The sequence below is a fragment of the Prionailurus viverrinus genome, chromosome D4 (assembly GCF_022837055.1).
Source record: "Prionailurus viverrinus isolate Anna chromosome D4, UM_Priviv_1.0, whole genome shotgun sequence".
NCBI lineage: Eukaryota > Metazoa > Chordata > Mammalia > Carnivora > Felidae > Prionailurus > Prionailurus viverrinus.
In genome coordinates this window covers 42,105,185-42,249,026 of record NC_062573.1, presented here as the reverse complement: position 1 = coordinate 42,249,026, position 143,842 = coordinate 42,105,185, and the positions used below count along the sequence as shown (strand labels likewise).

General features: G+C 43.2%; 9 protein-coding genes across 10 annotated transcripts; 6 read left to right on the top strand and 3 right to left on the bottom strand.

Moving 5' to 3' along the window:
- The first annotated feature begins 15,725 nt into the window (after positions 1-15,725).
- Positions 15,726-16,316, top strand: LOC125150655 (interferon omega-1-like). The gene has a single exon (XM_047830803.1). The coding sequence runs from the start codon at positions 15,726-15,728 to the stop codon at positions 16,314-16,316; it is 591 nt and encodes a 196-aa protein (XP_047686759.1).
- An 899-nt stretch (positions 16,317-17,215) lies between these two features.
- On the bottom strand, positions 17,216-17,842 carry LOC125149866 (interferon omega-1-like). Its single transcript, XM_047829019.1, has one exon. The coding sequence runs from the start codon at positions 17,840-17,842 to the stop codon at positions 17,216-17,218; it is 627 nt and encodes a 208-aa protein (XP_047684975.1).
- Positions 17,843-37,233: 19,391 nt separating this feature from the next.
- Positions 37,234-37,857, top strand: LOC125150648 (interferon omega-1-like). Its single transcript, XM_047830793.1, has one exon. The coding sequence runs from the start codon at positions 37,234-37,236 to the stop codon at positions 37,822-37,824; it is 591 nt and encodes a 196-aa protein (XP_047686749.1). The 3' UTR covers positions 37,825-37,857.
- A 14,503-nt stretch (positions 37,858-52,360) lies between these two features.
- On the top strand, positions 52,361-52,942 carry LOC125150391 (interferon alpha-like). Its single transcript, XM_047830272.1, has one exon. It carries the CDS (start codon positions 52,376-52,378, stop codon positions 52,940-52,942), a length of 567 nt encoding a protein of 188 aa, XP_047686228.1. The 5' UTR covers positions 52,361-52,375.
- Positions 52,943-58,209: 5,267 nt separating this feature from the next.
- On the top strand, positions 58,210-58,852 carry LOC125150649 (interferon omega-1-like). The gene has a single exon (XM_047830794.1). The coding sequence runs from the start codon at positions 58,210-58,212 to the stop codon at positions 58,798-58,800; it is 591 nt and encodes a 196-aa protein (XP_047686750.1). The 3' UTR covers positions 58,801-58,852.
- Positions 58,853-74,610: 15,758 nt separating this feature from the next.
- LOC125150421 (interferon alpha) lies at positions 74,611-75,585 on the top strand. Its single transcript, XM_047830358.1, has one exon. The coding sequence runs from the start codon at positions 74,856-74,858 to the stop codon at positions 75,435-75,437; it is 582 nt and encodes a 193-aa protein (XP_047686314.1). The 5' UTR covers positions 74,611-74,855; the 3' UTR covers positions 75,438-75,585.
- Positions 75,586-82,730: 7,145 nt separating this feature from the next.
- LOC125150653 (interferon omega-1-like) lies at positions 82,731-83,326 on the top strand. The gene has a single exon (XM_047830800.1). The coding sequence runs from the start codon at positions 82,736-82,738 to the stop codon at positions 83,324-83,326; it is 591 nt and encodes a 196-aa protein (XP_047686756.1). The 5' UTR covers positions 82,731-82,735.
- Positions 83,327-88,301: 4,975 nt separating this feature from the next.
- LOC125150870 (ubiquitin-conjugating enzyme E2 variant 1-like) lies at positions 88,302-98,127 on the bottom strand. 2 transcript variants are annotated; one of them, XM_047831311.1, is made up of 2 exons: positions 98,022-98,127; positions 88,302-88,759 (listed from the first exon to the last, which is right to left on the bottom strand). In XM_047831311.1, exon 2 carries the CDS (start codon positions 88,729-88,731, stop codon positions 88,306-88,308), a length of 426 nt encoding a protein of 141 aa, XP_047687267.1. In that variant the 5' UTR covers positions 88,732-88,759; positions 98,022-98,127; the 3' UTR covers positions 88,302-88,305. The 2 variants fall into 2 exon arrangements, with proteins under 2 accessions (XP_047687267.1, XP_047687266.1); XM_047831310.1 differs by lacking the exon at positions 98,022-98,127 and adding an exon at positions 88,910-88,951 and having other exon boundaries at positions 88,302-88,761.
- A 7,135-nt stretch (positions 98,128-105,262) lies between these two features.
- Positions 105,263-106,641, bottom strand: IFNE (interferon epsilon). Its single transcript, XM_047830792.1, has one exon. It carries the CDS (start codon positions 106,235-106,237, stop codon positions 105,611-105,613), a length of 627 nt encoding a protein of 208 aa, XP_047686748.1. The 5' UTR covers positions 106,238-106,641; the 3' UTR covers positions 105,263-105,610.
- Between the last annotated feature and the right edge of the window lie 37,201 nt (positions 106,642-143,842).

Sequence of the window (143,842 nt, the reverse complement as noted above, 5' to 3'; positions counted from 1 at the left end):
GGTCAGCATGGGCCTTATAAAAATCATGAAATTTTGTAATGTTACCATAACCATCCTGCAGTGAATATAAAATTCTGAGAAACTTCCTTCACCAGATGGGCAAATGAAGCTGTATTAGAGAATTTCTCTTTCACAAAAATCTAAGGTAGGGAACAAAGAATAAAGCATCAGAAAGTACAAATGTAACCACTAAAAAGAGAAGCCCAAGGAAAAAGAGAAAGAATAATTTTTCAAGTAAAAAAAAATCGATTAAAAAACCAGAAATCCAACGTAAAGAATCACCCATAACTCACTAGGGGAGATTCAACTTGCAGATTCTATGCAGGGTTCTGCATGGAACACCCCTTCTGCTCAGAAACGACTCAGCTTCCCAAGTTGTGGTTTTCTCAAATGGAAAATGGAGTAAAAAGTATTTGTAGAGCTGACATAAGTACATTTAAAGGCTCTTAGCCACCCCTTCCTTGGGGTTAGCACTTCATAAGTGGTAGCTATTTTCTTCATTTTCTCCATTACGTGTCTTTTCCTATAAACTGGTTTGAAACTATGCCATCTCGCTCCTGATAGCTGACAAGTCAGCTGAGTTCTAGCAATAAACCTGAAGAAAATAAGCGGGCATCGCATCAAAGACGTGTTTGATTTCTGTGCAGTCAGCACAGTCAGCGTCTTACACCAGTATCTGGAATTGGGAGGAGGCTCCTAGCCCAGGATGGGGAAGATGTACCTGATTCTTTTGCTGATTCCAGCGCCTGATACCTCTCCCTCTTTTTCTGGATCTATTATTCCCTTACCTCCATTTTCACACAAGTTTCCTTCTTCATTCAGCTCGTCAATTACCAGGGAGCCCTCCTCCTTCGCTCCCTTTCCTCACACTGCCCTTTCAGTACAGCAGCTCCCTATTCTGTTGTGGTTTCTGGCTGAAACGTTTCCCAGATGAACACAAAGAAATAGTTGAATGATATTTCCAGATTTTGTAAAATAACATATGTAAGAGAAGTCTTCCTTTTTTATGTCGAATACGTTTGAAGAATGAGGGCAGCCAGCCCATGTAGTTCAAAGGACACAGAAAGCAGGATGCAGTCACTGTGTGGGCTAATAAAGCTCTGGCAGGAAGAGCCCTCGATGGCCAAGTACGACAGGGCCAGACACCAAGTCTGTGGAGGGCAGGCTTTTCTGGTCTGTGTAGATGTGCCTCTTTGGGGGAATTTTCCTCTGGAACTGGTAAGAGGCTCTTTCCTAGCAGAAATTGATCCTCATATTAGGAATAAGCCTCATGCCATAGCTTTCATTACAGAAGAGGAGTCTTCACCTTTGAGCAGGGCCTGGCACTTTTGGGCCTGAGGCAGCTATAGTGAGAGCAAGAGGGTGCAAAATGTTTCCTTTCTCCAACCTGGTGTGCAAACTCAGGGCCCCTGATTAATGACCCGCTCCTCGTACTGTCTGACGCTAGGAGGTGGGTATGGCCTGAAAATCTGAGGGTAAAAACTGCAAAGGTATTTTGAGGACAATCTCATATTTGATGATGCATTAAATTTCTCAGTTAATAGTAAATTCCCAGTTTCACAAATTCATTTTTTATACCAGATCTCTTGACTTTATAATTAGGAAAATCTATTCATCAAAACTTTGCATCAGGATTGCAACATCCCTTTCTAACTCTGACACAGTAGTAAAAGAGAGCAGTCCTGCTCCATGTTTGTCTGGAAACTTCCTAGTCACCCCTGGTGAAAAGCCCAGCTAATTATCACATCTTCACTGAACCCTGAAGACTAATCCCTTGGCAAAGTTCTTAACTCACAATGCTGAATGCCTACGGTTGCTGCATGGCTGTTTTTACGGCACTAATTACCCTATATTCCTCTTTTGTTGTGTCCTGTTCCTGGAAGATGAGAGCCCCTTGAAGGAGAGGACTTTACTTGTTTCATCTCAGAGTGGGTATTGATGAATGATTCTCATGACTGTTACCTGCTGTTCACTATGACAGCACCTAATTAAAACGCAATGAAACCTTCTGTTTGTCCTTGCGTTAAATCTGTTTCTTGGTAGATTCCCCAAGCGAAAAGTATGTTGCTATGAGTGAAACACAGAACCTTGTGATTAAGATAAAACACCTAGTAGGGTGCCTGGGTGGCTCAGTTGGTTGAGTGTCCAACTCTTGGTTTCGGCTCAGGTCGTGAACTCCTGCTTCATGAGTTCAAGCCCCGCCTCGGGCTCTGGGCTGGCAGTGCAGAGCCTGCTTGGGATTCTTTCTCTCCCTCTCTCTGCCCCTCCTCTGCTCACACTCTCCCTCTCAAAAAACAAAAAACAAAGATAAAACACCTAGAATGCATGCATTCAGTGACTGAAGAATATACCAAGACCAAATAACAGTTAAGGAAAATAGGTTTCAAATCACACTGGCTGCATCAGATGACTGGGTTATCTTTGTTGATGTGAATAAATAATATCTAAACCCTCCCTGGAGGGAGTATGGATGACTGGTCAGAGAGCTCATTTATCACACGATTCTCACATCGAACATGTTAATCTGCGAAATAGAGAAATCGAGGAGAGTCTAGACAAGGATGGCCTTCTCAGTAAAGGGCTGTGTAGCACCTTGACCTGTCCCCATTCTGCTCCCGGATGCACTCTGAACCTCCCATCTCCTGCAGGGACCTGTACAAGTTCCTTTTTGAGGCTACTTTTCTGGAGCAGTTACAGCCACCAAGGAAGCAGGCATTCTTTCTCATGTGGGACCTGGGGAAGACTGTTCTGTTATCTTTGGGATCCACTGGGGCGTTACTCTGATCTCTTTATCTCTGACCCCTCCCTACCCAGTGGACCATTTTACCTCTCACTTCCCATTTTATCACCACCACCAAGGGGTGCCTTTCTTCCACCAAATCCATTTATCACTGGATCCCATAATATTCAAGGATCATTCTGACCCCACCACTTGCCTTTTACTTTCGACGCAGAGCATGCAAAGCTACCAGAACCTACTCCCCACCATGTCTTTCAACACTACCCCCTCACTTGACCTACACTTCCCACGTCCATTTTCCCCTCTTCAGTTACCTGTGTTTCAAGGACAAACTCCACGCCAAGGTTGCAGAGTCCCTGGGAAGAACCCCCCAAGCAGGTCAGAGAGAAGAGATTATCACAAGAAATTCAGTCCCTAAACTGGACAGCTCTTTCCCTACACCTTCACCTATGGCAAAGGAAGGCCAGATGGCCATGTGAGGGGGCCATAGGTTTGTAGAATCTAAGACTTCTCATAGGTTTGTAGAATCAGGCCCCCAGCCTCCATCAGCCTTACCGGGACCTATGGAAAACATGGTAAACAGTATTCAGAAATGGTTGTCTGCATAGACCAGAACAGTCCACGAGAAGAGAAACTCCACATAGTCTTCTGCCCTGTATATTACGTTACTGTACACACACACACACACACACACGCACACACATATGAAATCTCGCCATTTGCAACAACATAGATGGAACTAGAGTATATTATGCTAAGAAAAATAAGTCAGAGAAAGACAAATATATGATTTCACTCATATGTGGAATTTAAAAAACTTAACAGATGATCATAGGGGAAAGGAAGGAAAAATAAGATAAAAACAGAGAGGGAGGCAAACCGTAAGAGACTCTTAAATACAGGGAACAAACAGAATTGATGCGGGTGGGGTAAATGGGTGATGGGCATTAAGGAGGGCACTTGTTGGGATGTGCACAAGGGGGGAGCCTCCTGGGTTCTCTTCCTGAGGCCAAGACTACATCGTATGTTAACTTGAGGGGGGAAAAAAGCTGAATCTTGACATGTATGTATGTGTATGTGTATGTGTATAGAATATGGATCTACAAAGATATATGTCAAATTATTTATAGTGTTTTATACAGGGAGTTTGGTGGCAGTCTTCCACTATTTACATACTGTTAAACTTTTTTTTTTAATTTTTTTTAACATTTATTTATTTTTGAGACAGGGAGAGACAACATGAATGGGGGAGGGTCAGAGAGAGAGGGAGACACAGAATCTGAAACAGGCTCCAGGCTCTGAGCTGTCAGCACAGAGCCCTATGCGGGGCTTGAACTCATGGACCGCGAGATCATGACCTGAGCCGAAGTCGGATGCTTAACCGACTGAGCCACCCAGGCGCCCCACATTTTTTTGTAATGAAAACATGTTTCATAATTAAAGAAAAGCTGAGCTGTTTAAATGCACTGGATGTGAGAGTGGGTCACCTAACACCATTAAAAGGAATCTTGTGATGAAAAAAAATATATATACGACCACACAAACAAGGCTGACCGAGGAGCTGAATAAGTAAAAAGAATGTGACGGGAAGAAAAGAATATTCTACCATCCAATCACTGCCTCCTTACCACTTGCAGCAATTAGCTCTTCAGTCTCTAGAAGATATTTGTTCTTCTTGATTGTACAAAAATTGAAAAACTACCCTTTTACTTTATTATTCCTTCTTATAAAAGTTTTTTTCTCTTCCTTTTGCTTCTTTTGGATGGTCATACTCAAATTTTCATCCTGGTCCACAAGTTGCAAAAAGGCACAACAGGACTGTGCTGGGCAAAGTATACTTGGGGAACAGTGGCCCTATGTATGATGTTTATTAGTAGCAATTTATGGATGTGATAGTTGTCTCTGATTGAGGGCATTACAGTTACAGATGGGATCACTGAATTGGGCATCATTGAAACAGTGGGAATGGGAAAGATGTGGATATTGGGAAGCCAAGGGTGGGATGGAGTAGCCACATTATCTGTTTTCACAGCCCTTCTAGAACTGCCCTTCAGCTATGACGTCAGGATCTGGAAGCTATATTGCTGTTGCCAGTCAGATAGCTATTCTTAAAAAATTTGACTCAATGGGTGTCTGGGTGGCTCATTTGGTTGAGTGTCCAACTCTTGATTTTGGCTTAGGTCATGATCCCAGCATCATGGGATTAGGCTCCATGCTGAGTGTGGACCCTACTTAAGACTCTCTCTCTCTCTCTCTCTCTCTCTCTCTCTCTCCCCCCGACCTCTCTCCCCTGCTCACCTAATTAAAAAAAAAAAACACTAATTAAAAAAAAATTGACTCAAGAAAGCCAGAACCTTAAACTTAGGAGCTAAGTCACATTAACGACAATGTTCTGAGGTTGTTAGGGTTTATGTAGTTCTTACCTCTTCTCAAGTTTTACTGTTTAACCTTTACTTGGATTCTACGAAATATCATTATATTCCTGTAATTACCCTGCATATTGATGCAGATTGTCACATTGTCCTAGGGGCATATTATGTGTATTTTTTGAGGACAAATCATGATGTCCCTTTAATAATAAAAATATAATTTAAAAATGTCTTATCATAGGGACTCCTCGGTGGCTAAGTTGTTTAAGTATCCGACTTTGACTCAGGTCATGATCTCACAGTTTATGGGTTCAAGTCCCGCATCGGGCTCTGTGTGGACGGTTCAGAGCCTGGAGACTGCTTCCGATTCTGTGTCTCCCTCTCTCTCTGCCCCTCCCCCGCTTGTGCTGTCAAAAATAAACATTAAAAAAATATTTTATCATAGATTCTTATCCATCTCCAATGTTTAAAATCTCTATTACAAACATACACTTTATAATATGCACAGTATTTTATAACTATAATATATATATTATAAATAAAAATAAACATTGGAGGTGTGTGCTCAACATTTTTTCTGAGGGGTAGAAGGTGAAACATCGAATACCTGTATCTCCATAACCCTGTGTACCCCACCTTAAAGACATGGTGGACATTCTCTGGGATTCCACATATGTGTTCAAAGTTGACAGCTTTGTTTTGGTCACAGGAATCGCACAAGATTTATATACACATTTTTCAGGACATGTTAAGCGTACCCAGAAGAGCTAGATTGTGTGAGATTGTATGCCCACAGCACCGAGTAAATGTCACAATCCCTTCTCCCAAGGTGGTTGTGGGCTCTCAGGACAGATCAAGGGCCCATAAGTCACCCCTTCTAGAGCCTGGGTTCATAGAGAGTCCTAGCCCTGCACCCCTGGGCCTTGCTCTCCACCATCTACCAATTCTCATCTTCCTCCATTATCTGCCTGGGTACCTGGCAAATCTCCTATCACTAACTAACACAAGGGCAGTCAAGATCTAGCGCTCCCTCCAGGAAGCTGGGGTCAAGTATCATCCAAATATTCAGGACAGAGATGAGGCCAGTTTAGGACTGCACACAAGTTTAGCACGAACCCCTTGCAAAAGTGTTGAGCTGGCCCAGCGGAGAGCAGGGACTGTAACTCCTACACCCCACCTGTGGAACTCAAAATTGCTGTAGTGAAGCCTTGAGTTCAGAGGGTGAGGGGGACACATCTAGGACCATGAATCTATGGTGGGGCACAGTTTCCACCTGCGCCCAAGATCCCATTCCCTTCCGGATGACAGCTGCAGAAGTGGGCACTGCGACTCATTTCTCAGCCTCGGTGAAAGCATACCGCTGGCCCCCCACCCCCACGGGACGTGCCCTGGGGCCAGGAGGGGACGCAGAACTTGGGGCTCTGTTCTGGTAAAGTGCTGTTGGTGGTGGTGGTCTGTCGGGAAGCGTGGACCACGGGCGTGCTGGGGTTGCTAAAGCAGGACGTGTTCTCCACTTTTCCCTCCTGATGGGGAGGTAGCTGCAGGCAGGGCAGCTGATAAAATTGGCTCAGCAAAGCCGGGAGGGAAAGGAGAAAACACTGTTTACAGGTTCGGGAGATAAATGGACACATGTCTTCCAGTAACATGCATGTCACTCTCTAAGCCACTGGAAAGGAACTGGATGCAAAAGTAGGGACATGAACAGTGAGCCATGACACGGGTCACCCCCTCTCCTGCCCACCAGGCAGCCCAGCAACGAAGGGGGTCAGTACTGCAAACTAGGTGCTGAGATGGATGTGCTCAGGCCTGAGACGACAACAGGTGCTACTCAGAGGTGGGCATTGTCTGCAAGACCCATCTGTTTTGAAACAAACTTTGAACTCAAAAGTCAATTCTCCCTGCCATTTGGTCCCCCTGAGGCGTTGCCCGGCTCAACAACACCAAAGCAGGGCAAATGGGTCGCCCGGTCATCAGTGACAGGAACGTTCACACTGCAGACGCACAGCACCTGTAGCGAAGTGAGGAGAGCGTGAGGAAGGGTCAAGGGTTGAGTGGGTGAAAAGGAGGGACACAGACGGGTGGGAAGGAAGGAGAAGGTCTCTATCACCACGAATCAGGCCACTCCCATTCCTTGCTCTTCTCCCCCAGTACCTGACTCAGGCTCCACCTGCTGGTGGCTGCCTAGAACACCGACGAGGTGACCTGAACTTGGTGCCATCTCGGCAAGTGTGTGCACATGTTTTCTTGTGCGTGGAGCAGGTGGCGTAGAGGGGGAGGGTGTCTTTGAGCACAAAAGCAATGCCTGCCAGACCCCTTTATGGGTAAGTCCTTTCTTACAGCCATTCTTGATGACACTGTGCAGGATCGTGTGCTCAATGCGAATAGTTGGTGATCGTTGCGTGCTTGGTAGAGTCATGGGGTATCTTCTTCAGGATATACACCGCGCCTGAACCACAGGCAGGTTCTGCAATTTGTGACAAGGATGCGGGTGTTCTGGGCTCACCTGGGACCACAATTCAGCCCGCTGAAGCCAACGTGGCCAAACATCCCAAAGGTCTCTCCACAGCCATCCACATGGTCGGGGTCAATGCCGCTACAGGGCCGAGTGGAGTCACTGCTGAAAAAAGAAGAGCCACCAAAAAGTGGAGTCACCAAGGAGGAGGAGTCCCCATGAAATAATAGAAGAGCGACTGGAGCCACCCTTTGTGCCATTTCCACCTGGAGGAGAGAAGAGGGTGGGGTCAATGTAGCTCATCCCGGCTCTCCTCCAGTCTCTTCACCTGCGTTGGCTCCCTCATCCAGGCCTAGAGAAGCAGCCCTTATCTCCTCCAGGCAGGTGCACACTTACACGGCAACTGAAGCCTGGGAAGATTCACGTCTTTTCGTTACATAATTAAAATGGTGAACATTAATTTTTAAAATTGCTTCTCCTAACGTGAATTTCAGACAGGATGAGTAACCACATCGGTAGAAAACCCAGGGCTAGAGAACTCAGGGAGGGGGTGACCCTCAGGAGTGACCCTCCTTATGCTCCCAAGGGCAAACACTACTCCCCCAAGGAGAGGTAGTGGCTTCACGTGCTGAAGGACTGGCCGTGGGTCCCATAACAAGCCGCTTCTGACTCACAGCTCTTTGCTTTTCACTGGGGGCTGCTCTACGTTGTGAAGTACTAGAATCATCCAGTCTAGAATCCCACTCTCTGACCTCTGCCTTTGCTTTTTCCAAATTGCCCTTCATAGGCCAATTAGTCAGGAAACGACAGTCTGCTGGCTCTTACAGGTGTCCATCAGCAACCTCTGGTCTTTGTTCTCTCTTCATCCATGGTAGATGTTATAGGCTGAATTGTGTCCACCAGCTGCCCCGCAAAAGTCACATATTTAGGTACCAACCCCCCAGTATCTCAGAATGGAACTGCGCTTGGAGAGAAGGTCTTTAAAGAGGTGATTAAGCTAAAATGAAGCCCTCAGGGTGGGCATTAACCCAATATGACCGGTGTCCTTATAAGAAGGTATAGAGACACAGAAAAGGTCAAGTGAGGACACGGCAAGAAGGGAGCTGTCTACAAGCCAAGGAGAGAGGCCTCAGAGGAAACCTAATCTGCCCACACCTTGATCTTGGACTTCTAGTCTCCAGAACCACAAGATAACAAATTTCTGTTGTTTAAGCCCCCCAGTCCATGGTAGTACTTGCTATGGAGGCCCTGGCCAACGAATAGACTTCACGGACCATGACTGAAGCAACATTCTAAACACCCTCACCTCCTTCTTGATTCATCATTCCTATCGGGCAAAAGGCCAAACCCTCTGCGTCTCCCCGCACCTGATCTGGCTGAGACTCGCTAGATAAGATCACCCAGGCAAGTATATTGTGCCACCACAGTCCTACAGTCTCCAGCTAAGGGACATCTCCACTACTACCTGGAGTTCGGACTTCCATTCATCCACCTGTTTGGCTAAGTTCCTTCTCAGTGCATTTAAGAGACACGAGTGAACAAGACTGACATTGCTCCCTGCTCCTGGGACCTGGAATCACTGTTCCATGGTCAAGTCTCCTGTCTTTAACTATTTCCAACGTTCTCCACTTTGACAAACTTCTATTCCCCCAACCTCAACACATGCATCACATGCCACTTCACACAGGAAGCAGAAGCCACCAGAAGAGAATTTCTCTTTGCCAAACTAAAAAAAAAAAAAAAAAAAAAAAATGTGTACCCCACCCCTCCTCTCCTCCTTTCCTGTTATAGTGAAAAAGGTTTCTCAAGGTGAATCTGTTGAACTTTCCAGCTAGGAAAGTTGCCTTTCTTTCCCCAGGCATACTCCTTTAGTCTATGTTATGACTTTTGGCTCAGTTGTTTATTATCGCCTTGCACAACCAGGACCCACTGCTCGATCACCAGCATTAAGTGCTTAGCATTTAGCTGGTACTCAAGAACCAATGTATTTTTTGAATCCGCTTGTATAAGCGTATACCAAAGGCATCACTGTATAGCTTCTATATAACATGGAGTTCTGCAGAACAATCCCGGCAATCTTTCTATGGCAGTTCACACAGATGGACCTAATTTTGTATTTTGGGTGCGACATAGTTCGACTGTTGGACAATTCCACGGTTGTTGTTAAGCTTAATGAACAGGGGAGTCCCGCTTCCCAAATGGGAACCTCTCGTGCCCAGGGCTGCCTGCAGGAGCCCTGGGCACGAGAGGTTCCCTAGTGAAGCAGCAAAGCCCAGCCTACGTTGTTACAGCAGAGCACATTTGAAGCTCTTTCTGGAGAACCCGAACCTCAGCAAGATGTCTGGCAAATTACAGCTACTCTGTGAAATGCGTAAGTAGCTGACATAAATAATCTCTTCCGGCATCTTCACTTAGTTTCAGGCCACCTGTGGTGACAATCTTTAAGGTACAGGTAAAACAATGGTAAAAAGACAAAGACAACTTGTAAGAAAAAAAATATATATATATATATATTTATATGTAAATATAAAATGAGGGAGATGGGAAAGGGGATGTTCTCTGATTTTCAGACATAATTTTCAGCCAAGGAAAATCACAACGCTTCACATCAAAAACTCTTTCCAGTGTGGCCATTCGGTTTGGGTGAGTTAGGAACTTGCCTCACACACAACCTGAAAGGGGGTGTCAAATGACTTAGTAATGAAGAAATATTTCAAGGCAACATTCTTTTTTTTTTTTAAATTTTTTTTTCAACGTTTATTTATTTTTGGGACAGAGAGAGAGACAGAACATGAACGGGGGAGGGGCAGAGAGAGGGGGAGACACAGAATCGGAAAAAAGCTCCAGGCTCTGAGCCATCAGCCCAGAGCCTGACGCGGGGCTTGAACTCACGGACCGCGAGATCGTGACCTGGCTGAAGTCGGACGCTTAACCGACTGCGCCACCCAGGCGCCCCTCAAGGCAACATTCTTAACAACAAAAGTTAATGACAAAAAATCCCTGATGAACAAAATATCAAAACTTTAAATAAAGACAAGATCTGGCCTTGAATTATAAAAGCCTGAGAGTTGTACAAGTTGGGTGAAGGGGGCAGCAACGTTCGATTTTGACAAATTCCATTTGGTCTACCCATTTCTTTTGTCAAAGAAACTGAAGTTCATTTACTTGCTAAATTTCCCGAACACTATTCACACGACACTGCCAGAAAGGAGTATGACTTGCTTACTTACCTCTGATAGTGAAGTGTATGTCTCAATACATAGAGAAGCACTTGATGAAAATTTTGATTTAGTCAAAATGGAGACCGAGCCTAAAAATGTGCCAACAAGACAGTTATCACTGTTTTCAGCCGAAGAAAAGATTATCAAAATAATGGCCTGCCATAAAATCATATTTTCAAACTGTGGGAAAAGAATATCACCTGGAACGTGGAAATGAATTAGGGAAAGATGGAGAAAAGAATTAATGTAAATGAAACATGTGTATGCTATTTCTCCAATACCGTTTCAGTACTAACGTTAAATTCTCTCAGACGGCAACTCTCTCAAATGAAGATAAATTGAGCAAAATAGTTAGTTCTGAAAATGATTTATGAGTTTGCTTTTATCGAAGCCTAGGAAATGATAAATTCTGGGCTTGGTATACATAAAATATTTAACGTTAAAATAATCCGAGTTTTAATACACGTACTTTTCAATATTTTTCCAACAGTTTAACGTTGCAGGAAAAAGTAACCTTTACATTTCAATAAAATCATACATATTGATTCGTGTCCAGACTGTAGATGCGTACCGCCTTTCCCTGACCTCCCGTCCTTCTCCCCCAGAAACAATCCTGGATCTGCAAACATACCCCACGAAGTGCACTTTCAGTCCTGCCCCGCATCCCGAGGAAATGAGCCCTTTGTAAACCGCTCTGGCTGAAACACTGCTCGACAAAGGAGAGGATCCACGCAGGGGCCGACCATGAACATGACAGGCTCGGTGCGAAGTGCGGCTCAGCTCCCCCTCGGCGGTCAGGCCCGACAAGGGAGGGGTCTGCTCCCTGTCCTCGCGGCCCCACCCAGTCCCGGATTCCCGCGGCGCCTCTCCCGGGAGGGGCTCCCGCTGCCTGCGAAGCTGCGGTTTCCGCGGGACCTGGCGTTTGACGCCCTGGCAGGTTCCGCTGGTGGGAGATGCCGGTTGGGTCGTTACGTTGAGTTCGAGCGCCCCCTTCTGGCCGTTGGGGCGTAGCGAGGGGGCCTGGCGCGCGCTGTTTAAGAGCTGGCAACCTGGGGCGCCTGGGTGGCGCAGTCGGTTAAGCTTCCAACTTCAGCCAGGTCAGGATCTCGCGGTCCGTGAGTTCGAGCCCCGCGTCAGGCTCTGGGCTGATGGCTCGGAAACTGGAGCCTGTTTCCGATTCTGTGTCTCCCTCTCTCTCTGCCCCTCCCCCGTTCATGCTCTGTCTCTCTCTGTCCCAAAAATAAATAAATGTTGAAAAAAAAAACTCTTCAAAAATCTTTTATAACCTCCCTTGAACCATAATTCACATTGTGTCTTTTGGTCATTTTTATATTATTCTCTCAAATCAATGATATATATTATGTGTTGGTATTATTCTTTCTGTTTTTACGATCAGCACGATTATTCTCTTCACGTATATTGTTTTGAGATCCTCCAATGGTAGCCACTGGGCTAGATGCCAAGGGCTCATGACTTGATGAGGTATTTTCTTGCCCCACAGCTACCTTGCACACTCCCGAGGAGCTATTCTAGAGGAAAGGGGTAGATCTTCAAAGGTGCTTCTATGAGTGGCGGCTAGGAGCTGGGAGGTAGCCATGCTTGCTTAGCCTGTAGACAGGGCACATTAGCAGACAAAAAGAGTGGACCAGGTGCAATGCTGAAGTTATTAAACGCCATAATTATGAAACACCATAATTTTGGAAGTCCGTAATGGAATAGAGCTCACTATCCTGGGCTTGGAGGTGAATGAATGGAGATGAGAGGTACAAGGTCCATAGCGAAAGTTAGTTAATTACATGCGTCCCCCAGTGGTGCTGACTTTCCGTCCACAGGGGCTTCTGGTCAACCTAAGAGGGGACTGGGGATGGCAGGGCTCAGCGCCCAGGTGCTCACGGATGGGCTGTGAGTGATCACCATGCAGCAGCAGCTGGAAGCGGCCAAGGTTTTCCAGCATCAGGAGCCAGAATGTGAATTTGGCCACGCCTCCACCCTCCCTGCCAGCCGATTCCTGCCCTGCATTGCTCAAGGACCTCAGGCATCCTTACGCACAGAGCAACACACTAAATACAGGGAACCCTGCCCTCACATCTACACCCAAAGAATCCAAGAGTGGAGTTATCAACTAAGTAGAATGCTCAAGCGAGGCCAATACCAACTGTTCCTGCAGAGGGGGCTCCTTAGCACAACGCGGGTTCTGGATGCTAGTTTTCTTAGGAGCACGTTGGCGACTCCTCCCTTCTCTCCTTAGAGCTCCTCACATGCCCATTAAGTGAAAGCAAAATCAGGCGGCTGGTCTTACAAAGCTGAGTGCGGCCCTTTCACCCGGAAGAACAGTATACGAGTGGTTCTTGTTTGAGCCTTTGGCAGAAGCAGCCACCTTCAGGCCCTTGTATCCTTGAGTGCTGGTCTGCAGTCTTCCCTCTGCCATGGCCCCCAGCCCCCAGTTCTCTTGCATCGAATTTTCCCGACTTACACTTTGCTTTTCTGTCAGCGCAAAGGTCACTTCCCCTTTTCATTTTCATGACATTCAGACCTATGTTTGTTGTCTTTATGCCCGCACAACTGTCGAGTTTTGCTTTCTAGGAAGGTTGAAATGAGAAACAAAAACCTCTCGAGTCTTGAACATTAGAGAGAAAAACCGTGCAGCCCATTTCCTTGCTTTCACTTCCCTTTGTGTTAACCTCAGGATGACGTAGAACATACATACTGGAGAAGCAGGAAGACAAACCTCGCCCATAGGCCAGTGCCTGAAAAGAAAGGTATAACATTTTTACATGAAAAATCACAAATGGGTAAGGAGAAGAAGGCTATTTCTCCCTGACTTACTAGTCTATCTCTCACCCGCCCCCCTGCTTCTCAGCATGAGAGAGTTGAACAAAAAGGAAACGCCATAGAATCCTGCAGACTGAATGAACAACGGAAGTTCACTATTTCCTGTAATATTAGCTTCTACCAGGAGATGTCACCATTGAGCGCAACACGTTTTTGGTGATTTCAGTAAGAGACTGAACCATAAAAGCTGCAGTGGCAACGTCCAAAGCATGTGCTTACTAAAAGGTGAAATTGTTAGCAGAAAGAGTAAGGGAGCCCCAGATAAAGAAAGACAAGACACAGCTTTCAGGACACAAGAGAAATCGTTTCAGGCCCCAGCGATTTTTCCGATTTTCCGTGAACTCGGCCCCACTGGTTCTACTTCCCCAAGCACCCTTCCAGGGAGGTGTCAGAATGGCAAAGGAATGGGAAACCCTCAGTAGTTAACGCACTTTAAGGGAACAAAGGGAGTGCCAAATAGTCTCTACCCGGCGTGGAAATAAGGAAATAACCATATCAGAAGACCTAAATCCAGGATACAACTCCTAGCGCTGTCTCAAAAGTAAGCAAGACCCTGCTTTCCTCGCCCGACATAAGGAGTCCAAGACCCCATCCAGTTTATACTGGTTCTCTGAGCTTGCCTGTAGTCCCTTCCCCTAGTCTGACCTTCACCTCTGCTTCATTATAATGTTAAAGTCCCGTCCCAGGAGGAGCACGAGCTTCATTAATGTAACACGGGATGCCTGCATAGGTAGGTTTTCTAAGTCACCCCCCCCTTTACACGTGATGACAAAGCTCCCCTAAACATTCATCATAAACCTTAAATAAAAAGCACCCGCTCAGCCCTGCTGGGGAGTCACGGCTTTGGAAGTGTTTCTCCTTACTTGATGCAAATACAGTTTCCTGTGTGTGACATCCCCACCTGGTGTAGTCTAGCTGGAACTCACCAAGGAGCAGACTCACCTTAGTTGGGTTACAAAATGATTACAACTGGGTCACTCCCCTACTTACTTAGACAAAACAAACTTTTGCCTTCAGCCTCTGAGAGGGCTGTTGACCCTTTTGATACGTGGTCAGGAAAGGAAGGGGTCGCCCCTGAGAATTGGGTCCCTCACACAAACACTCCAGGAGCAAGGGCAAGGATCTAGGGGCATTAACTGTTTTGCTAACAGAGAAACCAGCGCCCCCACAGCAGGGGAATTCTAATGTCCTTGGGACAAGGTGAGCCTGCCCTCAGGGAGTGAATCCAGGACAGGTTGGGTTGACGTCACTCAATCCCTCCAGAGGAAAACTGTTGCTAGAAGTGATAACTACCTTGTCCGTAAAGTGTTGCTGGGAAAATAAGATCATCTTGGAATTAGAATCATCATAGCACAAGCACCTTAAAAGAACCAGGCTTTCTGCTGGGGGTACTGGGACAGCCCTAGGAGAATTAGCGGCCCCTGGGAAAACAAACAAACAAACTGTGGAGGAAAATATATATGTTAGTCCTGACTTTGTGGTCCCAGTGAAGCATAGCCTCAAACCTGACTGAGGTTCCAGAAGGAAGAGAAACATCAGAGAAGCTCATTCATTAATAACCATCAACCTCTGCTGTGATCCAAACGGGAAATAAAACATAGCCCTTGGTTCTAAGGAGCTTAATTGCCAAAGATGGTCTGGTGAATCCCTAAACAAATATAGAAACCCTAAGGACTGAAGGAGCTAGCCTTCCTGTGTAGAGAGTAAGGAAGATAAAAAGGAGCTAAAATTTTGTTTCTAGACAGCTAAAACAATAAAAGTGAGTGAGTGTGTCTCTGTGTGTTTACATACCTACTCACTTCAGTCTTTAGGACAAAGATAATTCTCATTTGATAAGAATCCATTGGGATGGACACATCGGAAGTCTCCTGGGAAAATAAACTTCCGTCGTACAATTATTCACTTAGAATGATGACATCTTCTTAGACAACATGGTGAATGCATAAATGAAAACAAAAAAGGAAAGTAAAAGTGGAAAGGATGTTCAGAAAATGAAATTGTCTGCATTCCCTATTTAAGAGCCATGCTTCGAGTTGGTCCTCAGAGAACCTGGGCCCCGAGGTCCCCCAGCCGCCCAGCTCAGCCCGGCCAGCAGCCCCCTCGGCTTCCCCATGGCTCTCCTGCGCCCTCTGCTGACCGCCCTGGCGCTGCTCACCTGCCGCCCTGGAGGCTCTCTGGGCTGTGCCCTGCCTGGGAGCCACGCGCAGGTTAGCAGGGACAACTTGGTGCTCCTGGGCCAGATGCGGAGACTGTCCCCTTTCTTGTGCCTGCGGGCCAGAAAAGACTTCCGCTTCCCCCGGGAGATGCTGGAGGGCGGCCAGCTCCGGGAGGCCCAGGCCGCCGCCGCCGTCCTGCGGGAGCTGCTCCAGCAGACCTTCAACCTGTTGCACACGGAGCGCTCCTCGGCGGCCTGGAGCCCCGCGCCGCTGCACGGACTCCGCTCTGGCCTCCACCGGCAGCTGGAAGCCCTGGACGCCTGCTTGCTGCAGGCCACGGGCGAGGGAGAGCGCGGCCCGGGGATGCACGGCCCTGCCCTGGCCATCAAGAGGTACTTCCAGGACATCCGCGTCTACCTGGAGGACGAGGGATACAGTGACTGCGCCTGGGAAATTGTCAGGCTGGAAATCATGAGAGCCTTGTCCTCCTCGGCGACCTTGCAAGACAGCTTGGCCATCAAGGATGGAGACCTGGGGTCACCTTGAAGTGATTCTCACTGCCTGACGTGCCACATCACTATGTCTGCTCACTTCAAGAGACTCTCATTCCTGCTTTAGTAGAGCATATTTAATTCAGTGACTACTTTGTCAGTAGTATTAAGCAAGAACAGGTTAAAAATAATCACCTCCCAAGGCCTCAGTCCCTAAGCAATGACGGCACAGGTGTTATTTATTTGTTGTTTATTTGTTTATTTGTTTATTTGTTTATTTATTTATTTATTTATTTATTTATTTATTCTTGCATTTGTCCTATCTCTATTTATATTTTTATATAACCAATATTTGCCTTCACATTGTATTAGCATTTAGAAAACATGTTCTCCTTTCCATTTTATTAAATTTGCTTGATATATTAAATTCTTATCAAAGGAAACTCCTTGAGGTTTTTATTCTGAAAAACGTTGTAATCCTTACTCTTTAACGTAAATCTAATCAGAATATACTCGTCTATTGAGTCCTTTGGCACAGTCATACAACCCACCAGAAAATGCCTGTTAAAAGCTGGCATTTCCATTAAGTTGAGAGGTGTCCTAGAAAATATCAAAATTTTTGGTACCCACGTCAGGGGTGTTACAGATTTATAGTCAGTCGGCACACAGTGGCAGGTGAATGCCTGAGCGGAATCATCTCCCAGAGTGAAGTGGGGAAAACATGGAATTTATTGGCTGATCCTGACACCTGGCACTCTTCCCCCTTACCCCTCACCCTTTCCCCCACCCTACTTTACTGAATCCATTCACCCCTACACAATATTTTCACTCCCTCCACCTCCTGCCCATCCACAAGGGTGCTCTGGTTCTGTTGTGGTTTCTAGCTTCAAGATTTCTGTTAAGAGTAGAAAGCCACGGGCAGAGAGCAAAAGTTAAACGGGAATTCTATGTTTTTCAAAACCATGTAGGCTGGCTTGTTTCTGTGTCCTGATGAATAGCTGGGGGACCCGAGTGAATGCCCCCATGGCGATGATGAGCTAAGTGCTGAACATGAAGGGAAACAGGGGAACCCAGTACACTGAGTGGGAGAACAAAACCCTCACAGGGAAGTTCGCGCCCTGCTGGCCATGATCCAGGGCCAAGATCAAACTTGGGATCAAACTTGGCTTTTCTTCCTTCCCCCACTCCTACCCTTTCCTGAGGATTCACCAAGCAGGCGTCCAGGGCTTCCAGCTGCCGGTGGAGGCCAGAGCGGAGTCCGTGCAGCGGCGCGGGGCTCCAGGCCGCCGAGGAGCGCTCCGTGTGCAACAGGTTGAAGGTCTGCTGGAGCAGCTCCCGCAGGACGGCGGCGGCGGCCTGGGCCTCCCGGAGCTGGCCGCCCTCCAGCATCTCCCGGGGGAAGCGGAAGTCTTTTCTGGCCCGCAGGCACAAGAAAGGGGACAGTCTCCGCATCTGGCCCAGGAGCACCAAGTTGTCCCTGCTAACCTGCGCGTGGCTCCCAGGCAGGGCACAGCCCAGAGAGCCTCCAGGGCGGCAGGTGAGCAGCGCCAGGGCGGTCAGCAGAGGGCGCAGGAGAGCCATGGGGAAGCCGAGGGGGCTGCTGGCCGGGCTGAGCTGGGCGGCTGGGGGACCTCGGGGCCCAGGTTCTCTGAGGACCAACTCGAAGCATGGCTCTTAAATAGGGAATGCAGACAATTTCATTTTCTGAACATCCTTTCCACTTTTACTTTCCTTTTTTGTTTTCATTTATGCATTCACCATGTTGTCTAAGAAGATGTCATCATTCTAAGTGAATAATTGTACGACGGAAGTTTATTTTCCCAGGAGACTTCCGATGTGTCCATCCCAATGGATTCTTATCAAATGAGAATTATCTTTGTCCTAAAGACTGAAGTGAGTAGGTATGTAAACACACAGAGACACACTCACTCACTTTTATTGTTTTAGCTGTCTAGAAACAAAATTTTAGCTCCTTTTTATCTTCCTTACTCTCTACACAGGAAGGCTAGCTCCTTCAGTCCTTAGGGTTTCTATATTTGTTTAGGGATTCACCAGACCATCTTTGGCAATTAAGCTCCTTAGAACCAAGGGCTATGTTTTATTTCCCGTTTGGATCACAGCAGAGGTTGATGGTTATTAATGAATGAGCTTCTCTGATGTTTCTCTTCCTTCTGGAACCTCAGTCAGGTTTGAGGCTATGCTTCACTGGGACCACAAAGTCAGGACTAACATATATATTTTCCTCCACAGTTTGTTTGTTTGTTTTCCCAGGGGCCGCTAATTCTCCTAGGGCTGTCCCAGTACCCCCAGCAGAAAGCCTGGTTCTTTTAAGGTGCTTGTGCTATGATGATTCTAATTCCAAGATGATCTTATTTTCCCAGCAACACTTTACGGACAAGGTAGTTATCACTTCTAGCAACAGTTTTCCTCTGGAGGGATTGAGTGACGTCAACCCAACCTGTCCTGGATTCACTCCCTGAGGGCAGGCTCACCTTGTCCCAAGGACATTAGAATTCCCCTGCTGTGGGGGCGCTGGTTTCTCTGTTAGCAAAACAGTTAATGCCCCTAGATCCTTGCCCTTGCTCCTGGAGTGTTTGTGTGAGGGACCCAATTCTCAGGGGCGACCCCTTCCTTTCCTGACCACGTATCAAAAGGGTCAACAGCCCTCTCAGAGGCTGAAGGCAAAAGTTTGTTTTGTCTAAGTAAGTAGGGGAGTGACCCAGTTGTAATCATTTTGTAACCCAACTAAGGTGAGTCTGCTCCTTGGTGAGTTCCAGCTAGACTACACCAGGTGGGGATGTCACACACAGGAAACTGTATTTGCATCAAGTAAGGAGAAACACTTCCAAAGCCGTGACTCCCCAGCAGGGCTGAGCGGGTGCTTTTTATTTAAGGTTTATGATGAATGTTTAGGGGAGCTTTGTCATCACGTGTAAAGGGGGGGGTGACTTAGAAAACCTACCTATGCAGGCATCCCGTGTTACATTAATGAAGCTCGTGCTCCTCCTGGGACGGGACTTTAACATTATAATGAAGCAGAGGTGAAGGTCAGACTAGGGGAAGGGACTACAGGCAAGCTCAGAGAACCAGTATAAACTGGATGGGGTCTTGGACTCCTTATGTCGGGCGAGGAAAGCAGGGTCTTGCTTACTTTTGAGACAGCGCTAGGAGTTGTATCCTGGATTTAGGTCTTCTGATATGGTTATTTCCTTATTTCCACGCCGGGTAGAGACTATTTGGCACTCCCTTTGTTCCCTTAAAGTGCGTTAACTACTGAGGGTTTCCCATTCCTTTGCCATTCTGACACCTCCCTGGAAGGGTGCTTGGGGAAGTAGAACCAGTGGGGCCGAGTTCACGGAAAATCGGAAAAATCGCTGGGGCCTGAAACGATTTCTCTTGTGTCCTGAAAGCTGTGTCTTGTCTTTCTTTATCTGGGGCTCCCTTACTCTTTCTGCTAACAATTTCACCTTTTAGTAAGCACATGCTTTGGACGTTGCCACTGCAGCTTTTATGGTTCAGTCTCTTACTGAAATCACCAAAAACGTGTTGCGCTCAATGGTGACATCTCCTGGTAGAAGCTAATATTACAGGAAATAGTGAACTTCCGTTGTTCATTCAGTCTGCAGGATTCTATGGCGTTTCCTTTTTGTTCAACTCTCTCATGCTGAGAAGCAGGGGGGCGGGTGAGAGATAGACTAGTAAGTCAGGGAGAAATAGCCTTCTTCTCCTTACCCATTTGTGATTTTTCATGTAAAAATGTTATACCTTTCTTTTCAGGCACTGGCCTATGGGCGAGGTTTGTCTTCCTGCTTCTCCAGTATGTATGTTCTACGTCATCCTGAGGTTAACACAAAGGGAAGTGAAAGCAAGGAAATGGGCTGCACGGTTTTTCTCTCTAATGTTCAAGACTCGAGAGGTTTTTGTTTCTCATTTCAACCTTCCTAGAAAGCAAAACTCGACAGTTGTGCGGGCATAAAGACAACAAACATAGGTCTGAATGTCATGAAAATGAAAAGGGGAAGTGACCTTTGCGCTGACAGAAAAGCAAAGTGTAAGTCGGGAAAATTCGATGCAAGAGAACTGGGGGCTGGGGGCCATGGCAGAGGGAAGACTGCAGACCAGCACTCAAGGATACAAGGGCCTGAAGGTGGCTGCTTCTGCCAAAGGCTCAAACAAGAACCACTCGTATGCTGTTCTTCCGGGTGAAAGGGCCGCACTCAGCTTTGTAAGACCAGCCGCCTGATTTTGCTTTCACTTAATGGGCATGTGAGGAGCTCTAAGGAGAGGAGGAGAGACTCCTCCTCTAAGGAAGAGTCGCGACCCTGCTCCTAAGAAAACTACCATCCAGAACCCACGTTGTGCTAAAGAGCCCCCTCTGCAGGAACAGTGGTTATTGGCCTTGCTTGAGCATTCTACTTAGTTGATAACTCCACTCTTGGATTCTTTGGGTGTAGATGTGAGGGCAGGGTTCCCTGTATTTAGTGTGTTGCTCTGTGGGTACGGATGCCTGAGGGCCTTGAGCAATGCAGGGCAGGAATCGGCTGGCAGGGAGGGTGGAGGTGTGACCATGTTGACATTCTGGCTCCTGACGCTGGAAAATCTTGGCTGCTTCCAGCTGCTGCTGCATGGTGATCTCTCACAGCCCATCCGTGAGCACCTGGGCGCTGAGCCCTGCCATCCCCAGTCCCCTCTCAGGTTGACCAGAAGCCCCTGTGGACGGAAAGTCAGCACCACTGGGGGACACATGTAATTAACTAACTTTCGCTATGGACCTTGTACCTCTCATCTCCATTCATTCACCTCCAAGCCCAGGATAGTGAGCTCTATTCCATTACGGACTTCCAAAATTATGGTTTCATAATTATGGCGTTTAATAACTTCAGCATTGCACCCGGTCCACTCTTTTTGTCTGCTAATGTGCCCTGTCTACAGGCTAAGCAAACATGGCTACCTCCCGGCTTCTAGCCGCCACTCATAGAAGCACCTTTGAAGATCTACCCCTTTCCTCTAGAATAGCTCCTCAGGAGTGTGCAAGGTAGCTGTGGGGCAAGAAAATACCTCATCAAGTCATGAGCCCTTGGCCTCTAGGCCAGTGGCTACCATTGGAGGATCTCAAAACAATATACGTTAAGAGAATAATCATGCTGATTGTAAAAACAGAAAGAATAATACCAACACATAATATATATCATTGATTTGAGAGAATAATATAAAAATGATCAAAAGACACAATGTGAATTATGGTTCAAGGGAGGTTATAAAAGAGTTTTGAAAGTGTTTTTTTTAAAAAAAACAACAACAACCACCGTTTGATTACAAAAATATTTTCTCTTATTTTCAAGATGTAGAATATCAGATTGAGAAACAAACTCCTGGTTATTATTGGAATACTCACTCTCTTACAGTCTTCAACACATCTAATTTTATGAGTTGGTCTATGTTTTCAGCTTGCCATGATTATTTTTCACAGCATTGTGAGAGTGAGCACTCTCGGATCCAGGGTTGCTGGTAGTAACTGAAAGAAACTGGAAGGCAATACCAAGGAGGCGCTAGGTCCCGGACCAAATCTTTTATAACCTTGGGTGCCAGTTTGAGAGTGTATTCAGTTAGGGAAATACTTTGTGTTGAAGATGATTATAATTTCTGTGTATTATGCTAATAAAAGTGTTTCTGGGAATTCGTAAAAACTGTTGGGAGATTTCCAGACCTGCAAAAGCTAAGGAAGTGGTGAGGTCCAAGCCTATCTCTCTAAAGAGGAAAAGGAAACTCATCTAAGATCGGGGTAAAACCGGAGTAAAGAGAGACTGAACGAGGTGATATGTCCCTCCCGCTTTGATGGTCTTTCCTACTTTCCACCTACAACCATTTGTGACCATTCCATAACTAAATATATGCCTGGAATTTGATGTTAGAGTATGCTTTCTCTGGCTCAGTTGCCTTGGGCAGCAGAGTGCTTTAGATGGATAACTTTTGCCTAGTTTACTCTGCATTTTATTAAATCCTGGGGCTTTGGTCCCACTTCCTCCCCTTTTTATTTGTATACAGTAGGGATCCTCTTTGTTGTGTTATTACATTCAGTGCTGTCCAGGTAGACTGATGTTTAAACACACACACACGCGCGCGCGCATACACACACACACACACACACACACACAAATTATGTAAGGAAACCTGACGTCCAGCCCACAAAAGAGATTGATGCTTGTTTTTCTGTATTCCCACCATTCTAAACCAATTATTAGAAGGAAGAGACTTCAGGGGGCACCTGAGTGGCTTAGTTGGTTAAGTGTCCGACTTCGGCTCAGGTCATGATCTCTCAGTTCAAGGTTTTGAGCTCCACATTGGGCTCTGTGCTGAGAGCTTGGAGGCTGCTTCAGATTCTGTGTTTCCCTCTCTCTCTCTGGCCTTCCCCTGCTTGCATTCTGTCTCTCAAAAATAAATGTTTTAAAAAAATTAGAATGGAGAGACATCAGGAATGGGAACTCTCAGGAAATATTAGCTCAACAATCTATGAGAACTGGCAGGTCAGAGAGTGAAGTAGAGTGGAGATTTGGGATTTTATCCAAAAGTCACAGACCATACACTTAGGTGTTGTAGAAGATCCAGGGTAAAATCCCAAAGACTTTGATTCAGGGCCATGGAAGAGCTCACTAAGAGAGTTCAGGCCACCCAAAGGGCATAGTCTCTCAACACTGTTCCTCAGCCACCTTCCATCCCAAGGGTCTCTGGGCAAGCTCTCCCTGGGGTTAGATGCATAGAGAACAATGCTGAGCCTCGGACACACTAATCAGATACTGGATTTGTCCTCAGGAAGCGACACACTATAAGACAGAGCAGATGTATTCTGAACATCTGAGAATCTGTGCCCCTTTCCAGGGGAGGTCACTGTCTGAAATATCAGTAAAGGACCACATGCACGAACACTTCTTTATTTGAATATGACAAATATCAGTAGAAAGTATTTTTATCTACCTTAAAAATGAATAATATGGAAGCAGCAGAGATCTCAATCAAACCAATGTAGAAAGCCACACATTTCATTAATAATGTTTGTTGCCTCTTTAGAATGAGAAGGGCAATGGGCGCCTGGGTGGCTCAGTTGGTTAAGCGTCGGACTCTTGATTTCGGCTCAAGTCATGATTTCATGACTGTGAGACCGAGCCCTGCGTCAGGCCCCATGTCAGCCCTGTGTGGAGCCTACTTGGGATTCTCTCTCTTTCCGTCTCTCTCTGCCCCTCCCCTGCTTGTGCTCTCTCTCTCTCTCTCTCTCTCTCTCTCTTAAAATAAAAACATTTAAAAAAATGAGAAGGGCAAACAATAGGTTCTGACCTCTTGTTTTTGGTCCTCTAGCAGCAAAGCAAAGGCAGGAAGCAAAGAGCAGGGGCTTTAAAGCACACAGCTCTGCCCCTGGAACGTAGGCTCTCCCCAGTTTAATCTTACTTCTCTTTTCCATAAAGTCCCTGGTCCACAAGTGCTAACAATGTCGCCACCGACAGCTGGTCCTTTTTGAAAAGCAGGAATGCTTAGAGGAGAGACTTACAGCAAGACATCAGAACTTGGGGCACTTGGAATCCAGAGGTGCCTCCGCGGGCAAGCTGGGCCCTGCGTCTTACCCACTGGTAGAGTGTGTGAGATGGAGAAGGAGAGCTATTGTTTTGATAGCAAAATTTTGGGGTGACAACTTTGGACAAATGAACTTCCTAAGTTTCAGACTCCGTTATTTAAGAGAGTCCCCGGTCCATAAACCTCACGGGGGTTTTTATGACCTCCTGGGACAATGTGTGTGAAAGCACTTTAAAATGACAAAGCCCTATACGCGTGTGGACCTTATTATTATTGTCATTGAATCGTTGACCCTGAATCCTCATTCCTGGGTATTAATCTCGAGTCTGTTCTCAATGGAACATCCTGCTTAGCCACCTACATACTCTTTGCTCCTACTTTCACTTGAGGCACCCAGGTTCCTACCTTCTCAGTTCAGAGAACTCACCCAAAAGGCACGAATGTGGTGCTAGACCTACTTTTTCTTCAGAAAAGATGATTCATCTCTTCCATTGTTATGGGCATCCCTCTTGCTAGCTTCTCTGTAGAATTCCAGAGTCCCAGGGCAGCATGGAGTTGGCATGAGATAGAACCATAGGGAACAGAATCTGAGAGGCAGCCTTGGGGTAAGGGATAAAAAGAGTATCATAAAGTCAGGGATGTGAAGGAATGTGACCTCCCAAGGCCTGCCTGGCGGGCTGTCCCCATTCTCTTCCCGGTGTACCTTTCTACCTCTTAGGTTTTATGACACCACCATAAGCTCCCTTACGAGGACTGCCTTCTGTGCCATGGCTCTGAGAAACAGAAAAGGTGCGACTTGGCGAATCACTCACAGAATGAAATATCAAGAGGCCCAGGGGAGAAGCTAGACTAGAAAGATCCCGGATGTCTTCCCAGGACACAATGTGGGCCAAAAGATGAGGCAAATCAACAAGCCTGTGAGGACCCACAGTATTGTGAGAGCCCCATCCTGGGAAGCCCCATATCCATACACAAGGAGACAAGTGGCTCCCTTACTGTCACTAGCGTTACCAGAATGCCTCACGGAAGCTTTCTTTCCTTCATCCAGGCCATTGACAGAGCCAAGAAGCCCCTGTTGGGCAGTTATGTGGGCATCGGAGGTGGGGCCCACTCCTCAAAGTTCTTGAGTAAAAACCAACCACTTTAATGTGGCGAAGACCCAACCCTGACTTTTTCTTCCCCATCTACCCATGTTTCAAGAGCTTACTCTACAGCCATGCCTGCAATGCCCTCTGGAGAATACCCTCAAACAGGTCAGGGAGAAGAGGCAGCCACAAAAGATTCAGCCCCTGGCCTGCAGAGCTCTGTTGCCCCTCCCTCACCTGTGGACAAGGGAAGGCCAGATGGCCATGAGGGGCCCCTTCCATTATGCTCCCAGGCTTGCAGGGCTCCCTCAGACCAAGGAGGATGGCAAACAGGACAAAAACATCATCAACAGCCAAAGAGAGAGAGGACTCTAGGAGACCCTCACCGGGAAAAGATGAAACAGAGGATGCAGGAATGGAGACCATCCACCTCCAGAAGAGGAGACGGGAGATTAGTGGAGGCTCTAAGGCACAAGAAGCCCCAGTTCATGTACAGGCTCCACTAAAGAATAACAGCAAAAAGAGAAGGAGGGATTTCTTTGCACTTTCAGATACTTCCAAGAGGGAGGGAACAAAAACATCTCACTTTCATGCTCCCTAGGGAGCCTATGTCCCCATTCTGATGATAGCAACAGCATTCTGGGCCAAGGATGGCAGGTCAATCCTGCAGGCGACCTTGACACCTGCCCTAGGCTCTATCTCCATGTGGGCATGTGGGTGTGTGCAGGGGGGTATTTCCTCTCATCAGCTAGGAAGTCCTCCCCCTTCTACTCCCAAGAAAATGTCTCTCAAAGAAATGTTTCCAGGGGCACCTGGGAGGCTCAGCCGGTTAAGCATCTGACTTCGGCTCAGGTCATGATCTCTCGATTTGGGAGTTCGAGCCCTGGGTTGGGCTCTGTGCTGACAGTTCAGAGCCTGGAGCCTGCTTCGGATTCTGTGTCGTCCCTCCTCCCACCCACCTCTGCCCCTCCCATGCTCATGCTCTGTCTCTCTCTGTCTCTCAATAATAAATGAAACTAACAAATTTTTAGAGAGGTTTCCATAAAATTAGAAAAATTTCATTGTTTCTCATACTACCCAGGTGCCTCTGAAACAAAATTTTAATTCAACAATGAGTTCTCCCCACTGAGTGGGGACTGTAAGAAAGAGAAGTCATCCCTGTGGAGAATCTACATGGTGCCTGGGTTGATGACATTGGCATAGGGCCAAGGGATCATACAGCCTTCAATGATGAGATAGTTCATGGTGTAGTCACATAGCATCGGCAAAAACATGAGGCAGATGGTGAGGAAAAATTTGGAGGCTGAGTGTGTGTGAAAGATGAAAAGTGAGTGAAGATGGGAAAAAAATGTAGCTAGTGGGAAGGAATGAGAATATTTCCATCATTACTTATTGAGACAACTCTCACTCCTCAGCCAAACGCACCCACACACAACTTGACCCAGGTTCCTCCCACGGACACTGCAGAACACAGTGCCCTCTCATCACTGGTTTACAGGTGGGGCATGTCTCTGAGCACAAAGACCACATCTGACAAATCCCTTTTTGGGTAAGTGTCATCCTTACCGTCATTGTGTATGACATTGTGCGGGATCTTGTCCTTGGTGCAGAGTTGGCCTCTCAGTGTTGGGCCATCATCCTCTGTGATCTTTGTGTGCTTGGTGGAGCCATGGGATATCTCCCTCGGATATCTCTCAGGCAACATAAGTGAGTCCTGCGGTTCGTGGCAAGAGTAGTTTTTCTGGCCTCACCTTGGATCACTGCTCAGCCCATTGATGTCAACATGGTCAAGTGATCGAAATCATTCTCTGTATTCCTCTACATCCATGTGGTTAGGGTCAACACCGTTAAAGGTCTGAGTGGAGTCACTGCTGAAAAAGAAGAACCATAAAATAGTCACCAAGGAGGAGAGTCATCATAAAATTAAGTAGAAAAAAGAGCCACTGGAGCCACCTGTTGTGCCGCTTCCACCTGGAGGAGACAAGAGGATGGGGTCAATGTAGCTCATCCTGACTCTACTCCAGTCTCTTGGCTCCCATATCCAGGCCTAGAGAAGCAGCCCTTATCTCCTCCAGGCAGGTGTGCACTTACACGGCAATGAAACCCTGGGAAGATTAATGTCTGGTTTTTTTTGTTACATAATTAATAATACTGAATTTAATTTTAAAAATTTGATTCTCCTAACGTGGATTTCAGACAGGATGAGTAACCACATAGGGAGAAAACCCAGGGCTAGAGAACTCCGGGAGGAGGTGACCCTCAGGAGTGACCCTTCTTATGCTCCCAAGGGCAAACACTAATCCAAGGAGAGGTAGTGGCTTCACGTGCTGAAGGACTGGCTGTGGGTCCCATAACAAGTCATATCTGGCTCCCAGATCTGTACTTTTCTCCAGAAACACACATGGGGTTGGGTAATCAGACAAGCTGTGCCCTCAAAAAGGGCTACTAATAGATCTTCCAAAATTGGGGGTGGGGGTGGGGGAGGGGACGGATCCCTTGAACTAGTTCTGCTTCTAGCTGTGTTCCCCCTTCTCTTTCCCAAACTCTTGCCCACATTGTCTATGTGGCAATTTCTCAGTTGCTTTTAAGTTTAAACAGTGTGTCGATGTAAGTGTCATGTAAATGTCTTATACCTGAGAGTCTTTCTCTAACAAAGAGGCCATGAAGTAAAACTTATTGGTTGCAATACATGCACTTTGCAAATAAGTACTGCTAACTGTCCACCAAAAAAGGACTATATTAGTTTATATTCAAGACCGCATCGGGCTGCCTAGGTGGCTCAGTCAGTTGAGTGTCTGACTCAGGTCACGGTCCCCGGGTTGTGGAATCAAGCCCCACTTCAGAGTCTGCTTCAGATTCTTTCTCTCTCTCCCTCTGCCCCTCTCCCTCACTTGTACTCTCTCTCACTCAAAAATAATAAATAAATAAGTAAATAAATAAAATAAGAAGTTTTTTTAAGAGTGTATAAATTATTAGGTTCCCACACATTGACAAACAGGATCTTATATTTTTCTTTCTTTTTTGTTTTTCAGTTTTTGCCAATCTGACAGGTGACAAATAGTGTCTGCTAGCAACCATGAGTTGTCCTTTTCCGCACGGTTAGCAGTTACGAGCAGTCACAGTGCAGTCAGGAAAACAAAGTTTACTCCAACTTTCCAGTCCATGTTCTGTAATTGGTGTGGAGTAACTTCAAAAGAAAAATCTGCTGGCAAAGCAGAAATATAGCCGAAGGAACTGGAGCCCCAGCATCACAAAGCAGAGCTGAGAAGAACAGATTTGGAGCTGACTTTGGCTTTAAGAGCCCCATATTTCCATATTCATTGGCAACCCAGGCCGGGTTTCCTACTCACAGACAAAGCATCCATTGCTTTTGTGTTGTCTTTTTCTTCATTATTTAAAGAAATTCATTATTCATTTTTCATAAAAACTCTTTAGACACACACACTGTGTAGCAGACACACACACACACACACACACACACACACACACACACACAGTCTGTAAGATCTTCAGTTAGATCCTGGATGTGTGGCTCTACCTTTCTGGCTGCGCATTCCGAGGTTCATTGGTGACATCTAAAGGTGTGGGGGGCGCCTGGGTGGCTCAGTCGGTTAAGCGTCCAACTTCAGCCAGGTCACGATCTCGCTGTCCGGGAGTTCGAGCCCCGCGTCAGGCTCTGGGCTGATGGCTCAGAGCCTGGAGCCTGTTTCCGATTCTGTGTCTCCCTCTCTCTCTGCCCCTCCCCCGTTCATGCTCTGTCTCTCTCTGTCCCAAAAATAAATAAACGTTGAAAAAAAAATTAAAGGTGTGGTTTTCCTGTGTTCAGTCCCTTGAATTCTTTTCAGTTTAAACTTATGAACTAGGTCCTGACCCAATCTAGCTTTCAGGACTTTACACCTTTTTGAGGATGTATTCTAAAGTTCTGGAATCACATATCCAATAGACTATTTGATAGGTGGTATCTAATGAGCGCTTCAAATTTATGTTATTCCAAATTGAAATCTCCTTTTAAAAATCTGGAAAACAGGGCACCTGGGTGGCTCAGTCGGTTAAGCGTCAGACTTTGCTCAGGTCATGATCTCACAGTTTGTGAGTTTGAACTCTGCATCGGGCTCTGTGATGACAGCTCAGAGCCTGGAGCCTGCTTGGGATTCTGTGTCCCCCTCTCTCTCTGCCCCCGCCCTGCTCATGCGCTGTCTCTCTCTCTCTCTCTCCTTTATAATTAAACAATAAAAAAAAACAATATCTGGAAACCAAATGAAAGCAAACACATGTAACCTTCTTTTCTTATTTCTTCCCCTTCAATTAATGGCAATTCAGTATTTCCAGGTCCTCAGGTTAAAATACAAGAAATCATTCTCAACTCCTCTTTCTTGCACATCATGTATTGAATTTGATTGTAATTGAGGTTTTAGACAATTGAAGTTTTTCATCCATGAACTTGCTAAAGCTCTGCATTTTGAGCACAAGACTTCTAAAATCTACTGAAATAGCTATGGTGTGAGCCTCCTTGAATTATTAGATAAACTCTACTGGATTCTGATTTATTAATTATTAACATGCCTTCTGATTTATTTTACTAATATTTTACTTGGTTTGCATCCATAGTTTTATTTTTTTTAATATGATGCTCAACTGACTGAGCCACCCAGGCACCCCTTAAATCTGAGTTTCTTATTTAATCCTTTAAAAAGTACTTGAATCACAGGGCATCTGGGTGACTCAGTTGGTTAAGCATCCAACTTCAGCTCAGGTCATGGTCTCATGGTTTGGGGGTTCGAGCCCTGCATAGGGTTCTGTGCTGACAGCCCAGAGCCTGGAGCCTGCTTCAGATTCTGTGTCTTCCTCTCTCTGCCCCTCCCCTGCTCCATGCTCTGTCTCTGTTCAAAAATAAATAAACATTTTTTTTAAAAAGTACTTGAGGGGCCCCTGGGTGGCACAGTAGGCTAAGCGTCCGACATCAGCCAGGACACGATCTCGCGGTCCGTGAGTTAGAGCCCTGCATCAGGCTCTGGGCTGATGGCTCAGAGCCTGGAGCCTGTTTCCGATTCTGTGTCTCCCTCTCTCTCTGCCCCTCCCCCGTTCATGCTCTGTCTCTCTCTATCCCAAAAATAAATAAAAAACGTTGAAAAAAAAATTAAAAAAAAAAAGTACTTGAATTAGGATTTTATTTTTCTCAAAAAAGAAAGTGGATGAGTCTTTACTTTTTCCCATGATCTGTTAAAAATAATTTTAATATATTCACTGGAGTTTTCTGATAAATTTCCTACCTTACCACTTCTTTATGATAATTCTCTGAACACTTTATTCATCCTGAGTTAGATGCTGAAAGTGACCATCCATAGGAAAGAGCAGGAAGGCCCAAAATTCTTGTGAAAAGTTTTCTCTAGACACGTTTTCAGGTTACTTATGTAAATTTTACCTTTAAATCCACCTATATTCCTCTGTCTCCCTCACTTATCAAGACACTTATAGGGATGCCACTCAAATATTTTGCAAATAAAACAGAATAAATGAAATGTCAATATGTAATTCTAAGCCAAACCTTGATACTTGACTACTTGAAATATGTCAAAACATCTCATCTATAGCAAGCACGTTTATTCACCACCATGGATTGAGGTTTGGTTGAGATTTGAGCATGTAGTTTCCAGCTAAACACACTGGAAATAAGGTGTGTTCCCTGTCCCAAAAAAGTATGATACTCTAAAAAAAAATTTTTTTAATCAGTATGTCGAAGCACTGTGCAGAAACTATTGTTATTGAGCTATATCCTGCAGTCATGACCCAGGGTGTATTTATGAAAACTGACCCCCCAAATCCTACCAAGTGTTTATACATTTCATTTAATTTATTTCAACTTTTACCATTCTAATGATTTCCGGTGGTCCTGTACTTTTCAAGATCAAAGTCTTGCCCTTTACTCTTATCTCCACCTTAGCCCACACTGGTCATTATAATTGAGGGTCACTGACATGCTTGTGGTTAATTGACGCCTTGGGGCAAAAGCGCTTCTACAGTTCTTACTCCCACCCAGTATTCTGCACAGTGTTAGAGATTTTGTAGGTCCTCGGGGTTGCTAGTAAAAGTGACAACTATAAAAAATTAAAAATAGTTGTGCCAGTAAGAAAGTTCAAACACTTCTGTCCTATTCCATTTTTTGCTCATGGGTTACTCTGGTCTTCTCAGGTGACTTATAAATTTGATAACAAGGCATTTTCTTAATCTTTCCCTCAATTTGCAGCATGATTGGGGCAATTATTTTCATTGTCCTGTTGTATAGTTTTTGCAGCTTCAAAACAGGAATAATGAGAATACCATATTCCATTCAAAGTACTGTTCCGTGAAAAGACAACAACTCACAAAGTTACCAAAATTGAATAAATGGCAGAAAGCATCAGGGACGTGTTTTTGTTGTTGTTGTCGTTTTAAATTTACATTCAAGTTAGTTAGCATATGGTGCAAGAATGATTTCAAGAGTAGACTCCAGGGGTGCCTGGGTGGCGCAGTCGGTTAAGCGTCCGACTTCAGCCAGGTCACGATCTCACGGTCCATGAGTTCGAGCCCTGCGTCAGGCTCTGGGCTGATGGCTCAGAGCCTGGAGCCTGCTTTCAATTCTGTGTCTCCCTCTCTCTCTGCCCCTCCCCCGTTCATGCTCTGTCTCTCTCTGTCCCAAAAATAAATAAAAAACGTTGAAAAAAAAATTAAAAAAAAAAAAAAAGAGTAGACTCCAATGATTCATCTCCTATGTATAACACCCAGTGCTCATCCCAAAAACTGTCCATCCCCCCACCAACACCAATCCAGCAGCCCTGTTTGTTCTCTGTATTTAAGAGTCTCTTATGTTTTGTCCCCCTCCCTGTTTTTATATCATTTTTGCTTCCCTTCCCTTATGTTCATCTGTTTTGTCCCTTAAAGTCCTCATATGAGTAAAGTCATGTGATATTTGTCTTTCACTTAGGGTAATACCCTCCAGTTCCATCCACAAAGTTGCAAATGGCCAGATTTCATTCTTTTTGATTGCTGAGTAATATTGCATTATATATATATATATATATATATATAGTATGTATATATAAATTGTATGTATATAAATATATATACATATATTTGAATATATGTGTGTGTGTGTGTGTGTGTGTATATATATACCACATCTTCTTTATCCATTCATCAGTCAATAGACATTTGGGCTCTTTCCATACTTTGGCTACTGTCAATAGCACTGCTATAAACATTGGGGTGCATGTACAACTTTGAAAAAGCACCCCTGGGGCACCCAGGTGGCTCAGTCGGTTAAGCGTCTGACTTCGGCTCAAGTCATGATCTCATGGTTCAGTTCGTGAGCTCGAGCCCTGCATCGGGCTCTGTACTGATAGCTCAGAGCCTGGTGCCTGCTTCCGATTCTGTGCCTCCCTCTCTCTCTGCCCCTCCCTAATCATGCTCTGTCTCTCTCTCAAAAATAAACATTAAAAAATTTTTATTAAAAAAATTAAAAAAAAAAAAAAGAAAAACCACCCCCTTGGATAAATACCTAGTAGTGCAATTGCTGGGTTGTAAGGTAGTTCTATTTTCAGTTTTTTGAGGAACCTCCATACTGTTTTCCAGAGTGACTGCACCAGCTTGCATTCCCACCAGCAGTGCAAAAGGGTTCCTCTTTCTTCGCATCTTTACCAACATCTGTTGTTGCCTGAGTTGTTAATGTTGGCCATTCTGACAGGTGTAAGGTGGTATCTCATTGTGGTTTTGACTTGTGTTTCCCTGATGATGAGTGATGTGGAGCAGTTTTTCATGTGTCTGTTGGCTCTCTTGATGTCTTCTTTGGAGAAGTGTCTATTCATGTCTTTTGCCCCTTTCTTCATCAGATTATTTCTGTTTGGGGTATTAAGTTTGATAAGTTCTTTATAGATTTTGGATACTAACCCTTTATCTGTCATTTGCAAATATCTTCTCCCATTCTGTTGCTTGACTTTTAGTTTTACTGATTATTTCCTTCACTGTGCAAAAGCTTTTTATTTTGATGAGGTCCCAAGAGTTCATTTTTGCTTTTGTTTCCCTTGCCTCTGGAGACATGTCGAATAAGAAGTTGCTGCGGCCAAGGTGAAAGAGGTTTTTGGCTCCTTTCTCCGCTAGGATTTTGATGGCTTCCTGTCTTACATTTATGTCTTTCATTCATTTTGAGTTTATTCTTATGTAAGGTGTAAGAAAGTGGTCCAGGTTCATTCTTCTGCAAGTCGCTGTCCAATTCTCCCAACACCATTTGCTGAAAAGACTGTCTTTATGCCATTGGATATTCTTTCCTGCTTTGTCAAAAACTGTGCGGCCAACTATGGCCATACATTTGTGGGTCCATTTCTGGGTTCTCTACTCTGTTCCATTGATCTATGTGTCTGTTTTTGTGCCAGTACCATACTGTTTTGATGATTACAGCTTTGTAATACCTCTTGAAGTCTGTCATTGTGTTGCCTCCAACTTTGGTTTTCTTTTTCAGGACAAACATCAGGAACATACTAAACATAGCTCTGATAGTTGTTTCTGTCACAGGTATATAGAAAGGTATAAAAGCCATTATTTCATGTCCCCCCAAAGGTGATTATGTTACATTTGTCCCTCGCTCAGATCATAAATTTATTATGCAATAACTTTTTCCTTCACATCTGAATGATAGTTTTGCTGGCTAGAGTATTCTTCGTTGGAAGTTTTTGTCTTTCAACAGTTTGAATATACTGTGCCACCCCCTTCTGGCCTGGAAACTTTCTGCTGAAAAATACTTAAAATTTAACAATCTTTTTTTCACCACTATAACGTGGTAGCAAAAATTAACCTTTCAAATGGAATGAAATCATCTGTACATAAGCACACATCTTCCCTTTCCCTGACCTCGCGTCCTTCTCCCCAGAAACAATCCTGGATCTGCACACATACCCCACGAAGCACGATCTCGGTTCTGCCCCGCATCCCGAGGAGACGCGCCCTTTTGTAAACCGCTCTGGCTGAAACACTGCTCGACAAAGGAGAGGATCCACGCAGGAGCCGACCGGGAACATGAAAGGCTCGATGCGAAGTGCAGCACAGCTTCCCCTGGACGGTTAGGCCGGACAAGGGAGGGTCTGTTCACTGGACCGGAATCCCCACGTGTTCCCGAGCCTCGAGCCGTCTCGGTGGGGGGTTGGGGGGTTGGGGGGGAGGAGGGCTGATACTGCTGACAGTGGGCGGCGCCAATTGGAAGGTTATGGTGAGTTCACGCGCCCCCTTCTGGCCGTTGGGGCGCACCTAGGGGGCCTTGAGTGAGGGGTGTCTCCGTGGCCCAGGGAAGCATGAATTTCTGACTCCCTGGTTTCTCTGCCAATGGCAGTCCTTTTGCTCTGCTCCGTTTCTCACATTTTACCTGTTAGGATGTATCATCTTATATTTTTCCTATCATTTCCCCTATTCGCCTAAATTGGTAGCATATGTATTTGTTCTTTTGATCCGTAAGAGTCAGTAGTTCAGTCTTTTCTACGCAAGAGTCACTGAAATATTTGTAATCAGTCACTCTCTGGTGCAGGGGCTGTGACTCATATGGGCTTGTGTCTCACGCATCTACCAAATTTATGGTGAGAATTAACTAAGCAATCTCTATGAGCCACATCTGGGGTGCATTAAATATGGTTATTTTAAAATTATTAATAGAATTATTACTTTTGTTGGGCGTATGTTAGGCTCTGAGAAATGATTGCCAATTGATCATTTATTTTAAAAAAAAATTTTTTTTTTCAACGTTTATTTATTTTTGGGACAGAGAGAGACAGAGCATGAACGGGGGAGGGGCAGAGAGAGAGGGAGACACAGAATCGGAAACAGGCTCCAGGCTCTGAGCCATCAGCCCAGAGCCTGACGCGGGGCTCGAACTCCCGGACCGCGAGATCGTGACCTGGCTGAAGTCGGATGCTTAACCGACTGCGCCACCCAGGCGCCCCTGCCAATTGATCATTTAATTTTGATTATGCAAAACAAGACACCTTTTTATTTGGTCAGTGCATGAACATATTTGCAGGCGGAAGACAATTTAAGGAACAGAGAGAACATGTTATCAGGGAGGTATGAGACAATAAAGGAACATCTATGTGTAGGCCTTCCAGAAAGTAAGTGATGGTTCAACGCATGCAGTTTGCACAGGTGTCTAATGTCGTGGATAAGGGGGTGGCGTTCGGAATGTGAGACAGCAGGTGTTTAAAACGGGATTTACCATTGACTTATTACATTGTTTTATTTATCTAACTCTTAGCAGGCACTTGGAAATAATAATATCAACAACTATGTTGAAAGGATTAAATGAATCCCTTACAAGAGGTAACGTAATTTGCAGATTCGGTCCTCATCAGCAGCACCATCCTTCTGGATAAGACTGAAAGAAAGAAATCTGTGGAATTTGGCAGGTCCTTGGCGATCGTGATCAGAGAGCAGCACTGTAACATTTAATGAGTCAACAATTAGGATTAATGTGCCAAAAGAAAACGGAGTCAGCATCAAAGAATATGTGCTTTGTTCCAAATAAATGTGGAAATTAAAAACTATTCTAGTAAAACTTTGCCATCACCACAATATTTGAGGATCTTGTTATGCACTGAATGTTTGTACCCAAATTCATGTTGAAACCCTACCCCTCGGTGTAATGGTGTTAGGAAGTGGAGTCTTTGGAAGATGATTGGGATGGGATGAAGCTGCAGGGAGGAGCCCTCATGAAAGGGATTAATGCCTTTATAGAGTCACAAGAGAGATTGCTTCCCCTGACTGCTCTCCACCGGGTGAAGATACAAAGAGAAATGGCCGTCTGTAGCCCAGAAAAGGGCTCCCACGGCAAGTCAACCACACTGGCCCCCTGACGTTAGACTTCCAGCCTCCAGAATCATGTCAAACAAATTGCTGTTGTTTACAGGACGCAGTCCATGGTGCTTTCTTATTAGCACCAGAATGAAGGCACGTGGCATCATTCATTTAGCCCTTCTGATACACTAGTTGAGATCGTGCCTAAATATTTCAAGTTCAAATCATATAGGACAGAGAGGAAATGTCATGTGTACTTATTTTCAACCTCTTTCTTTTTAATTTTTTAAAAAATGTTTATTTTTGAGAGAGAGAGATACAGAGAGCAAGCTGGGGAATGCAGACAGAGAGGGAGACACAGCATCTGAAGCAGGCTCTAGGCTCTGAGCTGTCTGCACAGAGCCCGACGCAGGGCTCGAACTCATGAACCACAAGTTCATGACCTGAGCTGAAGTTGGATGTTTAACTGACTGAGCCACCCAGGGCCTCTTGACCCCTCTTTCTTTCTTTCTTTCTCTTCTTCTTCTTCTTCTTCTTCTTCTTCTTCTTCTTCTAAAGACCTGATATCTGTGCTCACAGGAAGAAAAACAGTGCTGAATCCAAGAAAGAAGAGAAAGATGGCCCGTCTAAAAGGCGTGAGTAATAATGAGGAAGGAAACACCAAGGAGTAGGATGAAGCTACAAGAAAGAAGATGCTGGTGTTTGGTTTCTCCCAGGGAATCATCCCAAATACATTTAAAAAATAATTTTCATTCTTCAGGTTTTGAAAAAAATGTTGGAGGCCATGCCAATTGTTCCCTAACCATGACCTGGAGTAAATATTTCCATCAAACATTCTTTTCATCACTATCCAGTAAGAAAGAGGGCGGTGAAATTAGCCACTTGCTTGATTTCATGTACCAGTGAATTTCAGTATCTCCAGTGTTGAAATATTTTCCTTAATTCCTGAGTTTTCCTGTCATTTTTTTAAAATGAAGAATACTTACTTCTTCTAGGGAAGTAAGTATTCTAGGGACAAAATTATTTTTATTTATTTTCCTATTATCCTTGAATAGACCAGAAAGAGGATATTATTTCTTTTAAATTTAGATTTTTAACATCCTCAGCACTGATGAACATGCTTGTGTGAAACTGATCTGCTTGAGAAATGGAAGTTTGGTCCATCTGCATTCGCATGTCCTTACTCACATTTCCACCTTCCCTCACTTGATGAGAGAGCATCCCTCTCTCCATTGGGATCCATTGGGATCCATTGGGATGGGCATATCAGAAGTTTACTGGGAAATAGAGCTTCCATTGCCAATGTAGTATTTTAGATTGATGACATCTTTTACACAATAAGGAGAATGCATAAATGAAAACAAAAAAAGGAAGTAAAAGTGGAGAGGATGTTCAGAAAATGAAATTGTCCGCGTTCCGTATTTAAGAGCCATGCTTCGAGTTGGTCCTCAGAGAACCTGGGCCCCGAGGTCCCCAGCCGCCCAGCTCAGCCCTGCCAGCAGCCCCCTCGGCTTCCCCATGGCTCTCCTGCGCCCTCTGCTGACCGCCCTGGCGCTGCTCGCCTGCCGCCCTGGAGGCTCTCTGGGCTGTGCCCTGCCTGGGAGCCACGCGCAGGTTAGCAGGGACAACTTGGTGCTCCTGGGCCAGATGCGGAGACTGTCCCCTTTCTTGTGCCTGCGGGCCAGAAAAGACTTCCGCTTCCCCCGGGAGATGCTGGAGGGCGGCCAGCTCCGGGAGGCCCAGGCCGCCGCCGCCGTCCTGCGGGAGCTGCTCCAGCAGACCTTCAACCTGTTGCACACGGAGCGCTCCTCGGCGGCCTGGAGCCCCGCGCCGCTGCACGGACTCCGCTCTGGCCTCCACCGGCAGCTGGAAGCCCTGGACGCCTGCTTGCTGCAGGCCACGGGCGAGGGAGAGCGCGGCCCGGGGATGCACGGCCCTGCCCTGGCCATCAAGAGGTACTTCCAGGACATCCGCGTCTACCTGGAGGACGAGGGATACAGTGACTGCGCCTGGGAAATTGTCAGGCTGGAAATCATGAGAGCCTTGTCCTCCTCGGCGACCTTGCAAGACAGCTTGGCCATCAAGGATGGAGACCTGGGGTCACCTTGAAGTGATTCTCACTGCCTGACGTGCCACATCACCCTGCACTATGTCTGCTCACTTCAAGAGACTCTCACTGCAGCCTTCATTACAGAATTTATTGGCTTTAATTCCACAAATAGTTTGTGAGTAGTATTAAGCAAGAATATGTTTAAAAAAAAAATCCGGCTTCAGGATCATCAGTCCTTAAGCGATGATTGCCCTGATGTTATTTATTGTTTATTATTTATTTATTTATTTATTTATTCATTCATTCATTCTTTTGCTTAATTTATATTTATATTTCCATATAAAGGTTTTTGTCTTTACATTGTGTTAAAATCTATAAAACGTATTCACCTTTTCATTTTATTAAATATGCATTTTGTCTTAATAAATTCTTATCAAAGACAACTTGTTGAGTCTCTTTCTTCTTAAAACCTAAGTCCAGGGTGCCCGGGTGATTCAGTCAGTTGGGTGCCCAACTTTCACTTGGGTCCTGATCTCACAGTTCATGAGTTTGAGCCCAGAGTCGGGTTACTGATAAAGGCCCTACTCACTTTTCCACCTTCCCCTGCTTGAGAGCCTCCCTCTCCCTCATCCCAAGCCTCACCATGGTGCCCTTCCCCTGGGTGCAAAACCTCTGTGACCCCAAACAGAGGGACAGTTCCAGAATGCTTAGCTTTGGACAGATTTCCTTGACGCACAGCAGAGAAGGCTCTAGTAAGATGCTTATACTTTATCAGTGACCTCTCCTGTCTCCTGACAGTGTTTTCCTTTCCACGTAAAAAAAAGTGAGCATCAGATATGCCTCATTTTCATCTTCTTCATCCCAGCCCTACAACCACCTGTAGGTATTATCTTGCTTCTGTCATTCTGTTCATACCCACTATTTGAAGTTCTCTTCGGTGTCTGTTCCCACTTCGCGGTCAGGTCATCCTGCCCTGACTGTAACGTGGCTTCAGCCTCCCTGTTCTCCTGAAACTGCTCGGCCCAGGTTGACACTAAACCACATCTTACTGAGGTCAGAGATTGCTGTCAGCCAGCCCCGGCTGCCATTTCCAAACATCTGAGCCCTTTGGTCACGCCTCCACTTTCAAGTCTGACCTCCATGTGGCTTCTGTGTCTCTACTGTCTTCTGCTTTTCTGCTCCTGCTCCGCTCTTTCCTCTGTTGACTATTTTCTCTCATCTTGGGGCAATCTGGGTGTTCCTCAAAATTCCATGCTGGGTGCCTTCCTCTCTGCACATACAGACTCAACCTCCCAAAAAATTCTGAGTGTCATCTCTGAGATATGACTTCCAGGTGTGCGTCTTTGCCCAGAATCATATCACCAGCATTAGTCATCATCTCCAAACTCTTATTTCTATCTGCGCTCCTACAATATCTCCACTGATCATGTTCAGAACTGACCATCATGCATTTATTTGGCAAACTCCTACAGATCCTTGGATGCCAGCTTGGCAGATGCTGCTTGTAGAGTTAGTGCCCCTTTCATGCTCCTTTGTGCTCCCAGCGTCCTGTCCGTTCCCTGTCCTGGCCACAGAATGACATTACTTGAAAGCTCAATGACCCAGAACCACCAGACTGGAAGCTCTGTGACAGCAGGCGGTGTGTCTACTATTTCGTTGTATCGGGCACCCACCGCAGCACCCACGGATAGAAGATGTATTCACTACTTAGTTGTTGAAAGTGAAATTACAAGATTCTGTAATATCTTTCACTTTGGTGTCTAGTTCATGCAATCGCTGAAATGGAATCAACAATCATTAGACATGATTTCTCCAAGAAACTTAAAAAATTTTTTTTCAACGTTTATTTATTTTTGGGACAGAGAGAGACAGAGCATGAACGGGGGAGGGGCAGAGAGAGAGGGAGACACAGAATCGGAAACAGGCTCCGGGCTCTGAGCCATCAGCCCAGAGCCTGACGCGGGGCTCGAACTCCCGGACCGCGAGATCGTGACCTGGCTGAAGTCGGACGCTTAACCGACTGCACCACCCAGGCGCCCCACTCCAAGAAACTTTTAAGTCCAGTGGACCAGCTCCAGCTGCTATAATCTGTGAGAGTGTCACTGCACCTCCTTCATCATTGTAGAAAGGATTCCTACGTAATTACTTACTCCTTATGGTTAGCCTTCTCTGCCACAGTGTTTCACTAAAGAAAATAATATTTTTGTTTTATTTCCCAACACATTCACCAACACAAGTGAATTACTGAGATACTTCAAAATATTTCTTTATGAGTCCATGAAATGAGTCAAACTGTTTATGTTCCCTTTGGATTTAAAGACACCTTAAGCATTTAAGCACACTTGGATCTCATTATGAGTAAGATGTAACGTTGCAGCTAGATTTCATATCCCTGAAGCAAATGAACACAGAAGACAAAACCGGTCATACAATAATATGACAAGTACATTTTGTAAATACAACACTTGCTGTGCATAAATGCATAAATTATAATTCTTAAACATGTAAAAATGTAGTGTCTATCCATTCCAAAGTAGAGTCCCCGTATTATTGAAAAAATGAAACTGTCAAAAATGACTGAACACAGTTTACAGCTGAAGGAAGAAAAAACATCTTTGAATTGGGTGACTATTCACCAGTGGAAGCCACTTAGGCGTTGATGAGACTCAATTGTGGGTGGTTGGCAAGACCCCGTTTTCTGTGAAGCAAGGGATCCTGAGACCATGCTGTCTCTCCTGGGATTCTGCCTCTATTCACTGCTTGAGTACCTGTAAGCCATGTTCTTCCCCCAAGGTAGTGGACTGCTAAAAGGTCGGATTTTGCTTATACTACTTGGCGATAGCCTCCTTAAGCCAGCTCCCTCCCCACCGGCCAGGCCCAGGGCAATAGCTCTCCCAGTAAAGCCTCCTCCCCTCCTGCCTTCCAAAAGGTGGTCCCTTTTCTATATGTAGTCTTGCAGTTTTTGTCATTCAGACCTCCGGTTGATATCTTTGGTGTTCAGAATGATGTAATAACTATCTAGCTGTGTTTGAGGGAGTAGACAAGCTAAGGTCACCGTCTGCCATCTTAACTCCCAAGCTCAGTTGTGGGAGGTTGAGTCCGAGTCTCCTCTTCAACTTCCCGGGTGTTCTGATGAGCTTCTTAATACAGGGAAAGCACTTCTTGATTTCCACTTCTGAATTTCCAGTCTGACAACGTCCCGGGCAGGGCAGCTATGTACTTTCTTGCCAGAGAAGACTGATTCTTTGCAACTAGCTCCCCACAGGCAGGCTGGTGTCCTCGTTGCTCGGGAGGGTCTTTTCCTTCCTCATCTCCTGCACCGAACACTCACCGGGTCGTCCACCTTCTCATCGAGTCCAGTGAGCACTTTCAGCGGTTCGTGCTGGATCGTCGTGAAGTTGGATCATCTCCTGAAGACAGAGGTGGCCTGCGCTCTTTGGAACCGGCTGCCACGCACCTGCTTCTGGGGAAACCTGAAAATGTTCTCAGTCCTTCAGGCACAACAGCAAGGACGATCCTCCCCACATACTGCAGAACTGTGACGGTCTCCAGCGTGGGCAGGCCACGGTTCTGGGCCAGGTCGCCGCGGAGGGTGCTGACAGAGCTGGAGAGCATCGTCTCCAGTGTCATCATGAAGAGGCTGGCAGGCCCCAAGCAGGCGTGATGACGCACAAGTCCACCTGGGGGAGACTTTACCCAGCTGCTCTGAACACCTTGCACATGAGGTTCTTCATTAGGCCGGGACTGCCGCCTCGGTTCTTATCCCGATCTTCTTTCCACTTTTTGTCAGGGCTTCAGACCATGTCATGACCTCAACACTTCCTTTGTATTGTGACGCTGCAGATCAAACACACTCATGGAAATCATAGAAGTCTCAGTCCAATAGGATACGTTCACCTAAATGAGACCCCAGGTTGAAGTAAAAACCCGACTCTCCGTCCATGTCTGTTTTTCAATTCTAAAAAGAACGCTCAGTGGTTTGATCCAGGTACCATTCTTCCACTTCTCCCAATGCACTCGAAGACAACTTGCCCCAACCCTCTGCATTTCCCTTGTAAGGGGCTCTCCATTAAGTTTGAGTTCTCCCCTATCTCTTTACAGGAGACATGGCTCATATATTCTGACACAGTCTGAAGATAATAGAGGCATAAAGGTGAACTTCAAGGGTTAACTCACAGAGTTCTCTGCATCCTGTCCCCCAGAAGGTGCCGCCTGCACAACACGCGGAAGGCAGTGTGTGGCCATGTGGTCTCACAGAAGGCAAGACAGGGATGGTGACTGCCCTCCAGGGAACAAGGAAGGCAGACATTAAAGACATGGTTCAGATTAATGAGGCACCAGCACAGTCAGTGCAGCTAAGGGCACGTACTAAGAGCTGAGGAAGAGGACGGACTGGAGGGCAGCAGAAAGCCCCACTTTTGAAGACACCTGTGGCTCCGGAGGATAAATGACACCGGATTTTGATCTCCTCCTCAAAAAGAAGTGGAGACATTAGTAGTGGTCACACAGGAAAGTGTAAAGACTAAATGAGGTAAAGTTTGCAAATTTTAGGCTGATCACAGATGAGAGTCCACCTGACCGCAGTAAATGGTCGCTGCCTGCAGGGCTAGTAGGACATCCAATACTGGGTAGAGTCCACACTCAGCCAAACCAGCTCAAGCTTTCAGTGCAGCTCCCTTAACACCCTCAGGGGTGTGCATGGGGCCCCTCCCCCCACCCTGGACACTCCTGGAGAGGGCAGTGTCTGCAGGACCGTGAAGGAGCAGAGCCCAAGTTTCCCCTCTGGGGTCAGTACCTGGAACATAAAGGAGAGAGATCTCACAGCGCAAAGAAGGTCTCTGCGGGGAACCAGCCTCTTGAAAGTTGTCTGACAGAAATGGCTGCTCTGTGAATAGGATAAAGCGGTCAGAGCTCCTTCCCTCAGGCTCACTCACCTTCAGACCACTTCTGGTGATAGTTTGAAGGCACAGTGGAGAAGACAAAATTTGTAGAAACGAGGAGACCAGTTTTAAAAATTATGAAGGAGAGGGTGATGAGAAATGGGACATTCCTAGATTTTCAGCCATTGAAATTCATGGCCCTAATTCAAAAGCTATTTCTTGGGTCAGTATTTGGGTAAAGTAGGTGAGTACTTCCTTCAAGTACTAAATATAAAGAGGCACCAAGTCTAAGTAATCAAGATAAATACCTTAATGCAATACTTTAAAATGTAAGTTAATGCAGAACATCCATGTGGTACAAAATATCAACATGTTAAATACAGAGGAGAACTGACCTTGCACGTGCAAGTTCCTGAGTCTTCAAAGGAGCCACAGTGCATATGAAATTTTGGCAAATTCCATTCAGTCTAGGAATTTCTTGCCAAAGAAAATACAAAGATCTCACCTGCTAAATGTGCTGAATGCTTGTGCACAACACCACCCTTCCTCTTTAACCATAGAGTCAAGTTGGAATACTGGGAGAGATGTTTCATTAACCAGGAGTTAAATAAAAATGACATGAAGTTTGTCAGGGAGACACAAGAAATTGTCAAACGTACAGTTCTACCAACTGCAAAGAAGAAGTAATCTCCACTATATTGAGTTTGTTTCCATCAATGGTGGAAGAGCAAAGTTATATTCAATTGTGGTTTTGCGGTAAATATGCATTCAATCCCACTGCAAAAAGTTCACGAAAACAGCGGTTGAATATCTTAATATGAGAATGTTTACTATCTTATGTCTAATATTTTAATGTAATATTTACTATCAAATACGTCATGGTGACCCAGTTGACGACAGTGCTGTGCGAGATTCTCAATTCCTCCTTTGCAAAGTGCAATCTGTTCAGGCCTGCGCACCGACTTCCGGGTGGCCAATGTTGCTAGAAGTCAGCAGAACGCTAGTGGGCGCCACACTTCCTCACAAAGAGCATCCAGATGCTGGCGGCGCGCGACTGGCTCCCACGACTGTATCAGCGCTTTGGTCCAGGAGCGTCCCATCGCCCCATCGCCCCATAGTCCCATCGTCCCATCGCCCCATCGCCCAATCGTCCCACAGTCCCGTCGTCCCTTGATACCGACGCTGGTCAATGTTGCCAGAAGTCAGCAGAAAGCTACTGGGCGCCCGACTTCTGACAGAGAGCATCCAGATGCTGGCGGCGCGCGACTGGCTCCCACGACTATATCCGTGCTTTGGTCCAGGCACCTCCCATCGCCCCATCGCCCCATCTCCCATCATCCCATAGTCCCATCGCCCCATCTTCCCATCATCCCATCGCCCCACTGTCCCATCGCCCCTTCGCCCATCGTCCCATAGTCCCATCGTCCCATCGCCCCATCGCCCATCGCACCACCTTCCTATCATTCCATCGCCCCGTCGCCCCATCGTCCCAAAGCCCCATCGCCCATCGTCCCACCGTCCCATCGTCCCATCTTCCCATCGCCCATCGTCCCAAAGCCCCATCGTCCCATCGCCCCATCGTCCCATAGCCCCATCGCCCATCGTCCCACCGTCCCATCGTCCCATCGCCCCATCGCCCCATCGTCCCATCGCCCCATCGCCCCATCGTCCCATAGCCCCATCGCCCATCGTCCCACCGTCCCATCGTCCCCTCTTCCCATTGCCCCATCGTCCCAAAGCCCCATCGTCCCATCGCCCCATAGTCCCATCGGCCCATCATCCCATCGCTCCACTGTCCCATCGTCCCATCGCCCCATCGTCCCATCGCCCCATGGCTCCATCGTCCCATCGCTCCATTGGCCCATGTCCCATCGTCCCATCGCCCATCCTCCCATCGGCCCATCGCCCCATCATCCCATCGTCCCACAGTCCCGTCGTCCCTTGATTCCGAGGCTGGCCACTGTTGCTAGAAGTCAGCAGAAGGCTACTGGGCGCCTGACTTCCTCACAGAGAGCATCCAGATTCTGGCGGCGCGCGACTGGCTCCCACGACTGTATCCGTGCTTTGGTCCAGGCGCGTCTCATCACCCCATCGCCCCATCGCCCCATCGGCCCATCGCCCCATAGTCCCATCGGCCCATCGTCCCATCGCTCCACCGTCCCATCGTCCCATCGTCCCATCGCCCCATCGTCCCATCGCCCCATGGCTCCATCGTCCCATCGCTCCATCGTCCCATCGCCCCATCGCCCATCCTCCCATCGGCCCATGTTCCCATAGCCCCACCGCCGCAAGTCCCACCGCTCCACCGTCCCATCGCTCCATCGCCCCATCGTCCCTTCGTCCCATATTCCCATCGTCGCATCCTCCCATCGTCCCAAAGCCCCATCGCCCATTGCCCATCGTCCCATGGTCCCAACTTTCCATCGCCCCATCGTCCCATCGCCCCATCGTCCCAAAGCCCCATCGCCATCGCCCATCGTCCCATCGTCCCATCGCCCCACCGCTCCACCGTCCCATCGCTCCATCGCCCCATCGTCCCTTCGTCCCATCTTCCCATCGTCGCATCCTCCCATCGTCCCATCGTCCCAAAGCCCCATCGCCCATTGCCCATCGTCCCATCGTCCCAACTTTCCATCGCCCCATCGTCCCATCGCCCCACCGCCCCATCGCTCCACCGTCCCATCGCCCCATCGTCCCATGTTCCCATCGCCCCACCGCCGCACCTTCCCACCGTCCCATCGTCCCATCACTCCACCGTCCCATCGCTCCATCACCCCATCGTCCCATCGTCCCATCGCCCCATCGTCCCAAACCCCATCGCCATCGCCCATCGCCCCATCGTCCCACCGTCCCATCGCCCCACCGCCCCATCGCTCCACCGTCCCATCGCCCCATCGTCCTATGTTCCCATCGCCCCACCGCCGCACCGTCCCACCGTCCCATCGCCCATCACCCCATCCTCCCATCGTCCCAAAGCCCCACCGCCGCACCGTCCCATCGCTCCACCGTCCCATCGCTCCATCGCCCCATCGTCCCTTCGTCCCATCTTCCCATCGTCCCATCCTCCCATCGTCCCATCGTCCCAAAGCCCCATCGCCCATTGCCCATCGTCCCAACTTACCATCGCCCCATCGTCCCATCGTCCCATCGCCCCATCGTCCCATCGTCCCATCGTTCCATCGCCCCATCGTCCCATCGCCCCATCGTCCCAAAGCCCCATCGCCATCGCCCATCGTCCGATCGTCCCATCCTCCCATCGCCCAATCGTCCCAAAGCCCCATCGCCATCGCCCCATCGTCCCATCGTCCCATCGTCCCAAAGCCCCATCGTCCCAAAGCCCCATCGCCATCGCCCCATCGTCCCATCGTCCCATCGTCCCAAAGTCCCATCGTCCCAAAGCCCCATCGCCATCGCCCATCGTCCCATCGTCCCATTGCCCCATCGTCCCAAAGCCCCATCGCCATCGCCCATCGTCCCATCGTCCCATCGCCCCATCGCCCCATCGTCCCACCGCTCCACCGCTCCATCGTCCCATCGTCCCATCGTCCCATAGCCCCATCGCTCCATCGTCCCATCGTCCCACAGTGCCGTTGTCCCTTGATTCCGACGCCTGATCACCCCGTCGTCCCATCGCGCTAACGTCCCACTGTCCGCTCATCCCGTCTCTCCATTGCCCCCTCCTCCCACCCTCCCATCTTCCTGCCTTCGGGCCCTGTCCTCCGTACCCTCTTACCCCCCAATCCTGTCCCAGCCGGTCTCGGCCACGGCCTCAGGCTCACACGCTACCCTAGGCTGACAGGGCGATTCAACGCGCTCACGTGGGTTCGGAGCCTCCAGTTAGTTTAGGAAACGATTGTTGGAAAAAATGGCCCGGCTGCACTCTCGGCGCAAAAGGAGAGTTCGGGACACAGGGAGCCCAGAAAACTCAAGGTCCACGCCTCCCTCCCCGTGGAGGATGTTCCTGGCGGAGGAAGCATAGAGGAGGTGCCCGCCAGGCGCTAAGGGCGGGGAGAAGCAGGGCTTTGCAGGGACTATAAAAGCAGCACACAGTTGGCGCCCAGAGCGCCTCAGCCCTCGCTTTGCCCTGGCGCTCTTGGAAGGGCTCAGCCTGGAGTCCCCCGAAGCTGCCCAGAAGCTGCCCCGACGCTCCGCTTTCTGTTTCAAAGTCACAGCTTCTTTGCCCTAAAGCCACTTCCGAAAAGGACGGCCGAGCGCCACCTGCCGGCCGCCTGGAGAACCACCGAAATCGTCAAGGGCCCAGATCTGTGGTTGGCCTTGCTAGGCAGCATCCCTGCCTGCTCCCTTGCTGGAGACCTGCCTTGGCTCCAGAGCCCAGGAAACAGGGACATCCTCCTACTTTTGAGACAGTTGAAAAGGAGCCCCTCTCACACATGCCTGAATGACAGAACCTCCTGTTTCAGACTTCCTTGGGAAAGAGGCTATATCGCCCAAGTGCAGAAGGCACAAACCACCTGTTTCCACCATCAGATGCTCCAGCAGATCTCAGCCTCTTCAGCACAGACAACAGCCGCGCTGCTAGGGGCGACGCCCACCTCCTTACCCTCCTGTCTAACCTGGATCTCAGCCTGGAACACCTGGAGCCCCCGGAAGAAGACAACCCGGCCTGTGTTTGGGAATTGTGCCCTAGAAGTATTTCTAAAGCATCCATCTGTATATGAAGGAAAAGACACACAGTCGTTCTACCTGGGTAGCAGGTGAGAAATATCTGAAACCAAAACCGTGAACTTAAAAAAAAATTAAGTTTATTTATTTATTTTGAGAGAGACAGAGACAGCGGGAGCAGGGGAGGGGCAGAGAGAATAGGAGAGAGAGAGAATCTCAGGTAAGCTCTGCCCTGCCCACACGGAGCCAGAGGGGGACCTGGAAGTCAAGTCTGATACCATGACCTGAGCTGAGACCAAGAGTGGGAGGCTTCATCCACTGAGCCACCTAGGGTCTCCAAAATCATGAACTTAAAAAAAAAAATAGTATAGAAGACATGTTTAGGAGAAGAACATGATCTATTTCCATAAGTAAATGATCTTGTGATGTAATTTTAAAATCTGATCAAGGTTTGGGGCATATTTGCGATTTCCAAAATGTAAAGTCCAAATTTTAAGTGGAGAGGTGTTTGGGGATAGTATTTTCTGAAAGACGTTTGTCAGTAAGTGAATGCCAGCTGTTGTACCAGATCTATAGAAAACTAGAAGACAACCGTGCAGGAGTTCCAGCTCAGATGTCTCTTCTGGTTGGCTCATCTTCAAACAGTGACTCAAGGACACGAGGCCCTTCCATTCTGTGACTTGACCATATTCAGCACAGGACTCCAAATGGGTGTGAGATGCTTGAGTCTATTCCAGTTAGTTGTAAAGGGAGACAATATGGAAGATCACATGGGAGGTTTTCAAGGGTCAAGGCTAGACCCCACAGGACAGTATCACTTCCACCACCATTTGTCTGGTCCGAATGTATTCTCATGGGCTGCCTAAGTGTCCATATCAAGTGCGTCCACTGGGAAACAGACTCTACTCTGGTGACTGTGGAAGAGAGGAGTCCAGTGAAAGTGAGTTTTCACTGTTACATTATTTGTACTGATGCTTTTTTTTTCTTTACGTTTACTTATTTTTGAGACAGAGAGAGACAGAGCATGAATGGGGGAGGGTCAGAGACAAGGAGACACAGAATCTAAAACAGGCTCCAGGCTCCGAGCTGTCAGCACAGAGCCTGATGCAGGGCTCGAACTCACGGACTGCGAGATCATGCCCTGAGCCGAGGTCAGCCGCTTAACCGACTGAGCCACCAAGGCACCCCAGTACTGATGCTTTTCTCAAGGGGAACAATAGCCAATATGTTGGCAGCACACTTTTTCTTGAAAAGCTCAAAACGACTGACCCAAAGTCTGACTCCACAGTTTAAACCGGGGGGAGATTCAATCCAAAGGATGTCACTCTTTAGACTTGACAGCATCATTGATCCACTGAAAGAAGCATTGCAATCGATTGCCAGAGGCCGATGTTGGAAAGTGGCCATAAGGGTGGAGATGAGGTCTTGGAACACTTTGTAAAATTCAGTTATCATTATGTGAGGGAGGTGAGCAAGGTATGATGAGGTAGCTCCTTGCAGGTACTTGAGGCTCCCTGAAATAAAAGAGGAGAGTGAGTCTTCCATTGATGACCAGGCCCGTGATTCTCGTCTTAATATTCTAAATACTGAAAATACAAACTTGAAGGAAATTTCCACACACAGAAATCTTTCTTTCTTTCTTTCTTTCCTTCTTTCTTTCTTTCCTTCTTTCTTTCTTTCTTTCTTTCTTTCTTTCTTTCTTTCTTTCTTTTATTTCTTTCATTCTTCTCTTCTTCTTCTTCTTCTTCTTCTTGTATTGTTTTGTTTTTAAATGCCTCACAGGCTATTCCATTATAAGTTCCCTGTAGGACCGTGAGGAATTCATATAGGATCTTCAGATCTATTGTCCTTGCAAATCACATGATTCATATCTCTGTAGCCTCTGTTGGTAGTATTCTTTCTCCTGTAATTACCATGCTTGTTTTCCTCATGAATATTGATTGTGCTCTGGAAATGATGTGGACCAGACTGGGTGCCTAGAAAAACAGCCGGCTAAGATGATGTCTCTCCCCTTAAGTATTTTACAGACCCCTGGAGGGAGGTATTCTAAGGAGAAAACAGAGCAGGTCAGGGCTCAATCTGTTTGGGCTGCCTTAAAAAAATAGCATACCCTGGGTAGCTTGTAAAAAGCAGTAATTTATTGGGGTGCTTGGGTGGCTGAGCCAGTTGGGCATCCGATTTGGCTCAGGTCATGATCTCGTGGTTTGTGAGTTTGAGCCCCGCGTCGGGCTCTGCGCTGACAGCTCAGAGCCTGGAGCCTGCTTCAGATTCTGTGTCTCCCTCTCTCTCAGTCTCTCTCCCACTCACCCCTGTCTGTGTCTCTTTCTCTCTCAAAATATAAAATATAAAATAAAATAAAAAAATTTTTAAAAAACAGTAATTTATTGGTCACAGTTCTACAGCCTGGAAATCCAAGAGTGGAGTATCTCTTATAAAGGCCCCAATTCCATCATGAGGGCTATATTCTTGTTCTCGCGCTACCTTCCAAAGGCCCCACCACCTAATACCATCACTTTGGAGTTAGGACTTCAACAGATAACATCCAAACAGTCTGACCATAGCGGCTCCTTAAAGGCTCCATGCCCGCCATTTAGAAGATAGAACACAGCCGTGCCGAGGGACAAGAGTGAGGAGGCAGGTTGGCAGGCAAGGACAGGGCGCCAAGAATTAGGAAGCCAAAGCCTTGCTTTCTGACCGGAAGGGAAGCTCTGATTATTACCCACCCTGCCCTCCCCGAATTCTACATATCGAACTGAAACGGAGCCTACTCTCCCACAGAAATAGACGGAGATAGGAGCATGCAGCTAATGGTTCATGTTCTTTCTGAGTTGTCTCCAGAGAAGCTCAGGGTGAAGGCTTGATCGTTGGCGCTTCGGTAAAGACCCACCACCAAGTCTGGGGATCAACGGTCTGGTGGCTGTGAGCTCTGGGAATCCGGGAGAGTTGGAGTTTCGATGTGTTGTGCTGTGTGGGACACCAGGCTGGTTAGTTTTCTGTGATGACCACGTTGAGGGGCGATTTGAGATGAGGCCACACCTGGGGGTTCTTCCTCGTGCTGGGCAAAGGCTGAAAATAGTGCTGTTTTGGCAGCCTGAATCCCAGAGCCCTGTGTGCAGGAAAGCAAATAAAATCCCAGTGGTTTCAGCAATAATCTCAGTAGGCCACGTGGGTAGCAGGAGAGTAGAGCAGAAATTTCAGCCATCGTCTCCTACAGTCTCAGCACCTATGGCCCTGATGAAGCAAACTAGCATGGTCATTCACGAGTGCCTTCTGGTAGGAGGAGAAAATCAGTGAGACGCCTGCAGTAAAAGTGACTTACTGAGCCAGTATTCAGGGCCCGGTGCTGAGGACAACAGAGTGAATGTAACAGAGTCCGTGACTAAGAGCTGGTGTGTCCAAGATGGGTACACACCTTCCATTTAAAGAGTTGGTCTATGGAGGGCTTAGGCCGGGTAACTTCCTATGCAAAATCCAAAGAGTTAAGGATGGGAGCAAAGAGAAAGTTCTTCACATGATAATAATCAATATTTACAAACTTCTGAATTTAGGACAAACAACTTTCTTTTCTTTTCTTTTTTTTTAAGAATAGATCTGGTTTGGGACTTCTGAAAGTCCTCTGGGAAATTTGAAATTAAATGCAAATATAAAAGAAAATTCAAATTGAATATATATGGTTTTTAAGATTATCTCTTTTGAGAGAGAGAGGGAGCACAAGCGTGGAGGAATAGAGAGACAGGGAGAAAGAGAGAGCCCCAAGCAGGCTCTGCACTGTCAGCGCAGAGCCCGACGAGGGGCTCAAACTCACAAAATGTGAGATCATGACCTGCGCTGAAACCAAGAGTCAGACGCTTAACCAACTGAGCCACCCAGGCGCCTGCAAATACGTTTTCTTACTTGCCTATTTTCATAGGCGATATCATTACCAACGGTGCAAAAATTAGCTCCTGGAGAGTGAACAAATCTTACGTATTACAATGGATCGTTGCTCTTCAAATCAACCCTATTCAACCAAATCTTATTCCTTAGGATTTATTATCTCATCACCTTGTATCTTCTCGGTGTTTCTTGGGTATCTTATGTGAAGTATTGATGTTGAGTTCATGGACGTTATACAAAATGTATGCATGTTAAGAGCAATAAAACTTACATCCAGTAGATGGATCACCAGAGGACTCTCCCTCCATCATTTGCTAGATTTCAAAGCTGTGTTGTGAGAGGTGGGCTTCCCTTAGAAGACGCCACAGTGCTTACGTTGGAGCCTTAGCGTGAACTGGGCTCTAAAACTAAATGCGAGTAGTTTCTATTTGATCATTTAATTCTACTAAAGTTATTCAACTCATTTATAATTATGTCAATTGCTGAAAAGAAATCAATGTTGAGAATATCTTGATGAATATCTAGCTGCTAGTGAAATTAAAAATTGTTTTTTGATATGAAGCACAATTAAAAGTTAAGACCTAAAAATACATGTTAAGACAATACTGTAATTTTTCAATTGTTTTTAGAAGTTCTTAAAAACGTTTTAAGTATATCATTACATGTATATTATTATTGTCTTTGTATAATTATTAATTTGAATATGTAACTTAATACATTACTATTTATACATGTAAATATGTTAACATTTGCTCTGCAAACTTAGCTATAGAGATAAATAAAATGGTAATAACTTTTAAATTTGCTTTTAGCTTAAAATTTTTATCAATTTTAACCCTGCCTTGGATCAAAAAGGAAGTTTGGCACTCTCTTTTTCTATGTATAAAGGATAGATAGAGAGAGAGTACATAAATAGATATAGAGTATAACTGTGTCATTAAAATTTCATGAAGGGTTCAATTAGCAAAAAAAATCTAAAAGGGCTCAGGGGTCAGGGGAAAGGGGGCAATAATTAAATAAAACGGTTGAGAAGCACTGCTCTGAACCCATTTGGAGAATGCAAAATGAAAACCAGAAAACAAAAGTAGGAAGTAAGAGGAGATTCAGAAAATGGAAACTCATGTGTTCCCATTTAGGAGGTGCGCACAAGGGAAGATGTTCAGAGAACCTAGAGCCACGGGTCACAGAGTCGCCCACCCCAGCCGGGCCAACAGCATCTGCAAGATCCCCAATGGCGCTGCCCTCTTCCTTCTTGGTGGCCCTGGTGGCGCTGGGCTGCAACTCCGTCTGCTCCCTGGGCTGTGACCTGCCTCAGACCCACGGCCTGCTGAACAGGAGGGCCTTGACGCTCCTGGGACAAATGAGGAGACTCCCTGCCAGCTCCTGCCAGAAGGACAGAAACGACTTCGCCTTCCCCCAGGACGTGTTTGGTGGAGACCAGTCCCACAAGGCCCAAGCCCTCTCGGTGGCCCACGTGACGAACCAGAAGATCTTCCACTTCTTCTGCACAGAGGCGTCCTCGTCTGCTGCTTGGAACACCACCCTCCTGGAGGAATTCTGCACGGGACTTGATCGGCAGCTGACCCGCCTGGAAGCCTGTGTCGTGCAGGAGGTGGGGGAGGGAGAGGCTCCCCTCACGAACGAGGACTCCATCCTGAGGAACTACTTCCAAAGACTCTCCCTCTACCTGCAAGAGAAGAAATACAGCCCTTGTGCCTGGGAGATCGTCAGAGCAGAAATCATGAGATCCTTGTATTCGTCAACAGCCTTGCAGAAAAGATTAAGGAGCGAGAAATGAGACCTGTTCAACATGGAAATGATTCTCACTGACTAATCGTACCACACTTTCCACCTGTTCTGCCATGTCAAGGACTCATTTCTGCTGTAGTCGTGACATGAAACGAAATAACTTGTCAAATGTTTTAGGAGTAATAAGGGACATCATGTCACCTCTACGAGCACAAGCCACTTACCGATGACAGTGCTGATATCCTTTTATCTATTTAAGTATTTATTTATTTATTTATTTAAATATTTATGAGATTTAAATTTTTTCAAGTAATCTGATGTGTACCCTTATGTTTTGGTAATATAATAAAATATATTCTTTATATTTAAGCAGTGTATTATTTTTTTATTTCACGTTTACTGTAGGAAGTGTTTATAAAGAGTAACATCAGGTCTAATGGTGCAACTTGATGGAAAACCGGATGAGAGGATTCATTTACCCATCAGATTCTATTAAAATCAGAGGTAACAACTGTCTTCCTCTAAGACAAGTGGTTCGTTGATCTTACGACATGGGATATAACAAATACAGTTCCTTTGATTTTTGTAGGGATAGAAACCTAAAAGCCATCATCATACTTAATATTATAATGAAGCAGGGAGAGAAGTGAATTCTCTCAACTGATGGCAGAATGAAGAATGTCAGGAAATAAAAATAAAAGCTGTCAGTCTCCTCTACATTGACTGATACACATGGAAGTGCCAATGCCCATTGTCAGTGGATAGGCGAGCTTAGATTTTCTAAAAAATGCCGTAGAACAGGTCCATACATGGCAACAGGAAGCCAGAAACAGAGGCGGTCATGGGGCACGACCGTGTAGTGTGACCGAAAGAGTTACACTTGATTCTAAGGCACAGCAGGGGAGAGAAGAACCACGAAGGATAACAGGTATACTGACCATTCAGTAGAAGGATAACAAGAGAGGATGCTGAGTGTATTTAAGGAAATACACGTGCTTAGAAGAATGTCAGCGGATTCATGGAAGATGTGGGTCTAACTGCCTGCTACGACAGAAAAATGGATACCATCGTGAACTTCATGAGAGTTCGTTTGATGGAATTACTAAGCAGGAAACCACACTGGAATTCCTGAAAGCCTCAATAAGAGAAGTTAGCGCCTCTGAAGTGAAAAAGAATACAGCGTGCGATCTGGAAAATAACGTGGGGCAGTTCTTCTGTGCATCGTTCTGCCTTTTATGCCATAGATCTATTTCTCAGTGATTTCATGGAATTGATGTGCTGGCAAATCATACTAATGTGTCTAGTATTATATTTATTTTGAATCACAGCTCATTTAGTTAGTTACAATTTTTATCCTGTCTTGATTATTAATACTTTGTACATCAGCAAGCTGCTCATCTTTAAGAACCGACTGGGCGGGAATAGATAATTAATTCAGTCCTTCACCAAAATATCTATTACCACTGAGAAAACAATACTCCCTAGAATTACTGGTTTTATTAATTAAGTTACTTCACTGATCGTTAGGACACTGGCTTGCTGCGGCAGCCTTATAGCACGTTTCAGTTTCTAGGGGAGTTTGATACGATAAAAATTCTTTCACGTTACTCACTGGTAATTTCTGCTAATTTTTTGAATATCGCCATCTTTGGTGGGTCCCCAAATAACACAATTATTACATAAAGACTGACAGTCTTTTGGGGCACCTGGGTGCTCAATTAAGTGTCCAACTTTTGTTTTCAGCTGAAGTCATGAACTCAAGGCTCCTTAGATGGGCCAGGTGTCGGGCGCCAGGCTGACAGCAGAGAGCCTGCTTGAGATTCTCTCTCTTCTCTCTGCCCCTCCCCCACCCGTGCTCATATTCTCTCTCTCTCAAAATAAATAAGTAAACTTAAAAAAAAAAAGACCAGCAGACTTCCTTCACATGAGAGTGCGAAGCTGGGTTAGGCATCGTCTTCATATTTAAGGCAACAAAAAATTGTTTAAAATCAGCTGTAACCACAACGTGAATAATGGAAATCCATAGAGCAAATGTGAGCTGTGTATAATTCAGGAACAGAAACAGAGCTAAGAATTATAACAGAATATTGTGAATACTAACTAAAGTCATGCACTTGAATGGCACCAAGCAACGCATCTTCCGTAGAGTAACGACCAAAAGTATGGTTCATATTTTCTTATTTTTCTTCAGACGGCTATATGTGAGAATAGTGTTTGTCTCTTTCAACAAAATTCTTAGCAACTGTGTGTCCCACCTTTCACTAACTGACCTTCAAAGGAGGCAGCATAAGAAAACAGCATTTTGTGGTGAATTCTGGAGAAGGCTGACTGATTCACTCCTTATTTCAAACAAGTGTCTTATTTATATTCAATTAGGAAATAGTGGCTTGTATTAATATCTGAGAGTTGAGAATAAGTATCTAGATGGATGTACAGGGGCACCTGGGTGGCTCAGTCAATTGAGCATCTGACTTTGGCTCTGGTCATGATCTCGCAGTTCGTGAGTTCGAGCCCCACATCCAGCTCTGTGCTGACAGCTCAGAGCCTGGAGCCTGCTTTGGATTCTCTGGAGCTTGTTTCAGATTCTGTGTCTCCCTCTCTCTCTGGCCCTTCCCTACTCATGCTCTGTCTCTCTCTCAGAAATTTAAAAAAAAAATTAAAAAAAAAACTTAGATGGAAGTACAGAAAAACATGATGTTTCTTTACTATTGTGGCACCTGCACCTCTCCCCTCAGCATTCCAGGACACATTCCCCTGTCCTAATAGTTCCTAGTTTCCTCCCTGTCCCAGAAGGAAGTCCCCACACACCCTGTCACTCACTCCCTTCAACTGTCAGCCTATTCACACAGCAACTTTCTGGTCTGTTGTGGTCTAAGCTTAAACGTTTCCCTGAAGAGCAGCATGTCACAAGTAGAAACTAAAACTCAGATGAAATCCCTAAGTTTTGCAGAAACATCTTCAAGAAAGGCTTTTTATTTACTACCGTCAAATGTGATGTAATAGCACTTGTGCGAAAAAGACAGAAAGGAGGATCCGGTTGAAGGGTGGGCTAACGAAGCTCCTCTCAGAGAAGACCACCCCCTGGTGGCCACGTGCAGCAAGGGCAGCGACCAAGACTGGAGGGCTGGCTTGGGATCCCTGCAGAAATCCCGCCACTTCTTGAGGATGTCCCCTCAAGCTGCAAAAAGCTAGCTACCAGCTGGCAACAACAGATTCTAACGCTGTCTATGACAAGGACTGAGTATTGCCCTGAAACGCTCTATAGCCATATTCGGTTTCAATCCCAGAGGTATTAAGTGTTAAATACTCGAAAGTGTTGGAGAACCGAGTCTCAGGGTGGGAGGCACGGGCGGGCGAAGGGAGTGATCACCATCCGCCAGCTCTCTCCTTTGAGCCTCAGGCCAAAGCAGCTATTTTCCTGATTTGGGGGAATTCAGTGTGGCCTTCACTCTTCCCTCTGCCAGAGCTCCGGGCCCCCAGTTTGCTGCACCGATTGTGTTAACCAGCCCTTTGCTTTTTTGCCAGCAGACAAGTCACTTCCCTTTTTTCATTTTCGTGACATTCGGACCTATATTTTCTTTTGCCCAACACAATTGTTGTGTTTTGCTTTCTAGGAGAGTTGAAATGAGAAACAAAAAACCAAAAACCTGATATCTTGGAAATAGAGAGAAAAATGGTGCAGCCCCTCATTCTCTTACTTGCCTTTGTATTAACCTGCGGATGATATAAAACATGATGCAGGAAGAGCAAGACAATGTCCAGTAAACCACTGCGTAAAAACTAAGTCATTAAAATTCTTTTTGTTGTTGTTTTTTAAATTTAAAACGAAATAACACGAGTAAGTAAAGGAGAGAAGGCTGTTTCTCCCCGACATAATAGCCGGGGCCTCACCCCCTGCATTCTGACCCTCAGACAGATGAACAGACTAAGAAACCAAAGAGAAATACCCAGACTGAATGAACAATGCAGAGTTGCTAGTTTCTGTGCTGGAAGCTTCCACTGAGAGGCATCATCAATGAGTCCCCCGAGCCCAGCTCAGAAATGTTGAGTCTAACTAGTGCTCAATAGTTGAAGTAAAAGATTGAACAATAAAAGCTGTGGTGGCAAAATGACAAGTATTTGCTTACTGAAGGTGAAATGATTACAGTTGGGCTATTCCCCTACTTTTGTCTCAAAAGTTGAGACAAATTTTGCCCTAAGCATCTGAGGGCTGTTGACACTTTGATACCTGCTCAGGGGAGGAGGAGGTCAGCGCTGAGAGCTAGGGTCCCTCACAAAAACACTCCAGGGACAAGGGCAAGGATCTAGGGGTAATAGCTGTTTTGCTAACAAAGAAACCAGCCCCTCCACAGCAGAGGAATTCTAATGTCCTCAGGACAAGGTGAGCCTGCCCTCAGGGAGTGAGTCCAGGAGAGGCTGGGCTGAGGACACTCAGTCACTCCAGAGGCACATGTTAGTAGAGGTGATAACAACCTTGCGAGTGAGGGGTTGCTGAGAAAATAAAATGATCTGGGATTAGAATCTTCACAGCTACATGTCCCAGACCAGAACCGGGCTTCCTGCTGGGGACACTGGCACAGCCCGAGGAGCACTGTAGACGGGTTACAAAATGGCAGAAGGATAGTGTCTGTATTATTAGTCTTGACCCTGAGGCTCCAGTGAAGCATAACTGCATGGACCTGCATCAATTATTTCTAGAATGAAGAGATACATCCAAGAAACTCATTCACTTATCACCACAAGCCTCTAATGTGAGTACAACAGTAATTAAAACCCAGTCCTGGTTCTAAAGAGCTTATTTACCATACGTGGTCTGGTCAGAACCTAGCAAGATACAAAAACCCATAGGATTGAAGGATCCTGTCTCTGTATGAAGTAAAGAGGGTAAAAACCTAGTCCACGATCAAGGCCAAAGCTTCTTTCTAACACAAAGAGCAATGTTCATATATGAAAACATATGCGAGCAGGTGTGTGTATGAGTACCTACATGCCTACATCACTCCAGTCTTTAGGACAAAGACGTTTCTCCTTTGGTTGATAAGTGTCCATTGGGATGGACGTATCAGAAGTTTATTGGGAAATAAAGCTTCCATTGCCAACGTAGTATTTTAGATGGATGACATCTTCTTACACAATAAGGAGAATGCATAAATGAAAACAAAAAAAGGAAGTAGAAGTGGAGAGGATGTTCAGAAAATGAAATTGTCCGCGTTCCCTATTTAAGAGCCATGCTTCGAGTTGGTCCTCAGAGAACCTCGGCCCCGAGGTCCCCCAGCCGCCCAGCTCAGCCCTGCCAGCAGCCCCCTCGGCTTCCCCATGGCTCTCCTGCGCCCTCTGCTGACCGCCCTGGCGCTGCTCGCCTGCCGCCCTGGAGGCTCTCTGGGCTGTGCCCTGCCTGGGAGCCACGCGCAGGTTAGCAGGGACAACTTGGTGCTCCTGGGCCAGATGCGGAGACTGTCCCCTTTCTTGTGCCTGCGGGCCAGAAAAGACTTCCGCTTCCCCCGGGAGATGCTGGAGGGCGGCCAGCTCCGGGAGGCCCAGGCCGCCGCCGCCGTCCTGCGGGAGCTGCTCCAGCAGACCTTCAACCTGTTGCACACGGAGCGCTCCTCGGCGGCCTGGAGCCCCGCGCCGCTGCACGGACTCCGCTCTGGCCTCCACCGGCAGCTGGAAGCCCTGGACGCCTGCTTGCTGCAGGCCACGGGCGAGGGAGAGCGCGGCCCGGGGATGCACGGCCCTGCCCTGGCCATCAAGAGGTACTTCCAGGACATCCGCGTCTACCTGGAGGACGAGGGATACAGTGACTGCGCCTGGGAAATTGTCAGGCTGGAAATCATGAGAGCCTTGTCCTCCTCGGCGACCTTGCAAGACAGCTTGGCCATCAAGGATGGAGACCTGGGGTCACCTTGAAGTGATTCTCAATGACTCACGTGCCACATCACCCTGCACTATGTCTGCTCACCTCAAGAGACTGTCACTTCAGCCTTCATCACAAAATTTATTGACTTTAATTCCACAAATATTTTGTGAGTAGTATTAAGCAAGAATATGTAAAAAAAAAAAAATCCGGCTTCAGGATCATCAGTCCTTAAGAGATGATTGCCCTGATGTTATTTATTTATTGTTTATTTATTTATTTATTTATTTATTCATTCATTCATTCTTTTGACTAATTTATATTTATGTTTCCATATAAAGGTTTTTGTCTTTACATTGTGTTAAAACTTATAAAACGTACTCACCTTTTCATTTTATTAAATATGCATTTTGTCTTAATAAATTCTTATCAAAGACAACTTGTTGAGTCTCTTTCTTCTTAAAACCTAAGTCCAGGGTGCCCGGGTGATTCAGTCAGTTGGGTGCCCAACTTTCACTTGGGTCCTGATCTCACAGTTCATGAGTTTGAGCCCAGAGTCGGGTTACTGATAAAGGCCCTACTCACTTTTCCACCTTCCCCTGCATGAGAGCCTCCCTCTCCCTCATCCCAAGCCTCACCATGGTGCCCTTCCCCTGGGTGCAAAACCTCTGTGACCCCAAACAGAGGGACAGTTCCAGAAGGCTTAGCTTTGGACAGATTTCCTTGATGCACAGCAGAGAAGGCTCTAGTAAGATGCTTATACTTTATCAGTGACCTCTCCTCTCTCCTGACAGTGTTTTCCTTTCCACGTAAAAAAAGTGAGCATCAGATGTGCCTCATTTTCATCTTCTTCATCCCAGCCCTACAACCACCTGTAGGTATTATCTTGCTTCTGTCATTCTGTTCATACCCAGACTATTTGAAATTCTCTTCGGTGTCTGTTCCCACTTCGCGGTCAGGTCGTCCTGCCCTCACTGTAACGTGGCTTCAGCCTCCCTGTTCTCCTGAAACTGCTCGGCCCAGGTTGACACTAAACCGCATCTTACTGAGGTCAGAGATTGCTGTCAGTCAGCCCTGGCTGCCATTTCCAAACATCTGAGCCCTTTGGCCACCCCTCCACTTTCAAGTCTGACCTCCATGTGGCTTCTGTGTCTCTACTGTCTTCTGCTTTTCTGCTCCTGCTCCGCTCTTTCCTCTGTTGACTATTTTCTCTCATCTTGGGGCAATCTGGGTGTTCCTCAAAATTCTATGCTGCGTGCCACACTCCTTCCTCTCTGCACATACCGACTCAACCTCCCAAATAGTTCCAAGTGTCATCTCTGAGATATGACTTCCAGGTGCGTGTCTTTGCCCAGAATCGTATCACCAGCATTAGTCATCATCTCCAAACTCTTATTTCTATCTGCGCTCCTACAATATCTCCACTGATCATGTTCAGAATTGACCATATCATGCATTTATTTGGCGAACTCCTACAGATCCTTGGATGCCAGCTTGGCAGATGCTGCTTGTAGAGTTTGTGCCCCTTTCATGCTCCTTTGTGCTCCCAGCGTCCTGTCCTTTCCCTGTCCTGGCCACAGAATGACATTACTTGAAAGCTCAATGACCCAGAACCACCAGACTGGAAGCTCTGTGACAGCAGGCGGTGTGTCTACTATTTCGTTGTATCGGGCACCCACCGCAGCACCCACGGATAGAAGATGTATTCACTACTTAGTTGTTGAAAGTGAAATTCCAAGATTCTGTAATATCTTTCACTTTGGTGTGTAGTTCATGCAATTGCTGAAATGGAATCAACAATCATCAGACATGATTTCTCCAAGAAACTTTAAGTCCAATGGACCAACTCCAGCTGCTCCAATCTGTCATAGTGTCTGCTGCATCTCCTTCGTTGTTCTAGAAAGGACTCCTACATAATTACTTATCCCTTCAGGTTGGGGGAAGAGGAGAGACTACAAGGCAGTAGAAAACCCCATTTTTTAAAGAAATCTGTGGCGTCAGCACATAAATGACACCAGATTGTCATTTCTTCCTTTAAAAAATGGTGACAATATTAGTAGTGGTCACACAGGAAATTATAAGGATTAAATGAAATAAAGTTTGCAAATTTTAGACTGAATCATAGTAGATGAGAGTCCACCTGACCGCAGTAAATGGTCGCTGCCTGCAGGGCTAGTAGGACATCCAATACTGGGTTGAGTCCACACTCAGCCAAACCAGCTCAAGCTTTCAGTGCAGCTCCCTTAACACCCTCAGGGGTGTGCATGGGGAGCTCCTCCCCCCACCGAGAACACTCCAGGAGAGGGCAGTGTCTGCAGGACTGGGAAGGAGCAGAGCCCAAGTTTCCCCTCTGGGGTCAGTACCTGGAACACAAAGGAGAGAGATCTCACAGCGCAAGGAAAGTCTTTGCAGGGAACCAGCATCTTGAACGTTGTCTGCCAGAAATGGCTGTTCTATGAATAGTATAAGAGTGGTCAGAGCTCCTTCCCTCAGGCTCACTCATATTCAGACATCTTCTGGTGATATTTTTTTTAATTTTTTAATTTTTAATTTTTAATAATTACATCCAAATTAGTAAGCATAGTGCAACAATGATTTCAGGAGTAGATTCCTTAGTGCCCTTACCCATTTAGCCCATCCCCCCTCCCACAACCCCCCCAGCAACCCTCAGTTTGTTCCCATATTTATGGATCTCTTCTGTTTTGTCCCCTCCTGATTTTTGTCTTTCTCTGACTGACTAATTTCACTTAGCATAAAGCCTCCAGTTCCATCCACGTAGTTGCAAATCTCAAGATTTCATTCTTTTTCAATGCCGAGTAATACTCCATTGTGTATGTGTGTGTATATATATATCTCACATCTTCTTTATCCATTCATCCATCGATGGACATTTGGGCTCTTTCCATACTTTGGCTATTGTTGATAGTGCTGCTATAAACATGGGGGTGCATGTGCCCTTCCAAAACAGTATACCTGTATCCCTTGCATAAATCCCTAGTCGTGCAATTGCTGGGTCGTAGGGTAGTTCTATTTTTAGTTTTTTGAGGAACCCCCATACTGTTTTCCAGAGTGGCTGCACCAGCTTGCATTCCCACCAACAATGCAAAAGAGATCCTCTTTCTCTACATCCTCGCCAACATCTGTTGTTGCCTGAGTTGTTAATGTTAGCCATTCTGACGGGTGTGAGGTGGTATCTCATTGTGGTTTTGATTTGTATTTCCCTGATGATGAGTGATGTTGAGCATTTTCTCATGTGTCAGTTGGCCATCTGGATGTCTTCCTTGGAGAAGTGTCTATTCAAGTCTTTTGTCCATTTCTTCACTGGATTATTTGGTTTTTGGGCATTGAGTTTGATAAGTTCTTTATAGATTTTGGATACTAACCCTTTATCTGGTATGTCATTTGCAAGTATCTTCTCCCATTCTGTCAGTTGCCTTTTAGTTTTGCTGATTGTTTCCTTCGCTGTGCACTAGCTTTTATTTTGATGAGGTCCCAGTAATTCATTTTTGCTTTTGTTTCCCTTGCCTCCAGAGACGTGTTGAGTAAGAAGTTGCTGCGGCCAAGATTACAGAGGTTTTTGCCTGCTTTCTCCTCAAGGATTTTGATGGCTTCCTGTCTTACATTGAGGTCTTTCATCCATTTTGAGTTTATTTTTGTGTATGGTGTAAGAAAGTGGTCCAGGTTCATTCTCCTGCATGTTGCTCTCCAGTTTTCCCAGCACCACTTGCTAAGAGACTGTCTTTATATCATTGGATATTCTTTCCTTCTTTGTCAAAGATTAGTTGTCCATACGTTTGTGGGTCCATTTCTGTTCCACTGATCCCAGTGTCTGTTCTTGTGCCAGTACCACACTATCAGGATGATTACAGCTTTGTAGTATAGCTTGAAGTCTGGGATTGTGATGCCTCCTGCTTTGGTTTTCTTTTTCAAGATCGCTTTGGCTATTCGGGGTCTTTTCTGGTTCCATACACATTTTAGGATTATTTGTTCTAGCTGTGTGAAGAATGCTGGTGTTACTTTGATAGGGATTGCACTGAATATGTAGATTGCTTTGGGTAGTATCGACATGTTAACAATATTTGTTCTTCATATCCAGGAGCATGGAATCTTTACCCATTTTTTTTTGTCTTCTTCAATTTCTTTCATAAGCTTTCTATAGTTTTCAGTGTATAGATTTTTCACCTCTTTGGTTAGATTTATTCCTAGGTATTTTATGTGGTTTTTTTTTTGTGCAACTATAAATGGAATCAATTCCTTGATTTCTCTTTCTGTCACTTCATTGTTGGTATATAGGAATGCAACTGACTTCTGTGCATTGATTTTACCTGCCACTTTGCTGAATTCATGAATCAGTTCTAGCAGTTTTTTGGTGGAATCTTTGGGGTTTTCCATATAGGGTATCATGTCATCTGCGAAGAGTGAAAGTTTGACCTCCTCCAGGCCAATTCGGATGCCTTTGTGTTGTCTGATTGCAGAGGCTAAAGCTTCCCAATACTGTGTTGAAAAACAGTGGCAAGAGTGGACATCCCTGTCCTGTTCCTGACCTCAGGGGGAAAGCTCTCAGTTTTTCCCCATTGGGGATGATATTAGCATTGGGTCTTTCGTATACGGCTTTTATGATCTTGAGGTATGATCCTTCTACCCCTACTTTCTTGAGGGTTTTTATCAAGAAAGGATGCTTTATTTTGTCAAATGATTTCTCTGCATCTATTGAGAGGATCATATGGTTCTTGTCTTTTCTTTTATTGAAGTGATGAATCACATTGATTGTTTTGCGGGTATCGAACCAGCCCTGCATCTCAGGTGTAAATCCCACTTGGTCATGGTGAATAATTTTTTTAATGTATTGTTGGAGCCGGTTGGCTAATATCTTGTTGATTTTTGCACCCATGTTCATCAGGGAAATTGGTATATAGCTCTCCTTTTTAGTGGGTCTCTGTCTGGTTTTGGAATTAAGGTAATGCTGGCTTCATATAAAGAGTTTGGGGGCGCCTGGGTGGCGCAGTCGGTTAAGCGTCCGACTTCAGCCAGGTCACGATCTCGCGGTCCTTGAGTTCGAGCCCCGCGTCAGGCTCTGGGCTGATGGCTCAGAGCCTGGAGCCTGTTTCTGATTCTGTGCCTCCCTCTCTCTCTGCCCCTCCCCCATTCGTGCTCTGTCTCTCTCTGTCCCAAAAATAAATAAACACTGAAAAAAAAATGTTTAAAGAGTTTGGAAGTTTTCCTTCCATTTCTATTTTTTGGAACAGATTCAAGAGAATAGGTGTTAACTCTTTAAATGTTTGGTAGAATTCCCCTGGAAAGCCATCTGGCCCTGGACTCTTTTTTTTTTTTGGTCAGATTTTTGATTACTAATTCTATTTTTTACTGGTTATGGGTCTGTTCAAATTTTCTATTTCTTCCTGTTTCAGTTTTGGTAGTGTATATGTTTCTAGGAATTTGTCCATTTCTTCCAGATTACCCATTTTATTGGCATATAATTGCTCATAATATTCTCTTACTATTGTTTTTATTTCTGCTGTGTTGGTTGTGATCTCTCCTCTTTTATTCTGGATTTTGTTTGTTTGGGTCCTTTCCTTTTTCTTTTTGATCAAACAGGCTAGTGGTTTGTCAATTTTGTTAATTCTTTCAAAGAACCAGCTTCTGGTTTCCTTGATCTGTTCTACTGGTTTTTTGGTTTTGATAGCATTGATTTCTGCTCTAATATTTATTATTTCCTGTCTTCTGCTGGTTTGGGGTTTTATTTGCTGTTCTTTTTCCAACTTTTTAAGGTGTTAAGTTTAGGTTGTGAATCTGTGATCTTTCTTCCTTCTCTAGGAAGTCCTAGATTGCTATACCCTTTCTTCTTATGACTGCCTTTGTTGCGTCCCAGAGGTTTTGGGTTGTGGTGTTATCATTTTCTTTGGCTTCCATATACTTTTTAATTTCCTCTTTAACTGCTTGTTTAGCCCATTCATTTTTTAATAGTATGTTCTTTAGTCTCCAAGTATTTGTTACCTTTCCAAATTTTTTCTTGTGGTTGATTTCAAGTTTCATATGCATGGTATGATCTCGATCGTTTTTGTATTTGTTGAGGGCTGATTTGTGTTCCAGTATGTGGTCTATTCTGAAGAATGTTCCATGTGCACTGGAGAAGAATGTATATTCCGCTGCTTTAGGATGAAATGTTCTGAATATATCTGTTAAGTCCATCTGGTCCAGTGTGTCATTTAAAGCCATTGTTTCCTTGTTGACTTTTTGATTAGATGATCTGTCCATTGCTGTGAGTGGGGTGTTGAAGTCTCCTACTATTATGGTATTACTATCAATGAGTTTCTTTATATTTGTGATTAATTGACTTATATATTTGGGTTCTGCCACATTTGGTGCATAAATGTTCAAAATTGTCAGGTCTTCTTGATGGATAGACCCCTTGATTATGATTTAATGCCCTTGTTCATCTCTTGATATAGTCTTTATTTTAAAGTCTAGATTGTCTGATGTAAATATGGCTACTCCGGCTTTCTTTTGTTGACCATTAGCATGATAGATGGTTCTCCATCCCTTTACTTTCAATCTGAAGGTGTCTTTAGGTCTAAGTGGGTCTCTTGTAAACAACATATAGATGGATCTTGTTTTCTTATCCATTCTGTTACCCTATGTCCTTTGATTGGAGCATTGAGTCCATTGATGTTTAGAGTGAGTACTGAAAGATATGAATTTATTGCCATTATGATGCTTGTAGAGTTGGAGTTTCTGGTGATGTTCTCTGGTCCTTTCTAATCTTTGTTGCTTTTGAGATATATATATATATATATACATATATATATATATCTTTTGGTGTATATATATATATCTATATATCTTTTGGTGTGTATATATATATATCTATATATCTTTTGGTATGTGTATATATATATATATATATATATATATATATATATATATTTCATCTTTTTTCCCTTCAGTGAGTCCCCCTTAAAATTTCTTGCAGGGCTGGTTTAGTGGTCACAAACTCCTTTAATTTTTTTTGTCTGGGAAACTTTTTCCCTCTCCTTCTATTTTGAATGACAGCCTTGCTGGATAAAAAATTCTTGGCTGCATATTTTTCTGTTTCAGCACACTGAATATATCTTGCCACTCCTTTCTGGCCTGCCAAGTTTCTGTGGATAGGGCTGCTGCAAACCTGATCTGTCTTCCTTGTATGTTAGGGACTTTTTCTCTCTTGCTGTTTCACGATTCTCTCCTTGCCTGAGTATTCTGTGAATTTGACTATGATATGCCTTTTTGATGGTCAGTTTTTGTTGAATCTAATCTGAGTCCTCTGTGCTTCCTGGATTTTGATGTCTATGTGTTTCCCCAGGTTAGGAAAGTTTTCTGCTATGATTTGCTCACATAATCCTTCTACCCCTATTTCTCTCTCTTCCTCTTCTGGGACCCCTATGATTCTGATTTTGTTCCTTTTTAATGAGTCACTGGTTTCTCTAATTCTTAAATCGTGCTCTTTTGCTTTAATCTCCCTCGTTTTTTTGGTGTCAGTATTCTCTATAAGTTTGTCCTCTATATCACTGATTCTCTGTTCTGCCTCATCCATCCTTGCTGCCGTGGCATCCATCCGTGATTGCAGCTCAGTTATAGCATTTTTAATTTCATTCCAGCTATTTTGTTACTTCTTTTATAGAAGGGATTCTAATCTATTTTCGACTCCAGCTAGTATTCTTATTATTGTGATTCTAAATTCTGGTTCAGACATCTTGCTTGTATCTGTGTTGGTTAAATCCCTGGCTGTCGTTTCTTTGTGCTCTTTCTTTTGGGGTGAATTCCTTCATTGTGTCATTTTGAAGGGAGAAAAGAAATTAATGAGGTAGAAACATTGAAATTAAAAAAATTAAAATTAAAAAAATAGTAAATTTAAAAATTAAAAACATACACACACACAAATCGAATAGATGATACTAGATCCTAGGTGTGTTTTGGTCTGGGTGTTGAAAGTGTTTTGACAGATTAGAGAAAAAAAGGGGGGGGAGAAAAAGAAAAAAAAAGGAAATCATTTGAGAATTTGAAAAAATGAATACACTAAAGTAGACTAAAATGAGACGATGGGGGTAAAATAGAATTTGAAAAAATATACACAAAATTAAAGAATACAGTAGAAAAAAATTAAAGAAAAATATTTTTAATAAAAATTAAATATTATATGATTTTTCTTCTTATGTATTCAAGAAAAAGGAAAAGAAATGAAAAAGAGAAAAAAGATAAAAAAGAAAAAAGAAAAAAAGGAAATCGTTTGAATATTTGAAAAAGTGAATACACTGTAGTAGACTAAAATAAAATGATGGAAGTAAAATAGAATTTGAATAAATTTACATAAAAGCAAAAAATATATTAAAAAATTAAATTAAAATATTTTTAATAGAAATTGAAAGTAAAAATGAAGTTTTTCTCTTTCTGCATTCAAGAAAAGAAAAGAAACAAAACAGAGAAAAAAAGAAAAAGAAAGAAAAAAAGGAAATTGAAAATTTGAAAAGGTGAATACACTGAAGAAGACTAAAATAAAATGATGGAAGTAAAATAGAATTTGAAAAAATTTACACAGAAGTAAAAAATATAATAATAAAAATCAAAGAAAAATATTTTTAATAAAAATTGAAAACAAAAATGAATTTTTTCTCTTTCTGTATTCAAGAAAAAGAAGTGTAATAGAGAAAAAGAAACAAAAAAGAAAGAAAATTGAATAAATCAACCTGCTAACAGATTGAGGTAGGACTGAAATTACTTCGTTTTCCCCTAGAAATCAGTCCGTGTAGCGCTTTATAGTCCATAAAGCAAGCCAGCGGTGAGACTTGTGTTCTTGAAGAGCAAAGTTGGCCCAGTTGGGCGGGGATCAGTGTAACAGCTCCGTTCTCCACTAGATGGCGCGGCTAGCCTACTGGGGTGGATTATTGCGACGCTCATAGGTGCGTATGCGCATGCGCGGGACTGGTGAAAATGGAGCCACCCAGCTACCCAGTGTGTCCTCCCTGATTGGCGATCTCGCACCTGTTCTCTGCCTTCAGCTCTCGTCCACTCCCCGCTTTTTCACTCTCCGTGACCAAGCCCCAGGCAGTACCTCTCTCCCGAGTTTTGCCTCAGATGAGGCTGTTTTCCCTGTCCCCTTACTTGTGAAGGACTGCGGCTTTGACCTGTTCCGCCCCTCTGCAGGAGGGTCTCATCGACCAATGGCTGAATGTCGGCTGCACCCAGGAACGCTTGCTGGACCCTGCTGCTGCCGGTGCCCTGAGACTACGGCCAGGTGCCAGCCTATCCCAGAAAAAGTTCACAAGATAGTGTAGCAGCAGCGTTTCAGGGATTATGGAAAATCACAACACACATCTGGCACCAGGCTTCACCCTTAACGACCTTGTTCCAGCACCAGCGAATGTGGCCGTTTTCTGCGGTCTGCTGGGACCAAGTGGCTTCAACAGTCTCTACCAAATGTCCTTCCAGCAGTGGAACCGCTTTTCTCCGTGTGGCCCGAGAACCTCCCGGACCCCACTCTGTTCCTGGGGATTCGCCCTTCTCACCAGAGCACTGCCAGGTATGGAACTGCAGAGTTTCAGACTCTGCACTCCCCGTTTATAGAGTCTTAATGGAATTTAAACCCTCTCCTGTCTCCTTTCTCCCTTTTTAGTTTGGTCCCTGCGGCTGTTTCCAACTTTCCACTTTCTCTCCAGCTGCTTTTGGGGAGGGGTGCTTTTCCCGTATTCTCCCCCCCTCCCCAGTCTTGGTCCTCTCTCCGCCCCCAAAAGTGGTTCCCTACCCTTCGCAGCTTCTCGCTCCCCAGATTCACCTCTCCGCGCCGCGTACCTGCTGAATTCTGTGGTTCAGGTTGTGCAGATTGTTGTGTTAATCCTCAGATCAGTTTTCTAGGTGTGTAGGATGGTTTGATGTTGGTCTGGCTGTATCTCATGGACACAAGACACACAAAAAACTTCCATGCTGTTCTGCTATCTTGGCTCCTCCCCCTCTTGTGATATTTTTAGAGGCACAGTGGAGAAGACAAAATTCAAAGAAACCAGGAAAACAGTTTTAGAAATTATGAAGGAGAGGGTGATGAGAAATAGGACACTCAAAGATTTTTACCCATTGACTCTCACAACCCTAATTCAAAACCTATCTCTTGGGTTAGTATTAGGATAAAGTAAGTGAGTACTTCCCTCAAGCACAGAATTAGAGAAGGTACCAAATGTAAAGAATCCATATAAATAATATCTAAATCAATGTTAAATCATGTATACTAATGCAAAACCTTCATGAAGTACAAACACCAAAAATTTAAATAAAGGCAAGAAATCAGCCTGCACTTGGAAGTTCCTGAGAGTCTTCAAAGGAAGAAGCAGGATGCATAGGAAATTTGGGCAAATTCCATCCAGTCTTTCAAGTTCTTACAAAGAAAATGAAAAAATTGACCCGCTAAATGCCCTTAATGCTTGCAGACAACTCTTTAACCATAGAGTCAAGGTGAGGTCCTATGAAAGACGCTTCACTAACCAAACGTTAAATACAAATTATTTAACACTCTCATGGGGGACACAAAAGATCATCAAACATACAGTTCTGCCAACTGGAAGAGGTAAAGGAGTAATCTTCACTGTATTATTGAGTTTGTGTCCATCAGCGGTAGCAAACTAAGGTTATGTCCAAGTGTTGTTTTAATGTAAATAAAGTATAGCTTCAATCCTATTGAAAAAGTTCCCTAAAATATTATTTGAGTGTTTTTATTGTGAAGAAGTTTTGATATTTATGTGTGACATTTTGATTTATTATGCACTGTCAACTATTTCATGGTGACCAAGTAGATGACAGTGCTGAGTGAGTTTTGCTATTACTCTTTTGCAAAGTGCAATCATACTCCCTCCTTCCCATGGGCAAACGGTGCTAGTAGTCAGCCGAGGGCTAGTGGGCACAAGACTCCCTCACAGAGAGGATCCAGAGGATATGGACTCCAGACTTGCTGTGTCCACCAGGTCCTCACTGTGTCCCAGGCGAATGCTGTCATCCCTTCCACCCTCCGCTGTAGCCCAATCATCCCACCCTACTGTCTCCTATCCTCCCATTGCTTCATTGTCCCATTGCCCTATGGTCTCTAGTCCTGTCGTCCTGTCGCCCCTTCGCCCCAAGGATGCACCTCTCCGTTGCCCCAGCACCCTTTGGCCCCATCTCACATTGTCTCATCCCCCCATTACTCATGTGCTTTCCTCCCGTTGTCCCATCACCTCATCACCCTCACATCATCCCGTCCCCTGTCGCCCCATCCTCCCACTGTCCTGTCATCTCTCGCCCCCACCAGTGCCCCATCATTTCAGTGGCCCATCATCCCATCGCCCTATCATCCCATCCTCCATTCATCCTGTCCTCCAGGTACCCTATCTTCCCAACGTTCCTTCATTTCACCCCTCCACCAGCACCCCATAGTCACAGTGGCCCATGGACCCATCAGTGCATCCCTTGCGTTGTCCTGTCATCCCGTTGCCCAATCGTGCCATCATACCGTGGACCCTCTGTCTTTTTGCCCATGTCCCACAGTCCCATCACCCCATCGCTACATGTGCACCTACATGTGTAGCTGTATGTTTCCCATCTTGCTATTATTTTCTTTGTTCCTATGGCGCTCTGTGCCTTTCTTTCTTAATTTCCTGCCTCCTTGGATGAATCAATGGTTTTTCAATGGTTCCATTTTATCTCCATAATGGACTCTGAGTTATTCTTTTTAATTTTAGTTTCCTTTATACTCTTTACCATATATTATTTCAAATTATCACACTCGACTCTTTCTGTAGCTTTCCCTATATTGTTGTAAGACCCTTAAACTAGCATGCTTCATTTGTCATCATCCCACCTGTGGCTCTGTGTGTATGGCCCCTGTGACTTACCTCTTACCGCTATACGTGTTTTAAATGGCTGGACACAATTTTCTTATTTTTGTATTAGACAATGCAATACTTACTATTCTGTATACCTCAAAATTTCCATCTAGTATGATTTTCTCCTTTGCTTCAAGAGTATCTTTTAACCATTCTTACAGTACAAGTCTTACCATGAATTCTGTCAGCTCCTATATTTCTGGAAAAGTCTTTATTTACCTTTAATTTGAAGGATTTTTTTGGCTGAATTGGAAAGTGCAAGTTAAAAAGGTTTATTCCCTCAGCCTTTATATATGCCATTTAACTGATACTGACTTTGCATAATTTCTGTTGAGAAATCCAAAGGTAGTTTTCTTTTCTTTCATCAAATGTAATCTCTTCCGATATGTAACTGCTTTAATATTTTTGCTTTACCAATTTTTCTCAGCAATTTTATGATGATGTGCTTTGCGCTGGTTGTGCTTGTGTGTGTGTGCGTGTGCGTGCGTGCGTGTGTGTGCGCGCGCGTGTGCGCTGCTTAGAGTTTATTGAGGTTCTTGGAGCCAAGGTTGGTGTTTTCATCTAATTCACAAAATTTCCTGCCATCATCTCTTCCAGTGTTTAGTGGGCCTTTCTCACTCTTATGGCCCTGGAAGAATCTGAGACCCTCATTTCATTCCATGCTCCTGTTGGACACATTCTACTCTTGTGCATTTAAGGATCCTGATCTTTACATCTCTACCTCATTTATCCTTCTCTAAAGTGCATGTGGGTTTTTATTTATGTCTTCCATTTCTATCCTTTAGGAAACCTTCAGGAAGAAAGACATGTTTCTTGTTGAACTCAAGGAGATGTTGTTCTTTGCCTCGACATCACAGACAGTTTTCCAGTTGTTTCTCCTAAGAGCACATATTCAGACCTTCTTGATACATCGTGACTGAAACCGCACTCTGTTCCTTTTTCAAATCGAATCTTACACCAATTATGTATTCCATCATGATTTCATTTTCCTCTCTCATATAATAAGAGAGTTGACATTGATCTCTGCCTGGATTGGCAGGTAATCATTGTGGAACCATTTCCGGACAGTGGATCCCACCAGTTGAACATCAGATATATACTTTATCCTAAACTTAACTGTCACTGATAACACAACCATTTTGGATATCATGTGTTTTACCAGTCTCATCCCCAATTTTCTTCCTTGTTACATTGCATTTTCTGTACTTATGAATACCTCTTACTTTTTCATAGACAATGTTATGTCTGGACTTCTTCTGTACTGTTCCTTTATTTTTGATTAAATGAAGATTTGATGTTTAGGGAGAGCAATGATTTCAGAAAAATCATAACTTCTTAGACATCATTAAGTAATGAATTTGCAATGGATATGATAGCCAGGGATGCTTCTGTCATAAGATGAAAACATGAAAGGTAATCAGAAAATTTCTGTTCTCCAATATCTAACGAGCAAACTTAAAAAGCAAGAGCATCATCAGTAAAAGCCAGAATCAAGAAAGGGTATAATTTGGGGATTCAAATGTATGAGAATTTCACAATAAGAATTGTTAGCGAGATTTATGACTGTGATAAAGGATTATGTACTGCATGTAGATTTTACCCAGGAATTTAGATGTTTGATCTTGAATAATTCACTTAACCCCTCTGGATCTCAGTCTCCCCATAATAAAGTAGGTTGGAAATGTTCCTAGAATTGTATTAAATAATCTAGAATATTTCAAAGTACTTAACAGAGTGTCTTCCACTGAGTGAGGACTTAACAGGTGCTGACAAGTTTCTTATCTTTTCATATGCATCTACAAGAGGATAGTGAATTGATAGCCTTGTCTCTGTTACTCACTAAAGAATGCTGATAGTCTAAACACACAGAATTGGGAACATGTGAATCTCACTTGTATGTAATTGTATACATGATAATATAATGTACACATTATACATTCTGATACCTAGCACATTCCTTCTTCCACTTTGTTTCCCTGGACCCTATTCTTTCACTCCCATATCATAATATTTCCTTCAGCCCAAGAGTAGGAACCACCCCGCCTGCCCCCCCTCTGCCCCCCCCCCCCCTGCAGTGAGCTCTGCTCTCTACATTCACTCCTCACTAACCTGTCCTGTCCATTCATAGAGCTGCTTCCTCTTCCGTTGTGGTTTCTGTCTGGCAATTTTACTTCCAAGTACAAAGCCACCAGCTGAAACCAATAGCTGTGTGAAAGTTCTAGGTTTTTTGCAGACTCTCCTAGGAGAGGCCTTGTTTTCTTCTTTTTCTCCTGGTGGCTATTTTTGGACATGAGGGGATGTCCCTGCTACAATGATGTAATGGTGGCAATAGGGGAAAAGGAAAGAGAAAGGATCATTTTACTCTGTGGCCTGTCATGATATTTACAAAGGAAGAGTGCCACCTACAGGCCTAAGAAGGACAAAGATAGTGACCAAGTCTGGAGATCTGGCTTGTGTTCTAAGTGCAAGTCTGCAGGAGATTTTTCTCAAGAGCAAAAAAGTCTCCTATCTGGAAAGAACTGACTCTAATAGTATAATACGTCAATTTCTGTAGTTTTTATATATTTTTGAAAAAAAACATACTTTTCTTAGAGAGTTGGTAGCTTCACAGCAAAATTGACTACAAGATAAGGAGATTTTTCACATATTCCCTAGTTCTGTATTTGCATAATCTCCCCTATCATCAACATTCCCTCACCAGATGGAACAGTGGTTACAATTGCTTCCAACCTTGGGGCACCTGGGTGGCTCAGTCAGTTGAGTGTCTGACTTTGGCTCAGGTCATGATCTTGTGGTCTGATCTGTGAGTTTGAGCCCCACATCGGGCTCTCTGCTGACAGCTCAGAGCCTGGAGCCTACTTCAGATTCTGTCTCCCTCTCTCTCTGCCCCTCCCCCACTCATACTCTGTTTCTCTCTCTCTCTCTCTCTCTCTCAAAAAGAAACATTTAAAAAATTAAAAAAAAAAATTGCTTCCAACCGTGTAACTGTTAGCTCTTAAAGGTTGTGAACATGTCTTAAATATTTCAATGATCTGTGGCACTCCAAAGCTCAACCTTGGAGCAGTCCAACAAAACCTTATTCCTTAGTATTTATTCTCTCATTGTTTTTCTTGAGTATCACACAAGAAGCATTGACGTTGATATCGTGGAAGAGACACAAAATGTCTGCAAGCTCAGTGTGTCAAACGTCGGGATAACGGGGCTCTGTGATTGGAGGAGTCTATCTCCATTGATTTCTGGGTCTCAAGGTCATCTTGGGAGAGGTGGCCTTTGCTTACCTGTGAGCTGTCATTGGCTGTCTTGTGGATGTTGCTTGTATCTGAGCCTCAATATTATACAGGCTCTGGGAATTAAATAGAAGTAGATCATATTTTATGATTTAATTCTACAAAACCTACCAAAACTTCAATAATTATATCTAGTACTAAACAGAAAAAAAATATTTTGACAGTGCCTTCAAGAGTATCTAGAGGCAGGTGCAGTTAAAACTTACATTCTCATCAACACAGCATTAAAATCCAGGACACTAAAAACAAATGTCAAGTAAATAAGATATTTTTACAATTGCTGTTAGCAATTTGGAATTATTTTAAATATTTGAATACATTGAAATCATTAATATCTCTTTTTAGAAATTGATAATTTGCATATTTGGTTTACATTTTATAATTAATATAAGTAAATACATTATAAGTTACTCATCACATTTAGTTATACACTTAAGCATCAATGGATTTAAAATTTAGCCCGTAGCTTAAAATTTTTAGTCATTATTATCCCTGTACTTATAAAGAATAAAAAGAGTAACTTTACACTCTCTTTTGTATGTACAAAACTCAGATATAAATAGAGTATAAACTATATAGAGAGAGCATAAACTATATATATATATTATATATATAATATATATATATAATATATAATATATATATATGGTATCTGCGCTATTAATATCTTGGATGGTTCAATAAAAAAAAAAAAGACTCTGGACACATGGACCAATAATGAAAATAATATATATGGTTGGAAACAGTGCTCTAAACCCGTGTAGAAAGTACATAAAGGAAATCAAAAACAGAAGTGGAAAGTAAGGGCAACCTTCAGAAACTGAAAACTACTATGTTCCCTACTTAAGCCACACGCACAAGGGAAGATGTTCAGAGAACCTAGAGCCACGGGTCACAGAGTCGCCCACCCCAGCCGGGCCAACAGCATCTGCAAGATCCCCAATGGCGCTGCCCTCTTCCTTCTTGGTGGCCCTGGTGGCGCTGGGCTGCAACTCCGTCTGCTCTCTGGGCTGTGACCTGCCTCAGACCCACGGCCTGCTGAACAGGAGGGCCTTGACGCTCCTGGGACAAATGAGGAGACTCCCTGCCAGCTCCTGCCAGAAGGACAGAAACGACTTCGCCTTCCCCCAGGACGTGTTTGGTGGAGACCAGTCCCACAAGGCCCAAGCCCTCTCGGTGGCCCACGTGACGAACCAGAAGATCTTCCACTTCTTCTGCACAGAGGCGTCCTCGTCTGCTGCTTGGAACACCACCCTCCTGGAGGAATTCTGCACGGGACTTGATCGGCAGCTGACCCGCCTGGAAGCCTGTGTCGTGCAGGAGGTGGGGGAGGGAGAGGCTCCCCTCACGAACGAGGACGTTCATCCCGAGGACTCCATCCTGAGGAACTACTTCCAAAGACTCTCCCTCTACCTGCAAGAGAAGAAATACAGCCCTTGTGCCTGGGAGATCGTCAGAGCAGAAATCATGAGATCCTTGTATTCGTCAACAGCCTTGCAGAAAAGATTAAGGAGCGAGAAATGAGACCTGTTCAACATGGAAATGATTCTCACTGATTCATCATGCCACACTTTCCACCTGTCCTGCCATGTCAAAGACTCTCATTTCTCCATTCTGCTGTGACATGAATGGCATCAATTTGTCCAATGTTTTCAGGAGTATTAAATGACATCATGTCAACTCTACAAGCACTAGCCACTTATCAATGACCATACTGATGTCTATTTATTTATCTATTTAACTATTTGTAAGATCAAATTTTTTCATATAATATGTGCACATTTATATTGTGATAATATAATAAAATGTATTGTTTAAATTTTGTCAATTTAGTGTTTGTTTTTTGTTTATTCAATTTTACTATAGGAAGTGTGTTTAAAAAGAAATCCAGGCCTAGTTTTGTAACTTGATTTAAAAATGGATGGCATGGGGCGCCTGGGTGGCGCAGTCGGTTAAGCGTCCGACTTCAGCCAGGTCACGATCTCTCGGTCTGTGAGTTCGAGCCCCGCGTCAGGCTCTGGGCTGATGGCTCAGAGCCTGGAGCCTGTTTCCGATTCTGTGTCTCCCTCTCTCTCTGCCCCTCCCCCGTTCATGCTCCGTCTCTCTCTGTCCCAAAAATAAATTAAAAAAACGTTGAAAAAAATATTTAAAAAAATAAAATAAATTAAAAAAATGGATGGCAAAGGGTGCTTGGGTGGCTCAGTCAGTTGAGCGTCCAACTTTGGCTCAGGTCATGATCTCGCGGTTTGTGAGTTTGAGTCCTGTGTCGGGCTCTGTGCTGATAGCTGGGAGCCTGGAGCCTGCTTCAGAATCTGTGTCTCTCTCTCTCTCTCCCCTCCTCCACTCACACTCTGTCTCTCTCTCCTTCAAAAAATAAATAAATAAATAAATAACATTAAAAAAAAATGGATGGCAAAATGCGTTTACCTATTATATTATGTTAACATCAGAAGTAGCAACTGACTTCCTATAAGACAAGTTGTACTTTGCCCCGAGGTTGTAGGACCTAACAAATACAGTTTCCTTTTTTTTTGTTTTAATTTTTTTTTAACATTTATTTATTTTGGAGAGTCAGAGACAGAGCACAAGTCTGGGAGGGGCAGAGAGAGGAGATACAGAATCCGTAGCAGGCTCCAGGCTCCGAGCTGTCAGCACAGAGCCCGACGTGGGGCTCAAATTCGCAAACTGAGATCATGACCTGAGCCAAAGTCAGACGCTTAATGGACTGAGCCACCAAGGCGTCCCACAGATACAGTTTCTAATGTCTTTATCTTTCATTTTTCTAGGGATAGATCTAAAAACAATAACCAGGAGCACCTGGGTCGCTCAGTCAGTTAAACATCTGACTCTTGATTTGGGCTCAGGTCATGATCTCACGGTTTGTGAGATGAAACCCCGTGTCGGGCTCTGGGCTGGGCTGGAAGCATGGAGCCTGCTTGGGATCCTTTGTCTCTCTCTCTCTGCGCCCCTCCCCTGCTCATGCTTTCTCTCTCTCTCTAAATAAACATTAAAAATAATAAAAACAATAATCATACTTAATGTTATAATGAAGAAGGCAAATAAGTGAATTCTCTCACCTGGTGCTAGAACGAAGTATGTCAAGAAATAAAAATAAAAGCTGCCCATCTCTACAGTTGACTGGGAGACATCGGAGTGCAAATTACCATTGTCAGAGGACAAGTGAGCTTGCATTTTACAAGTAACGCCATGCCTAGCGGTCCATACGTGACAATGGGAAGCCAGAAACAGAGGTGGACATGGGGGGAGACAGTGTAGTGTGAGAAAAAGACATCAACTGGATTCTAAGGATCCTCAAGCATTCAAGGGAGGAGAGAGAAGAGACACAAAGGATACACAAGTATACTGACCATTCAGTAGGAGGATAACAAGAGAGGATGGTGAGGAGCGTATTTGAGGAAATACATTGTGCTTAGAAGAGTGTCAGTGGATTCATGGACGATATGGATTTAATTGCCTGCTACATCAGAAAAATAGATACCATCGGTGACCTTCATGAGAGCTGGTTTGGTGGAATTAATAAGCAGAAACCACACCGGAGTGGATGAAAGCCTTCATAAGAGAAGTTAGTGCCTCTGAAGTGGAGAAGACAGCGTGGCATCTGGAAAATGTTGTGGGGTAGTTTTTCTGTGCGTCGTTCTGCCTTTTATGCCATATGGTTTCCTCTGGGTGATTTCATGAAATTGATGCACTGGCATGTTCATGTGTTTAATATTGCATTTATTTTGATTCATGATTTACTTAATTACTTTCAATGGTTTATCCTTAGTTATTACTACCTTGTATATCAGCAATCTATTCATCTTTAAGAATTCACTAGGCAGGAATAGATAACTAATTCAACCCTTCATGAAAACATCTGTTACCACTGACACAATAATGCTTCCTGGAATTATTGGCTTCATGAATTCAGTTACTTAACTTTGATCACTGTGACATTGGTTTACTGCAACAGTTTTCTGCCATGTTTCATTTTCTAGGAGAGTTTGATATGATAAGAATTCTCTTATGTTACTCACCGGTAATTTTCCCTAATTTTGTAACTACTACAATCATTGGTGGATCCCAAAATAGCAAAATTATTATGGACATGAAGACAGACAGATTTTCTTAAAATGAAAGTGGGAAGCTGGGTCAGGCATTCTCTTTGTTAATACTTAAGGCAAAGAAAAATTTAGTTAAAATCAGCTGAAAATACAACACGAAGAAGGAAAATCCATAGAGCACAAGAGCGTCATATATAATTCAGGAGTAATTATAGTAGAATATTATGGGGGCGCCTGGGTGGCTCAGTTGGTTGAGTCTGACTTCAGTCATGATCTCGCGGTGTGTGAGTTCGAGCCCTGCATTGGGCTCTGTGCTGACAGCTCAGAGCCTGGAACCTGCTTCGGATTCTGTGTCTCCCTCTCTCTCTCTTCCCCTCCCCTGCTCACACTCTGTCTCTCTTTCTCTCTCAAAAATAAATAAACATTAAAAAAAACCTTATGATAGTAGAATATTATGCATGAAGTCATGCACATGAAAGGCACCGAGCATTGCATCTTCCTGAGAGTAATGACGAAAAACATGGCCGGTATTTTCCTAGTTTTCTTCAGACAGCTATATATGAGAATAGTGTTTGTCTCTTTCTACACAATTCTTAGCAAGCTTTCCTGTCCTACCTACCTTGCACTAACTGACCTTCAAAGGAGGCAGCCTAAAAAACCAGAATTCTATCGTGAATTCTAGAGATGGCTGACTGATTCATTCCTCATTTCGAAAAAGTGTCTTATTTATATTCAGTGATGAAACGGTGGCTTGTGTTAATATCTGAGCGTCGAGAATAAACATCTAGGTGGAAGTTCAGAAGAACATGATGTTTCTTTAATATTCTGGCACCTGCCCCTCCCCCAGCATTCCAGGACACTTTCCCCTGCCCTATGGGTTTCCTCCCTGGCCCAGACGGAAGTTCCCACACACCGTGGTCGCTCACTCCCTTGACCTGTCAGCCTATTTCTGTTCCGTTGCGGTCTCAGCTTAGTTTCCCTTAAGAGCAGCACATCACAAGTAGAAAGCAAAAACCAAATGAAACGTCTAGGTTTTGCAGAAACACCTGCAAGAGAGACTTTCTTTTAATTTCCATTGAATGTGATGTAATAGCAACTGAGGTTAAAAGGAAACAGAAAGCGGGATCCCGTTGAAGGGTGGGCGAATGAAGCTCCTTTCAGGGAAGGCCGCCCCCTGGTGGCCATGTGCTACTGGGGCAGCGACCAAAACTGGGGGAAGGGTTTGGGATGCATGCAGAAATTGGACTTCTTCCTGAAATTGTCCCTTTAAGCTACGACTTAAAGGACTTAAAGGACTCAAATATTCAAAATATTAAATATTCAAAAGTTTTGGAGAACTTAGCTGCAGGGCCAGAGGCGCTGGCCAGGGGATTGAGCCCCCACCTGCCAACTTTCCATCCCCAGGCACTTCTGGCCAACCTGACAGGGGACACGGAGGAGGCAGGGCCTGTTGCCAGGTGCCCACTGATGGACTTGGCAAGATCACTTGCAGCAGCAGCGGAAGCAGCCAACGTTCTCCAGCTTCAGAAGTCAGAGTGTGCATCAGGCCATAGCTCCACCCTCTGCCGGCTGATTGCTGGGCTGCGGAGGTCAAGGCCCCCAGATGTCCAGTCCAGCACAGAAACACAAAACTCGGGGAACCCTGCCCACACATCTACACCCAGGCGCTCATCCGGGCCTGTGTTTGGGCATGACTATGTTCTGATTACAGGTGCAAGAGGCTCGTTTCTTCAAAAAACCACAGCTGCGCATCTGAAAACGTAAAGGTGTCGAAAGCCCGCAGCCACTGGGGAACATGGAAGGAGAAGAGAAACGTAAAAGGGTCCGTGGGATCAGTGACATGTCCTCAGGGGGTGGAACAACACCAAAGGGCAGCATTGAGTCCAGGCTCTCCAGATCCTTCAGTTCCGGACCCTGAGAAGATTCAAGTGGACATTGGGAGCACAGACTTCTCCTGTGTGGACGTGGCCACTAGCAGTGTCCCCAGCAGGGGTGGCGATGACATCACAGCAGCCTGCAGGGTATTGGAAGGGAGGGGGGGCTATTCCAGTGCCAGATGCAAACTTCTGTCTCAACTGGCAGAAAAATCTACTGCCTTATGACTATTTAAAAGGGATTTTGTCACCTTGTCCTTAGAATGTCAAGTCAGTCCATTTAGGTGACTCATACCACAGCCCCTGTTGCCGTCCAAAACATAGACGACAACCCTTTGGCATCTGAAGTGGGATTTGGAATCCTTGATCACCTCACCCTCCCTGCCATACTGATTTCATGCCCTAGCCTTTCCTGGTTCTGAATTCCAATGTCCATTTCTATCCTTCATTCCCTTAAGAGGTGCTTCCAGACAAGTCATTATCTCAATTCTCCTTATGGTTTTGGCCTTGGATCTTTCGTCCCATCAGGATAATTTATTCCTCCAGATTTATATTCTCTCTAAACCGTTGTATAAACGACTGCGATCCCAATGGGTCCATTGAGAAGACTGAATTCATAATTTCAAAGATCTTAGAATAGTTAGCATCCAATCAACCCCGGTGTTATCATCATAAAACATCATCATCCTTATTATTATGCAGATGAAGAGCAGAATCTTTTAGGACCATCCAATTCCCTTTCTCAGGGCAATACTGCCATTGAGTGAGTGGCTTTCTTAACGAGGTAGCGTGCTCGGGCAAGGCAAATATCTGTGATCCTGATTCTTCCACACGGGGTTAGCAGGTGGGGTCTGCTTGCCAGTCTCTTGTGAGCTGGTTGATGCGACCCCTGTCATCTCTCCTCAGAGCTGATCATATGTAGATTAAGTGAAAGTAAAATCAGGTGCTGGTCTTGCAGAGCTGAGGGCCGTCCATGGATCCAGGAGTTGGTCTTCTCTGAGCCTCAGGCTGACACAGCTCTTTTGCTGTGCACAGTCCCCGGTTCTGTGCACCGAATCGTGCTCACTTACATTTTTCAGCAGAAAGGTGACTTCTTTCACTCTCGTGACATTTGGACTTAACCTTTGTGAGGTTTTTGTTTGTTTGTTTGTTTGTTTTTGCCCATGCAGAACTGTCATGTTTTGCTTTCTAGGAAAGTTGAAATGGGAAACAACACAACTGATGTTTTGAAAATGATAGAGAAAAATGGGGCAGCCCCTTGGCCTTTCTTTAACTTCCCTTTGTATTAACCTCAGGATGATGTAGAACACGACGCAGGAGGAGGAAGACAGCCTATGTCACCACTGTGTAAAAACTAAGTTATTAGAATTCTTCTTGTTGTTATCTGCATTTAATTTAAAATGAAAGATCACGAATAAATAAAGGAAAAAAGACATTTCTCTCTGACATAACAGCCTCGGCCTCACCCCCTTCCTTCTGAGCATGAGAGGGAGGAACAGACTAAGAAACTAAACAGACATGCCTAGACTGAATGAACACCTGAGAATCGCTAGTTTCTGTGCTGAAAGATTCCACTGAGAGACATCATCAGTGAGTCCCCTGAGCCCAGCTCAGAAGTTTTGAGTCTAACTAGTGTTCAATGATTGAAGTAAAAGATTGAACAATAAAAGCTGTGGTGGCAAAATGACAAGTTTTTGCTTACTAAAGATGAAATGATTACAGTTGGGTCACTCCCCTCCTTAGAGGAAACAAACTTTTGCCCTTGGCATCTGAGGGCTGTTGACACTTTGATACCTGCTCAGGAGAGGAGGAGGTCAACACTGAGAGCTAGGGTCCCTCACACAAACACTCCAGGGGTGGAGGGAAGGAATAAGGGGCATTAACTCTTTTGCTAACAAAGAAACCAGCGCCTCCACAGCAGGGGAATTCTAATGTCCTCAGGACAAGGTGAGCCTGCCCTCAGGGAGTGAGTCCAGGAGAGGCTGGGTTGAGGACACTCAGTCACTCCAGAGGAACATGTTAGTAGAGGTGATAACAACCTTGCGAGTGAGGGGTTGCTGAGAAAATAAAATGATCTGGGATTAGAATCTTCACAGCTACATGTCCCAGACCAGAACCGGGCTTCCTGCTGGGGACACTGGCACAGCCTGAGGAGCACTGTAGACGGGTTACAAAATGGCAGAAGAATAGTGTCTGTATTATTAGTCTTGACCCTGAGGCTCCAGTGAAGCATAACTGCATGGACCTGCATCAATTATTTCTAGAATGAAGAAAAACATCCAAGAAACTCATTCACTTATCACCACAAGCCTCTAATGTGAGTACAACAGTAATTAAAACCCAGTCCTGGTTCTAAAGAGCTTATTTACCATACGTGGTCTGGTCAGAACCTAGCAAGATACAAAAACCCATAGGAATGAAGGAGTCTGTCTCTGTATGAAGTAAAGAGGGTAAAAACCTAGTCCACGATCAAGGCCAAAGTTTCTTTCTAATACAAAGAGCAATGTTCATATATGAAAACATATGCGAGCAGGTGTGTGTATGAGTACCTACATGCCTACATCACTCCAGTCTTTAGGACAAAGACGTTTCTCGTTTGGTTGATAAGTGTCCATTGGGATGGACGTATCAGAAGTTTATTGGGAAATAAAGCTTCCATTGCCAACGTAGTATTTTAGATTGATGACATCTTCTTACACAATAAGGAGAATGCATAAATGAAAACAAAAAAAAAGGAAGTAAAAGTGGAGAGGATGTTCAGAAAATGAAATTGTCCGCGTTCCGTATTTAAGAGCCATGCTTCGAGTTGGTCCTCAGAGAACCTCGGCCCCGAGGTCCCCCAGCCGCCCAGCTCAGCCCTGCCAGCAGCCCCCTCGGCTTCCCCATGGCTCTCCTGCGCCCTCTGCTGACCGCCCTGGCGCTGCTCGCCTGCCGCCCTGGAGGCTCTCTGGGCTGTGCCCTGCCTGGGAGCCACGCGCAGGTTAGCAGGGACAACTTGGTGCTCCTGGGCCAGATGCGGAGACTGTCCCCTTTCTTGTGCCTGCGGGCCAGAAAAGACTTCCGCTTCCCCCGGGAGATGCTGGAGGGCGGCCAGCTCCGGGAGGCCCAGGCCGCCGCCGCCGTCCTGCGGGAGCTGCTCCAGCAGACCTTCAACCTGTTGCACACGGAGCGCTCCTCGGCGGCCTGGAGCCCCGCGCCGCTGCACGGACTCCGCTCTGGCCTCCACCGGCAGCTGGAAGCCCTGGACGCCTGCTTGCTGCAGGCCACGGGCGAGGGAGAGCGCGGCCCGGGGATGCACGGCCCTGCCCTGGCCATCAAGAGGTACTTCCAGGACATCCGCGTCTACCTGGAGGACGAGGGATACAGTGACTGCGCCTGGGAAATTGTCAGGCTGGAAATCATGAGAGCCTTGTCCTCCTCGGCGACCTTGCAAGACAGCTTGGCCATCAAGGATGGAGACCTGGGGTCACCTTGAAGTGATTCTCAATGACTCACGTGCCACATCACCCCTGCACTATGCCTGCTCACTTCAAGAGACTCATTCCTGCTTTAGTAGAGAATTCATTGAATTTAACTCAACAAATACTTTGTGAATAGTATGAAGAAGATGTTTTAAAAAATGCAGCTTCAGGATTGTTAGTCTCTAAGAGATGACTTCTCTGATGCTTGGTTTCCCTTTTTTAAAAAAGTTATTTATTTATTTATTTATTTATTTATTTATTTATTTATTTATATGTATTCCTTCTTGCATCTGTCGTATTTATAGAATTCAGAAATTATATACAGTGAAATGTTCATCTTTAAATTGCATTAAAATTTACAAAACATATTTACCTTTCCGTGTTATTAAATTTGCATTTTGCTTTATATGTTACATACTTATCAAAGAGAACTTCTCGAATGTTTGTTCTAAAATCAAAATCCACATCATTGTAAATGATATTGAGGAACAGATAGTAAAATTTATTTACTCATTCATTCCATTCAGAGTATATGTCAAAACGGGAGTATCTAAATGACAACTGTGTAATTGTGGTCAAGGAACTAGAGGTCACCTGGGGTGCCTGGATGGCTCAGTCAGTAGAACTGCAACTCTTGACCTCAGGGTTGTGAGCTCAAGCTCCACGTTGGGCATGGACCTCACTTTTTAAAAAATGAAAGGGGCGCCTGGCTGGCTTAGTCTGTAGAGCGTGCAACTCTTGATTTCCGGTTTATAAATTGGAGGTGTAGATATTACTTAAAAAGCCAAATTATGGGAAAAGCCTAAATGTCCATCAGCAGATGAATGGATAAAGAAAATGTGGGGTGTGTGTGTGTGTATATATATATATATATATATATATATATATATATATACATGATGGAATACTACTTGACAATGAGAAAGAATGAAGTCATGCCATTTGCGGCAACATGGATGGAACCGGAAGGTATTATGCTGAGTGAAATAAGTCAGTCAGAGAAGGACAGATATCATGTTTTCACTCATATGTCGATCTTGAGAAACTTAACAGAAGACCATAGGGGAAGGAAAGGGGGAAAAATAGTTACAAACAGAAAGGGAGGCAGGCAAAGCAAAAGGGACCCTAAATGCAGAGAACATTCTGAGGGTTGATGGGGGTGGGGGTGGGGAAGAGGGGGAAATGGGTGATGGGCATTGAGGAGGGCGCTTGTTGGGATGAGCACTGGGTGTTGTATGTAAGTGATGAACCACGGGAATCTACCCCGGAGACCAAGAGCACACTTTACACGCTGTATGTTAGCCAATTTGACAATAAATTATATTTGAAAGAAGTAAAATCTTTTTAAAAAATGAAAAAAAAAATCTAGAGGTCAATAAAGCATATACAGTTTCTGCTGTGTTGAAACTCAGCCTTATAGGGAAGGAGACATAAAAAACAGTACTAATGTTTATTTTATTTCAATTATGTTAAAAATTACAAAGGGAAGCAAAGGAAAATGATGTTCTTACACAAGAAGTTTTAGGTACAAAGGATGTTGGCAAGGAAGAGTGATATTAGATATCCTTTCTAAGGCGCCTGGGAGACATGTGAGTGCTGAAGTCTTACTTGCAGTTGGGAATGTGGGTCTGGAATTTACAAAAATGCCATGAGGGAGGTGTCAGTTTGGGATTCCTTACTGAGTATCTGGGAATGAGGCATGGGAATGAATGTGGTCACGTATAAGTAGAATGGACAATGAGATGTTGTCTTGCGTACCTTCAATGTTTAAAGGTCAGGCAGAGGAGAGTCTGGGAAGGGCATTGAGGCAGAGTGGCCAGTGCAGTTGGAAGGACACATGGGGACAAGACCTGACCATGAAGGGAATACGGGTCAGGGTGGTGCTTTGTAGGGCAGGTGTGGATGAACTGTCCCCATGGACCTGCAAACAGATGGGGCTGGTGGCCTTAGCATGGTTTTGGTTTAGTGGAATTAATGGGGCAGAGGCCAGATAGGAGTAGGTGGAAGAGAAAACACAAGAACGAGAATTAGGGATACCATGTATAGAAATTATCTTTATACGCTTGTTTGTGAAGGGGGGGGGAGAGAAATATGGTATTACTTCGAGGGAAACGTGGGTTACCATCTCTGTGTGTAAGAAATTGTCACAGTGGAAATCAGCAGGTGCTTCCTCTTCATTAAAAACTGGTGAAAAAAAAAACAAACTAAGGGAAAAAGGAAGAGAAGTAAGCTCTCGTAAAACAACAACAAATGATTCGTACAAGTCCAGGTGGTCATGCATTTTAGAAGTTGCTCAAAAAACTGAAAACGGAAGCTTGGAATCAACAATAGTGGCCTTAATCAGAGAAATATGAATTCTGTTCAGCGATCAGTCTGACAGGTTTAAATTTATTTTTATGGATTTTAGCTTGAGCATGGTATTTATATTTTATAGAACAATATTTTCATTATAATGTATAACAACTTTGTTCTGTAAAAACACATGGAACTTCTCAAAAGTGATCAAAAGTGATGTGCTCAATTTCTATATCTAAGCCGATGCAAACACACACTGAAGAGAGGAGAAGTTTTTTTCTAGGAGAGACCTACACTAGAAACAGGAAATACCTGTATTTCCCAGACTGATTCTGGGGTCAAATCTCAGTGAGGCATTTTTGTTCAGGACCCATAGACACATTAAGTTCTTGGGAGGAGGGAGAGTCTCCGGGCACCTGACAGAAACTCTATATCAAAATATTCTAGCTCTAAGAGAGCTTTAAGTCTATTATTGTCTCTATTTGAAGATGAGGATTGAACTCACTTAAAGGCAAAAATAGATTGGGGCTCTTGGGTGGCTCAGTCAGTTGAGCATCTGACTCTTGATTTCTGCTCAGGTCATAATCCCAGGGTCTTAGGATCAAGCCCTGTGTCGGGCTCCATGCTGAGTGTGGAGCCAGCTTGAGGTTCTCTTTCTCTCTCTCTCTGTCTCTCACTCCCTCCCTCCCTCTCTCTCTCTCTCTCTTCCCCCCGCCCCTCTCCCCTTCTCTCTCTCTCTCTCTAAAATAAATAAAATAAATAGATATTTTGACAACTCCAAGAATGTCACCACCACTTGAGAAGCTCCAAAGATGTAGCCCCAAAGATATAGCACACAGACCAACCTCCCTTCATGCTTTGAAAACTCAGAGAACATGTGCCGACTACTAGAAAAATCTCCCAGAGTATCTTCAGCATCTACAAGTAGTGGCCTTCAAAGGCATGTCAGTTCATCTATAGTACCTAATCACCGCCACTCTTGCCAAGATCCTGATACTCCTGATTTATTTGTAGTAATTAATTAATTAGTTATAATAACATGCACAGCGGTGCCTGGGTGGCTCAGTTGGTTAAGCGTCTGACTTCTGCTCAAGTAATGATCTCATGGTCTGTGGCTTTGAGCCTTGTGTTGGGCTCGGGGCTGACAGCTCAGAGCCTGGAACCTGCTTCAGATTCTGTGTCTCCCTCTCTCTCTGCCCCTCCCCCACTTGCACTCTGTCTCTGTCTCTCTCTCTCTCTCTCTCTCTCTCTTTTTTTTTTTAGAACACAATGAATCGCTTTTATTTCGGTATGCATCCACATCTCAGCATTTAGTGGTCCTGAGCAGAAAAGTGGAAAAATGCAGCAATTTGCCAGGAAGTCAAGCCCACCAATTTCGGGGATCCGCTGTGCACACCGGGTTCTTTTTCAATCCCTGCTGAGGACCGTGAGAAACAGCAGCACCAAAACCAAAGTGTGCACCGAATTCAAGGTTCTTTTTGTTCCAGTTGCCACATTCCAAACTAGACCCAAATGGATTGCAAGATGACCACATGAGAACCCTGTGTAAAACGTCTTCAATTTTTAAAAGCAAAAGCAATTACAGGAAAAGGAAATTCATTCAGAAGGATCGTGTGTGCTTACAAGTGTCTTCTGTGGCCTTTCTCCAAGTTTAACCACCAAGAACTTTGAGAGCTGGCGGGTGTGAGTACCCCTGGTGACTGTTCTTTTCACTTTATCAGAACCTGAGCTAAAAAACCGCATCAGCTGACGATGACAGCAGAGGGTGGCAGGGCTGGGGACCCAATATTCATTCCCAGGCTGGTGGAGAGTGAGTAAATGTGGTTCCAAAACTAAACGAGGGAAGTCAGAGACTCTTTCCAACCTTACCTGATGGCTTCTGGCCAAAGCAAGGAAGTACTGTGGAAAGTGTTGGGTGGTGATGGTACAAAAAGGGAGTTGAGGAGGAGGAAGGAAAAAGCAGCACCCCTCAATTAAGGTGGGGGAGAAGATATGGGGAGAGCCCTGAATTCCTCACCAAAGGCCAATTTCAGAGGGGAGCAGAGGGGGTTACAATCTATGCTTCGGCCAAGGGTGGTGGTGGAAAGTTAAGAAGGGACAATCGCTTGGGGGGGGTGTGGTGGGGGGCATCATTTAAGACTTAAAAAAAGCAGGGGTGCAGATGGAGCACCCCCACACACCCAGCAGTAGTCCCACAGGCTGTGACCTGAAACCTTCACACCTACTCTAGCAAGCCAACCCAAGCTGAAGGGCTGTTGCAGGGAGGGAAGGAGGGAGGGAGGGAGGCAGGCAGGGAGGCAGGGGGAGGAGAAGGGGAGAAGGCAGAGACCCCAGGCCATGTAATCAGCAGCAAGGTGATTGTGTGATGTGTCTTTTCACAGTTGAGTTAGATGTGCCCCACCAGTTATGATGGGAATCAATTTAAATATACTTTCTTGATCCCCGAAGTTCAACTATGTGGACAGTGGTTACACTTGACAGGATGATTTGTTATAGCACAACTTATATATTTTATATGGACAAAAAAATTAGTATCATTTCCAGTATCTTAAGATAAATTGCCTTTGAATGGGAGCTTCTTTTCCTGTACTTTGAGGTCTACAAGACGTATCTAGAAAACTTACTACTGTGGAAAATGAAGACTGCTTAAATCAAATGGGAGGGGGGTAGGGGGAGGGCCTGTGGTTTTTCTTCTTGATTAATTGCTGTAACACTGTCCTTCGGGCGGCTGAGGGAGTTTCATGTTTTCTTTAGACATCATTAGGTGCCGGAGCTCTTGCAGGACGACTTTGATGCTGTATGAATTCTGCCATTTTGTTAGCACTGATATGGCTCTTGGGTCCACCACTCCATTAATATTAATTTTTGTTACAAATCTTACAAAGGGGTGTGCTTCTGGGTATTTAGGTCCACATTCTATTTTAAGGCTGTATATTCGGTTTTCATAAATTGTTCTCGGAGGCCCAATTATCATCCCTGTCCATCTTGTAAGTGTCATGTCTTCGTCATCTTCTAGACCCCAGCTAACTGTGCCATCTCCTACCCCTTTCTGGCCTTCTTCCAGTTCTTCCAACAGTCGAAAGTTGCGAGGGACTTTTACTCCCGAGCCCGTGGTGGCTGCCATCTTGCGTCGCTGTCGCTCCTGTCTCTGTCTCTCAAAAAAAAAACACAAAAAAAAAAACATTAAAAATTATAAAATGAAATGTGTCAACATTTGGATGGACGATATAATTCAGTGAACCAATTATTTCCAAATGACCAAAATCATGCAGAGGTAAAAGATTTATTGAAAGAGGGGGCACCTCGCTGGTTCTGTTGGTTAAGCATCTGACTTCGGCTCGGGTCATGATCTCACAGCTCATGAGTTCGAGCCCCGCGTCAGGTTCTATGCTGACAGCTCAGAGCCTGGAGCCTGCTTGGAATTCTGTGTCTTCCTCTCTCTTTGCCCCTTCCCTGCTTGTGCACGTGCGCTCTCTCTCTCTCTCTCTCTCTCTCTCAAAAAAAAAAAATACAAAAAACAAAACACATGCACATAAAAAAATACAAAGGGGAAAAAACCTTATTAGACAGCAACAGAAACAAATTACTAACAGGGGAAAATTCATTCACTGTATTTCTTTTCTCAGGGACCCTCTCTAAAGAAAATCCTGCATTTGTGTGATTGATTGTTTTTCCTGTGTGCTAAGGATGATATATTGTATAGAAAGGGAAGCAGAACTGGAATGGAGCTAAAGCAAACCACTGGGCTTTTATACTGGACAGGAGGCAACATTTTGGGCAAAGAGATAGGAAGAATGGATCCAGGAGACCAAGGGCATGCTGGGTGTGCTCACCTGTGCCCTGGGCAGGAGATCCAGCACCCAAGGGTGAAGAACCCTATGTTTATCTTTTTCCTTGAACTAAAATAAGGTGACCTTCCAAGGTTGGTGTTGATACATACAGAATGTAAGATATTTCTTGAGGTAAATTTGTAATTATTAGCCCAAAGAAGGTGTATGCATGTAGGCAGAGGGGGTGACAAAAAAATGGGGTAAACTTTAAGCCTGGTGGAAGAAGTAAAATTTGCAAGGATTGTAAATTATGAGTTAATGCTGACTTTTTTATTTATTTATTTATTTATTTATTTATTTATTTATTTTTTATTTTATTTTAATGTTTATTTATTTTGGGGACAGAGAGAGACAGAGCATGAATGGGGGAGGGGCAGAGAGAGAGGGAGACACAGAATCGGAAGCAGGCTCCAGGCTCTGAGCCCTCAGCCCAGAGCCTGACGCGGGGCTCGAACTCACGGACCGCGAGATCATGACCTGAGCTGAAGTCAGACGCTTAACCGACTGAGCCACCCAGGCTCCCCAATGCTGACTTTTTTAAATTAAAATTCACACAGAGCAAATTTCTGGTTGATGACTGAATTTTGATTTAAAGAATATTTTGATTTCTGAGTCTTACACTTTCCCCATGTAATAAGATAAAGTAGATGAGTCAATAGTGATTATACTTTCCTTCTTCCCAGCTTCCTTGTCCATACTCCCCAAGCTGTTGACTGGATTTTGGCTGAAATAAGTCAAAGAATGATAAGACCCCATTTTTATTGTAACAGTTTTGGGAACATGGCCCAGTAAACAATTGTATATGCTTTTATAGACAAGAGCTAGAAAATGAGACTATGCATAATAAAACAACACACCCCGAGTCACAGACCTGGGGAGCTCTCATCTGATGTACATCGATCTTATTCTGATATTGCTTCTTATTTAAACTATTCCTTTGGTCATATCCATAAAAGAAGGATGGAAATATGTTCAGACAAGCTGAGATTTTAGGAAGCACTACGAAATAGCACATGTGTTTATAGCCACAACCATCCTAAGTGAGAAAATGCTTCGTATAGGAGAACAACCTGCAGAAAGAATGTGCTGGAGAATAGGGGATGTAGTCATGGCCATTTGACTGTGCAGATGGTCAACAAATAACCTTGGCTGAAACGTGTGGAGCACTGGGAGAATCTGGGTTCACTGATCCAGAAGCTATTCTGTGTCATTCACACATGTGTGCTTGTGTGTGTGTGTGTGTGTGTGTGTGTGTGTGAACTAGATGAAAGCTACTGAGCTAAAGTGGCAAAGATCCTAGAGTCTTCAAGGAAATAGTGTATAAAAAGTACTTAGAATACTAAGACTTTGTCAGCTTTATTTGTGTTTGGGTATGTTACATGGTTCCTTTTTCCTGCCTTTGAAAAATGTTACTTTCTTAAGGCTTGAAGATATGGTACTCTTTAGAAAATGGCATGGAAAAGACTCTATTGAACTCCACCGTTGGTTGTGAATGTTTAAAATCAAGTTGAGGGGCGCCTGGGTGGCGCAGTCGGTTAAGCGTTGGACTTCAGCCAGGTCACGATCTCGCAGTCCGTGAGTGCGAGCCCCGCGTCAGGCTCTGGGCTGATGGCTCAGAGCCTGGAGCCTGTTTCCGATTCTGTGTCTCCCTCTCTCTCTGCCCCTCCCCCGTTCATGCTCTGTCTCTCTCTGTCCCAAAAAAAAAAAAAAAAAAAAAGTTGAAAAAAAAATAAAATCGAGTTGAAATGTCATAGTTCTGAAAACTTTTGAATGACGTAATGGGCAAAACAATGGAAATCTGAATTACAGTGAGATCAAGTTATTTCTGCTCTGATTATTTGATGATGTATATACATCAAGTTTTCCCGGCTGTTTTTCATTTTTGGTTTGTTTTCCTTTTAAGGGGAGAATTTCACAAAGTTTCCACCTTATAGCAATTTTCCCGGAATGTATGTAGGCAGGGATTTTCAATTCGAACCACTAGAGGACAGAATAGTATCAGTCACTAGAGAGGCTGCTCAGTGTGTCAATAAAAAGCAAAGTAATTAATTCTAGGTATTCATACGTCTTACTGCATCTGGTTAATTAACGTAGCACCAGGCTATGTTCATCCTTAAGGACCACAGCTAATGCTTTGTTGTTGTTGTCATTGTTGTTGTCTTTTGTTTTTACTAGCATTCAGCCATTCAAATATGCTTCTTACTTCTTAGCAAAGTGATACCAGGTGATAAAGTTATTAAAATCAGGATGGGAAAAATTACCCCCGATTCCCTTAGAAGCCAATTATATTGGATGGTGTGATGCAGTCAGATTAGACAGTAAATAACAACACAGAACTGGTGTTAGGCTGACATCATCATTTTAAAGCCTGCCTTTCCCCTTTGTTTTGCATTATTTATTTATTCTAGATTCCCATAAATATATTTGCTATTTAAATAAAATGACATTTGGAACATTTTTGTACACATTGTTTATAAGCTAGTTATCACAATCAATAATGTGATCAGTGACATGGGTTTTCAAACCAACTTGTGAAAATTAATAAATAGAAACCTCAATAAAATGGAGTCAGGAGGTTGGGCAAGGGGAACGCTCCTGCCTTGCCAGCCCTACCAATCAGTCAGTTGCGAATCCAACCGGAAGACATGGGCCTTGCGAGCCAATATTACTTTACTATTGGCAATAGTCCAGCCAGTGAGAGATAGTCACAATTCAGCCAATGGTAAGCCACTATAATTTGACCTCCTAGTTTACTCCAATGGACTTTTTGTTTATAACAGCTACCCTCCCCGGCAACCCCACTCTCCCACTTTTCTCTATAAAAGAACATTTCCTCTTTTTTTTTTCCAAACTTGTCTACTGTTTTCTATACCTTGCTGTGCCCAATTGCAATTCTGTGCTATTCCCAAACAAACCCATCGATTGCTGGCAAAAATGTATCAGTTTTATTATTATTATTTTTTTAACGTTTATTTATTTTTGAGACAGAGAGAGACAGAGCATGAACGGGGGAGGGTCAGAGAGAGGGAGACACAGAATCTGAAACAGGCTCCAGGCTCTGAGCTGTCAGCACATAGCCCGACGCGGGGCTCGAACTCCCGGACCGCGAGATCATGACCTGAGCCGAAGTCGGCTGCTTAACCGACTGAGCCACCCAGGTGCCCCATAGCAGTCTTATTTTTTAAGGCTAACAAAGTACTGGCAAAAATTCAAAACAATCTATTCATCACTATTTAACATGAGTCTGGATGCAGGTGAATATTCTTTACCCAAGTGAATTTAATGGCTATTACAGTATTCTGTAAAATGGAGGGCCCATTGTTTACTTATCTAATCCTTTATAACAGCACATTATTATGGCTGCAATCATCTTTTATATAAAAATGCTGCAATAAAAAATTGGGCACACATTTGGACAGGTGTAGTTCTGTAATATAAATATCTAGAACTGTATTTTCTGGGTTCAGTGGTTCAAAAATTTTGGTAGATTTTACCAAATTAATCACCCATGTTTGAGAATTATACACCTCTACTGTGTATAGGTATGTGCTCTTACCCCAATCATCACCAAACCATCTTGTTTATCAGATTTTTCATTTATATAAATGATCTCCAGGGAGGCTGGTTTTTTTTTTTTTTAAATTTTTTTTCAACGTTTATTTTTATTTTTGGGACAGAGAGAGACAGAGCATTAACGGGGGAAGGGCAGAGAGAGAGGGAGACACAGAATCGGAAACAGGCTCCAGGCTCTGAGCCATCAGCCCAGAGCCCGATGCGGGGCTCGAACTCACTGACCGCGAGATCATGACCTGGCTGAAGTCGGACGCTTAACCGACTGCGCCACCCAGGCGCCCCATGGTTTTTTGATATATGTATATTATCTACTTGTAGCTCTATCTGTTTTTGTAGTTGGCACTGAGTTGTTAAACTTTTCTGAGTCCTTTTTAAAATGAAAATGTTAGCATCAATCATATGTTTCAAGATTTTTTTCATATATCTTTAAATTTCTTGATAGTTCTTTATCGGGCAGACTTTTAAAAAATCACATATTAAAATGTGTTGCTCTTTTCTTTTCTGGCCTTGGGTTTTCATATCACTCAGAAGAACTTTCCCATCTGAAGATTAAAAAATGTTTTCAAATTTTATTTTGATTTCATTATTTTTTTAATTTGAGCCAAGGAGGGGCAGAGGGAGAGAGAGAATCTTAAGGGGGCTCCACACCCAGCACGGACCCCAATGTGGGGCTTGATCTCACAACTGTGAGATCATGACATGAGCCGAAATCAAGAGTCAGACGCCTAACTGACTGAGCCACCAGGGCACCCCTAAAGCTTTTTATATGCATGGTTTTTTCCCTCGTATTTAACAGGGTTTTTTCTCCTTTCATATATTTATATCCATAACCGTTCAGTGATTTAGCAACTTTTATTGTACTCACGTAACAGCTGGGTGGTCTTAGAGAGGCAGTGACATGCTCCTGGCCACAGAGCCCTGTATGTCAAAGCTGCTATCGAAACCCAGATGATCTCCCTTTATAGCCAACCTGCTCATTTCCTTTTATCCCTTAAACATCAAATTTCATTTTGCATATTATAGGAGATTTGAAATCTCTTTTTTTTTTTTGTCCCAAGGAGACTATTTTCCCAACAACGTTAATTGAATCAGTCAACCTTCCCTTATTTATTTCGAAAACAACCATTATTCTATTATCAGTCCTCATTTATACGTATCTGCCAGGGATCGTAAAGCAATTTTATTTGTTTTTGTTCCAGTATCAACTTTAAAAATTCCAATTTCTAAAATTCTCTTTAAGTAGAGGTTACATATGTGTCAACAAAAAAAATACCCATTTTTGCCAAGATATATGAAAATTCAATTCAAATTATTATCGGAAAGCATAACTCCTTCCCAGGCTCTTCCATCTGGATTCTGCTCACCCATCCTGCACCCTATTCCCCCAGCCTCTGCACCGTGGAACCCCTTAGGATTCTCCTTTTACCTCTCTTTCTAAATCTAAATTTGAAGAGGGGATCTCTCCTCAAATCGTCTCTAACTACATGGAATGTTTGCCTTTTTTTCTGATCCCTGCCCCTGCTCTGCTGGATCCATTCTTCTATCCATCTCACAATTATTTTCTTCCTATATATTATAAAAATTGCTTTCTATTGTTTTCTGGAGATCATTCCACTTCTGCATCACTTTCTACACTTTTATATATGCATATAATGGAGCATGACAAAAGACCCCCAGACCAAGCAGAGAGAGGCACAATCTTCCTTACAGGGTACCTGAGAGGAAGAAGCTGTGAATACACATGCATTTGCTTTTTGTTTTGCTCCTATGAATATTTCAATGCGTGTGACGATCGCTTGTATAATATATTTAAATACAAAACCAAATCAGGACTTAAGAGTTGATGAGGGAGGAGGGTGTAGGGGGTCTCCTGATGATTCTGACCCACAGGCACCATGGAATGGCACTGCTCAGGATGCTTGAGGAAAGATAGCAACATCTTGGTTCCCTTGTGTTCAGAGGACATGGCATGGGCCCCAGTTTCTGTGACTCGATCTCTGCTCTTGAGAACAGATCCTCTGAGTGTTAGTCTCAGTAGTACTGCATTAATAAGTATCACTTTTCAACCCAGGGGCTACCAAACCATATCGCTTGTGTGGGCACCAGGTATGTTCAACATTTCCACATGGAGAGACGCTGCATCGCCTTCTTCATTTCCTCAATTTTCCTTATTCTCTTAAATTTTCAGCAGGTTTTTTCATGGAAAGATAGCACCTGCTGATTTCACCCTGACATCCTCCCAGGCCAGGGGCTGTATTCTTTTGCTTTCAACAGAGAGGCTTATTCCTTGGGAAATTCTCTTAATTCCCACTGTTAGTGCCTCACTGCTCAGGAGGGGAACTTCTTTTTTCTCCTCCCCCACCCCTACTACGTCCACCTGCCGATGAAGCCCGGGGAGGAGTTGCTCCATCCGGGTCTCGTCCCAAATAACACGAGATCCTCTGTGCCGCGAGGCTGAAAACCTGCTGGCACCTCACCTGAAGGGTACGATGGCTTGGTCTTTTGTCAGTGCCTGGCTCTCTTCCATCAGCTACTGAGGGACTCTGAAGGTCCCTCCTATTCTCTGGGAGTGACAGAAGCAAAATTCTCATTTGGTACAGAAGTGTTAAGATCCCCTTCCTGTCCAAATTCTACCCTCAAGTCTGAACCCCGCCCAGGAAGCAAGTGGGGCTGGAGCAGAGTTAGGACCCAGGTAGGGGTGTATCTATCTCTCGAAAAACATGTTTTTATTAGGTCTGAGTTTCACAGTTTATTGGATGTATAACCAGCATTTGATTCATCATCTGAATTGCCTCAACATATGTACATACTGTATTGTATTTTACATTTTTTCTTAAGTAGGGAAGATACCTAATTTGAGCCTAAAATAGCACTGCCTTTGGATTCACACCAGCAGGGGTTTACCTCAGGGGTCTTAGAGTGGGCTCACATTTACATTAGATGACAAGGAACATCCTAAGAAGAACCCATTCTGAGGAAGAAGAAAGTTAATTCACAACCTGGTCCAATTCTCATTACCCAGCTTGGGAATAGAAAGTCAATTCTGATAAAGCCATGATGATGACACCAGGATCACCCTTGGCCTGACCCTTAAAATGCTGTATCTAAATGATGTGAAAGAGAAGGACAGTTGGTGTTTTATTGTTCTTGTTGTATTCGTTTATTTTTAATATGTCAGGCATTTGTTGCACACAGTAACCTGAGAGAGATGCTTTAGGGAAAGAAATCTTTCCTCCAGAACTGAGCCCTCTACCCATGTGTGTATAATGCGCATGTAGTTTTTGATGTCTAAGGCCTCAGATATGGGCCCAAGTGGTCCAAGGAACTTTGTGTCTAGGACTTAGAGATGAATCTGCTGGGGAGATCTCTAACATCCTTTCTGCACAGGACCCTTGATTGTGTATCTTCTGAGACAATCTCCCTGTAGAAGGCTATGGCTGAAACCCTGAAATATCCGAACACCTCTCTTTGCCCTTCTAATTTCAACTCATGGTAGAAATCCGCCCAGCCAGGGGCGCCTGGGTGGCTCGGTCGGTGAGCGTCCGACTTGGGCTTAGGTCATGATCTCACGGTCGGAGAGTTCGAGCCCCGCGTCGGGCTCTGTGCTGACAGCTCCGAGCCTGGAGCCTGTTTCGGATTCTGTGTCTCCCTCTCTCTCTGCCCCCTCCCCTGTTCATGCTCTGTCTCTCTCTGTCTCAAAAATAAATAGACGTTAAAAAAAAAAGAAATCCGCCCAGCCAGAAGAATTTTGAGGACAATTTTGTTGGTTTATTTATTTCAGTTCCTGAAACCCACCCACCCACAGAGAATGCATCCTCTTTCTCCCCCAACCCTCAGTAGGCACAAATGGGTCCTTCAAGGTATTTCTCGTGTAATCCCATAATTTGCTCTGGAAATATGCTTATTTTCTTCCCAGTTCCATTGAGCATCTTTCCTTCCTCCCAAGGAATGAGAATAAATGGGGAGCTGTTACTACAAAAAGTCCACTATACTGAATAATATACCAGCTAAGAATCCAATTTTTAGCGCTCTCAAACTAACTCCCTTTTGATCATAAATATTTTTATCCACATTGATAACCACTTTGTTCATCTGGCATGAGCCCAAATGAATTTCTGTTATTTGGAATAATTAAAGTCTCTCCCAGGGAAATATTTTATTTATTACAAGGCGAATACGGAAACTTGGAATAAATTTCACTACAACAAGGTACACTTAGATCTCTTATGTAGAGGGTCAAGGGTAACCTTGTTCTTTGTTCTCCTCAAACCTTGCTCCACCCTTCCCAACAGGTACACATCTCCACCTTCAGTGACTAAAACGTGTCTGACCAGGTTTCTGTACTTCCAAGAAGATGGATTCTTCTCGCATTGAAGGTAAAACCATGGGACCATTTTTGTGCTATGATCATTTCCCTGCATCACTGTAATGTGACTCTGGCTACTTGTCTCTAGATACTACATGCTGGCTATCTTCTGCTTACCCATAATATTTCAAGTGTACAAGCCAAAGAAATAAGGACATTTTCCATCAAATGTCTACTAATAGTGGGTGGAGAAACTAATTCAGCGGCCACCCACTTTGGACAGTAACAAGACAAGTGCTTTTTGAATACAACAATGGGAGGAGTGTTACACTCCATACAACTATAAAAGTGAGCCATTTATGCTATTTTCATGTATTGTTTTATGTATATCTGCTATATTCAGTGTTTCTTAAACTGCACCAAAAATAGGAAACCCTCAAGTTGGTGTCAGTGGTTTCTATATTACTCGGCGGTCGAAAGCGTGACTAATGGTCACCGGCAGACAGCGACTGAAGGGCCATGAAGAGCGGGTTCAGGAAAGGATTTTTCTCAGGTGAGCAGAACAATTAGTTGCGAGAGGGGCTCCCACCGGCACTTCTGTCCTACATGTCATGTCTTATTGTGCTCTTACCATACAAGGATAAAAACCACCCTGTCATTAGAGAAAGAAAGATACTTCATTTTTTAGTGCACGAAGTCACTTACCCAAGTTGTCCATCCCGGAAGAGTAGAGAAACTGAAAAACAAAAGTAAGAATATAACCTCTTAGCAGACACATAAACAAAACTTCCTCTCCTGTAGGTAGAGTATCTCCTTACGTGTATAACTGGCCATGACGACATGGTACTTATCTCTCTCTTCCTCTCTCTTTGTTAATGCTGCATCTAAAAAAATTTATTTATTTATTTTTATTTGAGAGAGAGAGAGCACACACAAGCAGGGGAGAGGGGCAGAGGGAGAGACAGAGATAATCCCAAGCAGGCCCTGCACTGAGCGCAGAGCCTGATGAAGGGCTCCATCCCGTGACCCTGGGGTCATGACCTGAGCCAAAATCAAGAGTCAGACACTCAGCCAACTGAGCCACCCTGGTGCCCCCCTCTTTTAATACTGCACTTTAAATTTCCTTACTCATTCAGTACTTAGATTGTCCCTTTATGTGTTCAGGAGTGTGCTAGGCAAAGAGTTCAGAAGCCATTTCCCCACCATGAAGTAGGTCATACCTTAGTTGAGAGAGAACTAACCCATCATTGTACAGTGTGGTCTGGGACGTGATAAAAGTTGTGCTCTGGAGGGGCAGATAGATTTAGACAGATTGGACTTGGAGGGCTTTCTGTGAAAAATTTTAAGGAGTCATAAAGAGCAAGAATGAGATATTAGCACATAGTAGGAAGCGAATCTGTATACGGCCAAGGCAACAGCATGTGAGTTTGGGTTTTCTGTGGCCCCAGATGGAAGGTCTGTGTGTTATGCTTTCGGAGGTCAGGTGCTGAGACAGCAGACTCTGAGACAAAAAGTGCCATGTGAGGAGTTTAGTAGGGAGTGCTACGGGCTCAACGCATGTGAGAAGAGCAGGCAGGATGAGGAACGGAGGAAAACCCGAGCTGCTGTGCAGTCACAGTGTGGCTTCGGTCAAAACCCGGGTGGGGGAAGGGGCTCTGAGACTGCAATGACCCTTCAGGGGTGGAGTGAGGGGTCTGAGCCTTTATCCCTCCACATCCAGTCCTTGGATAGAGGGGAGAAAACTGGGGCTAAATGACTCATTTCAGCCAAAGGCAATTCCAAGAATGACTCCCAAGTCTCTGTATTTACCAAACATCTACATTTCTCAACAGAAGAGATTACTGAACCTTCTGCCATCTTCCACCTTGGAATCCTCTGTCTTTCACAAGTTTGATTTCCCTGTGTTCACACCATATTCTTCATCCAATCAGATATTGTTATGGTTGCAGTTTTGATGTCACACGATCATAGGCATGAGGAACAGACACGGTTACAGAAACAAAACTTGGGTTGGATCATCTTCCTGAAGAGACAGTTACTGTCACCTGGCGTATTAGAGTCTTTACATCCAGCTTCTTTAAGAAGGAGAAAGACCATTGAATCCGCTGCTGTGAAAAGGCAGTGATAGAAAAAAGAAAAAAAAACTATCCTTACCAACTATCTCCCACCTGAGAGGCTCACTTCTCTCTAGGTATTATGGGAAAATATGAGATCAGTAACCTCAAAGAGACCATGTCTTCAGCTGTTAACAGTCTACCAAGGCTATCAAGAAACAGAGGCATGGGCTGTAATGTGGAGTCCGAGGACCAAAAGCATCAAAATCATCTAGAAATTGTTAGAAATGCAAATACTCAGTCCCCACTCTAAGACTTAGTGGATCAGAAACACTGGGGTGAAGCCATGCCCCCTGTATTTTAACAAGCCCTCCAGATGACTCTGATACACACTGGAGATGGGGCTTCATTTAGTGCAGGTGATAAGTATCCTAAGCCAAATCTCTACAAGAAGCCATATTTAGGGGAGCCTGGGTGGTGCAGTCGGCGGGGCGCCCGACTTCAGCTCAGGTCATGATCTCACGGTTTGTGAGTTCAAGTCCCGCATTGGGCTCTGGGCTGACTGTGTGGAGCCTGCTTGGGATTCTCTCTCTCCCCCTCTCCCTCTGCCCCTCTCCTGCTCATGTGTGCTCTCTCCCTCAAAATAAATAAAGTTTAATAAAAGAAAATAATATTCAAAAATATGAGAATGGAAATTCTATTACCCAGATAGTACTGCTGTGAACATTTTAGCTCAATTCTTTTCAGACATTTTACAGGCATTTTTATTTATAGAAATTATGATTGTACTAGTTATTTTGTAACGTGCTTTTTGATTTAATAATCTATTTAGCTCATACATGTATATGTGACAAGGATAACTCAGATGACCCAGCCTATGAGTACAAATGAGCTTATCTTTACTCTGAGCCCCCAACCTTGTCTCTTCAAAATCAATGTACAGAAATCAGTTGCATTCTTATACACTAATAATGAAGCAACAGAAAGACAAATAAAGAAACTGACCCCATTCACAATTGCACCAAGAAGCATAAAATACCTAGGAATAAACCTAACCAAAGATGTAAAAGATCTGTATGCTGAAAACTATAGAAAGCTTATGAAGGAAATTGAAGAAGATATAAAGAAATGGAAAAACATTCCATGCTCATCGATTGGAAGAATAAATACTGTTAAAATGTCAATACTACCCAAAGCTATCTACACATTCAATCCCAATCAAAATTGCACCAGCATTCTTCTCGAAGCTAGAACAAGCAATCCTAAAATTTGTATGGAACCACAAAAGGCCCCAAATAGCCAAAGTAATTTTGAAGAAGAAGACCAAAGCAGGAGGCATCACAATCCCAGCCTCTACTACAAAGCTGTAATCATCAAGACAGCATGGTATTGGCACAAAAACAGACACATAGACCAATGGAATAGAATAGAAACCCCAGAACTAGACCCACAAACGTATGGCCAACTAATCTTTGACAAAGCAGGAAAGAACAGCCAATGGAAAAAAGACAGTCTCTTTAACAAATGGTGCTGGGAGAACTGGACAGCAACGTGCAGAAGGTTGAAACTAGACCACTTTCTCACACCATTCACAAAAACAAACTCAAAATGGATAAAGGACCTGAATGTGAGACAGGAAACCATCAAAACCTTAGAGGAGAAAGCAGGAAAAGACCTCTCTGACCTCAGCCGCAGAAATTTCTTACTTGACACGTCCCCAAAGGCAAGGGAATTAAAAGCAAAAATGAACTATTGGGACCTCATGAAGATAAAAAGCTTCTGCACTGCAAAGGAAACAATCAACCAAACTAAAAGGCAACCAAGGAATGGGAAAAGATATTTGCAAATGACATATCAGACAAAGGGCTAGTATCCAAAATCTATAAAGAGCTCACCAAACTCCACACCCGAAAAACAAATAATCCAGTGAAGAAATGGGCAGAAAACATGAATAGACACTTCTCTAAAGACGACATCCAGATGGCCAACAGGCACATGAAAAGATGGTCAACGTCGCTCCTCATCAGGGAAATACAAATCAAAACCACACTGAGATACCACCTTGTGCCAGAAAGAGTGGCTAAAATGAACAAACCAGAAGCCTATAGATGCTGGCGAGGATGTGGAGAAACGGGAACCCTCTTGCACTGTTGGTAGGAATGCAAACTGGTGCAGCCGCTCTGGAAAACAGTGCGGAGGTTCCTCAAAAAATTAAAAATAGATCTACCCTATGACCCAGCAATAGCACTGCTAAGAATTTACCCAAGGGATACACGAGTGCTGATGCATAAGGGCACTTGTACCCCAATGTTTATAGCAGCACTCTCAACAATAGCCAGATTATGGAAAGAGCCTAATTGTCCATCAACTGATGAATGGATAAAGAAATTGTGGTTTATATATACAATGGAGTACTACGTGGCAATGAGAAAGAATGAAATATGGCCCTTTGTAGCAACATGGAAGGAACTGGAGAGTGTTATGCTAAGTGAAATAAGCCATACAGAGAAAGACAGATACCATATGCTTTCACTCTTATGTGGATCCTGAGAAACTTAACAGAAACCCATGGGGGAGGGGAAGGAAAAAAAAAAAAAAAAGAGGTTAGAGTAGGAGAGAGCCAAAGCATAAGAGACTTTTAAAAACTGAGAACAAGCTGAGGGTTGATGGAGGGTGGGTGAGAAGGGAGGGTGGGTAATGGGCATTGAGGAGGGCACCTTTTGGGAGGAGCACTGGGTGTCGTATGGGAACCAATTTGACAATAAATTTCATATATTGAAAAAAAAGAGGGGCACCTGGGTGGCGCAGTCGGTTAAGCGTCCGACTTCAGCCAGGTCACGATCTCGCGGTCTGTGAGTTCGAGCCCCGCGTCGGGCTCTGGGCTGATGGCTCAGAGCCTGGAGCCTGTTTCCGATTCTGTGTCTCCCTCTCTCTCTGTCCCTCCCCCGTTCATGCTCTGTCTCTCTCTGTCCCAAAAATAAATAAAAAACGTTGAAAAAAAATTAAAAAAAAAAAAAAGAAAAGAAAACTGAGAACAAACTGAGGGTTGATGGGGGGGTGGGAGAGAGGGGAGGGTGGGTGATGGGTATTGAGGAGGGCACCTTTTGGGAGGAGCACTGGGTGTTGTATGGAAACCAATTTGACAATAAATTTCATATTTAAAAAATAAAAAATAAATAATAAATAAAAGCTCACACAAAAAAATAAAAAAATAAAATATGTATCTTCCTCAATATCTCCAAGTTTAGAACTCTGCTTTTAAAGTTTTAAGAGAGCACACATATTTAAAAGCAAGCAATTTTTATTTTGTATGAAGCAGTTAAGACAGTAATACAAGTAGGATGTCAACCTAATAAAGCTAAATGTTTGGGGAAACATTAGCACGTACAGTATTGCTTTTAGCTTCTAGATAGGAGTACATATTAACTGCTGTAAATTTCTACTTGGCCTCTTCTCCATTCTGTTCTCTTCAGTTCTTAGGAAAGAAATATCCAGGGGGAGAAAATGTTCTTTCTCTAATTCAAGACTGCGGACATTATGTGAACTTGAATAAGGAAAGCCAGGAGCAAATTGTTGTCATGCTTGTTATTATTATTTCGCAGAGATCTCGCACAATGCCATTCGGGTTTGTGGGGTCTAGAACAGAGTGCACTCTTTTGAGTCAAACAGATCTGGTGGAGAATCTCCGCTCTGGCATATACTGGCTCCGTGACTTGCTACATTACTTTGAGCAAGTTAGTTCACCTTTAAAGTCTTGTTATTCTCATTTCAGAAAAGAATATAATACAGAAACTATCTTGCTAGGTTAACTTGAGAATCGAATAATGTGTTAAATGAAGGATTTGCTTCTGAAAACTTCCTGGTTTAAAGAAAACAAAAATTCTACTGATCATGTGAAGCAAATGACCTGTATTTGCAGTCAAGTGTGGTAAATGCCTCTCCTCTCTCCACCTCCCTACCTCTAGGTGAACTTGAAGGTACACAGGGGTTGAAAGGTGACGTTGACCAAGACTGCCTCTGCTTCTCTGCCCTTTTCCTCTCTGGCAGTTGGCCCTGCCTCAGACTCAGGAGCCTATTCAGCTCATCCTCCTTCCTCTGAAGCCAAATCCGAAAGCACAGGCCAACAACGAATACACTTACTAACACTAATTAAACCGAAATGAAATGTGTTTTGTTCTTCAGCAAGTTTTCGCATTAAGTGATAGATTTCATCTTGAATTGTACAATGAGTCAAAAACAGAGCATGACGTAAAGTGGCAGAATTAGCCCCAGAATTTTGGACCATGGCTCTGCTTCTTACATTGGGTGAAGGTCACCGTGGCCGTGGGAAAGCCACCAAGTCTCAACTGAACTTCAGTTTCTCTGGCCCCGCATTTGTTCCATCATGGTTTCGGGGAGCTCCCGGCTGGAAGAGCTGGAATCCCTTCATCCCTAGCAGCTCTCATGAGTGGAACCCCCCTGCCTTGGTTGGCAGAGTGCCCTTCTGTGCAGCCCTCCTCCTCCTCCTGGCCACTCCCCTCCCCTCCAGGGGAAGGCTGGAGCAGTCCTGTTTCTTCTACCCTTCAACTAACACTTCCTTTTGCCAGCAAGACTCCTTCATGCGTATTTCTAAGAACTCTGACTTGTTAGGTACATTTTCATTTATTGTTTTAATTTGTAATGTTCACACGATTAAAAATACAAAAATATGCTGGAAAACCTCCCTCCCCCTGCTTCTTCCCCTAGTCTCGTTTCCCCAAAACACAAGTTATCATTGTAATTTATTCTTATATATTCTTTATTTGTTCATGCACAAGTTAGGTCAAATAGAAAATTTGTTTTACATTTTATTAAAAAAAATTTTTTTTAATGCTTATTTATTTCTGAGAGACAGAGTGCGAGCAGGGGAGGGGCAGACAGAGAGGGAGACACAGAATCTGAAGCAGGCTCCAGGCTCCGAGCTGTCAGCACAGAGTCCGACGTGGGGCTCGAACTCATGAACCGCAAGATCGTGACCTGAGCCAGATTGGATGCCTAACCGAGTGAGCCACCCAGGCGCCCCTTGTTTTACATTTTAATGTCAAATACAGCACTTTATACACACTGTTCTTCATCTTGCCTATTTTTTTTTTACTCTTTTCTTTCAGTATAGGAAGAGCATCCTCACTCTGTTCTCCAGCCGGGTGGTGTTCCTTTGTGTGACTATACTTCAACTGTCTCAAACTAAAAGAATTTGAGTGGTTTCCTGTCTTTTGATATTATAAATAATGCTGCAGTGAACAGTATTGTATGCACGCCATCAGACACATATGCAAGCATTTTTATAAGATCAATTTCAAATTTATGGATCAAAGATGGTTATTTTAACAGATATCAATATATTGCCTCTACAGCGATCCTACCAATTTCCAGTGCTCTGGCAAATTATAGGAGCATCCCTCTCCAAAATCTCCACAAAAGGGTGGGCCTTCAGCTGTTATGAATGGCATGCTGTTCACTTTTAATTTGTATTTTTTATCATTATAAGTGAGGTTGAACCTGTTTTCATGCATTTGTTTTCCCTCTGCAATCTGCTGTTCATGACCTTTGGCCATATTTCTATTGTGTCACCTGTAACAGATATTCAGTGTGTATTGACATTTTCAAATCTGGCAATGCACATTATTCCTTGTACTTCTTTTTTTTTTTTTTTTTTTTTTTTTTTTTTTTTTTTTTTCAACGTTTATTTATTTTTGGGACAGAGAGAGACAGAGCATGAACGGGGGAGGGGCAGAGAGAGAGGGAGATACAGAATCGGGAACAGGTTCCAGGCTCTGAGCCATCAGCCCAGAGCCCGACGCGGGGCTCGAACTCACAGACCGCGAGATCGTGACCTGGCTGAAGTCGGACGCCTAACCGACTGCGCCACCCAGGCGCCCCTCCTTGTACTTCTTAATGTTTCCACCAATTTCTGGCAAAGAAATCATTGGAATGGATGTGGTAAGTTAAGAAATTAGTTCGGTAGAGACATACCTCATTTACTTTGAGGAAAATAAACCCATTTGAAGAACCAAGTATGAAATACTGATGAATCTATTTTATCTCATGAAAATTTAAGATGAATGGAAAATACAAAGTGACATTACAAAACAAAGACGATTGTAGTCACTACGCATAACCTTAAAGGACAGGTAAATATACATATATCTACACACACGAAACCAAAGCGATTAATGACAAGAAGAAATAATAGTCTCTGGAACAGTCCTCCCGGGCCTCCACCTACCCTATGCTTCTAAAGTCTGCCCTCGGCTCATGCTCCACATTCTTTGAGGAATGCATTCCTCGTTTGCTTATCTTTCTTATCAGCTGGAGTGCAAAGAAGAGACACCGGTTGATTTCTACTCGAACAATGGTCCAGGCACAGCTGCTGTACTCTTGGCTTTCCAGGTAATCATGGATCCTTTGGAAGTACATTTTAATCTGTAACCTAACGTTCTCACTCCCCAACATGCAGCTGTCCTGCTCTGCTTCCGGGCCTGTGAGTTCTTCTAGGTATTCCAGCTGTTGATGAAGCTCAGTGAGGAACTTCTCCACGTGGCTTTCCTCCCAACCATCTGAAGAAGTATTTGCCCTGAAGAGGTTGAAGATCTGCTGAAGCATCTCGTGAAGAATGGCCAGTGCTTGTCCTTTCTGGTACTGGCGAGGATTCACAGAACGCTGGGGAAGCAGGAAGTTTTTCCTGTGTGGCAGACACTGCTGAATTGATGAGCTCTGCAATGTACTCAAGAGTTTTAAACTCTCTCTGTTTACTCTTTGTTGGAAGAGAGCCAGTTTCAACTCTAGGGAGAAGATAGTAGAAGAGGCCAACAGCACCGACACAATTTCAAAGAAATGCTTGTTAATCATGGTGAAGGTCAAATATGCCACTTATCTCTGGGCAGACTTAGTTAGGAAAGCTCCAACTTTAGTGAATGTTTGCCTTTCATGCAGCTCAGATTGTTCTGGAAGGTGTTCTCTTTTGTTGGTTTTGTTTTCTGATGCTGTCATTACTCCAAGATTACATACTGGGTTTTCTGGTTCCCTTTTCATAGTGTTTATGGGACATTTCCTCCACTTTCCCCATTGTGTTGGCTGTTTAACGAAGTAACCAAAAGAACTTGTTTCATTGTATGTGTTCCTTGGATAATTACAGACTAGTCACCCAATATGATTTTCTATTACTCTTATTATGTATTAGATACAAAGTTTCACTCAACACAATATGCTTTCTAAATATTTAGTCAAGCTTATTAAAGTTCTTTTATTGAGAGTATTTTTTTAAAGGAGTACTCTTTCATGGAGTAATATTTATCAGAGGCTTAGCAGCACCTATAGCGTGCTTGGACGGGGCGGGGGCAGGGAATTAAAATCTATACAGACTACTAAATTTAAAAACTCAAGTAGAACTGTAAATTTGTGCAAATGCTTGAGCAAATTAACCTTAAAATATGTATGAGCAATCTAAAATTGTTTTTTAATGTTTATTCATTATTTATTTTTGAGAGAGAGCGAGAGAGAGAGCAGGTGAGGAGCAGAGAGAGAATCCCAAGCAGGCTCCTCACGGTCAGCACAGAGCCTGACATGGGGCTCCAACTCCCAAACCATGAAATCATGACCTGAGCAGAAACCAAGAGTCGGACGCTCAACAGACTGAGGCACCCAGGCATCCCAAATTGTTTTATATCTTACTAAAGTAGTTCAATATCTAAGTTTCTAACCTATGAATGTAATGTGAATGAGAAAAAAATTAGCAAAAGAAGGTCATTATAAAGTTATTACAACTGCAGAATATTAGAAATGGCTTATAGGTCCAATAATAGGGAAATGGTTAAATAAATGTTGGTATATCCATATAATTAAATGCCATGTAATCATTATAAATGATAAAGTTATATGTGAAAAGGTTGGGCAGTTGGCTGGTGTACATTCCCTAGGGTACCACTAACTATGGTAAACCAAAACTACTCTCTTTACATTAATAATGCCTCTTGAATTACAAATACCCAGTTCCACATTTTAAGTCCTCCCAAATATGCCCTCAATCTACCTTTCCAATCTTATCTCCCACTGTTGCTCCAAATATAAGGTAAGGGAAACTGAATTTCAGATAAAGTTAATGACTCACTATTTCCTTAATACACCTAGCAGAGGTGTGTGTGTGTGTGTGTGTGTGTGTGTGTGTGTGTGTCTTCTCTCTCAGAAATATCACCCATGGTGTTACCTCCTTCACCTCTAATATGTGTCTGTGCAAGGACTAAGGGTTACTTCTTTAGGATGTAGATTTCTTTTACGAAGCTATAATCTGTCTTCTGGATCCTCACAGCATTGCATACCTTTTTAAAAACACTTTTCTTGTTCTGTCTTATGCATGGCTATATATTTTTGTCACATTTACATTTATGTGAGTATGTAAGTATGATTAATGTCATATAGCAGGGTTATATCTAACCATGTTACTATTTGTTTTCTAATTGTTCATATGGTTTTTTTCCTTCTTTTGGATTGATTACAAAACATGATTCCATTTTATCTCCACTATTGGTTTATTAGCTATACCACTTTATTTTTATAGTAGTTTCTCTAGGGTGTGAAATATATGTCTTTGGGGTGCCCGGGTGGCTCAGTCGGTGAAGCATCTGACTCTTGATTTCAACTCAGGTCATGGTCAGTTTATGGCATGAAGCACCATGTGGGACTTTGTGCTGACAGTGTGGAGAATGCTTGGGATTCTCCCTCCCTCTCTCTCTGCCCCTCCCATGCTCGAGTGCTTTCTCTCTTTCTCAAAATAAATTTAAAAACTTAAAAAATATTAGAATATATATCTTTATTTAGCATATTACAATTTACTTTCAAATAATATTACACATGGCTTAAAGGATATCACAATATACTCTTCTCCATCCACTCATCCTTTGTGCTCTAGTTGTTATACATTTTCATGTGTTTTAAACCCCACAAACATTGATACTATATTTATTTTAAATAGTCAATTATATATTTTAAAGAGATTTTTTAAATGAGGAAACCTTTCTTCTATATTTACTCATTATCATACATTTACCAACATACCATTTCTGGTGCTGTTCATTTCCTTTCAGTAGATCTAAATTTCTATTTGCTATCATTTTTCTTGAATAACTATTATTATTCTTAAATCCTTTAATAATTCTTGTATCTCAGTTCTGCTGGTGACAAATTCTCTTGGCTTTTTGTTTGTCTGAAAAAGCATTTTGCCTTCAGTTTGAACATATGTTTTTGCTGAGTATAGAATTCTAAGTTGAGATAGTTTTTCCCTCAGTACTGTAAAGATGTTGTTCCATTGTCTTTTGGCTTGCACGATTTCTGAAGAGAAGACTGCTGTCATCTTAATTTTATTTCTTTTGCATAATATGTCTTCTCTTTCCCCAACTGCTTTTAAGGTTTTCTCTGTACCATTATATTTCAGCAATTTGATGATAATGTGCCTTGATGCAATTTTCTTGTATCTTCTATTACGAGTTTCCTAAGCTTTTTGAATCTGTGAGTTTATAATTTTTTTTAATTTACTTATTTTTGAGAGGGAGACACAGAGCATGAGCAGGGAGGAGGCAGAGACAGAGAGACACAGATCTAAAGCAGGCTCTAGGCTCTGAGCTGTCAGCACAGAGCCCGATGCAGGGCTCAAACTCACAAACCGCGAGATCATGACCTGAGCTGAAGTTGGGCGCTTAACCAACTGAGCCACCCAGGCGCCCTGATAATTTTAATTAAATTGGAAAAGTTTCAGGCCTTATTTTTTTCAACATTTTTTATCTCCTTCTGGGACTTTAAGTACAGATATATCAGACCATCCAGTATGATCATACAGGCCACTCATGTTTTGTTCGTTTAGCTTTTTCTCTTTTATTTTTGATCATTTCTATGGCGATGTCTTCAGGTTCAGTGATAATTTCTTCTGCTTTATCTTATCTGAATGTTAATCCCATCTAGTATATTTATCACTTTAGGTAGTATATTTCTCATCTCTAGAAGTTTATTTTGTTCCTTTTTGATATCTTTCATTTCTTTCCTCATCACGTTCATCTTTTCTCCTATCTTCCTGAGCTTATGTGGTTTATTTATGATAGGTGTTTAAGCTTCCTTCTCTGCTAATTCTGTCATTTGTGTCATTTCTGGGCCTTGTTTCATGATTATCTTTTCTACTGCTTATGGGTCCTATTTTCCTGTTTCTTTGTATGCCTGATGGCTTTTGGCTGGATTCAGAACATTCTAAGTTCTACATCATGGGTACTGGATTTGTTAAGCCCTACATATACGCCGGGCTTTGTTTTAGGACATAGTTGAATTACTTGGAATCTGTTTGATTTGTTTGGGGCTTGTTATTCAACTTTGGTAGCATGGATGGAGCAGACTTTGTAGTCTAGGGTAATGTCATCTCACTACCAAGGGACCATCCTTATAAGGACTATACTCACTGTTCCCTGTACTAGGAAGTCTTTGCACTCTGGCTGATGGAAGCAGGAGATGTTCCCAGCCCTGTGTCCACCCTGGGGATAGTTGGCCCATTCCTTTTTAAAAAATATTTATTTATTTATTTTGGGAGAGCACAAGCAGGGGAGGGTCAGTGAGAGGGGGACAGAGGATCCAAAGTGGGTTCTATGCTGAAAGGTTGACGGCAGTGAGCCTGACGTGGAGCTCGAACTCAGGAACAGTGAGATCATGACCTGAGCCAAAGTCTGACGCTCAGCCCACTGAGCCACCCAAGCACCGAGGCCGATTCCTTCCTGAGTATTCTTTCCCCAGTCTTGAGATTCTAAGTGACATGGACACTAGGTATTCTTAACAAAAAGTTGTGTGTTCAGGGCACGTGCGTCGCTCAGTTGGTTAAGCGTCTGACTTCGGCTCAGGTCGTGATCTCGCGGTTGGTGAGTTCGGGCCCCACGTCGGGCTCTGTGCTGACAGCTCGGAGCCCGGAGCCTGCTTCAGATTCTGTGTCTTCCTCTCTCTCTGACCCTCCCCCGTTCATGCTCTGTCTCTCTCTGTCTCAAAAATAAGTAAACATAAAGAAAATTTTAAAAAAGAAATAAAAAATAGAATAAACTAACAGTGGCAATCTATCTTTCACTAGAATGGACTTTGTAAGTGGTTTTTAAATTTGCTCAAATATACATTTTTATCTATTCACCTTTTTTCCCACAAATTTATTTAACATTATTGTCAATCTAAAAAACATTGATGCTGCAAAAAAAAAAAAAAACAACCTCGTGATTACCTCTCTGTGTTCAAAACATACCACAATAGCTCATTAGTAAGAAAGGCATTACATTTTTTTTAATGTTTATTTATTTTTGAGGGATAGAGACAGAGCAGAAGCAGGGGAGGGGCAGAGAGAGAAGGAGACACAGAATCTGAAGCAGGCTCCAGGCTCCAAGCTGTCAGCATAGAACCCGGTGCAGGGCTCGAGCCCACTAACCGTGAGATCATGACCTGAGCTTAAGTCCAGAACACTTAACCAACTGAGCCACCCAGGCGCCCCTGTAAGAAAAGCATTTTACATTTAACCAAAAGATGGCAGCATAACATCAATTACTTAGAGCCTGGTATCATCTTGCACTGTTGGCAAGAGAAATCCAAAAGTTCATGGCACCTAGTGGTCTAATAATGTGTGGTCAGCAACACATTATTACTTTGACAAAATGAACAGTTCCCACAATGCATAAGATCATTAATTACTCTAAGTCATATGAAGATACTTGCTGGTTAGTATTATGAAGTCTTTCCCTTTTCTTGCCTTGATCGCTTTAATGGACACTTGTTGCTTCCTGACTATTCACAGACATCACTTCTCCCTTTTCTAAGGGCTGTTGGTCAGCACAACCTGACTTCTCTGCATGCTCCTGGGTCTTGTGCTTCTGGCCAGAGTCCCCATCTGACACATCTAGCCCTCATCCAGGCTACTCACTACCTCACTTTCCCTGGACTCAGTGATTATTTTGGGCATGGTCATTTGTCACAATGATCTCAACACACCTCTGCCCCCTTTTTTCTGAGCATCTATTTACAAAAATTTAACCACATTAATTTACCTGTCATCGGATGCTGTTAGAAGTGATCTTAAATGACATATAATCTCTGCTTCGTATACCTTTTCTGAAAAATCCAGTCCTAAAACCACTATTTGGGCAGAAAAAAGGTAAGAATTGTGCCAGAAGAGGTGGGGATGCATGGTAGTTCAGAGGGATGCCAGGGCTCAAAGAGGATGAGGCGAGCCTCCATATGGACAGCTGACCTAGCATGGGGTGTTGGAGCCTGAGAAGAGTAGAGTATCTGTGGGGGTACAGTTTCTGGAAAGAGCCATAGCCTAAGGCGAGTGACTTATGGAGGAAGGCAAAGTTCTTATGGAGAAAGTTTCAAAGTACCGCCATAGAAATTACTCAACAACTTTATTCTCCGTTTATTTATAAAAGTTGTATATATTTAAGGTAAATAATGTGATATTTTGGTATACATGTACATTGTGAAATGATCACTATAATCAAGCTAATTAATGTATCTATTACCTCAACGGGGGCGCCTGGGTGACTCAGTAGGTTAAACAGCTAATTTCTGCTCACGTCGTGATTTCACGGTTTGTGAGTTCGAGCCTTGCATTGGGCTCTCTGCTGTCATTACAGAGCCCACTTTGGATCCTCTGTCCCTCCCTTTCTCTGCTCCTCCCCACTCACATGTGTGCTCTCCCTCTCTCTCTCTCACAAAAATAAACAAACATTAAATACATATACCTCATATAGTTCGTATAGCTTACGTAAATACTTACTAGTGTTAATGAGTTAAATAGAGGAATAGCCAGGCAGCCACATCAAAATGCCTAGATGCCATACTTACTCAGAGGATCAAAGTGAGCCCCATCAGTAATGGGACAAATTGAAATCATGCACCATCTCATAAGATGCAAATCAAAATAACATCCCTTCTGCGCTATTCCCACCAACGTAAATAACTTGGATTTAATCATGAGGAAATATCACTTAAACCAAAATTGAGGAACATTCTACAAAATAATTGCCCTGTAACAGTTCAAGGCTGTGAAAGTCAAAGAAAGACCAAGGAAACGTTCCAGATTAAAGGAGACTAAAGGTACCTCCGGTTTCCAGTTCTGCAAATGAGGAGCTTACGAGGCATCACTCTGTCCTATTAAGTAAAAAGCTAAACACACTGAAAAATCAATCTCTCTTTTTGGATCCGTAAGACAGAGGAAGACACAGGGCAAACCAACGCCCCCCAGATTGGAGAGAGAGAGGCAGGAGAATCCAGGGACTAACAGTTTACTGAAGCAGAGGCTCATGAGCAGAAACTATTGTGGGAAACAGTGTGGGAGCAGGAAACCTGAACTGTAATTGGCAGATTGCTAGAGGTTCCGTGAGACTAAAGAATATGCCAACTGAACACAGTGTGATTCTCACCAGTGTCAATTTGCTATTAAGGATATTACTGGTACAACTGGACAAATCTAAACATGAAGGCTGAGTATTACATTCTTCTAATGTAATGATGTGAATTTCTTAGTTTTGATGATGACATTATGGTTACGCAGGAGAAATGTTCCTGCTTATAGGAAATACACGTTAAAGTTCGTGAGAATATTGGGGCATCAGACTGGCAGTTACTCTGAAATGTTTCAAAACCAAGATTCTCTCTCTTATATTGGCAATTTTGTGACTAGTCCAAAAGGGGGGAAAAGTGTGTGTTTGCATGTGCATGTATTTTTTTAGTGAAATTATTCATTTTTGAGATGTGATCACTGAGGCCTCATAGGGCGGAGTACCCTTCTTTCTCCATACTATCATCGCCTATGCTGTTTTTTTGTCCCCTCTTCACAGTTTAATTGAGGCCAAGAATGGCAAAAATACAGGGAAAGAAAAGGCCACCACTCTGCATTATGAGTATAGTATGATGCTTAAGCTCATGGGCTCTAAAGTGTGACAGCCCAGCTTTACTATCTGTTTGCTGTGTGCTCTTAACCAAGCGATTAACATCTCTGCGTCTCCATTACATCAATGTAAAGACAAGGGTAACAACAGTATCTCATGCAGCTGTTGTGACTTCTGGTTGAAACAATGTGCTTATCACAGTGTTTGGCAGATGGTCCACACTCAATAAATGATATTAGTATGTTATTTGTATGAGGTATGACAGTATCAATAGATTGAAACACTCTTTTCCATTGACCCCCGGACAAGTACATTCAACATAGCTCTCCAAGTTCAGTCCCCGCTCAGTCCCCTATTAATCAGTCACAGCTGAAAATAAGATGAAGCCTATCTTCCATCAGTGTTTTTTTTTTTCCAGTAAATGTCAATTAATCCAAAGAAAGAAGGATCAAGAGGGCGCATGCTCTAAAAGCACTTAGACAACATGTAGTGGTCCTCACGACATTAATTCAGTCAACAAATTTTTATTAATTGCTTATTATCTTCTTATCACTGTTTAGGCCTGTTCAGTGGGCCAGTGATAAAGATCCCAGGAATGAAGCTTAACTGGATTAGGTAGGGTGAGAAGGGAAAAACAGTGAAGTATAATCAAATTGTATAGCATGACATAAAAGTAGATCAGAATGAGATCAGTTGGGAGCATCTTCTCTTTCTACTTATGGACTGCCTGGCTGTCGAACTTCCATATACAGAACAAGAAAACCAGGTAGCCTGAGATCACCCCCTGAGGCACACCAGGATCTAAGGAATGAGTGGATGAGGATACCACAAAGGGAAATAGAGTGTCTGGATCAGTAGAAGGGAAAGCGGCTTTCAAGAAAGAAGGGTAGTCTAACAGTGTCCCATGCTGCTGAGTGGATAAGCAAAGAAAGTACTTGAAAGCAGACATTGGTGTTAATGACATGGAAGTCATTAGTGACTTTCGTAAACAGAATTTTCAACAGAGCAGTCTGGGTGGGAGCCAGATTTCACTGCTTTTAAGATGAAATGGAAAAAACAATGTAGGTGATGCCAACAAAAGTTTGATCACTACATGGAGGAGAAAAACCAAAAGAAAGCAATAATGGAATATTCGATCTTGGAGGGCTTTGATATTTTATTTTGGTTTTTGAGGTGGTAATGGCAACCTGTTGACTAGATGAGGCCAGTGGAGAGAGGAGAAAGAGATGGAACTCATGGCAGGCTTGGTCTTTAGCAGGAAGGATGGAAGAAAGACTAGGTGTCAATATAAAATTATATTCACATATATATATTTCATATTTAATGTATATGCATGTATTACTTGGCTAATATACCTGGTTAGTCACCAGGTATATAGTGCATAGTTGCTTAGTCACCCCTAAGGTAATAATGACATCAATTTACCTTGCTTTGAACAGAAGCAGAGAAGGTCCACAGTCCACCCAGGATTGGGACTTCGCCAGGTGGTATTCAACTGAATAACAATGAAACAAGGGACTCTAAGATACTAGAAAGAGAGCGGTGGAAGTGTTGAATTCTGGAACTGATTACAGGCGAGTCTGGATTATACCTAAATGATCATACCTAAATGATCAAGTTCAGGGGCAATATAATCCACCTACACCCCTCTGATCATACTTCACAATTGACTTCCTATTTTCTCTAGTCTTCATATTTATACTTGGTTAGATAACAATGCTACTTGTGTATCCACTCACATGGCAATATCCACTTACTTAATATATACTACATATGAAATACTTCTTGTAAAGCTTTATGTATTTGTAATTTATCACCTCCTCTTTTCTTCCCCTCACCCCCAACCCTCAGCAGGATTCTTCGGTAAAATATTGTAAAGCAACAGAGACTCTTAGCACATCAAACATATCAAAGTCATAAGAAGTGGTCCAGATAACAAGAGAAAGATTTTTGCTACACAGGATCCGTTCTGACAAAATTAAAAGACCTAAGCTTTTCGGAGATCAACAGGAAAAGATACACCAAAGCTCTTCAAAGATGCGGGCAAATATGGGCATCATGGTTTTGAGAATATTTCATCACGCAGCCAGGAGTGAACTGGGTAATTGGGCAGGGAGGGGACAAGAAGTTTAAGACAGAGGGAAAATGAAGGGCAGAGGAGAGAGACGGAACCCTGTACAACCATGAAAGATGGTCTCTATAAACTGAAAAGCATCTCAGTGGGAAAAGTTAAGAAATTGTTTGCATGTCCTCCGAACTCCAAGTATGTTTACTGTTGGTTAGTGGTAGAATCTTCTTTCTAGTAGCAGACAACACCCCCATGATTGTCTAAAATTTTTATTTAACTACCATTATTGCACTACATGCTAACTAACTTGGATGAAAATTAAATAAAATTTTTATTTAACTAACACCTACAACTCTATGTGTAAGGCATTACTTTTGGCAAACTCTAAATATGAATTCATTTCATTGTTCTATGATTTAAGTGCTCTTACAGCTCCCATCGCACAAATAAGGAAACCAAGACACGGACATATTAAATCCAAATGTTGTGCAGTACTAAAAGAACATATTGATATTATTTATAATCTTTATAGTAGGCTTGAGAGGTAGGTCTTATTATCTCCACTTTAAAATGAAAAGAAAAAAAACCAGCTGTGATTTAGAGAAGTTAAATAACATTTCCAACCACAGGGACTTTCACTTCTGATCATGAGGGACTTACAGGTCAAGAATTAACCTCCCAGAGTAAACAGCTAGAAAACTAGACAAAATATAGGCAACAGCTGTTTGTAGTCACTGGATGAAAGGCAGTGGAAGACTGTCGTTCCTGAGAGATGGGAAGCAAATGAGGCTTTCTAATTGGAGGCAATTTCTAGACTGGGCTCCAGGAAGGAGGATCCTCCCTAGACAATCTCTCTGAGTTGAAGAAACAGAGATTAGAGTTTGGGGAGGCCAAAAACAACCAGAACTTGCAGAGCAGAGCACCCAAAAGGAGGGAGCTAGTTATGGAGAGAGAGTTCCAGAAATTTTCAGAGGAGTAGTACTCTTGAGTCCTTGGTGAATACTGACCTGTGCACACATCAGGTGAAGCCCAGTAAGGCTCAACAAGTATAACGTTCAGAGGAAGAAACAAACATCATGGGGCTTGAAGCCAAAGAATACATTCAGGGTTGGAAATCATTCCAAGTCCCACCAGCCACCTACGAGAGACATTCTTGAATCCATAGGGCATTCAATGAAGAACCCCCAAAAAGTCAGTCTTAAATATGAGGCTAAATTAGTCCTAAAGTAAAGCCGAATCAAGACCTGTCTTGAAAGAGCTTAAGAACAAGATCGGAAAAAAAACCAACTAATCTACAACCAATGACTGCCTACAGAACAAAACCCAAAATTCTTTAAAGAAATAAAACAAAATCCAGCACACTAAAACATAAAACTGCAATGTCTGACATTCAATATAAACTATTAAACCTATAAGGATATAGGAAAATGTGTTTCCCGTATTCAGGAAAAAACATGAGTCAACAGAAATGGACTGAGAGATGATGGAATTAGCAGAGATATTAACGCAGCTACTCTAAATAAGATCCACAGGGAAAATGAACATAAATACAATGAGAAGGGAAATGGAAAACAGAACAAAAAACTGAACCAAAGAGACACTCAAGACCTGGAAAACACAATATCTGAAAATGTCACTAGATGGGATTAACAACCCACAACAAAGACACAGCAAAGATGGTTAGGTCATAAGCAGAATTAAAACCAAGCTCCACGTGACTCTAAGGTATTATCATGTTCCCTTGGTGCTTCTCATTTTACAGTGCCTTCAAAAAAAAAAAAAAAACCCCACAGCTAACAACAAAAGTAGAAAAATCATCCAAGGAGAGGTTTTGTGGGTAGAAGGGCAAATGTAAACATGTCACACGGAAGAGAACAATTTGAGGATCAAGACAGACACAGGCTCATATTCTAGCTCTGTCATTTAGCTAGGTGAACTTGTCCAAACCTCTACAGCTTTGAATTCATTGCCTCATCTGTAAAATCGGGATAGAAAGATAGCCTGATATATAACAATATATACCAATTATTGAGATAACATGTGAGAAGTTATTTATCATCCACTTGGCACACAGAGACATAACTGTTTTTCAATCGCTAGTAGGGGAGAACCCTGAAATTCTTACCTGGGCTTAAGAAAGTACATAAAGATCAATGATTGAAAGGTCTGAACAAGGCTCAGGAAAAGATCTGTTCTCTCTCTCTCTCTATCTCTCTCTCTCTCTGTGTGTGTGTGTGTGTGTGTGTGTGTGTTTAAGGGAGTGGTCCTGGGTGCCAAGAGGTCCTGGATCCTTTTGCACCAAACTTTTGCCGCATCTAAATCTAATGGGCCAGATAATGTGAGCAAACATATTTCTTCCAGAATAGTATACAATGTCTTAATGGATGCTGCTCTTTTGACCTGAAAAAGTTAACAGGGATTCTAAGTGGAAATCATTACAGAAAAAGATCTGCCAAAATATATATTTTAGGAAACGTGCCAGTCAACTTCACATTGTTGTAATGAATGCTGTCTTGTTTCCTTGGAACAAAATGTATTTGAAAGAGTCCGTGTCTTACGCTGAGATAGTCCTGGCTCTGAAATAGCACACGAGCTGCACAGTACTTGGAGAGCCAGTCAACTGCAGTCAGCCGCCATTTTGGTAAATTAGGTACGTAACAGTAACACCGTAGACTAGTTACAAGGATTAAATAAAGTAACATATATAAATTGCCTAGTATTAGTAATTTAAAATTAGTTTGCTGTCCTTCTGGAGTCCTTTTTGTCCCCCTTCAATTCCTATTTATTTTATTTGACATGAAATCTTCCTGATACGGGAACTGAGCTAAGGTTCCAAACCACTGGTCCCTGGTGTCAACTCTCTCAGGTTAGATTTGTCACTTCTTCCTTTCCTGAAGAAACATTTGAAAGACCAAAAGAGACAAACACCAGAGAAGCCACTGTAACCACACGGGGCTCTGTCACATTTGGAATTCGTTATTCTCTGAGGTTTGAGAAGAACTCAACCGGCTTCAGTCCTTGGCAGAGCAAAGAGAAAAATAAATCAAAAGTCTATAAAATAGTAAAGAGCTATAAACTTTGCCCTTTGCCTTCTTACTCTAGCAGACATTTTTCAAGGCTCTAAGCAATTATCAAGTGACACGGTTGTCTAAAATCAATACTGCTACCTGTGTAACGACCAGAAAGCAGATATGAACAAGGATATGAACCAGCCTGAGCTGGTCCAGGGATTGATGAGTTTGCTGAGTAACTTAGTCTGACTACCTGGTCACATATTTCTCTTGACACAGTGAACAACTAGGACCAGAGGGATCCCTAGCGGGAAGGCTATGGCCTAAAAGCCTTCCCACTAGTGGGAAGTTTCCAGGAAACTCTTAGACTGAAGTATTATCAAAAGATCAGTGAGATGGGAGAATACCATGTGATCTATGGACTGCCATGCCAGGAATCCAAGTTCACCTCAGTTCCAGATAAAGATACTCTTGTGGCCTGAGATAAGAATTATTGCCTCAAATAAATAAGATGTTCTTCTAAATAAATAAATAAACTAAAAACTAAGACAAGGTATCGCTGCTTAAAAAAAAATCTTATTAAAGGTGCAGTAGATTTGTAAAGTTCTTTGTTTTTAAATTTTTTTTTTAACGTTTATTTATTTCCGAGACACAGAGAGATAGAGCATGAGAGGGGAGGGGCAGAGAGAGAAGGAGACACAGAATGTGAAGCAGGCTCCAGGCTCTGAGCTGTCAGCACAGAGCCTGACGCGGGGCTCGAACTCACAAACCATGAGATCATGACCTGAGCTGAAGTCGGTCGCGCAACCGACTGAGCCACCCAGGCGCCCCTGTAAAGTTCTTTATAACGAGTAAACACCTATGCCTGGAGCTCAAAAAGGGAGGAGTATTTAACAGACTTAAATTCAATTTCAATTTTTTTGAACATAATTACACTTATTAACAGTGAGTCAATTTATCTGCATGCTCAACTTCCTGAGGGCACCTTAGTTTGACCCCATCTATCAGTGTCAAACTTCACTCCGACTAACCTGGGAAGCCAGGAAACCCAATCTGTGTGTTATATTCCTTGGGTCATGTGTGAATGCAAGATGAAGAGAGTCATTCTAAAGATAGAAAACTGGGAGACAGCTGCCCAGAGTGGCCCCTATTGAAATTCAAGAGAAGACGGCTTGGAAATGGACATACAGTCAACAACAGGCAGCAACTGGGGCACGGGTGGAGCACGCTGGAAGGATGGCAGTGTCTCTGATAAGCGTCCTGTGTGGTGACAGTTCTCCTTTTTGGGGGTAGGAATAAAGGTTTTTTAAAAGAAGTCTTTAGACACAGGAACAAATGTTCTCTTTGTCACTATGACTTTGCAGCAGATACAGTCAGGTCACATAATGAAGCCATTCATTAGCGTTGGGAATATAAACTGAGCCTCTTCCTATTCATCTCACCCTTCCTGAAGGTCAGAACAAGATTAAGATCACCCTGAAATGAACGGCCTGCCTGGTCGGTGGTGTAATGACACTTTCAAGACGGTTTCATTAAATCAGTTTCTGAGGCCCTCAGAATGGTTTTTCTTTTTGAAACATCAGCAGGCATGATCTTTATGTACAGAGAAGAAAAGAACATTAAAACAATTTTTTAATGTTTATTATTTATTTTTGAGAGAGAGAGAGAGAGAACAGGGGAGGGGCAGAGAGCGAGGGAGACACAGAATCTGAAGCAGGCTCCAGGCTCCAAGCTGTCAGCACAGAGCCCGACATGGGGCGCTAACTCACGAGCCGTGAGATCATGATCTGAGCTGAAGTTGGACACTTAACCAACTGAGCCACCCAGGAGTCCCAGAAAAGAACATTTTAAAAGAAAACACCTTATATCATAGGAGGGGGAAAATGGACACTATGAAACGTTGCCAGTCAGCTGTTGTTTGGGATTGAGTGATGAATACAAAGCATTGTAGTACTGTAAGTCTTTGAGGTTATTTGTTGGCATTTCAGAGACCAAGGAGATCATTTTATATTCATCAGGTGGGCTTTAAAAAAAAATGTGCGATTTTGAATAGTAGCTCCTGGCCATATCCTCTGTATGTTCACATTACCATCCCAGAAATTTAAGGACAGTGATTTCTTATTAAAGTATGAACTACAATGCTTAATTTTAGACTTCAGCAAAATTGAACTTTTCTGTCTGTAGTTCATGTCTATTTAGCCATAATTAGAAGATCACATACTGGGGGTGCCTGGGTGAGTCAATCAGTTGAGTGTCCGACTTTGGCTCAGGTCATGGTCTCATGGTTCATGGGTTCAAGCCCTGCACAGGGCTCTGTGCTGACAGCTCAGAGCCTGGAGCCTGCTTCACATTCTGTGTCTCCCTCTCTCTCTGCCCCTCTCCTGCTTGTGCTTGGTCTCTCTCTCTCTCAAAAATAAATAAACATTAAAAAAAAAAGATCACACACTGATGTGAACAGAAAAAGTGCATAGATATATGGTGGGGAAGGAGAATGGTAGAAAGCGGAGGGCATTAAAAGACAGGCAATAAAAACAAAACATTTTGTAAGTTATTGAGATATAAGTACAGGCACAACTACGTTTTTTAAATAAGAAAAGCAGTGATAAATTTTCTGACTCTCAAAAATTTACATCAGATTTTATATTAGACTGACATGTTATTTTTCATTTTATTAAGAGTTTAATAGTGAAGACCATTGGTTCTCAGACTCAGTGGAACAAAGGTTTTGCAAGTTGAAGCTAGATGATCTGCTGTTAAAATCAAATACTAGCAAGCATTTCCCAATTCATATACAAATAAGTTAATGGGAGCACTTTCTAAATTGTAAGCATTTTCCTCATAAATTGGTCTTAAACCACTCATGTGGCAATGATTTACCTTGACTTCTCAAAATGGCATCTGATTTGCTCATAGCACGCAATTAAAATAGTCATAGCAGTAATTCATGGTGTTCTTTTAATAACACCATGACTCCTAGGTGTTTTGTCCTTTAAAGATGTTAGAAAATGATAGACTAAGACCATTGATCTATTGGTAGATAAGCAAATTTAAGCTTAAAGAAATAAAGAGAAAGGAATCCAGGTGTGTTTATGGGCCCCAAACAAAAATGGGAACTCTGCATATGGTCTGTGGAAAAGTGGGTCACTGCATGTAAGGCAATGTGGATATCTTTGTCAGGCTTTACAAAGGATAAAGTTTCAGCAAGTGCGACACAGTTAATTTTGAGACTTTTCTGGAAGGCAGTGCCTTCATGAATTACTCTTTATGTTCCTCCAAAAGGAAACTTGATCTTTAAGGACTTGTTACTCCCTTAAAATCTAGATTGTGAGGGTTTGGAAAGATCATAAACTTCATTTATTTAATAATGGAAATCGTTAGTCATTTTTACAAGTATTTACTGAGTACCTATCAAAACTAGCAGTGAAACCTAGAGATGCCTCATGTGATTCCTAAAGATAGGTTTTGAATGTTACATCTTTTTCCAAATGATCACTCTTGTCCTTTCAGAGAGAAAGAACATGTTGTTAGCTTTTAGATTCTCTTGTAATTTTCCTGTAAGAAGAGGTGGAGAACAAATCTACATACCAAAACACATTAACAGGGAATTACAAAGGTTAGCTAGAACTCAACACCCAAAAAAACAAATAATCCAGTGAAGAAATGGGCAAAAGGCATGAATAGACACTTCTCCAAAGAAGACATCCAGATGGCCAACCGACACATGAAAAGATGCTCCACGTCACTCATCATCAGGGAAATACAAATCAAAACCACACTGAGATACCACCTCACACCTGTCAGAATGGCTAACAACAACTCAGGCAACGACAAATGTTGGCGAGGATGTGGAGAAAGAGGATCTCTTTTGCACTGCTGGTGGGAATGCAAACTGGTTCAGCCACTCTGGAAAACAGTATGGAGGTTCCTCAAAAAATTAAAAATAGAACCACCCTACAACCCAGCAATTGCACCAGTAGGTATTTATCCAAGGGATACAGGTGTGCTGTTTCGAAGGGGCACACGCACCCCCATGTTTATAGCAGGGCTATCAACAATAGCCAAAGTATGGAAAGGGCCCAAATGTCCATCGATGGATGAATGGATAAAGAAAATGTGGTATATATATACAATGGATTATTACTGGGCAATCAAAAAGCATGAAATCTTGCCATTTGCAACTACGTGGATGGAACTAGAGGATATTTTGCTAAGCAAAATTAGTCAGTCAGAGAAAAGACAAAATATGTCTCCCTTAATATGGAGAAAAATGGAGAAAGACAAAATATGTCTCCCTTAAATATGGAGAACAAATAGGGTTACTGGAGGGGTGGTGGGAGGGAGGATGGGCTAAAAGGGTAAGGAGCATTAAGGAATATACTCCTGAAATCATTGTTGCACTATATGCTAACTAACTTGGATGTAAATTTAAAAATAAAAAACAACAACAACAAAGATTAGCTAAAGGCAAGAGAAATGCCAGGGAAGACTGCAAATCAGCACACTGCCTTATTACTATTTTTAAAAACTCATCCATTCATGTTTAAAAAAATTAAAGAAGGCCAAAATAAAGAAATGCTTTACTCTGATTATGGCTACCACCAAAAAGGACGTTTTCAAGAGCACCCAAGGAAAACCCTAAGATTAAATTGGAAATGTGGGCTATTTATGCTATGGTCATAATGCCTTTCACGGAGATATTCTGGATTACATAACTTCAGAATTAAAGCAAAGGTGAAAGATCTGGGAAATTAAACAAGATATCAGACTTGATTCCTTGAATCTAGAAAGTCCTTCTTTTTTCTCATGATTTCTCTAACTCAGCAAACCACTGGACATCAAATTCATTTGTGGGGTAAACGTCAAAAGAACCAGGCCTGAAGTAGCACATGAAATGAGGAGACCCAGCCTCACGTATTCTCCACAGTTTATCCAAAATTCTTGGAAGCAGTAAGATAAGGGATGGAAAAAGAGAGGGCAAACACCAAAAACGGGGAACTTACGTGGGCTCTATTATGAAATGATGAGGAAGGGGAGAGACAAGGAATCTCTAAGGTTTAATCCTTTCTGGGAACATCAGCACACTTTAAATCTTATGTGTGTGTGAGAAAGTCCTATAAATGAATGCTTTGAAGAACAAAGCACATCATGAAAAAGAGGAGAAACAGAAGCGACAAATAAGAATTGGGGTTATGGTTTTTAACCAATACAATTACTTTAGTGTTTGATCAGGATATATGAGAGTAGGAAAATAATTCTGAATTTGTAAGTGTATGTAGATATTCAGTGATGACATTTGGTGAGCTTAGGTAAACCCTGCTCACACTCTCTACAAAGAGGGACCCTTGTCCTATGACCTAGGCAACCACGTTTTGTAGCAGGCTAGAAGGTGACTGGACCAGAGGTGGCACAAGACCTAAGGACTGCCCGTGGTAGAATCCTACGACATGGTTTGGCACAGGACAGCTGGGCCATCAGCTTCTCAATGTTGGTAATTTGAGCTGGAATACATGGAGAAGTTAAATGTGAGGGGTGAAGATGAGACAGAGACTGAGTCCACAGAAGTGGGTGGTGGTACTTTTAAGAGCCCCTTCTAAGCCAAGGCTCTGAGAAAGAGAAAAATGAGTAAAAATACAAAGTTGACCCGAAGAAGAAAATGGAGTTGCCTCTCAGAAGGGAGTAGGGAACCAACGAGCAATAGATACACAGGGAGTGACAGGTGGAGAGAAGAGGCTTTCCTCAGAGCTGTTTTAGTTCTTGACATCTTTTAGTTCCAGCCATGAATTCTTACACCGGACCCTTCTTCCAGAGGTAAGTGGGGCAAGACTCTGATCCTTGAAATCAGAGTTTAATCATAGCAGCTTTTATAGTAAGGCGCTTCTGAAGAGTTTATGCTGGGAAAGGAGTCCTCACTAAGGAAAAGGAACTGCAGCATTTCATATGTGTGTGTGTGTGTGTGTGTGTGCGCGCGCGTGTGTGTGAATTCAAGTTAATAAAAGCCAATCCCTTTGAAGTACTTTGTATATCAAACAACACTTGATAATTATCATGACAGATATCATCAGATGTATGTGCAAGGTGTTGTCCTGGGAATCATGACGATATACAAAGAAGTAAGACAGGTACTCTCCCTCCGACAAAACACTCTTAGGGGGACTTAAGTAAACTTAAAACACATCTTCCTTGGAATGGTTTTCCTTCACCATTTCCTGCCCAAATTAGATTGCCTTGTTATGTTTCCACACACACGAAAGTACTTCCCAGTCATAATCACACTTACAATGGCTTATCTCTTTTCTTAGACTGCAAGCCACAGGAAGGTACTGTTCCTGGAACATGGCACGCGCCTAATAAATACTGTATGATGAATAAATAACTGAAAAAAAACTAAGCCATGACAGAGAAAGTTGGGTAAAGGACTTCGGTAATTCTCAAAAAACTGACAAAGCTTTTATGCTGTAACAATGCAAGTAAGAGTCATGTGATTCAAAATAATTGTAAGCACTGTGCAATTATTTTGAATGTATTAAATTTAGAAAAAGTATTCATTGAAAGACTCTATAAGCATTTGTATCTTACAAGGTGGGGTTTCTCTCCTTTTTCACTTTGTGGCCTTGTCACTAGTTACATTTGTTTCCTTTGTAAAAACAGGAAAGGTAAAAACCTTTTCTTCATTCTCAAGTGCTGGTCTTTCTTTCCGTATTAGATCTTGATCTGCCCAAGATGATCTTTCTCTTTCTCTTTTCCTCCTTCGCCACTCACTCCCCACCTCCACAATCCAGCAATACACAACCTAATTTTTTTTTTTTTTTGACGAGTCTTCAAAGTCCAGTACAGTTTGAGAAATCAGGAAAGGTTTGCAAGTGAAAAGGCAGATCAGGAAATACGGGCAGTTATTTTTGGTCACCCAGTTTCCAGGAGTGCTCTCCTGTAAATTACCTTAATGATGAGGTAATGAATTTGGAATCAGCAAGTCAGATCACTCATTTTTTTCTGGAAAGTTAAGCACTTAGATATGTATGCAAACCACGAGGGTGGCCTGCTTCCCAGTAACTAACTACATCATCTTCCTGTAATACCATCCCAGTTTTGTTTCCCCATGCACGCTTGATGACTCCCCTCTGCACAGATCTTTCGGGGCTTTCAGATTTTGAATTTCAAATTTAGCAAATTGTCTTTGCTGACATGTTTCTAATTTGCATTTCTCATGGCATTGTAGAGGCGCTATAAGGCAAATCTCCCACTGTTATCCTCTGCTATGAGACTTTGAAGGTTCTCTAGACTATTTAAGAAAAGGTGTCTGCTTTTGTTGCCGTATACAGATTACGTTCCTGCTCTGTCAATGGAAAACGCCACAGTTGGGCACTGAGGGCCCTCTTACTTGCTCAGATTGGCTTATCAACTTATGAATGAATACACTTTCTCATTTGCCAACTGGGCTTTGCTTTCAAAGACATATGACGGCAAGGTCTTTATGTTAGGGAAATACTAGTAATTCTCCACAGCAACTAAATATATGATCATATAGGCAATGCACAGGTAAAGCCCACTCATTGTCACTTTATGAAAACAAAAATGTTCTGCATCCAAGAATAATACATGAACTTCTCAATTGGAACTGTACATTGGAAAAACTTTAGGAAACATCTATCCCATTCCACAGAGCTCTCCTTCCTTCTCCCACAGCAAGATCTTGCTCACCCAAACTCCTGTTTCCCAAAGTTTGACTATCTTAAATTCCCTAACATTTTATTTAGGTTGATGAACTTCTAAAATATTACAACAAATTTATTCTTTTAAACGTATATGTATTTTTGAGAGACAGAGCACAAGCCAGGGAGGGGCAGAGAGAGCGGGAGACACAGAATCTGAAGCAGGCTCCAGGCTCTGAGCTGTGAGCACAGAGCCTGACCTGGGGCTCGACCCACAGAGCACAAGGTCATGACCTTAGCCGAAGTCTGACACTTAACTGACTGAGCCACCCAGGCGCCCCATAACAAATTTCCTTTCAAAAGCAAACTATAATGTATATTTTTCTAGCACACATTAAATAAGTGCACAAAATATTTATATGGGAATAAACACATTATGTTAGTGTCAGCGAAACTACAAATAATAGTCCTTGGTTTGAATATGGGTTCGAACTGCATGCTGACGGAATAAGTACTCCCCTTCAGTGGAAGCTCCAGGCCCCCCCTTTTTTGCTTCTGTGTTCCCAGATGACAGAAGTAAAAGACGATGGGCCCCAACATACAAGCTCCTGTCCATTTAGCTGCTATAAATATAAGGGTAAATGACTACAATCCTATGAATTGAAACTTTATAGCCAGTTTAGAATAAAATACTTTCAGTCACTTCAAAAGTAAACTTTTGTAGGGGTGAAGGGAGCCAGGGAGGGTTGGAAGGACTTAATAAACAGTATCCAAGGACTTTGTATAACTTCTAACCGCTTTCAAAGCAGTGTCATGTACCTTACCTAATTTGAATCTCATAAGCCAAATGAGACAGAAAAAAGGTGTGGGAGTTACAGAATCATTATCATTATTTGAAGGCCTAGAAGCTATTTCTGGACTTTAAACAGCGTAAGAGAAGCCGGACCTTTCCTCCAGATAACACTAAAATATCACATTTCTTCTCTTTTGACTGGGAGTAGCTAGCAAATGAATGGTTCACGCTGGATGAGAACAAAGTTCTGCCTTTTAACCAGAACTCAGTATTTTTTACTCATATTTAAATTATACAATAACAACACAAAGCCATGAAAGACTATAAACATTTTAAAATAAAATGACTAGTCAAGATCTCCCAACTATTTTCTTCTTGTAGAGTCCCTTCCAGTTTGCCTGCATGATGTTTTCACAGCCATATTTTGCTTTCCCCTTTTTTCTTTCTAATCTATCATATAGTCTCTCTTGCTATTACTTCCAAATAGGATGACAGATTAAATGCTCTGCCCAAATTCATGTACGGTGTTAGAAAATGACAGGTCTGGGAGTAGAGCCTAGATGGTTTGGTTTTTGCATTTCATTCTGAAGCTGTTTTTACTACACTGTCTCACAAAGGAAGAGAAGTCCCAATGTTTAAAAATCCACAAAAATCTAAACTTCAGAAACAGATCAATTAAGATGTGACCCTTTAGTTTATGGAAAGATTTGCCACCGTAGCAGTCCTATAAGTGTTGAAAATTCCCCTTCTGCGTAATTAGACTTGGTCTCTAGCCTCGAGGAGTTCATAGATCACTTACAATTTGACATAAATTCTAAACAAGTATGTACATTGAGAGGGAAAGGATTTGGGTCAATATCAAGTCAATCAGAAAAGAAAAGACAACATCTTAGAAATTGTAACGTGAGCCAGCGGAGAAAAGATGATTGAATTAAAAACAACTCCACAGAAGCACATGGGCAGCCTATGGTGCTCCAGTGTGCATTGATATGGGCTGTTTATGTAAGAAACCCCAGAGTAAAAAGAAAACACAATTACAAAATGCTGTTCCAGTTTTCCGTTAAGCACAGCTACAGTAGAAAGCAGGCTGCTTCCAAGACCATGCCCGAATTCCATCTTGGGAACTGTATGAGATGTTAAAAAATTTGCCCTGTGACGTGAGATTGAAGACAGGTGTTCTCAAAGTGTAGTACGTTGTCAAACTATCAAGATGCTTGTTAGTGAAGATCCTTCAGTCTCAGTCAAGACCCACTGAATCAGAATGTCTAAGGGGTTAGTTTGGGATCTGCATTTCTTCACAAGCTCTCTAGGCAGCTGGTAATGAACGCTGAAGTTGAAAACCCCAGAAATTACTGGATATAACAGTAAAACCTTGGATTGCGAGTAACTTGTTCTACAAGTGTTCTGCAAGTCAAGCAAACATTTCTAATAAATTTTAACTTGATAAATGAGCGATGTCTTGCAGTAGGAACAGTACGCGATGCTGAACATCACATGATCACAACTGAGCCAGTGGTTCTCTCTCTGCGGGATTGTGGGTGACCGTCTCCCAGGCGTGGTTGCCCGGTCTCAGGTCATGGTGTTTGGCAGAAATCAGTGATTTTTCAGAAGCTTGGAAGGTGCCCACAACTAACACTGGTGTATTTTTTGTCACTTCAGAGCACCTATGGACAGTCCTTTGCTTTCCCATAGAAAAGTTAGCTTAGGAATGCTTTGCTTCATTTTAGGTCAGGCTGCCTGCAGATATAGACCCTTTTCTCTGCCGCCTTATTGCCAGTTACACTAAATATGACAAGAGTTTATTAATACTCTACTGTAGTCAACATCCATGCGAGCATATACAATTGCCCCCATGCAGCAAAAAGGTTGAAAGTTAAGGCGGTAAGAAGGAGACGATTATGGTGGAAGTTAAGAAGGAAACCATCGAGAAGTATGAACGACGTATGCGAGTAGCTAAAATCACAAGATTTTATAAGTCTACATCAGCAACTCGTCTGCCGAGGAGGAGAAAAAGGGTGGAGGAATCCCTCACTTCAAATGAGATTAGGGAGATGTGTAAAATGCAGGAAACATTGCAGAATTTTGTAGAAAAGCACCACGGGAATAAGGCTGTAACGGTACGAGTGATGAATCTGTTTGACAATACAATGTCACATTTCTGCGAAATCCTCAGAAGGAGGCAAAAGCAAGTGTCATTGGATAGGTTCCTTGTTAAAGTTCCATGAAAAGAAGAAGACTCCATTGAGTCAATAGATAGCAGGGATTCCATTAGTGATAGTGAAAGTCGTCCCACACTGTAACCTTCCTCTCTCTGGTCCCTCTCACACCAGCCACGAAGATTTTCAAGGGTAAATGCAGGTTAGTTTATTTTTCTTTATTTTTTGTACTTTTAAAAAATTATTTTGTATTATATTACAGTAGTGTAAGCATTTTTACATGAATATTTTAGGGTTGGGGAATGAATCATCTGAGTTTCCATTATTTCTTATGGGGAAATTCACTTTGATGTACAAGGGCTTTGGATTACAAGCATGTTTCTGGGACGGTTTATGCTCACAAGCCAAGGTTTTACTGTATTCGAATAGTAATTTCTTAGTCTGCTGCGCTGCTCTTCCTATGTCCTAAGTACTCTCCACCCCCAGGACCACTTGAAATCAAAAAAGCAGATTCAGGTATTTAGCAAATGACAGTAAAACATGAGGAGGATTGACTGACGTGAGCTCTGTGTTCATTTCCACACTTGGGTCGAGCTCACCTTGAACTGAGGTCAAGGGGCTGTGGATATCTCTGTTAATTGATGTAGATGAGGGTAAATGGAACTCTGAAAAAGGGGGAAAGAAGTCCAAACAAGCTCATGAAACCAGTTTAGAACAAAATTGTAGGTAAAAACAACAACAACAAAAAACTATTAAATAACAACAGTTATGTTTTTAATGAAAATTTTAAAAGTTTATTTATTTTGAGAGAGAGAGAGAGTGTGTGTGGGGGGGGGGGAACAGGCAGAGAGAGGGGGACAGAGAGAATCCCAAGCAGGCTCCACACTCAGCGAAGAGCCCGATGTAGGGCTCGATCCCATGAACAGTGAATCATGATCTGAGCTGAAATCAGGAGTCGTATGCCTAACTGACTGAACCACCCAGGTGCCCCAAAATAACAATAGTTCTTAAAATAAGCAGCATGTCCTAGTCCCTTCATTCTGCACCATTGCTTTTACTAGGAAAACAAAGAATGAATAAGGCACTGCGGATATCAAATTTCAGCGACAGCTATTGTGCAGGCAGTGACCCTCAGGGCTGGTGCTCTGTGTGTTTATTTCTTCAAGAATTGAAAGAACAAAGCAAGGTAGTGAATACACAAACCATCAAGAGGGAAACAATAAATCTGTAGATACGTCAGACCAGAAAAGAACTGTAATATTGCTCAAGGTACATAATTATCACATTGAGTTTTAAATGATGTCTTTAAACAGAATGCTTATAAAACTTATGGACTAAGGGGCGCCTGGGTGGCGCAGTCGGTTAGGCGTCCGACTTCAGCCAGGTCACGATCTCGCGGTCCGTGAGTTCGAGCCCCGTGTCGGGCTCTGAGCTGATGGCTCAGAGCCTGGAGCCTGTTTCCGATTCTGTGTCTCCCTCTCTCTCTGCCCCTCCCCCGTTCATGCTCTGTCTCTCTCTGTCCCAAAAATAAATAAACGTTGAAAAAAAAAAAAAAAAACTTATGGACTAAAATTGCCATACTTTCATGCTACATGCTTTTGTTAAATTCATAGCTCAGATTAATATACTCTCAGAGGCTTGACCTAAAGGCATAGTGAACACTTTCTGAGTGTCAGACTTATAATTCCATGAGTAGCGATAAATGATGAGAGCCAAGGGTGCTAATAGTTATTTTATTTCTTGAAAAGGCACAAAAATTAAAATAAAAATTCAATTATGAAAAATAAAACATTTTGCTAAAACTTCAATGCTTAAAAATAAGAATAAATAGTATTTATTAAATATTCTCACTCTATCAATTGAATCTATAAAAGTTGCTTTTAAAAGAGATCCAAAGGGGGGAGGGAGGGGGAAGAAAAAAAATTAAAAAAAAAAAAATAGATCCAAAGACCAGGAACTCCAGGAATAAAGGAAGGTAGAGAAGTGAGAACTAACCAGGAGAGGAGAAGAATTTGAGATACTTGGACAATTAACTCCTTGGTCTCTCAAGAGCTCTTGTGTCTTAACATGGAATTCCACATATGCTATAGTTCTGGCATAGCACTCCACAGACTCCTGCCATATTACCTGTGTCTAACTAAAGAAAAATTAACTTTTTTTTCCTTGGTAGTAAACTAATTAAAACTTGTTGGGTGCCTACTCCTAAGCGCGTATCAGGAATTTTACAGGCACTAACTTTTCAGACGTGAAGTAAGAATCATTTGGCTAAAAGATCTTAGCTCTTAGTCTCAAGAAGCCTTTGGGATTAGGTTATTATCTTCATTTTACAATTGAGAGAAACATGGCTCAAAGGTCAAATGATTTGTCCAAGAACACACAGACAGGCAACTCCAGTGTGAGAGTCTCGCAGAGGTTTTATTTTGAAGCCCAGGCTTTTCTCATTATGATATACCGACTTCCATGAAACTGTGGACCCAATGATACCATATACATATATAGACTATTTAAGGAGTGAGGTTTGCAGGTCCAGAACTAAATAATAGTTTACTTCTTCATATTGGTACTTGTTACTTGTAGTATTGTAACAATACTACATGCTGTTAGTCACAGTTTCACCCGTCATTTGTAAAGGGGAAACTATTATGATGTGACCTCTCTCTTGCACCGTAAAAATCGGGGTGGAGTTTCAACAGCATGTCCTGAGGGTCTACTGTGTGTCAGGCTCCAGGGGTACAGTGATTGAGCAAGACAAAGAAGGTCCCTACCCCTCGAGGAGCTCACGTTCTCATGCAAGGGATAAAGGCACTTAAATCAATGAGTATGTTCCAGGGAGTGAACCAATATTTTGCAAAATAAAGCAGAGTACAGGGGTGCAGGGCACGTGGGATATGTGACAGCTATTTTAGATGGTGCGGTCAAGGAAGGTTTCTCTGAGGAGTTCATGCCCTCCGTGAGACCCAAATGATGAGAAAGAGGCAGGCACGCTAAGAGGCAGGAACACCCGGAAAGGCCAGTGTGGCTAAAAGGGAGCGACACGGAGCACTGGCAGAAGAGAGGTCAGAGAGGTGAGCAGGGCCAGGTCATGGAAACCCACATCTCCAAGGAAAGGTACACATCCGTAGCAATACGTGAGGAGTGGCACACGGTGGCCATGGCTGCGGTCAGACAAGAGAGATGGCAATATGTTGGCATAGCAGGTTCTCAGGTCAACAGCTATGCCAGCATCTTGCCTCCTCTCCAGTTCTAAGTTACAGGAACAATACCATGCTTCTTCGGTGGTTTACTTTTCCAAAATCTTCCCTTCCACCTGAGGGAAGGAAAACATACTCATTAATTAAAAATGCAAGTTTATTTCTGAACATCACAACAGTCTTCTTAGAGTGGTCAATTTTGAAGAAGTAGTTAAGCACAGGAAGGTTGTGGCTAGTTTCTCTGTTCGTGGCCTTTGATCTAAAATGACCCCTGAGAATGTTAACTCACCCCTCGTGAAACGAGGAGGGAAAATTTCTGACATAAATTTCAAGCCCGTAAAGTCGAAAGTTGATGGGAGATAATTACAGGCTATTACCACCATATTTACAGGGCACTGTACATCCCAGTGATTCTTAGTACAGTTTAATTTTTGCTCTAATCACTCTATTGGTCAGTTTCTGTCACTCAGATGTACTTAAAAGAAGAACAAACTGCCATCCTGCAGGGTGTGGCTCACTGCTCCATGTGCCCTTAAAAATCGTGCTCTTTTGAGCCAACGATTCGCAGCTAGGAACTTATTCCTAGTACATTTGCAAAAGCACCACGAAGTTATATTTGCCAAGGAAGTCATATTTGCCAAGGATGTTCGCTGCAACACTGTTTTTAAATAGCCAAAGAACTGGAAATAACCTGAATGCCTATCAGTATGATTGATACTGGCTAAATTATGACTCTCAGTGGTGATATGATCTCACACAGGCTATTTTATCATCCTTACCAAAGCTTAAGGCATAAGAATAATGACACTGCGTAGGAGCAGTTCTGTGTACAGGTGACTGAACAATATGGGCTTGACTTGCAAGGGTCCACTTATATGCAATTTTTTTTCAGTATATACATTATAGTACTGTGAATGTATGTTCTCTGCCTTATGACTTTCTTTAAACAAATTTTAAGTTGAAGCACAATTAAGATACAATTTTATATTTGTCTCAGGCATACAACATACTGATCTGACGATTCTATACGTTACTCAATGCTTACCGCGGTAAGTGTAGTCACTATTTGTCACTATACAACACTATTCCTGTATCGCTGACTAGATATATTCCCTATGCTGTACTTTTCATCTCTGTGCCTTATATATTTTACAGCTGGAAGTTTATACCTCTTAAACCCTTAGATCCATCTATCCATCTGCTTTGGCAACCGCAAGTTTGTTCTCTGTATTGAAGAGTCTGGTTTGTGTTTTCTTGTTTGTTCATTTGTTGTTTAGATTTCAGATATAAGTAGAATCATATGGTATTCATTTTTCTCTGATTTATTTCACTTGGCCTAATACCCTCTAGGTCCATCCATGTTGTCACAAATGTCAAGACCTCATTTTTTTTTATGGCTGAGTAATATTCCATCATAAGTATATACAACAACTTCTTTACTCATCTACTGATGTACACTTGGGTTGCTTTCATATCTTGGCTATTGTAAACAATTCTGCAATAAACACAGGGGTGCTTATTTCTTTTTGAATTCGTGTTTTCATTTTCTTCGGGTAAATACCCAGTGGTGGAATTACTGAATCATACGGAATTTCTATATTTAACTTTTTGAGGAACTTCCATCCAGTCTTCCACAGTGGCTTCATCAATTTACATTCCCAGCAACAGTGCACAAGGGCTCCCTTTTGTCCACATCCTTGCCAACACTCATTATTTCTTATTATTTTGATACTAGTCAATCTGGTTGGTACGAGGTGATATCTCATTGCAGTTTTGATTTGCATTTCCCTGATTAGTGATGTTGAACATCTTTTCACGTGTGGATTGGCCATCTGTATGCCTTCTCTGGAAAAATGTCTATTTAGGTCCTCTGCCCATTTTTTAATCAGATTTTTTGACTGCTTTGTGTTTTTTTGGTGTTGAGTTGTAGAAGTTCTTCATATATTTCGGATATTAACTCCTTGTTGGATAGATCATTTGTAAATATCTTCTCCCATCCTCTAAGTTGCCTTTGTTTTGTTGACTGTTTCCTTTGATGTGCAAAAGCTTTTTATTTTGGTGTAGTTCTAATAGTTTATTTTTTTGCTTTTGTCTCCCTTGCCTGAAGAGACATATCCATAATTATATTACTAGGATCAAAGTCCATTCCTTATAATTTTCTTAATAGCATTTCCTCTTCTCTAGCATACTTTATTGTAAGAAGAAAGTACACAAAATGTCTTTTTTTTTAAAGATTTTATTTTTAAGCCATCTCTACACTCAACATGGAGCTCAAACACATAATCTTGAGATCAAGAGTTGCATGTCTATCAGCTGAGCCACCCAGGCACCCCTACATATACAAAGTATGTCTTGACTTTTTATGTTATTGGTGATGCTTCCAGTCAACTGCTATTAGCAGTTAAGTTCTGGGGGAATCAAAAGTTATATGCACATCGTCAACTACATGGGTGGTGGGGGGGATGGTCGGCACCTGCAAACCCCACATTGTTTAAGGGTCAACTGTAAGTATGAAAGTATGTATACACACACACACACGTTCTGAAGTATACACATTTTTCTTGAAGGATACAAGAGTGATTTATTATTTTAAATAGTAAAAATAAACAGATGACAGTATTATAAATTCTACTCGTTTTCTTCTTTAAATGTCTCCAATAAGAATACTGGTAAATGGTATTTACCCCAAAAATGAGTCTAAGATCTACCTATGAAGTATAAAACATTTAGTCATGTAGCATTATCAAGGTACAGATTAGAAGGAAGCACAAACATGTCTAATTATCAATCGTATTTACCAGAAGCAAAAGTTCAGTGTTTCTCCTAAGTCTGGAACTAGGTTTATACACACACAGTCATTCACTTACACGCATGCCATAAGTGGTGTATATTTCTTGTGGGAGGAGAGGAAGAAATAAGGATTCTATTGCACAAGACCCTGTAAAAACTTGTGCTGGGGCAAGGTGACTGGTGGAAGAGGCACTAATTGACTTCCCAGAATACAGTTCAACTTGATAACATGATTTATTAATGTAAAGGTATTTAGGAATTTTTGGCTCATCAGGTATGGAACACTGGATCAAAATTAAAGGCAAACACAATATAGATTACAAATACAGGTTTAAAAAATCACTGAATCAAGAAGATTGAATTGAATCAAATTTCTCCCCAAAATTCATGTTCTTGTATTTCTAATATTCATAATTGAGAGGGAGATGTAGGTTATATCATTTTAGAAGGTATATACTACATATTTGAAAACAATAATTTCCTGTGATTTTTTTAAAGGCTCATTCTGCAAAAGAAAACTATATGCTAGCAATGATCTCATTTACCAGTCAGATCCAGCAGATCCAACAGATCCCTGAGAGGTTATATGGGCTATTTCATTATGCAGATCACTGAAGGGATCAAAGATAGGATGCACTACATTCCTCTTCCTATTTACTTGCACATTTTTAAAAAGGAAGAAACCTACTTTGTTAAGTTATCAAATAATTTCTCAATGTATAATTGAAAAGTCTAGAAGACCATACCATTCCTCTATTAAAGATGTTGTTGAAACTTGGGTTCTTTCCATCGATTTCTTTGATGTATCTAGTGGCTTCTCACAGGTCACTGGTAAAATGCACCTCCTCACTACATACACCTCAGACAAATCTGCAAAAATACAACCCATCTATGAATTATGTTACAGCTGGAACCCACAAAAATATTATGGGTACCTAATTACAGCCTTTAGCAGTTAAATTTTGAAAAACACTCAGTAAAATGTCCTGGAGATCACAGGGCCTATTTATAATTAAAACAATTTTTTTTAATATTTACTTATTTTTGAAAGAGAGAGAGAGACAGAGTGTGAGCAAGGGAGAGACAGAGAGAGAGTGGGAGGCACAGAATCCGAAGCAGGCTTCAGGCTCTGAGCTGTCAGCACAGAGCCCGACGCGGGGCTTGAACCCATGAACCATGAGGTCATGACCTGCGCTGAAGTCAGACACTTAACTGGTTGAGCCACTCAGGTGCCCCTATAATTTTTTCCTAAAAGAAAAATTTCAAATTTTTAAAAAGCATCTCAAACCTTTTTAATTTTTTTTTTAATGTTTATTTATTTTTGAGACAGAGAGAGACAGAGCATGAACGGGGGAGGGGCAGAGAGAGAGGGAGACACAGAATCGAAAGCAGGCTTCAGGCTCTGAGCCATCAGCCCAGAGCCCGACGCGGGGCTCGAACTCATGGACCGTGAGATTGTGACCTGAGCTGAAGTCAGATGCTCAACCGACGGAGCCACCCAGGCTCCCCACATCTCAAACCTTTAAGGGTACAATTAACAAAATAAAGTTCAAGTCCAGAATTTTTCAAAGTATTTTAACTAACTTTAAATTCATTACAAATCAATAATCTGATTTCATTTTGTGAATAACTGGCTTAAAACCATCCTGACAGAAAATCCAGTATGTCCTAGACATGTGGGGGACAGGAAGTAGTTGACTATATCAGCCCCAATTACTACACAGACACAAAGAATGAGAACAACTCAATCACGGCAACTAAAAAAATAATGTAACTAATACTCAATGTGTTTTTTCCAGAGCTGGAATTCAATTTAGTTAATGCCTTATTAAAAAAAAAAAAGTTTTTTAAAAACACGCTGGAGGTAGGAGGCTGATTACGTATAAAGAGCTAGAATGTCCTATTTTTCAACTACAGTATTATGGAAAAATTTGTGGTCCAATCAAGAACATAACTGTGGGGAAAAAATAACATCCACTGAATGTGTTGGTATTGCTTTTGGGAACAGACAATTTGACAGGATGTGCTTAAAAGCTACTCACTAACTGATAGAAGCCAGATGTGTATTTGCCTTACATCTGGGGGGTTATAAGAGAAAGGAGCCAAGTTATAGATGCTAATTTATTTTCATTTGTATATAACTTACATATGTTAATTTACACATAGCAACATACAATTAAATATATAACTATATGTAAAAACTAAATATAAAAATATAAATAAAATAAATATGTATGACTAAATATAAAGTGAAATTATGTATTTTTTAATGAAGCACAATCGAATATCTAGATCAGGCATCAGAAACAACCCCTAAACTACAACCACTAAAGCAAAGAGGAACTGGCAAAAAGGGTTAGTTTTTTATTCCTTGTTCTCTCCAGTGACCCCATCACTCCTGCTGGAAGGCCTCATACTCCCCTTTGTCTGTCTGGTGCACCTCAACCCCCCTTCTGCCCCCTGCCCCTGACATATACTGTGGTACCTACCAGACTTGTTCTCCCTCAAATAGCCCCACTACCCAAAATTACACTCCTCTCCCCATTCTAAGCTCCTTTTTCCTCTTTGCATATGTTCTCTATGGGAATGAGAAAGAAGACACCTGCCTCTTTATTATAGGAACTTAAGACAAACAGCAAATGGGTTCATAGCTTTAAGCCTTCATGGGGACCTAAATTTTTTAGGGTATGGGCATTATACAAAAGTATTTGTAATATTCTGGTTTCTCTTCAGATCAAATAAATCTTTCGCCTTTTACTAAAAAAAAAAAGTATTTGTTAGTTAGAAGATATGGAAGATATATATATTTTTTTTAACGTTTATTTCTTTTTGAGACAGAGACAGTGCGTGAGTGGGGGAGGGGCAGAGAGAGGGAAACAGAGAATCTGAAACAGGCTCCAGGCTCTGAGCTGTCAGCACAGAACTCAATGTGGGGCTCGAACCCATGAACCATGAGATCATGACCTGAGCCAAAGTCAGACGCTTAACCGACTGAGCCACCCAGGTGCCCCTGAAAGATATTTTCAATAGGTGAATCTCTATCCTATAAACTCTTGGCCTAAAACAGGCTAAGATTAAGTCCTCTACTATTTTCCTAATGAGAAAGGAAGGTGGGAAGAGGGGAGAGTAGCACCTTTCTCTTTTGAGCAAACAGAATGTACTTTTACATTTCCCTCCCTATTTAATCCTCAGAAGAGTGGTTGCAGTTGGTATTATTATCCCTTATTTACAAATGATCAAGCTGAGGCTGAGTACGTTTAATTACCTCAAATAAACAGTCCAAAGTCACCAGCCTGCTAATAATTCTGCTAGTTTGACGTCTGTTGGGCATCTATTTGATGCCAAGCATTGTGCTGAAGACTGGATCTCTGTCCGTAGTGGGTTTCCCAAGTTGGGCATTGAAGAAATTCTGTATTTCCACTTAATTTGGTAAGTCCTATGATCAAGTTACAAAGTATAATAAGCGAAAACATGGCATTGTGATGGATTACAATTACGACCTCACTTCTCCCTGAATCCGCTCCTGGCCACGTAGCTTGGACGTACCCATTCTGGCTCTGGAGTTGGCGGCGTCATTCGCTTTAGTCAACTTGTGATGTTAGCAAGATATGATGCAAGCAGAACTTCAAAAGCACTTGTGAGACCAGGCTTATCTGCTCTCTCTTGAACCTTAGCCGTCACTATGAGAACATATCCAGGCTACTCTACTGAAAAATAAGACACATATAGCACAGCAAAGTCTCCCTGGGCATCCCGGCCAAGGCCAGTGTTGGTCAGCTGACAGCCAGCCGACCCTGACGGTGAGTAAGCCCAACCTAGATGAACAGAGCTGCTTAGCTGACCACTCCAATGTGTAAGCAGATAAACAGTGATGAACTCCTTTGGGTTTTCCGGCTGTTTGCTATGCAGCATTACTATAGAAAGATGACTGGCATAAGTGTAATCATTAAGACTATGTGCCCCGGATTTAGGCTGACTGGGTCAAAAGTATCCTTAGAGCAGCGTAGGCTATGTTTGTTCAAGCCATCCATTTCACTAAGAGGCATAACACAGTCAACTGTTACCTAAGTTCATTCTGCAACTATGCTGGTAAATTACAGGATTTCTGTGAATATTTGTGAACACACAAGTAAACTTTGATCAAGTACTGTTTTGCTCAATTGTGAGCTCCCTGAGGGTCGGAGACAAGACTGATTTATCGCTCATCCCCAGGACACAGTGTGATGAAAAAGGCTTTTAGCAGAAAGGCCCATCAGTATCCGTTGAATGAAAAAAGAGTAAGATTTGGTTTACTTTACCAAGAATGGGAAGCCACCAGAGGGCTATAAGGCAGCAACATAATACGTGTGTGCGCGCGCGTGTGTGTGTGTGTGTGTGTGTGTGCGCGTGTGTGTGTGAGATGTGAGTGTGTGTAAGTTTCAACAATTGTTATCGCTTTGTGTTTAGACGGGACTGTTCTCTAGTGGTGAACAGATGGAAGGGGCTGGAGCAGATGCACAGAGACCAACTAGGAGCCACCAAGGCTGTCCAGGCAGAGAGGGTGTCAGTCTGGTTGAGAAGAAAAAGCACACAGATTCAAGATATATTTGAGAGGCAGAACAGAAAAATCTTGCTCGAGGACTTGAAGGCCTAAGGAAATGGAGGAACCAAGAAAAAAAAAAAGTTTGCTGATCTGTGCTCCTGGATGGGCAGAGACTTTCACTGATACAGGGAAGTTGGGAAGAGACAAATATTTTAAAAATGTAGACTCCTGATTAGAGAGATCTTGAGTTAATCCTCATCTAAAGCCACCACCTGGAACTTCAATTTAAAGAATCTGTGGCATCAATTTACTTGCAGATTGATGTTCCTTGAACACTGAATTGTACCCTGTGACACCGGAAAAGTTCATTTGCCTTATGGGGCTGAAGTGGCCTGAAGGAGGGCTGCGCTGAATCTTTGTAAGAGGGCAAACTACAGCCCCACCACGAAGACTTCTTGAGCTGTGTTAAACCTTGAAAGGAAATTAAGCTTAAGACGGAAAAGAGTGTAAAATCAGTTTTAGAGACTAAGGATGAATCCTTTCGTCCTTAACAAATTATCTATGGACGTGAAGATTAGACTTTAGAACATTTCACTCACGTGAAATATGAACTCTTATTTTGCTCCCTTATGCTCATCAAACTCCATATTCCTAGATTTTCACGTAATGCCATTACTTTTTAAAAATCCAATTGTTTAAGGTTATGATTCAATTATCTTTTTGAAGATTGCTTACAGCTGCCACATTATGGTCTATGTCAGTGTAAAAGCATTGGCTTGGATGGATGACTGGCATCTTTTCCTACAGATTTTAGCCCTTAATCAAGCCCTTAAAATATGTGCTTTATTAAACTGAAATGTTTATTCTGCAATAGGGTCATGATTTGATTTATGAGTCATTCTTCTTTCTCTGGACTTCCTGGCCATGGACTGTCACTCCAATCATAGCTAGTCACCTAAAAAATGTGTGCTGTTGGCCTTACAGGGGCCAGGGTTGTGAGAGACTGGGGACAGATGTGTGCAAACTTGTCAACACTTCTGGAAAGAGACCGAAGCACTCTGATGGTGGGTGAGCGATACTTTCATGTGTGAAATGTGGAGAATGTGGTGCTACTGTGAATCACAGGAGGAGTTGAGTGACTTGTCAGCAATCTATGGTGGCTCCAAAGCCCAGCCAAGCACACGGGTACCCCTTTCACCACTGGAGAGCCACCACCCTTAAAGATCTGGTTCAGTGCATGTCTTAAAAAATGTTGGTAATGATTGAGTTTTCCACCGAATTCGTATTCTAGATCCTCCAAAGCCTAAACCAAAGGGAGGATGAATTTAGAATATATTAAGTGTCAAACACTTTACATCTATTTTGTTATTAAATCCTAACTCCACACTGAAGAGCTGTTGAGGAAAATTATCTCCATTTTATACACGAGGAAACTAAACCTCAGAAAGGTTAAGTGGTGAATTTATAATTACACTGCCAGTAAATGTCAGAGTCAAAATTCAGCATATTGTCCCTGAGCTCTGCACCGTCTGTGCCCCCATACTAACTTCCAGTCTCACCAGCCTTATTTTCTACTTATCAACATGGCTCTCCCTCTGGGGCTAGATTTACCTCCTCACCATATCCATCCCATGCCAGATGCAGGCCCAGCTGTAGTTTGTTCATACCTTTTCTCCTGCCCCTCAAATATTCCTCTACGTGATCATTCTGCTTCATGATTCCAAAAGGATCCATCCCAAAGGAAGCATTCTGAACTCAAAGGAATGATCCACCATGTTGATTCACAGCAAAACTATAAATGACTCCATTTTCTTATTTGTCAATAATCTTTGGAGTACTGTCTAAACATATAATTAAAACATAAAACATTTTGGAGTGTTTGGGTGGATCAGTCAGTTAAGCATCCAACTCTTGGTTTTGGCTTAGGTCATGATCTCACCATTCGTGAGTTCGAGCCTCAGGTCAGGCTTCCATGCTGCCGGTGCGAAGCCTACTCTTGGTTTCGGCTTAGGTCATGATCTCACCATTCGTGAGTTCGAGCCTCAGGTCAGGCTTCCATGCTGCCGGTGCGAAGCCTGCTTGGGATTCTCTCTCTCTCTCTCTCTCTCTCTCTCTCTGCCCCTCCCCTGCTCGCTCTCTCTCTCTCTCTCAAAATAAATAAACTTAAAAGTTTTTTAAACCAAACATTTTTATTATCAGACTAGATGGTTACCTGTGAGTCAAATACCACTTTTCAGACATAAAGCACACATGGTAGGGGAAATCTCCCAAGTACTCCAAACACCAAGGGCTCCCAAGTATTTCCGTCACCTGAAGTGGCATTCTCTTAGGAGGCAAAGTCCCCAGCCCTTTGCAAGTGTTGTTTCCTGTCTATAACGCCCTCCTAACATGCCCCTTGCTCTACCTGGGAAAGCAGAATTCATCTTCAAAGCTCTGCTCAGGCAGTGCCATGATGACGATGGTGATAATGATGACCAATGACGATGATGACAAATGCCCAATTCCAACCAAGGAACAGACTGAGGCATGCTAAGTTGTATTTACTGGAGGCTGTGTGTTTGGTTTTTGCTTTTCAAATTCTCCCTTGCAGGTAATTTTTGTGCTGCTGATGAAGGCACATTGGCCAATTGGGCTCGATGTCTGTAGGCTTTTGCCAAGGCTTTTGTCCTAATTAAAATCTAATGCCTTGAGCAACTAATGATGACAGGGCAGTTTTCTGATCCAGAGACTATAAGGCTCCGAGAAGATCTAGAATCCAGAAGGAGGCTTTAGGAAGGAATATGGCCTGACCACTTCAAGGAGACTGGAGTCAAGGTCATCGTGCACAAGCTACCTGGGGTTAAGGGTGGAGAGGTAGACAGTCTGCCGGAGAGAACAGTGGCTGTCACTTGCTTCTACTTTAGGCTTTTATATATGTTATCAGATTATTGCCAATCTTCCCCACAGCCCTGCAAGGTAAGCATCATCATTCCCATTTTATTCTCTTTATAGAGAATGTGCAGAATTGATACTTTATAAATCAAATCTGATTCAGGAGTTCTGCTTTGTTTAAAAACAAAACACTTACCATGTGTTTCCTTTGTACTTGTATCAGTTGTGCTACCCTTTCACTAAATGTATCACCGAAGTCCTGTCTAGAGCTCAAATTCTTGAATTTTAATACCCACCAAGAAAAGATAAATATTAATGTATGTTAAACAAGAAAGGGAGTAAATGTGTGCATTTTAAGATACTTCTGCTAAACAATTCAAAGCACTCTGGAAATACTTCTTAAAGCATATAAATCATTTCCCCAGTAAATGCCTGTAAGAATCCCAAATAAAACCAAGAAGCAGAAGAGCAGAAACAAGGAGACTGAAAGAAAACCTGGAGGTGAAAAGACACAAGTCCAACTTAGGTGAAGAGGAGGCAAGTCTAATCAGTAATGAATTTGGCAGTGCACTGAATGCCCTCTGGGCCACTGAATGCCTCACCTCATGGTGAGGAAGCCCCTGCCCTGGGGATTTTTGTTTTTCATAGGACTAGGTGACTACAAATATGTTTATTTTTTCTTACAGTGAAGATCCATTTACATATCCTTTTTAAAAATTTTTTTAATGTTTATTTTTGAGAGAGAGAGACAGAGACAGAGAGACAGAGAGACAGAGTGTGAGCAGGGGAGGGGCAGAGAGAGAGGGAGACAGAGAATCCAAAGCAGGCTCCAGGCTCTGAGCCATCAGTACAGAGCCCAATACGGAGCTCGAGTTCCCGAACCATGAGATCATAACCTGAGCTGAAGTTGGCTCCTAACCAACTGAGCCACCCAGGCGCCCCTCCATTTACATATTTTTAATTATATTTCTACTTGTATTGACAGGAATTATCTTTTACTAAAAGCCCCATGTGTTGATTACTAATGTCAGCCTGAGAACATTCACTCTGAAATGCAAGAAGCACACGATCAAAATAATTTCAATTCTTGATGACAGCCATTAATGGATTTAATTAGGACATGGCATTTTAAGACAAACACAAGCTACACTTTTAAGACAGAGATATAAGAAAAATCCTTTCCTTATTAACTTGCAGTTAGTTTTCTAGAGTCATAACTTGTGTTGGACTTTTAGCAAGAAACAATACGTAAAAAGGAATGGAGAATATTTTAACTGGGTTCAACTTTGTATCTATCATGTTGATATCCAGAAGAAAGTGCAAACTGTCCCACTTACTACATTGCAAAGTATCTGCTACTGCAAGGATGATGACTTTTTATAGACCTGGAACGAAAAACTGGTCCAGGTTATACTTGGAAAAAGCAAATAGGCGACAAGACGCTTTCCAAACACAATGGAATGGTTAGGATAGAACCAAGGGTGTTCGGATTTTTTAAGAATGTTGGCAAA

Bases quoted from the DNA above. Each gene is read 5' to 3' on its own strand.
- LOC125150655 (XM_047830803.1), top strand. From the start codon at position 15,726: ATGGCTCTCCTGCGCCCTCTGCTGACCGCCCTGGCGCTGCTCACCTGC.
- LOC125149866 (XM_047829019.1), bottom strand. From the start codon at position 17,842: ATGGCTCTCCTGCGCCCTCTGCTGACCGCCCTGGCGCTGCTCACCTGC.
- LOC125150648 (XM_047830793.1), top strand. From the start codon at position 37,234: ATGGCTCTCCTGCGCCCTCTGCTGACCGCCCTGGCGCTGCTCGCCTGC.
- LOC125150391 (XM_047830272.1), top strand. From the start codon at position 52,376: ATGGCGCTGCCCTCTTCCTTCTTGGTGGCCCTGGTGGCGCTGGGCTGC.
- LOC125150649 (XM_047830794.1), top strand. From the start codon at position 58,210: ATGGCTCTCCTGCGCCCTCTGCTGACCGCCCTGGCGCTGCTCGCCTGC.
- LOC125150421 (XM_047830358.1), top strand. From the start codon at position 74,856: ATGGCGCTGCCCTCTTCCTTCTTGGTGGCCCTGGTGGCGCTGGGCTGC.
- LOC125150653 (XM_047830800.1), top strand. From the start codon at position 82,736: ATGGCTCTCCTGCGCCCTCTGCTGACCGCCCTGGCGCTGCTCGCCTGC.
- LOC125150870 (XM_047831311.1), bottom strand. From the start codon at position 88,731: ATGGCAGCCACCACGGGCTCGGGAGTAAAAGTCCCTCGCAACTTTCGA.
- IFNE (XM_047830792.1), bottom strand. From the start codon at position 106,237: ATGATTAACAAGCATTTCTTTGAAATTGTGTCGGTGCTGTTGGCCTCT.